The 144179-nt window shown below is 38.9% G+C and overlaps 3 protein-coding genes, 1 non-coding gene and 1 pseudogene across 5 annotated transcripts; all 5 read left to right on the forward strand.

Moving 5' to 3' along the window:
* Positions 1-23543: 23543 nt before the first annotated feature.
* Positions 23544-23706, forward strand: LOC148092295 (U1 spliceosomal RNA). The gene has a single exon (XR_015715260.1). It is a non-coding gene; the product is annotated as a U1 spliceosomal RNA (small nuclear RNA).
* A 5076-nt stretch (positions 23707-28782) lies between these two features.
* On the forward strand, positions 28783-45593 carry CCDC126 (coiled-coil domain containing 126). The gene is made up of 3 exons (XM_016217065.2): positions 28783-29488; positions 36461-36867; positions 44289-45593. Exons 2-3 carry the CDS (start codon positions 36630-36632, stop codon positions 44471-44473), a joined length of 423 nt encoding a protein of 140 aa, XP_016072551.2. The 5' UTR covers positions 28783-29488; positions 36461-36629; the 3' UTR covers positions 44474-45593.
* Positions 44709-47237, forward strand: LOC107540270 (ATP synthase F(1) complex subunit alpha, mitochondrial pseudogene; annotated as a pseudogene).
* A 3943-nt stretch (positions 47238-51180) lies between these two features.
* Positions 51181-67110, forward strand: FAM221A (family with sequence similarity 221 member A). Of its 2 annotated transcripts, none has more exons than XM_087821207.1 (7): positions 51181-51293; positions 53219-53392; positions 56145-56335; positions 57355-57561; positions 60640-60741; positions 63093-63175; positions 66451-67110. In XM_087821207.1, exons 1-7 carry the CDS (start codon positions 51229-51231, stop codon positions 66517-66519), a joined length of 891 nt encoding a protein of 296 aa, XP_087677333.1. In that variant the 5' UTR covers positions 51181-51228; the 3' UTR covers positions 66520-67110. The 2 variants fall into 2 exon arrangements, with proteins under 2 accessions (XP_087677333.1, XP_087677334.1); XM_087821208.1 differs by lacking the exon at positions 66451-67110 and adding an exon at positions 65804-66435.
* Positions 67111-73136: 6026 nt separating this feature from the next.
* Positions 73137-112914, forward strand: STK31 (serine/threonine kinase 31). The gene is made up of 23 exons (XM_016217006.2): positions 73137-73179; positions 73268-73320; positions 77840-77938; positions 81243-81317; positions 82705-82863; positions 84254-84612; positions 86555-86729; positions 91889-92004; positions 93392-93551; positions 94228-94350; positions 95224-95403; positions 96997-97113; positions 98100-98219; positions 100053-100184; positions 101414-101515; positions 102767-102847; positions 104364-104489; positions 105022-105147; positions 105318-105404; positions 106064-106213; positions 109081-109203; positions 111415-111483; positions 112687-112914. Exons 1-23 carry the CDS (start codon positions 73152-73154, stop codon positions 112912-112914), a joined length of 2988 nt encoding a protein of 995 aa, XP_016072492.1. The 5' UTR covers positions 73137-73151.
* Positions 112915-144179: the final 31265 nt, after the last annotated feature.

The raw sequence follows: 144179 nt of genomic DNA on the forward strand, positions 1-144179 counted from the left end.
GTTTTATTTGTATTTTGCAATTTTTGACATTAATTTCTTTGTAAAAATATTTTTCCCATAATACTTTTTCACATGGACCTTCCAACAACAGTTCTACGTTAGGAAAATTAACCGAATATTATTATGAAGATTGCTACCCCTGGGCAAGATTTCAAGATTTGACTGTTTATTGATAGAGCTAGGCATACAACATTTACCTTTTAAAAAGCTGTTGAACTTTATAATGAGGGAAATCACGCTGATACTATCTGAACTTCCCAATCAATCCTAGCACCATTAAAAGAGTGAGACAATCAGACATGAAGCACCTCTTGATATGATGCAATAGTAACTACACAGCACTTTCTATGAAGTACTGTGATCCTCCACATTCAACTAAAATCTCATTAAGCCTTAGATCTAATCAACAGTTTAACAGGAAATACGGAGCATAGGGAAATAAGTTTAAAAATATACACCAAGAGGAAGTAATTAACTTCCACAGGACAAATAACCTAATTTCCCCAGCAGATTAAATAGAATCCAGGGTGCAGGGGGGAAGATGAATTATTAAAGATTAAGAGTCTTAGGAGACATAATCAAATATGTACCTCATGATCTTGGTTCAAACAAACCAACTATTTTGAGACAGAAATTTTTCATAATAGTTTAAAAAATATTACAAGAAACTACTTTTCTTCTGTCATATTAAACTGATACTTAAAGCACTTTCAAAAGGAAGATCAAGCCCCCCCCCCCCCCCCCCCAGCAGGCCTCCCTCTTCAACTCTCAAGCTGTATAACTTTGCTCTCTCCTAAGCTCCAAGGGCCCTTCTTTTGCCTCTGTAACTTGTTTCCTGAGCCCATGCAGCCCAGCTGGCTCACTTTTTCTATCTCTGTGACTTTCTAAATAAACTTTTGCTTGTGTTTGGGGAAAAAAAAAGGTAAAAACTATTATAACTTTACAATAAATCTCTAACATCTCAGAGACAGTATGTTGAAGGACAATAATTTAAATGGACAAGTTCTATTTTCCCTCTTCATTTTGCAATCATTTTGAGCTTATTTTTAAAAAGGTTTTAAAAATAGTACAAAGAATTCTCTTCACTCAGCTTCTCCAAGTATTAATGTCTTACATAATCACAGTATAATCATTAAGACCAGAAAATTGACACACTAGTAACTAATCTGCAGACTTTATTCAAATTTCTTCATTGTCTCACTAATATCTCTTTTCTGGGCTAGGATCCAATCCAGGATTACACACTGCATTTAATTGCTGTATCTCTTTAATCTGGATAGTTCCTCAGTTATTGTCTTTAATCTTTAGTCTTTGTCTTTTATGACCTTGAAACTTTTGAAGAGTACTGGCCAGTTGTTTTGCAGACATACTTAATTTGGGTTTGTCTAATGTTTCTCCTGATTAAATTTGGGTTCTGCATTTTGGCAGGAATATCACAGAAGTGATGTATTCTCACTGCATCTCATCTGAAGGTACATAATGTCAATATGTCTCATAACTGGTGATGTTAACCTCCATGACTGTTTATCAGGTTGTTTTCGCTGGATTTCTCCACCATAAAATTATTTTCTTTCTTTTTGTAATCAAAAAGAGTATCTTGTGAAAAAGTATTCCTAAGGACTATATAAATATCCTGCTTCTCATAATACTTTCTTTTCTTTTTCTTTTTTAATATGTCTTTGTTGATTTCAGAGAGAGGAAAGGAGAGGGAGAGAGAGAGAGATAGAAACATCGATGAGAGAGTCATTGATTGGCTGCCTCCTGCTCACCTCCCACCTGGGATGGAGCTTGCAACCGGGGCATGTGCCTTGACTGGGAATCAAACTGCAATCTCCTGGGTCCTAGGTGGATGCTCAACCGCTGAGCCCTGCCCCGCCAGGCTCATAATACTTTCTTGCCTGCAATAATTATTAATGGAGTATTTGTCAAATAGTGGAGTTCTATTTCCATTATTCCTTCTACATTTATTAATTGGAATTCTACTCTAAGGAAACGCTTGTTCTCTTCTATTATTCATTCATTTATTCAGTTATTTTTATCAGTATGGGCTCATGGATATTTATTTTCTTTGGGTTTTAATTCATTGCTATCATTATTTTATTGCTCAATTGTCATAGATTTAGCTATAAAGAATCTTTTGAAGTGGTCTCTCTATTTAAGAGTTAGTTTGAAAAAGAAAAAAGAGTAAGTTTGAATCTTTTAAAATGGTTAAACACATATGTCTTTCTTGTATATTGTCTGTTCATGTCTTTTTTCCATTTTTTTCTGTTGGATTTGTCACTCAGTTTTTAAAAGTTCTTTATGTACGAAGAATATCGGACTTATTTGTGATGTATGTTGGAAACATTTTCTTCTAGTTTGTCAGTTGCCTTTTGATTTTGTTTATGATATTTTTATATACTTTTTAAATGTCAAATTTAATCTTTTATTGCCTTTGGATTTTGAGCCATAGTTAGAAAATGTTCCCTACACTGAGGTTAAAGAGGAGTTCACTCATGTCTTCTTCCAATGGTTGTATAGTTTCATATTTTACATTGCAATTCTTGTTACATTTGGAGTTTATGTGATGTGGATCTAACTTTACCCTCTTCCAGATGGCTACCCGGTTGTCCCAGCACCATTTATTAAAAATCTCACCTTTGCTCTAGTAAGATGCCACCTTTGACATTTGTCATATACTAAATTTTCTTATGCACTTGAATCTATTTCTGGATTTTCTATTCTATTGCCCTGGTCTATTAATCTATTCATACACCAGTACCACACTATTTTAAGTATAAAGGCTTTTAAGTTTTAATATCTAATGGAGCAACTCCCCTTCCTATATATTTTTATGTATTTTAAAGTAGACCTCATTACTTAATAGCCATAGTCAATTTTATGGGGAAAATATACCTTTTTAATATGGACTTCATGACAAAGGAAAACAGCAAAACTCCTAATTCTTTCATTATCATCATTATGATAACATCCCTACTATCATCATGATGTTATTATACCATCTATAACATCTATCTGCTATTTTATGTCTTCTCATTTAATAAAACATCAGTACCCAGGCAGACCTTGGGAGAAGTTGCAAACATGAACATGTAAGACATCTTTCCTCTCACTCTTGACACATGAGGAAGTTTTGGTTATTTGAGGCTAACTCTCCTCTTCGGATCTGTGTTAGTGGGAGTTTAGAAGAGGATCCTTCAGGATCAGAGATATTAGAAATAGATGGTATCTCCAGTCCCCTCACTAAATATAATAATGGTGAAGCCTATGATGAATAGACTTGCTACTGTTTGAGATCTGTTGCCCGCAGGTGGATGGTGAGAGTCATGAGAACAAATCAGGGACCTCAAGGACTGGGGGAATTTGTTGAAATAGTTACATAATGCATGACCTGTGAACCTTGACACATCTCATGGAAGCTGGCCTGTGCCTGTCTTGAGTTGTTAATGTACATGCAGCAAGAAGTGCTCTGTAAAGAGCAGATTCTGCTGTGTCCAGCCGATAAGAAATCTAATGTCAGCTGATTACCCATCACCATTCATGTTAATTATTTTGGTGCTTACTCACAGGGTGTTCTTTTTGGGGTTTAATAACGGTTTGGTTTAGCCTAAATGCAGCATGTGTTTTGGAGGAAATTAGCACAAGGTGCTGATCACTAAGAAGAACCATGGGATAGTGACAGGGGGCTTTAGGTCTGACCCTGTGTGGTGACAGATCCAACATCTTTTTACTTGCAAGGCCTGCGCTGCTATCTTGGAGGTTTGTATGAATATAGTTGTGTCAGATCTGGCCCATTTGATTGAGGTGTGGGACAGGGTCGTGGCATACAAGGGGGAGGGGCTTATGGATAAGATGTGGAGAGGTATGGAGGAGGCAATTTCTGGTGTGGAGGAGGTGCTGGCGGTTGTGGGAATGCCTGGAGGAGCAGGGTCTGTCATGGGTGTGTCAGGTGGAAAACAAAAGCTGCAATCTAGTAGAGTGAGCAGTGAATACAGCAGCAGGAGAGCCCTAACCCCAGGCTAAGCAGGTCAAGCTAGGGGTGCTGCAAAGAATTGCTTTATTATGGCTCGTGTGGTTAGGATACGTTGTTTGGCCTGCCATAAAGGTGGGATGATGTCTAATGCTACCGGGGACTTACAGTTTAGCAAGTGTTTTGATAGAAGCGAGGTTCTGGGGCAAGCAGTTAGCTATTTCAGGATAGTATGCTATGGGATTTTCAAGGTCGATTACCTGGAGGCATTTTTGCAACTCAGCTCCAAGGTTAATAGTCACCCTAGGTCATTTCCCTCCTGGTGTGGAGGTCACCTGGGAGGGGAAAGTCTTCAATGTCCAGCTTCAGTGTACAGTGAAGCTGAGGGCACATTGTTGTCCTCATGTTTCTCTTGGGTGTGGTATCACCATTTGAGGTACAATCATCTCTGAAGGTAAGCTCTCGGGTTGGGGCCATGTCATCTGTGGTGCTGGTGTGCTTAGGGGGGAAGGGGGTGGCTGCCAGGCTGGAGAAGGGTGGCTTTTCCAGGTGGAGATCCATGAAGAGTAGGGGTGGCTGGCTGGTATTAAGTTCTGAGTATAGATGCTAGAGACCTAGCCCAGGATGCACCTACAAGGATTGGGCTCTACTGCTAGTTGAGCAGATCTCAGTGAGCTCCATAGGATCCTCAGGGGTGTGCCTTGCAAAGGAGCTTGCAATATCCACCACTGAGCTTTGTGGGGACTCCCTCACAGTTTATATAGATTCTGGGCACATTGATAGGCTAATTGTAGTGATATTTTTGTGGATAGCAGCTTTACGATCCAGAGATCACCCCATTATACCTATAGTAAGTGTCTTAGAGCACAAACCTGCCCGTCAGATGAATGTTGGCTTACATTGGGGGGGCCATTCTGCCTGGAATATAATTTGAGGCATGAGATAAGGGAGCGACTCATTTAAGCATCACTTCCATTGGTACCATTTAATGCAGAGGGAGGTGAGCTCTGCACACCGGGTGGCTGGCTGGCTATAGCACTTCTAACAGGGCCTGCCAGCACCTGGCACTCAGCCATCCTGTCATGCAGATGTGCACCTGGATGATTTTGCTCCTGCACACCTCCTGACACAGGGTTAGGGCTGAGGGGTCTACTAGCAACCCTACAGGCTGTGCACAATGGAAATACTAATCACAACAAAAGAGAGCATTTGAATTCTTCTGGCTTGCAGGCCTTCATAGTTGAGTGAACATGCTTTGGAACAAGAGGCCATTAACCTCTTCCTCTAGGTGCAGAAGGGGTCTAGCCTTAGTCTACTGATAGCTACCTAGATGCTGGAGTTTCTATTTGGATTTCATTTCCTAACGTGACTGGCATTTGCCAGGATGAGGGCCTTTCCCCTCCCCTCTGAGATCCACGCAGTTCCACTAGTGGGTCCTTGATGGAATTGGCATGGGGATCGAGGACCAGGAATTGGAAAGGGTGCTCTGTGAAGTGGGATGCAGGCCTGAAACCCAGGGGCTGGCCTTGGGACTGTCAAATCTGGGAGTGTGGGTGAGGATTTCTTCCACAGCCAGGCGCAATGTTTATTCCCTCCAGAGCCTCCTCAATAGGATAGAAGGGTCAGGGTCACCCGTGTCTCTCAAGAATTTGGTCCTGGCCCTGGCCGGGTAGCTCAGTTGGTTAGAGCATCATCCTGATAGGCCAAGGTTAGGTTTGATCCCCTGTCAGGGCACATACAAGAAGCAACCAATGAATACATAAATAAGTAGAACAACAAATCGATATTTCACTTCTCTCTTTCTCTCTCTCCCTCCCTCCAGGTCAAATCAATAAATTAAAAAATTTAAGGAAAAAAAAGAATTTGGCCCTCTGGTTCTGGGGTCTTTTAAAAGGTTATGCATTTGGAAGGTCTTTGGAAATACCACCTAATTGTGCTGTTTCTGTGGTTGTGAGTCTTAGCTCAGAGCCAATATTCAACACTTTCAACAGTCGTTCGGCCCCTTTTTCTCCCTCTTGCTGCACAAGGCCTTTTAAAAAACTTTAATCTCCAGGCACATACATTTTCATGTTTCAGTTTCTAAATCTCTGTTATCCCCCCCCCCAATTTGACCTTATGAGTTACTGGAATGACTTCCAGTGGATGTATGTCCCTGGCAGCCAGACCAGCAGAATTCTCTAGGATTGGGGTCAGCTTCCACTAGCACGATGGTGGTGGGATCATTGGGCTGACTCCCTAGAGCCCTGAGAGCGTAGAAGCCGTGCTTTGGCACGTTGGTATGCCTGGCCGAGCAGTGGGCAGGCTGCTCCCATGGGTGTTTTACATTTAGTGAGGAGCTTGCTAACTTCCCCGGGTGTTTTAGGTGGTGCTGGCACTTAGGTTTCGGGCCCTTTATAACAAGCCATTAGATCTTGTGTTACCATGTGCCAGGGGTGAGACCCACGATATCCCATAGGGTCAGGGGATGAGGTGTGACAGTGGCCACATATGCAGTGACAGAGGGACCACAGCCCCAGCTGCACTTGCCTTTGTAAGGAGCCATGATTTTCTGAGCAAGGGTGCCTCTGTTGTACTGGTTAGGACTCAGTCACGGTGCCACCCACAAACACAGGGGTCAGAGAAGGGGAGACTCCTCCCGCACCACGGAAGCCCACACTTGGGCAAGAGTTGCCATTAATGCACTGGAACCTTGTGAAAATCTTAGCCAGTCTCCTAACTCTTGGGTGTGTGCTTAGACTTGGGAAACATACTCAGCGTTTAACACCGCATGGTGTTACACATCTATCTGATGGAACGAATGGGGTGTACCTGAAATTCTGCCTCTGCCACTCCTCTGAATTAATATGTTGCTCAGTTATCTGGGAGCTTGATAGATCTTAACACAGTGACTCACTTGGGTTTGCAAATCTTATCAAAGAATTCATTCTGTGTATCCTTTGCAGCCAGAAGAGGGCGAGCTCGGAGGGAAGACTAGCCGATGGCAGGCACGAATGCTCTACCTGGTTTGGTGATTCAAAGCCGCCAGGTGGCGGTGCAATCCTGCCAGAAACAAGGTCAGGGGTTTCCCTGCTGCAGCAGCCTCAAGGCCTTCCCAAATTTGGTTTGCCTGCCCTCTTGGGCAGGAGCCACACCATAATTCTTTTGAATGCAATGGGGTAGAGATTAAAGCATGGAAGCAACAAAGACTGATTAACAGGGTTCATGTCTCTCTAATTCCTTAGCAAATAAACAGCATAGCAATATCCAGACATGACCACATGTGTTCAGGCTTCTGCCAAAGGCAGGGTTCTGTCATTGTCTTCATGGCTCTGGGCTCAGAACCGGCTACAAGGGGTTCCTGATGGGTTTTGCCCACAGCCCACAGCACAGGCGCCTGTGGGGACAGCTGAGCTCTTATCAGCAAAGGTTAGGGGAAGCAGGGAGGGGGGTCTGCCCTCCTTTTGTAACCTTTTCAAGGGTAGAAATTGTGAGTTTACGGCAACATTTAACCACAGCTTTCTTCATCTTATTTGGGATACACATTTGATCCCCTCAATGTGTTTTTATAGGCAACTGTATCAAGAATAAAAGGAAACAAATTTCTAACCCAAAGGGGCATAAGCAGAGGATTTAAAGATGCTTTAGATTCTCTCCTGATAAGGAACAGCACCTTCACAATTTGAAAAGGGCACAGGTCTTTCCTCAAAGCAGTTGTCACTGGCTGGCAGTCTGCTCACCATAAAAAAGCAAATTATTACCTGTAGGTGTGAGGGATGTCAGGCACAAGAGGGTTTTTCTGATCAGCTTCCACAGTATTGAGTTAATATCTTCACTAATTACAAACATGGAAAGATGCATGTGCTTTAAAAACTGGAACTAACGGAAGTAAAAGTGATAGTAACATAGAGAGACAGTGACTACATAAGTCATAAATTTTTATAACAAAAGGAATGTCCAGCTGTATCTTGAGAATTGCAAAAAAATCATAAGAAGTTCAAAGAAAAGCATAAATCCATGGAATGAGATTTTCATCCATTTATCATCATTTATTAAATATTTACTTGCCCTGTGCTGTGCTAGATGTACTATAATCAAGAGAATTGAGTTATCCTCAATTATTCAATTCTGATTACATAATTTTATATGACCTCGATCAAGAAGAGAGAGTTGTTTGAAGAAGCCCACGTGATAGTATGAGGTATTTTCTGATTCATTCAGGTTTTAATAGAAAGTGTACTAATGATAGAAATAAGGAAATATGACTAGGGATGAATAGAAAGTGTGTCATAAATCTTTAAAAAAAAAATGGCATCAAGAACACCAAAGCCCCAAATGAATTGAGAACCGTAAATCTGCTAAGGACAAATAAAAGGGCTTTATAATCATAGTTAGAGCAAAAAAGATGAAGAGTTAGGCGTGATGCTTGGGGCTGACTGTGTGATGGGAACAAGTGGCAGAATAAGCAGAGCTCTTTGAGTCTGTCGTCTTTGTCAAGGCCAATGGTCTCCAAACTAGAAAAGGTAGAACAACAGTGGACTAGAAGACACTGGAGCCAAGATGGGTGAAAAATGTTAAGCATGCAAGTGGGGCAGAGATCTAGATAATTGTTGCTCGTCTAGACTACACACTCAGGCCACCCGGAATGAGTAGCTGAACAGGTGTTACTTTGAACCCCGAGGAGCATGAAGGCAAGACCAGATATTGGCAGCGGGAATTTTCCAAAAGGAGATGGTGGGATACCCAGACCTGGTCTTGATCCTGGGCAAGGTTCAAGAAAGGGTTATTCAAAATCTCGTTTGTGTGCTCTTACACAGTAAACACATAATTAGAAGTGAGAGTTTGATGGGGACATTTATTTTCAGGTGAACTTAAATTTCTTTCTTTTGACAAGATAAAGGATTTGGAGAAGAAGGGGGAGGGGGAGGGGGAGGAGAGGAAGAAGAAATGACAATAAATCTTGACCTCTACAAGGCTTTGAAATAGGTTTCTCAATGTATCTTCCAGACTCATGTAGGTCCCCGAGTGAAGGGGATTGTGCATCGTTTGTCTGTGGGTCCCCCAATACCTAGAACAGTTCCTAATAGTTTACTGAAGTCTGTGATCTAGATAAACAAATACATTAATTGAATGAAGGATTCAGAAATTTGGCTCAGATGCTAATACAATCGAGTGGTTGCTGGTTAGATAATTTTGCCTAAAGGATCCAGCCAATGGATCAATATCGAACTAGACAAACGAGAACTTTAAATTGTGAAACAACAGGTAAAGGCCAATAGCATTTTGGTTTTGAAAAATGATATATTTGCATGGAAAAATAGAGAAAAACTTTATTATAGAAGGGAGTATAACTAGTAGAGCTGTTCCAGAAAACAACACTCAGTGAAATTAAGAATGGTTTATACTTTGTAACCCAACAATTGGACTCCTGAGTATGTATCCCAGAGCTCTTCATGGATTCTAAAGGAGACAGAAATTAGACTTTATCATGGTTTTGTTTGTAGCAAAGAACAGGAAGCAGTACCTTTGGCCTTGGCAAGAGGAGCCTCTCCTCTGAACCCTTCACTTTAGAAATCTTCACATGTCACAAAGACAAACAGGACATTTCTTAAAGTACACATGGGCACCTTGGTCACTGACTTGATACTTAGGGCTGGCATAGCCTGGCGTGTCACCCTACTCATCTTCTGTTGTGGCTAATGCTATTTAGGCTCCAGGGAAATGCATTCACATATCTTGTCCTATGTCTTTAAAAAGTGGGCTCTGAATTACAGTGTGGTGAAAGTCTGCAAGTTGCACTGCTGCCAGCCTTGGAGATGGACTTGTTTTGGGAGAACAGGGAGCATTTGAGTGGCAAAAATGCTTAGATAAGGGAGTAAACAAATTACTTGACAAATCCTTCCTCTCAGATGCTGCAAAAATGGTAGATTCTTGCATAATACAGTGTCTTTTCCCAGTAGTGCTGAGCCCATTTTCTTGCTTCTCTCTTGGTATCCAGTCTGCGGTACTTTTACAGTAACATTGTATTTGCAACAGATAAACACAGCAGCTGGGGACAGTTGCAATAATGAACATTTCATATTACTTAATATATATATGTGTGGTTTAGACATAGCATGCTTAAAATGGAAAACTGACTCTTTACATTGGCAACTAAATGGACGCTGAATGTTAGAATTATGAATAGTTTTATTTTAATAAAAATGTTAAAATATTTAACTTTTCAGAAAACTACATTTAAAATTTAGCTTGACTTAAACAATTTTGACTGAATACTCTGATATCCATTAATTATAATTTATATGTGGTATTTTAATGTAATAAATAATTTTGAATAATTTAGAAAAAAAGACTTGAAATTATATATGAAATTTCATTTTAATTTTTACTTTACATGTATTGTGATTTACTTTTATAATGAAAATATATTTAAGCTGTGTAAACTCAATATATTATAGATTATTTTTTAATTTGGATCACTGACAATGAGTACAAGTCAAGGTCAGCAAAGATATAGAAAATACAAAACTGGAGCTCAAAATGAAAAAAAAAAGCTGAAAAGAAAAGAAAGAGCTGGCTCAGTGGACTGAGCCTGTCTGCTGATGCCAGTGCTCCTGGCAGGTAGAGCTTCTTCAAGGCTGTTCCCAAGACCCTCCATAACTTGGGTTTACACATTCCTTAGTGTTCTTCCTAGACCTGAGACCCCTTGATAGATATATTCTTATTTCTTAAAGAAACTAGATCTTTCCTATACTCTCTCTTTGTCCAATTGATAAGTATGCAGCCTTTGGGAGGGGACAGAGTCCTTTCTCCTCCGGTTCTGTTTGTGGCCTGTCTAGTTCATTGCCTCAGGCAGGCCCCGGAGACTTTGTCCAAGGTGCATTGAAAACATCAATGCCAGGCTTATGTTATAAGGTACTAAGAGTTTAGGGGACTGAGCATGCCCTAAGAGTAAATCCTACGTCACAGATGCACCTGTGGCAGTAGTGGTGTATGTCTGCGACTGTGCCCTCCGCCACGCATGATAAATCCTATGATAAAGGTATTGCTAAAATAAGGCGCACATGCCATACTTTAGCCCAACATTCATGAAATGACTTATGAACTTTGTTCAAATTTGTTGGTTTTTATCATGTCAATAGTAATGATATTCTTTGGAACAAATCAAGCAATACAAGCAACACTGTGGATCTGCACAAACATCGAACATCTTGGTGAGGCATATACGGTGTCACTCTTGAACACATGAGGAAAATGCTTGCTAAATTTTGTGAAAGTAATTGGATTTAATTTAGACAAGATACAAGACACATTAGAAACATTAAATGAAACAGTAGAAAGTTTCAAGAAGGAGCAATTTGTGGTCTTTGCAAAAAAGGAAATTTATGCCACAGTTGTTTGGTATAAACCGTTCATTGTTATTATTAACCTTAGCAAAAGCTTTACAGAAATAATCTTATGTAGCTAAGTTTCACTTTTGAAAATAAGAAAATTTGAGTTTATTGGATGTTTCCTCATGATTAGGTTCTAATTTTGCATTTTTAAAAATTTTTAATTTTTACCAGGAATATTTCATAACTGATGCTGTGTTCTTAGTACATCACATCAAAAAGTACATGGTGTCAATTTGTCCCATTATTGTTAGTGTTAACTTTGATCATTTGGATATGGTGGTGTCTGCCAGATTTCTCTGCCATAAAGTTACAATTTTCCCATTTGTAATGAATGACTATTTTGAAAGGACATATTTCAAGACAGTGTCAGTCTTTTTCTCATCAAACTTTTACCAACTACGTTTAGCATCCAGTGATGATTCTTGCCTGAATCATTTAGTACTATGATGGTTGCAAAATGAGAGGTTGGAAGTTGACCTATTACATGGGACTGGACATTTTAATTACTGAACCAAGACTGTTTCAGGAGCCTAAAAAGCAGATATTTTATTATCTAAGAGTGACCAGGAAGGTCTCAGGACTCGCCTTAGATTTCATCCCTTCAGAACTGGTTTGAATAGAAAGTGGAGGAAAGAAAGACAGTTGTTTTTCCAATTATAACTTAGTCCCATCTGTTCAGTGTATCAGCCATCCTCATATCTAATATGACATAATAGTGCCTACTCCATATGTTGCTGAGGAAAGTGAGATAATGCAAGTAAAATGCTAAGCACCTCCTGGTACACGCAGCCCTTGGCGTTGTGACTTTGCTGCTCCTCCCAACAAGAAGTGGAGTCTGTTTGTTATCTCCTTTAATCTGAGCTGGCCTATTTCTTGTTTTGGCCAATAGAATGTGGCAGAACTGCCCTTGTGGGAGTTCCTAGCCTGCGTCTTAAGAGGCCTTGCAGCTTCTGCTCTCTGTTTCTTACTGTCCTGACACTATTGGTAAAGTAGTCGAGACCTCTTGGGGACAAGAGACCATCTGGAGAGATCTTATGCTCATCACCAGGATAACCGACAGACATGTGAGCGAGGCCATCTTAGACCACCCAGTGCCAGTCGAGCTGCCAGATGATTTCAGCTGCGTAAGTGATTCCAAATAAAACCAGCAGGAATCACACAGCTGAGCTCAGCTCAAATTGTTGACCCTCACAGTTGATGAACCTTGGGAAACAGAAGACATGGAGTGGAGGGGCATGTGGTGGGAAAAAAAATGACTATGTTTGAGGGTATGGTCTTAAAGGATACAATTCAGGCCAAGAGGTGAATGGCAAGGAAGTAAGATAGTAAGATTTTTTTTTTTTTGGTGCCCTGACTGGGAATCAAACTGGAGACCTTTTGGTACACAGGACAACACTCAACCGACTGAGCCACACTGGCCAGGGCAAGATTTTTTATATATATGTAAGAACTTTAAACAGAGTTTCCCTAAGATGAGACTTGTCCTTTGAAAGTTGTGAGTTTACTATTATTGGAGGAATTTTTTTTTTTTTTTTTTTTAAAGGCTGGATGGCCTTTAGATGTCAGGAATGATATAGAATGAATGGATTCAATTCTTGTATGGTTCCCTTTCACACTTACAGTTCTTGGATTCTGAGAAAACTTCTCTGTATGTCAGTTTGGCCTGGCAGTTCTGAAAATACTTTCCCTTAAGTACTCACTATAGTAACAATTTTAACAGTTTTCTACAAATTTACAGCAACAAAGATGATTCACTGCACACATCTGTCAAAACTATTGCTTTTTGTCCTTTCGGTTTATAAAACTACAGAGTTTGAGCTCCTGAACAAACTTCTGTCTTCTGAGTCTCTTTGAATTTTAAAAATTATAATAATTTGTAAGTGGTTAAGACTCACATTTTTCCATACGTTAATGTCTCTGAAATCAGGATGTGTCTGCACTCATCGTCAGCCAGGTGGCAGTTACAACATAGGTGCAATTATCTATAAATGTGGTCATAGCTATTCAAACTGTCATTACTTCAACTGAGTTAAATGCATTATTGGTACCAAATGTGTTGAATGTAATTACCGTTCAGAGTGACTTACAGAACAGATGTCAGTATCTTGGTAGGGAATCGCAGAGATAACTGGGAGCACTCTTTCAAGCAATGCTTCACCACCAATATTCTTGATGTCATGAGGATGAGACTGTGTAGAAAAATTCTAATTATAGAAAAGCATTATACAAGTTATATGCATATATGCATAACCCATGGACACAGTTAATAACGGGGTGAAGGCCTGGGCAGGGGATGGGAGCAAAGTGGAGGGGGTCAATTGGGGGGGAAAATGGGACACCTGTAATACCCTCAACAATAAAGATAAATTAAAAAAGAAAAAAAAAGAAAAGCATTATATCAGAGCATTACATCAGAGTTTAATTAGAAGTGATTTTCTTTAATGGAAATTCATAAAATGATGTATTTTATAATTGGTGACATCAATTGATACTAATGAAATACAGTAGCTATTTTTTTTAATCCTCAATGGAGGATATGCTTTTAAAATTTTTTTTTATTTCTTTCTTTAAATATATCTTTATTGATTTCAGAGAGAGGAAGGGAGAGGGACAGAGAGATAGAAACATCAATGATGAAAGGGTCATTGATCAGCTGCCTCCTGCACATCCCCGACTGGGGATTGAGCCCACAACCTGAGCATGTGCCTTGACTGGGAATCAAACTTCCATCTCCTGGATCCTAGGTCGATGCTCAACCGCTGAGCCATGCCTGGCCTGGCTGTTTTGTTTTTTTTTAAAATTGATTTTTAGAAAGAGAGGAAAGGAGGGAGAGAGAGAAACAGTACCTCTTCACTTAGCTAACATGTATTAGTGCTTGCTATGTGTTGGCCAGGCACAGTATAAAGCATTTTTCATCTGAGTTTGATCTTCACTGGAATTCTACAAGGTAGGTATGTTTATTACCCACATTTTTTAAAATGAGGGAATTGCAGCCCAGAGAAGTTATGGGCCCTGGGGTTTTGCCCCTAGTAAGGGATGAGGCAGGATTCAAATGCAGGCAGTCTAGTTCTGGAGCAAGGGATTTTAAGCACTACATCGAACTGTTTCCCGTTAGCAATAACATTATTATTATTATTTGTTGCCTGTGCATAGGCTATCTTATTTTGAAATTTCTCTTTCGTATATTTTCTCTCCCTATATAGACCTTAAGGATCACTCAGTCAAGAATCTTCCCTGCCCTCACATTTGGGTTTTTAACGCTGGCATTGTGCCCAGTTTATGCTTATTAAATGTCCTAAGACAGACACTGTTTTGTGCTCTCTGTTCAGACTTGGTCTTAGGTTACAGCCTTCCTCTGGGGGCTGTGTTAGGGCTGATTTAATTGCAAGAAACAGAAACAATAGTAGAATTTTGTCTTTTTTTGGTGGTATCCAAGGCCTTTCTACTTGGGAAAACCTGCATTAGATGGCGACTTTTGGGGAGACTGTGCTGTGCTCCCATCCTTGGTTGCCCCAGAAGGCAGTTTCTTCCTCCCCTCCCCTTTGCAGCTGGAGAGCTGGCAGGTGGCCTTAGGCTTGACTTTTCAGCCTCTCCCACCTGGGGCTGTAAGTCTGGAGCAAATGATGCAGAGGTGAACAGATCATTAACATTCATTAAATGTACCTGCAGAGGCTAGCCGAGCACACAGAGGTGGTGGGAGTGTTCTGGCCACACTGCCCTTTTGAAAGACAGTTGTGGGACCGCTGAACACTCCACCGACGCCTCGCTTCCTGTTCACCTCCTTCCTTAGGCGGGTTCTACAGCCTCCTCTCGATTCATTGCACCCCTGACATCGTTCCTTATGTTTTCTTCTTAAGATAATGGGCCAGTTTTTGTTGCCTGCAATCAAGAAATCCTCCCCACACCTTCAGCTGAGACGGCTTCAGGCAAGGCAAATTTATTATGGGGATACAGAGGTGCCTCATGACACTCACTTCAGACAGGCCCTCCCTGAACACCCTGTACAGGGGTGGGCAAAAGTAGGTTTACGCTTGTGAGTATGCAAACCACAGTTTGTTCTTGCGTTGCTATTTATTAGTTATTGTATTATTTCCATGTGGACAACCGTGAACCTACTTTTGTCCCCACCCTGCACAAAATAGTTCTCATTCCCTTGCCACTCGCCATCCACTTATCTTGCTTGACTTTTCCACATAGCAAAAATGCTTTCAAAATTATGTGGATATCAGCCAGTGTTTTTCCCCACAGATCCTGTAGTTTGTATACATTGTAGAGAACATTTTGGTTATGACTTCCCAACAATCGTGGTAATGGAAGAACAGGGTTCCAAAGTCAACAATGTCCTTTTATGATTGAACTTATCTACCACCTGGTCTGAGTTAAGTTCATGGTAAACGTTACATCACCTTGAATTTCTATAATACTTGTCACTAGTATCATATTTACTAATTACTTTCTTTGTTGGACTTGTTTTCCCAACCTCCTCATAAAATTGCCAAGTGTGGGCCTGTTTTGTGCTTGCCGTGTGCTCTGCAAGGCACTAGGCATAAAGCTGGGCAGCTGATGCTCCATAAATACTCGTTGATGAAGCGATTGGGTGGAGAAAGTTATTCGTATGATAACTGACAGTGTGAGTGCTCTGCTCTCAGCAGCCATCAGAGCAGGGAGGCAGGAAATTAGGGAGTGTAGTTAATGCCTGCCAGTCTTTCTCTTCATTCCCTCCCTCTCACTTTTTGTGGAATCTGAGAGAGAGGGCTGACAGCGTGTGGGTGGAAATAGATGGATCTGACAGGGACTAGAGTTTCAAGGCTGCATCTATCTGTTCTGCTAAAGAATTGATCTGAGCAGTGTACAATGGGGAATGTATTGGAATGTGTGAATTTTATAGAACGTGTTAGTGGAACTATGATAGACAAAGCTCTTGGGACTGTAAGAATTAAATATGATAAAGTTGGATAATTCTTAGATAAAAATATTAATACAACTCTACACTATGTAACATCTTTTCTCTTAATTCACAGTGTCTTACCTTTTTTTTTTTTTTTTTGTTAATCCTCACCTGAGGATATTTTTTCCATTGATTTTTCAGAGAGAGTAAAAGGGAAGGAGCAAGGGGAAGAGAGAGAGAGAAGCATTGATGGGAGAGAGACACATTGATTGGTTGCCTCCCACACTCGCCCTGACTGGAGTGAGGATTGAACCCGCAACCCAGGTATGTGCCCTTAACTAGGAATCGAATCCGAGACCCTTCGGTGCTTGGGCTGACACTCTAACCACTGGGCTACGCTGGCCAGGGCATGCCATACATCTTGATTGGCTAGATCTCACAATCTGCTTGAGAAAGAGTAAATAGAAAGACACCTATACACTTTTAAACAAATGGGTAAAATAAGACATAGCCAAAGAAACTGGCTGAGTTATTAAAAGTTGAATCAATTTTATCTAATTTAGAAAATTAGGAGGCTTTAATTTTTAAATCTAGTTCCTTACATTGAAAGAATGTATAGTGATCAGTTTTGAATGCAATAACATTTACCATTTCATTTAGTTTACATGTAGTAATTCTGAATTTTATAATAATGAACAAAATGTAGGTAATTTTTGTGGATAGAAAAAGTTAGCCAAAAAGATACATATTTGCACCTTCTGTTTGGTGAAAATCCATGTCACTGAGTGTACATGAGCATGACCTTATTAAGTCTGCTAGGAAATATAATGGCCATGATGATCTTGATAATTGGAATGTTCATCTTTGCCTTTTTGCAAGTTATGTCTGGGAGTTTAAATGAATACAATCTGGTTTCTATAAGGAAGATCTAAACTTGAATAGGACAATATAAGTTCCCAGCATCAGAGAGAGAATTAAAATACCTGCTTGGCATAACTTGATTAGGAGCTTTTCCTGTGGTTAGTAGGCTCCTCTAACATTCCCAAACCCCAAAGAAGAGGGGCAGGTCAAGGCCCTCCCTCCCCTAACCTGTCAGACTCCCCCAGACCAAACCCTGTAGACCACTATGTGGAAAAATAGAACTGTAGGCAAATCACAGAAACCTACCACAATGTAGAAGGAACAAAGATTTCATTAACCTGAGTGTACCCCTCAAAGCACAATGGAAGACACTCCTAGCTTTAGGCCTTTTCTACAATGGTATCTTCCAAGGGAGGCCCCCTTCATTTCTGACCTGTTTCTCCCTCCTCCTGTTCTCCCATTTCAAACTCTCAGGAAAGAACCATTTCCCCACAAGTTTAGTCCAGAGTTCTTTTCATGGTCTCAGCAAATCTGAGCAATCCTCCAGGCCTGAGCGGTGTCACACTCTCTCTTGAGTAAGAGTAGACGTAGGTACTCTAATTCCAATTCCTTCTCCCCCTCCGTTTCTAACACATTTCTTTAGAGGCAACACAGTTAAACCTTTGGAAAGGCTCTGTTTCTTGCTAGCATGAGATTACTAGCCTTGCCTTTTAGTAACAGACTGCCTTCTCCCCTGTTATGTTGCTGACAAGGCACTTTCCTATCTGGGGCCTGGTACTAGTTGGCTATGGTTTTTATCTTCAGTTCCAGGAAGGAATGGCTTCAACTCTAATTAAATTTATTTGAGCAGCTGATTACATTCTTTTGATTCTAGGTCTTTGACAGATGAGTGGGAGGAGTATGGCAATACATCCCACTACATCTAAGAGAATGGTTTCTAAGTTGTAAAGTGCAGTGGGATATATTGCCAAACTCTATGAGAATCAAACAGCATTTGTTAAATATGTATGGTGTCCAGAAACTCAAGTATGACATCAGTAGGAAGGTTATTGAGTGTCTTGTACCAGACTCTGGAAAGAGTGGATAGTAAAGTGTTTATAGTTTGACATAAATATTAGATAGTGAAAGGCTCTCATAGACAAATACATAACCATCTCCTCGTCTTACAAGTTTGTATGGCTCTTCAGATTAAGTAAAAATTCCTTAGTTTGGCATTTAAGGCCCTTGCTTTGTCCTAGCCTTTAAAAAATATATATGTATATGTATATGTATGTGTGTGTGTGTGTGTGTGTGTGTGTGTGTATATATATATTTAAATCTCTCTTTTTTAAAGAGATACCTATAGAAATATATGGTATCTCTATAGGAGCATTGTCCAATAGAAATGTAATGCAAGCCACATATGCAATCTTATTTTTTCTTGTAGTCATATTTGAAAAATAAAAAAATAAATTTAAATAATGTGTTTCATTTAACTGAATATATAAAAATATGTTAACATGTAATCATTATTTTAAAACTATTAGAAATATTTAAGATTTGTTTCTGTACTAAATCTTCAAAACTTGGTGTGTATGTCACACTTCAGCACATTTCCATTCGCGCTAACCACACTGCAAGTTCTCAAAAGCCACATGGCTAGTGCCTACCGTATTAGATCTCTCAGGTAACCTGCACCCAGATTTTCTCATGCTCTGTGCACTTGACCTTTGTCTCTTTTCCTTTGTGCTCTGCTACCATGCAGACTTTCCCCATTCAGATAGATGTGTTTTTATCTCTCCATATGGCAGATACCACATTCTGTTGTGGCTGTTCATGTGTTTATCTTCTTCCGCCTGCCCCCTACTGCAAGGGACCAGCTCGTGATTTTACTCACCTCATGTCTTTAATGCTTTAATGTCGTCACAGTGATAACTACCAACATATCCTGAGGGCTTGCCATGTGCCAAGCACTATGCGATGTGCTTTACACACTAACACATATTTTCATTTTAATTCTCATGACATCCTTATGACATAGTTACTCTTATTTCTGCCTTTTAACAGATGGGGAAACTGAAGCTTGGAGAAGTTATGGAGATTGCCCAAGGTCATATAGCTGTAGAGCTGAGAAAAAATGCAATCTGACTCCAGACTTACGCTCTTTAATTTTTTAATTGGGAAACATAACACATGCATGGAAAAATGTATAAAACAATAAATATACAGTCCAATGAATTATTGTAGAGCCCTCAACACTACCCATATCAAGAAATAAAAGATTTGTAGAATTCCAACCCACAGCTTCTTCCCAGTCTCAATCCCTCCCCTTCGTAGAGATGGCCATTAACCTTCCTATGGTAACTATTTCTTTGCTCTTTACAGTTTTAACACCTAAGTATGCATTATTTATTCATGTTTTCAAACTTTACAAAAATGGAATAGCCCTGGCTGGGAAGCTCAATTGGTTAGAGCATTGTCCCAATATGCCAAGGTTGTGAGTTCAAGCCATGGTCAGAACACTCACAAGAAACAACCAATGAATGCATAAGTAAGTGGAACAACAAATCGATGTTTCTCTCTCTCTCTCTCAAATCAATCAATACAAAATTTAAAAAGGAATAAACATACTTTTAAGAGTCATCTATATCGTTGCATGTAGTTTGTTCATTTTGTTATATTCCATTATACAGCTATATCACGATTTATCAATTTTGTTGTTGATAGAGGACATTGGGTTGTTTACAGTTTTTTGCTGTAACAACAGTGCTGCTGTTAACATTCTTGTCCATACATCTGGGTGCACATGAGCATGACTTTCTCAGGACATATAACCTGGAAATCACATGCTGGATCTATTGGCCTGTGTTCGACTTTAGTAAATAAGGATGAACAATTTTCCAAACTGCTCTATTCATTTACTCTCCCTACAGTAAAGTGAAAATTCTCATTGCTCCATTCTTGGTCAACACTTGTAATTGTCAGTCTTTTTCATTTTAGCCATTCTTTTGGGTGTATAGTATTATCTTTTAATATTATCATTTTAATTTACCTGTCTTCATATGAGGTTGATACTTTTTCATATTTACTGGTTATTTGGATTTCTTCCTTAGTAATGAGCCTGTTCAAATCTTCTTACTTTTGAGGTTCTTTATATATTCTGGATACAAGACTTTTCTTGGTTTTACATGCTGTGCATTTTTTTTTTTAATTGATATATAATTGACATGAGCTCTGTATAAGTTTAGGGTATACAGCATAATGCTGTAAATTTTTTATTTAACTCTGAGGCTTGCTTTTTAACTCTTAATGGCGTTTGATAAAACTAAGTCTTAAATATTAATTTATTCATATTTATCAGTTTTTCAATTACATAGTGCATTTTGGATTAGTTAAAAAGTCGGTTCCCTGCTCTTGAGGTCATGGGCATATGCTCCTATTTTATCTTCTAAGCTTTATTGTTTTGTATTTCAAATTTATGTGTATTATCCACCTGGAATTGGTTTTTGTGTACAATGTGAAAAGCCCATTTTAATTTTTTTCCTTTCAAATGGAAATCCATTTGTCCTAGCACCAATTATTGAAAACTATTCTTTAGGCATTGCTCTGCAACACCACCATGACGACATAAATCGAATTTCCATGTATGGGTGAGACTTTCTGGACTCTTTGTTCCATTGGTGTATTTGATATCCTGGATCTACCAACACACTGCCTTAGTTATTAGGGCTTTATAATAAAGCTTGATATCTGGTAGCACAAGTCTTTCCCCTCCTCTTTTTTTCACTTTCTTTTACTACTCTGCCTCATGAATGGTCTTCTTTGCTCTCCCATAAAATTTTAAATAGACTTGTAAAGTTTTTCTGTCCCATGCACACACAAACCTATGGAGATTTTATCTGGATTCGCACTGGATCTACAGATGAATTTGGGAAGACTTGACATCTTTCAGTATCGAATCTTTCATTCGGTGAACCTGTTATTGTCTCTTATTTGTTCAGGTTTTCTTCAATGTTTTAAAAATGTTTTCTTCATACAGAGTTTGCATTTCTTTGATTGCTTTATTCCTAGGTTTTTGATATTTGTTGTAAGCGGTATCTTTATTAAAAATTTATCTTTATTGTTTAAAGTATTACAGATGTCCCCCTTTTTTACCCCATTGGTCCCTTTCACCCCTGTAAGTGGTATCTTTTTAAAAATTGGAATCTTTTTTCCTAGAATATAAAAACATTGATTTTAAAAAAAAACCTCAACCGGGGATACTTTTTCCACTGCTTTTCAGAGAGAGTGGAAGGGATAGAGAGATTGATCCTTGCGCCTGCAATAGAGGTGCCTGTCCTTGGCCAGAATCGAACCCTGGACCTTCAGTCCGCAGGCAGAAGCGCTAACCATTAAGCCAGACAGGCTGGAACTGACTCCTACAGAAACAGGATTTACTAACCTTGTTAAACCTAATTGTAACAATTTATCTGTAGATTCTCTCAGATTTGCCGCTTAATTTTATTATCTGTAAATAACAGTTTTGTTTCTTCCTAGTCAACCTTTTACTTTTCTCGCCTTACTCCACGGGCTGAGGACCTTCAGGGGCAGTAAGGGACATTCTTGTCTGCAGCACACGTTTAGTCGCTGCTAAATCTTCTGCCTCAAGCCAACAGCTTTGCAACTGTCGGTTCCCCGCCGGAGGGTCTGGGTGAGAAGCCCACGCGCCCCTTCTCCCGCCGGCGACCGAGGCCGAGCACGCCTCCCGCAAAGCCCCCTCCAATCCCGAAGGAGAAGCGCCCCGCCCCTCCGGCCGCCGCGCCACGCCGGCCTCGTGACCTGCGGAAGGTGAGGGCGGGCAGCACGTGCCGCCTCTTCCGCATCCCGGGACTACAACTCCCACAATGCCGCGCGCTGCCGACGGGCGCCCCCGCCCCGGAGTGGGGGAAGGGCCCGGGCCGGCCGGGAGGCGGAGCGGAAGCGGAGCGTGAGAGAGAAGTGTAGAATCTCCTCCAGCTGGAAGCCGACATCCTCCCTGCTACCCGGTCGCGTCCTCGCTCCATCCGGACCCGGAGACCGCTTCACCTGCGCGGGACGCCGCTGACCCCCTCTAACCGGCTTTCTCGCTGCGCCGCCCGGGAGCCCGTCGGCGGCGGCGACGGTGACCAGAAGCGCACGGGCGAGGTAATGGGGAGGGGGCGAGCGGGAAGCAGAGGCTGGAGGCGTCCCTGCCGGCCCGGCCCGCGCCACCGGCGGAACCCTTCGGGCCCGCGGCCGCCCCTCCGCCGTAGCGCCCCCCTTCGGCCCCCAGCAGCTGCCGCCGGGCGTCCCCGCTTGGGGACCCCGCTTGGGGTCCGGCCGGCAGCTCGGGCCGCCGCCGGTGGGGGGGGCTCTTTGTCCCTCCGCCTCGGGGTCTGACAGCCGCGGCCCGGTGAGCCCCGCGGAGAACCGCGCGTGGCTCCGGCTGCGCGGCCGAGCGGGGCGGGCTGGGTCCCGGGGCCGCGGGCGGGGGACGCGGAGCCGAGCTGCGCGGATGGAGCGCCCGCGCGGCCGCGCTCACTTCTTTCTCCGTGTTTGACAGCTCGGCTCTGTTCTGCTCGGTGGAGGTAAGAAACGTCCAGACCTGTACGGGTTTTACGAGTGTATTTGAGCCATACAGGATAATTGCCGAGAAGCAAAATCCCAACCGCTTGAGAAAATGCTCCGGGAAATGGCAAGTTTTACCGCTTATTTTGTACATCAGAATCTAAGGGTAAGACGTAAGGGGCGACATGAAATCCACTGGTGAGAGATTAGGGAGGTGGGAGGGAGCTAAGCGGGGAGATCTCTGAGGCTGGGTAAAGAGTAAAGTGGGTAGACACACACTTCTTTGACGTCGGTGATAGAGGGCAGTTAAAACAACACCATAACAGTAACAAAGGGGTTCCGTGTGGTCTGTGCTCTGATGCAGCGGTTGTACCCTGAAGGGTCTGGAAAAAAGAAATCACCCTGACATCCCAAAGATAAGTTATAGCAGATGCAGAAACACCATTGACAGGCTCAGTTAAGGTACAGATTGACCTTTGTCAAGGGAGGTACCGGCCTGGGACAGGGCTGCCCACCGTGACTCACTTTTAGTTGGGAAGTTTTCCTTTCAGACCATCCTGTGTGGTTTCTTTAGGTCTCTGAGTGTGTGAGGCCCACCATGCGGGCCTCCCCTAAGCTTGTCGGGTTTAGTATGTGGCCCCCTTTTCGTCTACAACTGAGAGCAAGTCAGATTCCCCCTTTTTACTTCCCCTTCAAAACTCAGCTCCTGAGTGACAGGTAAGGAAGAACTGAAACCTCTTGAACTGGAAAGTGGTGTTAAGTGTGGCTCAGACAGCCTGGGTTCCAATCCTGATCCAGTCACTGCCTGGCTTTGTGACCTTGATTAATGAAAGGCTGTAAGCCTGAGTTTTCTCCACCATGAAAGGGAGATAAACCACACACCTTTAAGTTGTTAGGGTAAGAAGTAGCCTGCTTTACCTGGTAGGGGAGATACCATGATCACGAAGGTGGGTTTCCCGGGGCGAGGCTTATCCATTGTACTCCCGACAAGCTGACCCCTGCGATTTCCCCAAATGTGGGAAACTCCACTGCATAATTTGTGGTATTGGGGGACTGGTGTGCGCTCTCCCCTGAAAAAAAAAAAAAAGATAAAAACAAAAAAAGTAATGTGCTTACACTGCCACTAATTCTTTATTTGACAAAAAGTCTTTTGAATATGCTACTTTCATTGGCTATACTGAAGTAGCCTCTGGATTTGTGAGTTTTGTGTTTTTCTTCCTTTAATCATTATCACCTTAGGTTGTGTGTTCTTCACTTTATGCCTTGTTCAGCTTAAACCTAAGCAAAGAATTTTTAAAAATATGCTGTCTTAATTTCTACTGTTTTAAGATGGCCGAGAATGTTCTTAGGAAATTGATGACTCTGCTTTTCTGTGGATCAGCTTTTGAAATACATACAAGGACTAACTCACCACCCTCCCCCTAGCTTCGTCCTTTGCAGGATCCTTAGAGGAGCTTAAATGTTTTGGCAGAGTAAGCATCTAGGTGTTCCGCAGTCCTGACATAGGGCTTCACCATCTTTTCAACTTCACCATCTTTTCAACCCTGTATCAACTTTTTTCTACCTCTTTGTATTCTTTCCCACTGGTTAGTAATTTCCTCCCTTTGTGATTTGTGTTTCCAAGTTGTAGTTCTTGTTTTTAGGACAAGTTGATTGAATGTAATAAAATTTGTAAGGAAATGACTTGAACCATTTCACATGAGCCCCTCCTTAGTTTCCTTTGTTCTTGCGCTGTTTTCTCCTAAATTTAACTGATATTGGTGATGAGTGTTTCTTCAAAGAAATCGTTATGGTCCTTAGTTAAAAAAATTTATTTTCATTTAAAATGTCTGTTTTGTACTACTTTGAGTTCAAACACTACTGTGCAGTATGTGAAATAATATGTCCTGAGTGATGCTGTGTTTGAATGTACAATTATAGTGGGGAAAAGCCAGAGGGGTCTGATGAATTATCTGTGTAATGTCTTTAGTGACAGATGTATTAAAACAGTTTTTTTAGTAGAAAGGGAGAAATCTAATGAATCTATTTCATAAAGATAACAGAGAGCTAGAGAATATATAAGTGGAAAATTTAACGGTGGGAGATGGCTTATGCACATAAAGGTTGCTGATTCGTTTAAAAATGTGTGGCAAAAATACTTCTTTTGAATAAAAAATGTTTCTATGTTGGTGTTATTTAGAACAGTATAGGACAGAGGGTAATGACTACAGAAATAGGAGACCTTGGTTCTTGTTCCAGCTCTGCCACTATCTGTGCGACCTTCAGTTCCTTTGTGGTCCTCAATTTCCTGCTCTCTAAAATAGAGAATTGGTCTGATTCCAAGGACTCTTCTAGCTCAGATTTTTAATGATAAGGGTTTTTAGACATCTTCTTTAATGTGGAAAAAAATGGATGTAAACCTTTTTAGTCACTTATTTGTGTCTTAGGGGTATATTTCCACCTTGAGGAAGGGGATACACATGAAAGATCTAGAAAGCTGCCACAAACAAGAATCTCTACTGACCAGTCACCTGTCTTTTTCGTAAGCTGCATATGCTTCCTCTGCATTGTTGACATGCGTAGTTCTCTTCCTCACTGCTGTATGTATCTGTTTTCTTTTACTCATAGCCTCAGTTTACCTGTTATGCCTGCTTCTTTATAACTCTGGTTCGTCAATCCCCTAATCCAACTTCATTGTTTCTTTTTGTGAATTCTTTCCCTTTTTGCTCCTCTCTCAATATCCTGGTTTTCTTAAGGGCCTCTTTTAGTCCCAGGCCTCAGGCAAAGGTGCCCAATGCCAGTCAGCTGTGGAAGGGGAGGTGGGGTCATGTGGCACAAAACATGATTGGCTGAGGCTGTGGGCAGGTCAAACTGTGACTGAAGTATCTAGTACTGCATAATATATATTAGATTAAACTTTTACAATGGCGTAATGATTGAGTAGTTTCCCTTTTGCCTTAACATTTTTCTATTCTTAATCCTGACTTACTTTACCCGTGTTTTTCTGTCCTTTTACTCTTCAGTGCTAGAGTCTTCTCTTCCCTCTCCCAAATATGCTGTCTAAAAATGATCTGATATCTTTAGATATGATATTTCTGTATCTCAGCTGGAATATTAGTATAGCTTCTCTCAAGCCAACTCACATTTTAAATCTTACACCTAATTAGGAGTGAGTGACTGTGTCCCGTGTTACCCCCCCCCATATTAGCCTTAGGCAATATTATGTAGAGAAACTATTTTAGTAATTTAGGGCATTTAGGAATGCCCTTTCCCCCTGAAATTACATTCCGGGCGAGATCAAATCTGTGGAGGATTTGTTTCTGAGCCTTTTTTGGAAAGAACTCTCTGAACCTCTGAGCTCTGGTGAGCATACTGTGTCCTTTTTGTAATAAATATCTGCCTCTCTAGCTGTAAATTTCTTAGGAGACTAACAGGCAGTGATTCTTGTAGTACCTTTGGCTGAGTGAGAGGGCTGCTTCTATTGCTTTGGGTAGTTAGTTGCTTTAGCTGTAGCCATAACAGTACTTGAAGCAGAATGCCGAATAAATGCAGAAATGGGATTTGATGGAGAGATTTTTAAGGTAGGATTAGCCATCCATTAATTTTTTTAAAATATATTTTTATTGATTTCAGAGAGAGGAAGGGAGAGGGAGAGAGAGATAGAAACATCAATGATGAGTCATTGATCACGCCTCCTGCACGTCCCCTGCTGGGGATCGAGCCCGAAACCTGGGCATGAGCCTTGATCCAGAATCGAACCTTGATCTCCTGGATCATAGGTCGATGCTCAACCGCTGAGCCACACCGGCAAGCCCATCCATTAATGTTTTTAATGTTGCTATTGCAATGTTTACATAAAAATACAAGGAAGTATTTCAAGACAGTCAGTGTGAAATGCAGTGTTTTTAAAAATGTTGACCACCACCTATAGCAAGTCTTTATATCAAGACTCCATAGATATATAACTCTGTGTGTGCAAGTGTATATCTGTGTATGAAAAACACAGACACACATATATATATAAATTGAAAGGTTTCACAAAACAGAATCTATAGTATGTACAGTCTACTCTGATGGTGTCTATTTTATCTTGTTTTTTAAACAAGTGCCAGTTGCAAACTATTAAGTTGATTTTGTTTCTCGTTTTTGGAAAACATTGGAATCCTGGGCTGAGAATTTGGATGCCTAATTTCTCCCTTTTGTTTGCTGTTGGGTAGTCAGTTCTCTTTGTGCTTCACTTTATGTTTATAGTGAGAGTGTTCTAGTTCAAATGTTCACTGATTGTCTGTCTTTACTTGTCCCTGGTTGCAATGTTGGACTAATATATTTGTCATGGGTAGGGAGAAACCACTGAAAATTTGCTTAAATATCTAGTTGTTTGCTGTTTGCTATTTAGCAAGTGATGTAGTAAAACTTAGAACAGATCTTTGGAGATTTACAGATCTCCAAAGATCTTGCAAATTGGAGTGGGGACGTTAAGTCCTGTAATAAATACAAAAATAAGGAAAACAGTTTCCCCATATTCTTTGTTTCTGATATGTTTGTGTTCTTTAAGATTATAAAAATTATATTTAAAATGCTTATTAACAATTATACGTTAACATGCCAGTGCATTGCTACCTAGACTTATTTCACACCCCATCTTTCCACTGCTCCCTTCATATTAGAAAATGCCAATAAGAATACACTTTTCTGTGTAAAGATCACCATATTAAATCATTACTGTTCTTGCATATTACCAAACAGCAACCGTCATTCTCATAAGAAAGGGGAACACAAAGCTTTCTTTGCTTGTGGGTTTCCTTCTGTTCACTTTGGATGATTTCTCCAAACCAGACCATTCCATGCTGGGGTTTGAAATCTCTCTCATTCTCATTGGTTTGTACTGAGGAGGCTAAGAATAAGGAATTTAGTGGCTACTCCCAAGATTCTGGTCAGAAAAGAATTCTAAAGGTTTTACTTGGAAGGTTAATTGGAACCAGACTTTGTACTTCCTCTTTCCCAGATCAGAACTCCTTAGAGCACCTTCTTTGACCTTATACCTCCTGTAGACTCCCCAGACGCTCTCACATTGCCCTGTTTATTTTTTTCTCCCTATCAGTTCACAGACTGCAACGAGCTTGTTTCTGTGTTTGCTTGATTATTGGCCTACTACTAAAGCACAATCTCCAGGTTCTGGCACATAGTAGGTACTTTAATAAATATTGTGAATGAATAAACCAAGCTCTTTTATGCTTTAAATTAAACTGCATGTGCTAAAGGCTGTATTTGAGCTTTTATGTAGCCTCCCCTCAGTTCCTTCCCCCCAAGTTCTTTTTTCTGGAAACGTGTTCTTTCTTATCAGTGTGTTTGTTGGTCACGGTGAAGGTGTCTACATCCAGAGGCCTTGTATTTATCTTTGGTTTATTTCATATCTTTTCTATTGTAGTTTTTTGCCTATGTTAAAAAAACCCCCACTAAGGTCACTTAAATCCTTTTTGTATTGACTTTGTAATACTTTGATTTATGTGAATAAAGCATATTTGAAACTTGAATGTGCCAACTTGATAATTTAATGAATACTCCAAGTTATTTATCTTAAGAATTTTAGGATCATTACTGTAAACTGCCATTACTGTTTCCTGGTTACATTCCTTTAAAGCAAAAAAGAACAAGCTTCACTTAATGTTACAGTTCATTCAGTGGAGGCAAGGGAGGTAGTGTGGTATAGAGAAAAACCTAAATAGTGAGGACCAGTGTTCTGGACCAATACAGTTTCTCCCACAAACCGATTGTGTCATTTTAGGCAAGACACTTAACGTTTCCGGGCATTAGTTTCTTCATCTGAAATATGAGGGGATTGAATTAGATTTCTTCTCAGGTTCTTGAAAATACTTTAATTTTAACTCCGAATTTCTATCTCCTCTGCCCCTTCACACCCAAAAAACATTGCAGGGAGGTCACATTGCTACTTGGGAGCGGTGGGGTTAGGCTCAGGGATGTGTTTAAAGTGAGCTATAGGGTGGGTGGGTGGGGAGAGGTTAACCAAAGAACTTATATGCATATATATATAATCTGTGGACACAGACAATAGTGTGGTGAAGGCCTGGGGTGGGGGGTGGGTGTGGGGTAGAAGGAGTCAGGGGGAAAAGGGACATCTGTAATACTTTCTTTTTTTTTTTTAAATATATCTTTATTGATTTCAGAGAGAGGAAAGGAGAGGGAGAGACAGAGATAGAAACATCAATGATGAGAGTCACTGATCAGCTAGCCCGCAACCCGGGCATGTGCCCTGACCGGGAATCTAACCCTGATCGCCTGGATCCTAGGTCGACGCTCAACCGCTGAGCCACGCCTGGCCGGGCGTGTAATACTTTCAACAATAAAGATAAATTAAAAAAAAATAAAGTGAAGTATAGGCATCTCTGCTGATTGTTCACCAGGCTCTGGGGATTTGTGGCAGCAGTGTAGGGCATGCTACCCTTAAGGGACCTGAGACTTAAGGAGACAAGGCTCACACTACATGATTGGGTGATACGATGTGCAAAATCAGTTGGATAAATTAATGTGCTGGGAGAGTTAGAAGATGAACATGGGATAGAGTAAGCTAATGAGGTTTTGAAATCCTTCTGGCTAAGGTAGCATTCAAACGTATACTCTAGTCTCATTTTGAGCTATTTGGAGGATGAGCTGATCTCATCACCATCATGTTATGTCATCTTTTAGGACTGGTAATTTTTCAGTGACTACAGGCATACCTCGCTTTATTGTGCTCCACAGATACTGCGCTTTCATCAACATTGAGGAAGAAACCCTCCACCAGTAAAAAGATTACAACTTGCCGAAGGCTCAGATAATAGTCAGCATTTTTCAGCAATAAAGTATTTTTAAATTCAGGTATGTACATTGTTTTTTTAAAGCATAATGCTATTACACACTTAATAGACGACAGTATGATATAAATATAAGTTTATATGCACTGGGAAACCAAAAAATGTGTGTGACTCCCTTTATTGTGATATTTATGTCATTGAGGTGGTCTGGAATCCAACCACAATATTTCCGAGTGCCTGTAGTATCAATGAAATCGTTTGTGTTGTCCACGAATTCTGGATTGGAAGCTGTCAAGCCTGGGGACTGGCAGCAACCCACTAATGGCATGGGAGGATGTAAGGGTGCTTGGGACTGTGGGAGTGTGAGGCATTGCTGTATCCAGCGGTGAGCGCGTCGGAAGACGGCTTCCTGGGGGAGGTGTTTCTGTGACTAATGGCAACTAAATGTGGTCTTTGGACACTAGATTATGGAGGGCCATGAGAGCTAATCAAGGGCTTCATTTGGGTCTAGTGGAACATCCCCTGTATTAACTCAAGTTACTAAGGTTATCAAGAATCACTAGCATTGCTGCATAAGTGCCTGACACTAATAATAAAGGTTAATATTTGTTGAGTAGTATGAGATGTCATTTACCCTCGCCAGTATTAGGAAAGTACTGTTGTCCCTATTTTATGTGTCCAGGACATAGGGAGATAAAATAATTTGCTCAAGGTTTTAAAGATAGAATATGCAATTTCATATGGAGAGTGATAGAGACTTCGTTGAGGCTGGAGCTGGGGTAAGAGTGAGGGTGCTCCTTTCTGAAGAGCTGACATTTGAGATAAATACTAAAGGATGAAAAGGGACAAGTGACAGGAGCATTTACAGCTGGGCATACCAGTCATGTAGGCCCTGAGGTCAGAAAGAATTTGGTGTTTGTCTAGTGTGGTTCCAGCACAGTGAGCAAGGGGGAAGTAGTGTGAGGTTAACAAAGAGATAAGGGTGGAAGTCAGATCATGCAGGGCCTTGTGGATTGTAGTAAAGTTGTCATTTTATCTAAGTGCAGTGGGAAACTGTCGAAATGTTTTTAAACAGGAGTGATGTGATAGGACTTTCCGTGTGTGTGTATATGGTAAAAAATACATAGCATAAAATGTACCATGGTAACCGTTTTTTTTTGTTAATCCTCACCCGAGGATATTTTTCCATTGATTTTTAGAGAGAGGGGAAGGGAAGGAGAGAGGAGAAAGGGAGAGAGGAGTGGGGAGGGAGAGAGGGAGAGGAACAGCAATGTGAGAGAGATGCATAGATTGGTTGCCTCCAGCATGTACCCCGACTGGGGCTGGGGGAGTGAACCTGCAACCCAGGTACATGCCCTTGTGCCCTTGACTGGGAATTGAACCCATGTCCCTTTGGTCTGAGGGCTGACACTCTAATTGCTGAGCCATACCGGCTAGGGCCCGTGGTAACCATTTTTTAAAAAATTAAAAAATATTTTTTAATTAAAAATTTTTGTTTAAAATATTACAGATGTCCCTTTTTCTCCCCAGTGACCCATCCCACACTGTCCTGTCCCCCATGGTAACCATTGTTAAGTGTACAGTTCAGTGACATTAAGAGAGAGAGAAAGAGAGAGGGAGGGAGGGCAGGCACATGCTCTGGGTCCCTTGCCTCACAGGTTTTTATTTCATTTTTTATTTTTATTTTTTAATTGAATTTATTGGGGTGACACTAGTTAACAAAATTATACAGGTTTCAAGTGCACAATTCCATAACATATCGTCTGTACATTGTATTATGTGTTCATTACCCCAAGTCAAGTCTCTCTTCATCGCCATTTATCCCCTCTATACCCGCCTCTACCTCCTCCCCACCCCTCAGCAATCCCTACACTGTTTTCTGTGTCCATGAGCTTTTTCTCTCTCTTTTTTCTTTATTTTAAATTTTTAAAAATTTTGTAATATATTTTTATTGATTTCAGAGAGCGGAAGGGAGAAGATGAGAGAGAGAGAAACATCAATGATGAGTCATTGATCGGCTGCCTCCTGCACGCTCCCTGCTGGGGATTGAGCCCGAAACCGGAGCATGTGCCCTGACTGGGAATCAAACCTCGATCTCTTGGAGCACAGGTTGATACTCAACCACTGAGCCACACCGGCCGGGCTCTCTCTTTTTTTCTCAATACCTCCACCCCGACCGGCCCCTTGAACCCCCTCCCCTCCCCCACAGCTGTCAGCCTGCTCTCTGTCTGTGGGTCTGTCTCTGTTCTGCTTGATAGTTCATTTTGTTCATTAGATTTCACATATGAGTGATATCATATAGTACTTGTCTTTCTCTGACTGACTTATTTCACTTAGCATAATGCTTAAAGGCAGAAATTTCAGGGGAGGTCTTAGGGGAGAATCTCAATAGAATATTCATCAGCTTTCCTGGTGTATCCTTTCAGGGTCATGGTTTCCACTGATTGGTTGGTGCCAGAGCAGGGGGTCATTAGTCATCACAGCTGGTCTTGATGTCAGCCATGGTGTGTTGGTATAGATTCTTCCCTGTCTCCTGTGATAAGAATGTTCTTACCTTTCTCAAAGGAAATTAAGGTCTTATTTTTAGGTAGAAAGGGGAAAGGCAGGGAGCCCTTCCTGCATCTGTTGTTTCTCAGTTATCCTCAGCTCAAAATAATCCTATGCCAAAGTGACATATTTTGGGGTGGCATAATCTGATACCCTTCATTCTAATGAATGTGAAGTGGTGTTTCACTGTGGATTTAATTGGTATTTCCTTAATGATTAATGGTTTGAGCATCTTTTCATGTGCTTATTGGTCATTTGCATATCTCCTTTGGAGAAATGTTCAAATTGTGACTATTCAAATCATGACTTTTGTTTTTAAAAGAACATTTTAGCTGTAGGGAGGACAATGGCTTGGAGTGGAGTTGGAGAGAAATCTGGGAAACCACTTAAGAAGCAGCTGCAGGAATCCTTGTGGGGATGATGGTACTTGGACTGCACTCTTGTTACTCTTCCTCAGGTCTAGTACTCTACAGATGCTTCATTTTAAGTGTCTCTTCTACATAATTCTACTTTTGGGCTATATGGACTGTAATTCCTTTTGTAATTTCTGCAGTTGGGTGAGAACTTTCCCCAGGGAATTCTAAAAATATTCAGGAATCTATCTTAGGTCAAAATTAGTAATAATGATGATGGTTTAATAATAAAAATGATTTCATTTTTGCCTTTAAAAACTCTCCTCTTGTTACTTGCAACAGATTTGAAGTTTTTTTTTTTTTTATGTGATTAGTAGGCAATATAGTGACCTAGAAGTTAGTATTAAAAAGTTTTTAGATTGTAGACTATTTTGGTGGAGGAAGGACTCTAAGTTCTATGCTAGATGGTAGCCGTAAGTCCTCAGCTACATTATGGGCGTTTTACTACAGGCTTCTAGTTATTGTCTCCATTCTGACCCAAGTGGCCTTCCAGGAGCTGGACCAGTACTTGAAACATAAAGAAAAATTGGGGAGGTTCAGAGTGCTAGTTCCTCTGTCATTTGCAACTTTGAACATTGTATAGAAATAAGACATTGAATCCTTTCTTTTCTAAAGACTGAGTCTAAGAATTGTTTCTCTTTAAAACTACTAATATAAGTTACCTTTAGTTGCTAAAGAATTCACAACTTCTTGTCTGCTTATTTTCTATATGAAATCACAGAAATACCTCTCAGAGAACAGAACAGTGTATTTATATTGATCCTAGGGACTAAAGTGGTACCAGCGGATGTTGCTTTCTCTTCACTCCACCTCCATCCCTGCCTAGTAAATATAGGGCCTAGGCCACCCTGGCAGAAATGGCTTGGGTTCTGTGTCAGGATAGTAAGAAGCTAGGAAAATTCCTGGGCAAGTGGAATGGAGAAACTGAGACAAGAAAATCAAACAAGGCCAAACAGTTTGGGAAGCTTGCAGCCAGCTTGTGAATTGCAGGACCCTATCTTCCCCAACCAGGGACACTTGAGAGCAAATGATTTATACCCTCCTCCCTAACCAGAGAATACATAGCTTAAATCACCATGGCCTGGGAAAATAGAGAACAAAGACCCACTTAATGCCATTTGTGCCAGCTAAACCCAAGGACAGATAAAGTCTGGGGAACAAACAATAAAACTCTAAAAGCATTTGGATAGTATCCCATGGGGGATGTTAGACAGGAAAAGTAATTGCTAGGGGAGGAAAGGGGGGGAAGGAGAAAAGAAGAGGTTTATCTTACCCATTAAACAAAGAAGTCAGCCTTCTTAAGACTTGCCAAAGAGATGACCAAATATATGTACAAACATTCTGAGATAAGCCACAACAATGTAAAAGTGGACTTTGAAACCTAGTCTGCTACCCAAGATATCTGGCAGAGGAACTTTGAAACCTATAGGGGGGAAAAGTATAAAACTCTTGAATCCCCCACCAAGAGGTGCCCTTAGACTAGCTGAGTTGCCCGCTTGTGCTTTATGCCAAGTGTATTCTTAATAAATTCCCTTGCTTTTCTTCAACACTGCTCTCTGTCACTGGTCTGAATTCCTTCTCATGAGATTGATAAGATCCAGAGAGAGGAGAGCACCCCCCCCTGACTCGGGGACCTCTCCAGTAACAGTTTCAGCAAAGGTCACCTTTTTCCCTTTATCCCTTCCCCTTCAAGGTCATTGTAGGTAGGTCCAAGTAGGAATCCTATGTCACACCTGATAAACTGACTTTAATGACTCTACCTGTAGCTATCATTGCTGCTTCATGAAGAAATTTGAGATTTGGACAGTGGTTCCGAAACCTTGCTGCACATTGGAATAACCTAGGGCTCTTTTAAAAATATTGATGCCTGACTCCCACCTCCAGATCTTCTAATTTAAGTGATATGGGGTGTGGCCTGGCATTGGGATTTTTAAAAAACTCTTTAGGTGATTTTAATGTGACTCATTCCTTGAGACGAGACCAAAGGCTGAACTGTATTCTTGGAGGAATCTTAGTCATCTCTACTGGGCTTGCTTGGAATTGCTTGTTTAAATGAGTCCTTAGAATAGTTTTCAGGCCTTCTTGGGTTGCTTCAGAGAATTCTTGTGGGCCTTCATCCTGCTCAGCCCTTTGTCAGGCATAAGCTGGCACCTGGCAGTCTTTTTAATTTGGAGAAGTCTCCAGGGTAGCTCCCACACCCACTTTATTCTTTGGTGTCCTTTTGTAATTCCCTAGTGTAGAGTGGGATACTTCTAACTTCTCACCTTTTTGCAATTCCCAAAGACAGACCCTTTTCATATTAAATGTTTTACTTCTTATCACTATAGAAAAACATACCAATACAAACAAGTTATAAAGCATGTACATTTTTTACTGTAGTGGTCCCTATAAAAGTTTCTGACTTTTCTCTGAAATGGGCTGCTTTAATTTTGTTGAGGGCAGTGGTGAGTGGACACATTCCATATAGAGTGAAATGTAATTTTGACTCCAGGTATATTTATACCTAAAACACTTTACTTCATTTGCCTGGCTGGCATAGCTCAGCGGTTGAGCATCTACCTACCCAGGAGATTGTGGTTAGATTCCTGGTCAGGTTACATGCCTGGGTTGCAGGCTCGATCCCCCATAGGAGGCGTGCAGGAAGCAGCCGATCAGTGACTCTCTCATCATTGATGTTTCTATCTCTCTCTCTCCCTTCCTCTCTCTGAAATCAATCAAGATATTAAAAAAAAAAAAGACTTTTATTCCATTAGACATAATTGAAGATTATATAAATGTAATTTAAAAAATTTTAAATTAAATTTATTGGGGTAGCATTGGTTAATAACATTATATAAGTTTTAGGTGTACAATTCTATAGTACATCATCTGTATATTGCATTGTATGCTCACCACCCAAGGTCTGATTTCCTTCTGTCACCATATATTTGACCCCCTTTATCTTCTTTAATCTTAGGCTGGGTGCTTCTTAAGATTATCTCAGCTCCAGCCAGTTTGGCTCCGTGGTTAGAGTGTCGACCCGTGGACTGAAGGGTCCCAGGTTCGATTCCAGCCAGGGTCACGTACCTTGATTGTAGGCTCGATCCCTGGCCCCCGTCAGGGCGCGTGCGAGAGGCAGCGAAGTGATGTGTGTCTCTCACACCCATGTTCCCCCCTCCCTCCCTCCCTTCCTCCCTCTCTCTCTCTCTGAAAAGCACGGGAAAAATACCCTCAGATGAGCATAAAAAAAGATGATCTCGTTGCTGTTGGCAATATTTTCTAGTGACTTTTCAAATATCGCACACTTATTTATACTGTAGGTTTTTTTAGTTAGGTATTTTGATTTTCCAGTGTTTCACTTTTCCTCATTTCTAACTTTAATTTTTTGCATCTGCTTTTTTTTTTAGAGGAGGAGGAGGAATAGCTTTTAGGAATACTGAGGAGGAGGAGGAATAGCTTTTAGGAATACTGAGGTTGGTAATCTGTATTTGAATAGACTGAGATCTCTCATAAATCTTTTATTTTTATTGTATTTTTTTTATTTTTTAAAATTTATTTATTTATTTATTTATTTATTTATTTATTTATTTATTTATTTATTTATTTATTTTCTATCTTTATTGATTTCAGAGAGAGGAAAGGAGAGGGAGAGAGAGAGGTAGAAACATCAATGATGAGAGGGTCATTGATTGACCCCGCAACCCGGGCATGTGCCCTGACCGGGAATCGAACCCCGACTGCCTGGGTCCTAGGTCTACGCTCAACTGCTGAGCCACGCCCGGCCGGGCTCTCATAAATTTTATATTCATAACTTTAGCTACAAAGGACAAGAAGTCATTCAAAGAATTTTGTGATTATGGTGGCATTTTTAAAAGATATTTTCAATGAATCAACACTTACTTCTATTTTAAATTTTTGAAGAGCTCTGTAAATGAAACTGATAAAAGACGTGAAAGTTTGCTGAGTGGTGGAGACAGTTGGCAAAGAGGATGATGTAGTTCCAAATCAAAACTATTTATAGAGTCTCTTCTTAAATCTATAATTTCCTATTCTGTTACTGATATAGGTTATGACTAATGGCCTTTTTTCCTTCTCAGTTTTACAGAGGTAATTGAGAGTTGGAGGCATTCTTGCTGAAGATGAATATACTGTATTAGCGGAGGAGGAGGAGGGGGAAGTTTTTCTTTTGCCCTTCAAAAGTCTTGATTGTTTGGTGGCTTGCCTCTAGTTGCTACTTTTCGGCTGAGTCTGTTTGCTTCAGGAGAAATGATTTTTACAATCTCCAGAAAAAACATGTCCCAGAAATTGAGTTTACTGTTGCTTGTCTTTGGACTCATTTGGGGATTGATGTTACTGCACTATACTTTTCAACAACCAAGACATCAAAGCAGTGTCAAGTTACGTGAACAAATTCTAGATTTAAGCAAAAGATATGTTAAAGCTCTGGCAGAGGAAAACAAGAACACAGTGGATGTCCAGAACGGCGCTTCGATGGCAGGATATGGTAAGTTAACTAGAATATTTCTAGTTTCCTCTTCAACCTATCCCCTTTTAAAGACAGTCATGGAAATCTCACTCTTGACTTTGTGCATAGGTCTTTGCAAAGTAGTTTTTTCTTCACTTTTTATTATGAAAGATTCAAGTGTACTGAAAAAGAGAAATAATACGATAAAATCCACCTGTCCATCACTTTGAACAATTAACATTTTCCAATATTTGTTTTGTCTAGTTTTTGAAGAACATTTAAATTACAGAAATTGTGACATTTCACTGCTAGATATTTCCATATGTATATCTTACAAATATATTTTTCTACATAATTACAATACAATTATCATATGTAGTTCACATTTATATTTTCCCGATTATCCAATGTAGACCATCAATTATATAACATCTATTAATTCTTATGAGGTAGCATTTGCCTATATTTTCAGTATTGTTTATTACTAGTCTTCCTTTCACATCCCAGGTTCCTGCTGTGTTTTTCCTACATGCATGCCATATTCTCTCTTGCCTTTAAGACTTAGAGAGAGAGAGAGGAGATAGAACACTTGGTGTTCTCTATTTCAATGTTTTTTTAAAATTATACATATATGTGTTACGATTCTTATAATAAAAAGTTCTTCCAGCCCCCAACAGTCCTAAACTTTCCCATTTTTCAGAGCCTGCCATTTAAAATTATTTAATCTGATTTTTTTGGTGATTACGCCTAACCTGTAAATAACATGCTCTGTGAGCTACTTTTTGATTTCTCAATTATAGGAGTTGTCTGTTAACTGCTACTATGCAAGATAAGGGTTCAGCTTTCTTTCTTACCCAGAATTGCATCCCACCTACCCCAAGCAGCTTTCACACATGTGTGACCTTCTTGTCCTGCCATTTTCCATCACAATTTTGATTAGAACAATATTCAGTGTGTTATTATGACTGTGTAAATGGTATTCATTACTGAGCAATGTAGGACATTATGATATCTTTTCCTTTCCTATACTACTTTATTTTCCCCTCCAAAATTAATAAGCATTGATTTTTGTTTCTTAATCTAGTTTTCTACCCAAACTTCTCCACAGTTGTTTAAATCTTCTCCCAGTATATTCAGACACATTAGGCATTCTTTTACCTTGAAGAAGTCTTTCCCAGTCTATTGACCTGCTCTGGTCTGGACCGTTTCCTCCTAGGCTTGCAGCGGTGAATTGTTCTAGGATATCATTCTAACATCATCCCTCAGATTCCCTTTACTTCTCTTCTGTTGGATCTCCTGTTTCCTAGAATCCTGTGGCTTTTCCTTTATTGGCTATTCCCTATTTTAGGAGAACAGATCCTCTGGTAGGTTCCTCAGAAAGGTATAAGAGAGGTCAGTTTTGAGCTCTTGCATATTTGAAAAGTGTCCCTGTCCCCATCCCCTCATGCTTAATTGAAAATTTCAGTATGGAGTCCTAGTTTGGAAATAGTTTTCCCTTGGTTTTTAAAGCCTGTGTTCTTGTTTCCCCTTCTTGGCTTCCCATGCTCTTTTTGAGACTAATGCTGTTCTAGTTCTTCACCTTTATATGTGACTTATGTTTTTGGAAGCTTGTGAGATCTTTGTCTCATACTGTTCTAAAATTTCTCAATGCTTTGCCCAGGCATAGATTTTTTTCATAAATGTCCTGGGGCCTCAGTGGATACTTTATTTTAAAAAATATTTTATTGATTTCAGAGAGAGGAAGGGAGAGGGAGAGAGAGAGATAGAAATATCAATGATGAGAGTCACTGATTGGCTGCTTCCTGCATGCCCCCCCTTACTGGGGATCGAGCCTGCAACCCAGACATGTGCCCTGACCAGGAATCGAACTGCTATCTCATGGATCATAGGTCGATGCTCAACTGCTGGGCTCAGTGGGTGTTTTATTTTATTTATTATTATTTTAAATATATGTTTTTATTGATTTCAGAGAGAGGAAGGGAGAGGGGGAGAGAGATAGAAACATCAGTGATGACAGAGTCATTGATCAGCTGCCTCCTGCATGTCCCCCTACTAGGGATCGAGCCTGCAACCTGGGCACGTGCCCTGACTGGGAATTGAACCACGATCTCCTGGATCCTAAGTCGATGCTCAACCACTGAGCCATGCCTGGCCAGGCCTCAGTGGGTACTTTAAATCCTGAAAGTTATGTCCTTTAGTTCTGGGGTATTTTTTCTAAATTATTCATTTGATTTCTCCCTCTCCATTTTGCTCATTCTTTATGGCATTCTGTTATTCAGCATTTGGCATCCAATCTCTTTGTTTTTTTGCTTTATGTTTTGAGATATTTCCTCAGTTTTATTTTCAACTCTTTATAGAGTTTTAAATTTTTTTCTCGTATTTTTAGTGTTTAAGAGCTCTTTGTTATTTCTCTAAGGTTATCACTGATAGCTTTCCTTACATGTTCTTATATTCCAAATATGTTTGGTGGTCCTTAGCCTCTTGAGGTTTTATGAAAGAGTGAGACACTGAAAGCTTAATAGGAAGTTTTGAGTTGTTGGGTGGCCTGCACTATAGGGTGACCTGGCTGGGACATTTTCTTGGGAGTGTTCTTAATATTTGCAGTGACTTCTGATATCAGCCATCTGGAGTAGGCCCACATTTCATGGGTTAAGGGCATAATCCTTTACAATTCTGCCCTCGCTCGAGACACCAGTCGCAAGTTTGGGTGTCCCCAGGTCACCCCCACTTCTGAGCAGCTGGCTCAAAATTTGAGGGTTCCCACTACCCTCTTATGTTTGATAATTCAGTAGATCAGCTCACAGAACTCACTGGAAGCACTATACTTACAGTTTTATTATAGCAAAGAGAAAATCAGAATCAGTCAAAGGGAGAGATGCGTAGGGAAGGTCTAAGAAAGTTTCAAATGTAAAATTTCTGCTCTCTCCTCCCCATGGATCAGGACACATTATCCTGGCACATCAGTGTGTAACAAACAATATTAAGAATATTGGCAACTAGGGAAGCTCATCTGAACTTTGATGTCCAGAGTTTTTAATTGGGTTTTCATTTATGATTGATTGAATCATTGGCCATATGGTTGAACTCAATTTCCAGCCCTTCTCCCCAACACTGACAGAAAAGCCCTAACCTTTTAATCACATGGTTGGTCTTCCCAGCATGGATAGCCCTTCTCATCTTCATCATCTCATTAGCACAAACCATTGAGGGGCCTGCTCTGAGACACCTTATTAATATAAACTATCAGGTGTTGTCCTAGGGACGCATCATGAGTAACAACAACACTCTTATCACTCAGGAAATCCCAAACGTTTGTTTAGAGGCTACCTCCTAGGAATCTGTTATAAAGGCCAGCTAATTCTTTATTATACAATATCAGTGTCTTTCTTTGGGGTATCCCAAATCTCAGTGTATTTAGGTTTTTCCTCTTGAGCTGGTCAGATTCCCTAGAGAAAGAGTATAGGTCTCCCACGTGTTCTGGGATTTGAGGGAGAGGAAGAGGCTGGGGAGGGAGGGTAGGAGCCTCAGCACGTACTGTGTAAACTTTCACTACTCTCCCAGTGTTCAGTGTGGTCCCCAGGTCCCCAACTACTATACTAGCTTCAGAAAATACATCTGAGATTTTCTGCAATGGGGAGGGGCTATTGCCCAGTTTTGGAGTGGTATAAGGAATTTAAGAATCAAATTACTGTATAAATTTTCATTCATTTCTTCTGTTTTTAGTCCCTTCTTTACCTGTTTTCGTTGGTACTTGGTGTAACAATTCCTGGGCCTTTTAAGGGTGAGGTTCTGAGGAGAAAATTGAATTGGTTCTTGGTGTTTTTTCTCCTTTAAGATCCAACTTTTGCAGGTCTGCTAAGTCAATTAGCGCTCATCTGCTTTTCAGCTTCTGGGATTTTGTTGCTATTGTCTCCTCTTTTACCTTTGGCCTCATGGATTTAGGAAATAAAAAAGAAAGGGAGAAGGAAAGCACCTTTGTTGTTGTGGTGGTGTGTTCAGAGTGAGTTTTTGAGTTCAGCACCTTTACCTGGGGATGCCCTGGACCCTGCGTTTTTTCTCCTCCCTCATAGGATGGTTTTATGAAGTGATGAGAATCAGGTGTAGGTGACTAGACAGGAAGGAGTTGGTAGAAACTGACTGGCGGACTTGTGGCCGACATGGGTGTGGAAATTGGTCAGCGTAACCCATTGATAAGGGGGAAGATGATGCTGTTACGAAAGGACAATCTAGCGACCCTTGGGGTAGAAATATTCTGCATCTTGACTGCATCAATGTCAATATTCTGGTTGTGATGTTGTGTATAGTTTTGCAAGATGGTAGTAGTGGGGGAAACTGGGGAAAGGGTATAGGAATTTCTGATTTATTACTTCTCGCAATTATATGTCAATCTGTAATTATCTCAAAATTATTTACCAACTTAAAACCCTAAACTAAACCTATAAAATGAGTACTTCTTATATTCTAAGTATGCTAAAGGAAAGTCATTCTCAGAATTCCTATTAGAAGTAATTTTGATGTGGATATTTAAAACATTTAGCTTATTCATGATTTACGTGATTTAGTCAAATCCATTTTCTAACTTTCTTCTCTCACTTAAAACAAATTAGGCTTATTGTTCCTAGGCATTTAATTTGTATTTAAAGTTGATGGGAACATATATTGATTCACTTACGAGATCTAAACAATGTGCCTTGCAATCTTAAGTAGGGAAGTAATAAAATATTTGTTGAATAACATAATTTATTCAGTACTCAGTGGGAGAAGGCAGCTATATTGAAGATGTAAGAGTAAGCAGTGTACTTTTAATTATGGAGTTTATGAGATTTTTGAAAGCACTTTTACCTAACACTGCTGTTTTGCCCTGATAGTTAAGTAGCCTCATTTTTTAAGGAAGCATTCTTATTTACTACATACTACTATAAAGTTTTATAGTGGGTAATTCACTTTGATAATCAGAAGGCAACTTCTAAGTTTTCTTTCTTGCATCATTTTAAGCTGACGTCAGTGGCGGTAAAATATCAATTGGAATTTGAAAAATAATAAGGAAAAGTTTTTGACTTACACAGTGCATCAAACACTTGTTTTATTTTCATTAGTCGTTTTGCATCTTACTAAAATTTTGTTCCTTTTTTGTGTACATACATGGTTATCCTTATATCTGCCTCTTCTGTACAACAGATTTGAGGCAGCTCATATTAAGAATACAAACAACAGAACCTACTGAGGTAAATAAGAGATAAATCAAGATACAGACATATAAGTTGGGCAAGTCCTCAAAGGCATGTGTGCTTCCTATTGCCTGGTTGCCCTCATATCTATTCCTTACCCTTTCTCTGTTCTGCTTTGTCTGTCAAGGGAAAGTGATTCCAGTAGTGAGTGAATGTAGTAGGTGGTGTTTTGCAAGTTCCCACACCAGCTAACTTCTGCCTGGCTTCAGCCAATGGGAGGCCCTGGCACAGGTTTGGACAATAAGAGGAAGGAAAAGGCTAGGGTATTTTTTCTCTCTCTCTCTGTCTCAGGTGGTATCTCCTGCGTAGTTCTAGCTTCTGCCAGAGGGTGTTTTCCACTAGTGTCCTTGGACTTGGGCTCTGGTAACTCACTGCTTTCTTCCTATGTTCCATAGGCCTTGGGATGTGATTCACAGTCTCTGATTATGTTTAGTATGTTAGAACCTTTTTACATTCAGTATCTTTAGTATATTTAATAGCATTATACCCTCCTTTTGACTTTTGTGTACAGTGAAATAACTGGGACAGGTACTGTTTTGATAGTATCTGTGTTCTTATGTGCCTTTGTAATTTTTGCATTTCTTTTCCTGTTCTTCCCCCCCCCCCCCTTAAGCTATTTGATTTCTTCTCTCAGAAAAGGAAGCTTAAAACAGAAATAGAGCAGCCTTAAAGGGTTTTATTTTCTAAATATGATCCTCACATCATTCTCTACCTACTAAACACATGAAGTGGACATTCAGCAGATATCCTTTTCAAACATTTGTTATCTACTGTGTGATGAAGCATCAAGCTGGATGAGCTGGGAGTAAAAGGATGGATATGATATGGTCTCCATCCACTTTCAAATTGTTCGTAGGGGTTCTGAACAGAGAGGGGCCCATGATAGGGATAGAGTTTTTTCTGCTAGCACCTTCAGTGATAGGGCCTTATGGGGAAGTACTGAGGATTCCCATATGATTATAAACATATAACTTGCACAAATATACAGTCCCAAAAATGTAAACAAAATTGTATTGTGCATCTAGAGAAAAGGGAAGTTTTGGTGTATTTAAAAGAATCCCAAGTTCAGGAAACATTAGTATGTTCTGGTCTTTCAGTTAACTGATTTTATAGCATGGGGCAAGGTAGTAAAAATAATCTCTTGGTATTTTGTAATATTTTATTAAAACAATTGATTTTAGAAAATGTGAAAGGTAATATTTAATTATAATTTAGGATATTGTTAAAGGAAAATTATCATTTAGTTTTTCATTAATCCCAATTTTTCCTTTAATCGCTATTTTTAACCCTAACTCTAATCAATGATTAGACTATACCTTTATAATTCATGTCACACATCAGCTTGGTGTCAAACTTCCCAGGGCTTTAGCTTCATTTTATTTTAAAAAGCTGTTAAACCTCCTACCCCTTTTCTAGCTAGCCTTCTCTGGCCTAGAGTACTACTTCTTCAAATATGATACAGGAGGTGACTTCCAGGGGAAAACTGAAACCTAATAGTTATCTTTTAGTCTTGTTGCTGAAGAATTTAAAAAATATTTAATTTTCTTCTATTTACCAAATATACCAAATACTGTTATAACTCTGGAGTGAAAGGCCTTAATAAACAAAGTCGTCTTTCCCAAGCTTTTATTTTGAAACATTTCAATCTACAGAAGATTAGGGGTAATTGTATGGTAAACATCATATGTCTTTCATGTAGACTCACCATTTGCTAAAAAGTTTTTTACATTTGCTTTTATCTTTCCTTCTCTATACAAATATATATGCTTATGCTTTTTAAGGGTTACATTTGTGAAAGAAGTTGTATATGTCATGACATTTCATCCCTAAATACTTTTTGTCAAAGGATTTTTCTTGTGCTTTTTAAAATTTTACATTCGTACTAAACTAGGATCTAAACATGTCATGATTAATGATGGATGCCAAACGAAGTAGGTGGGTTCCTTACAAGGGACTAATTTTTGAACTAGACTTTAAATCTGTTTTATTACACTGGAAAAGTGAGAGTTTCCCCCATATTTATAACTCTGAAATTCCTTTAAGAAGCTCTGATGCTAATGATTAAAATAATTAGGCCTTTTCTATTCATGGTATGAACACTTTCTCTTTAGTATATTTTCTTTCAGATGACTCAGTAATTGTTCACTTCTCCCTCAAACTATGAAAACACAAATATTAACTACTCTGTCAATGTTTAATATGGTTTATTTTGATTCCCCCCCCCCCCCCCAGCGGATCTAAAAAGAACAATTGCTGTCCTTTTGGATGACATTTTACAACGGTTGGTGAAACTAGAGAATAAAGTTGACTATATTGTTGTGAACGGCTCAGCAACCAACACTACCAATGGTACTAGTGGGAATCTGGTGCCAGTAACCACGAACAAAAGGATTAACACATCAGGCAGCGTTAGATAGCAGTTAAAGATCACCTGGTGCTGCTGCATCCACCATGGATTATATCCCAGGGTAGAAAAGCTTTTAAATTGCTGGCTAGGGTAGAATAATACTTTACAAGTCAAGCTCTGCATTTTCAAGGAACATGCTGGATTCATGGAACTCTAATTCTGTACATAGATTTTAAAAGTTATTAGCCTGCTTTCAGGCAAGCTTCTTCAATGCTGAACTATATCCTTAAGGGGAATTTGGTAACATGGTTGATGTGGTATGCAGGTAGGTGATCTTTGTGTAAACCTTTTGTTTTTGAGATCAAGCTGAAATAAAAAACACTGAGAGACATGGGTTAACTTTCTATAAAATATTTATTTAAATATGTAACATGTTTTTCACACAAGTGAAGAATATTGGTATTGAATCATTCTGTCATTTGTTCTCAGTATATATAACTGTTAGACTAATACTGTTAGAAAGTATGCTTACTTCCAGTACTATATTTTGTTACTCAGATTATGAGCAGAGAAAGGACGTATAATATTGAAAATAATGTTTTGAACCATGACCCAAAGAATGTCTTCATTTGCACTTTCCTTCAGAATAACTGGAGGTTAACTATTGTATATTTTAAAAATTACATTTGTATGAGTATAATCTTGAAATGGGTAGTAGCCACTGTCTGTAACCTATTCTAAACATTGGGACAATTAAATAACATTAAGATAGTAATCTCTAATCTCATAGGTAACAATTTTCTTACATGTATTCTGAAGAATAAAATATATTTTTATGATGAGATTAAAAATAAGTATTCGTGATTGTTCACAGACATGAATGTTAATTTAAAAGTTTAACCCTTTGAGTGTCTGTGCTGTCAGGGAAGCACATTATTTCCATATCTGGATAATTTTTGTCTTTATGTTGGCAGGGGAAGGGAGATGGAGATATTTGTGAGACTGGTGCTCTCAAGGACTTTAGCCAGATGTATAAAGGTATTCGTGCTGCATTAAATTGCTTGGAAAATGTTAACATATCATATAAGAGTATCCTGCTTTATGAAATTTTGGATTTGTATAACAGATACATTAGATGTTTGTTTTATGTAATGACCACTTAATTAAAAACATTTAAGATATAATTTAAATTATGAAGATTGACTATCTTTTCAGGCAAACAGTTAATGTATATAGCATAAGAGATCCTAATCTTGGGTAATTCTAGTATAGAGCAAAGGACACCTTTATTTAAATGTCCCTTGTAGCCAACTTAATTGCCATATGGTGCCCCATATTTCATAGTATTTATTCTCTATAATAACTGCTTATGTGCAGCTAGCGTCTAGGTTTAGACTATATTGAATTTAGTTTTGGATATTCATTATTACAATATGCTACCACACATAGTAGCAATAATTACAATGTTTTATTAAACTAAGTATGAGAAAATGTTATTTCATGAAAGGTAGATTTCCAGATTTGCTCTGTAATCTATCCTTATGTGAAGAAATTAATTTATACCATTGCTAGATGAAGTTTGGAATAATTGTTCAGTCTTTCTTATTAGATGTGTACATTTTGTTGTTGTTGTTGTTTTCAGGGATGAAATAAAATATATTATTTGTACTTGCAAAGAGTTATAAGTTTTTTTCTTTAATGGTGGTTGTGCATTTAATAAATGGTTAATGATTAAAAGGAATCTTGGAAAATTTTGGGTTTTGTTCCATTAACTCCAGATAACTTTTCCAAAAGAGGAAAATGGAAGGGTCCTGTTAGTTGTAAGACCGTAGGCAAGTTGGCCTGAAAGCCCCTGGGATCATTCCTCCAATCTCTGTGCAGGGACCAATGCAGACTGGCATTAGGCTGTGGGTAGCTTGGTTGCTGATTGGTTGTGGTGAGCATGAGCTGATTACTGGTGACCAAGAGACTGGCAAATGTCAATGATCGGCATAATCATTAACCAGAAATGTTTCAATGATGGGTCTGATAAAAAGAAGCTATACTGTATCCACATTGCTATTGGTCAGAAGAGATCCACTGTTGCCCAGTTGGTGAAGGTACAGATGCAGATGCTGTGAAGTACACCATTGTGGTTTCAGCTACCGCTTCTGATGCTGCCCCACATCAGTACCTGTCTCCTTATTCTGACTGTTCTATGGGAGAATATTTTAGGGACAATGGCCAACTTGTTTTGATCTTCTATGACAAGTTATCCAAACAGGCTCATCATCAGATGCTCCGCAGACCCCGTCTGCTGCTTGGGAGGCCCAGCCTGGTGATGTGTGCTACTCACACTCCCATCTGCTGGAGAGAACAGCCAAAATGAACGATGCTTTTGGTGGTGGCTCTTTGGCTGCTTTACCAGGCCTGGAAACACAAGCTGTGTCTGCTTACATTCCAACAAATATCTTTTCTACCACTGATAGATGAATCTTCTTGGAAACAGAATTGTTCTACAAGGTATCTGTTGCCTGCCATTGATGTTGGTCCGTCTCTGTCCTGTGTGAGATCTGTTGCCCAAACCAAGGCCATAAAGCAGGTAGCAGGTACCATGCAGCTGGAATTGGCTCCTTATCCTGAGGTGGCTGCTTTTGCCCAATTTTGTGCCTACCTTCATGCTGCCGCTCAATAACTCTTGAGTTGTGGTGTGCATCCGAATTGCTGAAGCAAGGACAGTATTCTCCTGTGGCTATTGAAGAAGTAGCTCTTACCGATCCTGGTGTAAAAAGAGGCATCTTGATAAGCTGGAGCTGTTTCTGTTTAATTTTTTATTTTTTTGCTGGAGTATTTAAAAGTAAATTTTAAATAGCATATTTTATTCTAACTACTTCATTATACTTTAAGAGACAAAAAAAATCTTATATAACCACAAAGCCATTCTTACATCTAAAAAAATGAAATAACCATTTCTTAAGTTTTAATATGTTAAAATATAAACTATTAAAATTTCCCCAGTTGTCTTAAAAAATATCTTTTTACAATTATCTTTTCAAATCAGAATCCAAACAAGGTCCACATACTGAATTTGATTCTTACAGCCTCTAATATCTCTTCATCTGGAGGAGGGCTCCATTTCCCCTCCCTTATACCATTTTCTTTTTCAAGAAACCTGGTCACTAGTCCTGTAGATTGTACCAGTTGCGTCCTTGTGGTGTTTAATTTGCTTCTCTATCCTCTGTATTTCTTGTAGTCTAAAAGTTAGCTGTGAAGACAAATTCTACTTCACATTTTTGACAAGACTGTGCTATAGGTGATGTTATAGACTTCATATTATTTCATTACCTCAAGCCCCACATAGAGTCAGGCTGCCTCACTTTTAGTAGTGTTTAAATTGTTCAGGCAGTGGCAGCCTGGTTCCTGCATCTCTCACTTAGTGATTTTAGTATCTTGTGATTACCATTATCTGAATCATTTTGAGATAATTAGGGGTTGCAAGATGGTGGCTTTCTAATTTGATCATTCCTTCCACGTTTATTAGCTAGAATTTTTCTGTAGAGAAGAATTTTCCTATACCCGTTAGGCTTTTTTGGTTACCCTGAAATACCGTTCATACTGGAGAGGCAGGAAAGATCTTTATTTCCTTTAATTATGCAATTTTAGAGTAGTGTGTTGGTTACCTAGCAACCTCCGTGATGTCCATAGAATACCTTTTTTCTTTTTTTTGAATGTCACTATGAACTAATGGCGTTACACATTGAATGTGAATGTGTTTCTGTCAGTTGCAGTTGTTTGATGCTCAAATTACTCTATTTTGGGGGGCAGGGGGAGCTTTCTGTATTCATTTGATATGGCAATACTGGCTTTTGATAGTTTCCTTGCTTTCTGGCGTAATAAGATGTCCTATGCTCAACTGGTACATATCCTGGAATTGGCTGTTTCTGGATTAGAGTTTTTATTGTTAAGTATTTTATTCTATTATCATTACTGGGTATTGGAGGAGCAAACAATTTTCTTGTGTTTTACTTATCAACTGGCAAACCATTAAGAGTGAATGAATGACTGATAGACTAGACTGAAGAGGCCCCAGACTTCAAGCTGGATGCAAAGCTGCCTGAAACTTTAGGGCTGCCTTCCATAGGGGTCTGATGAATACATTCAATGTAAAATGCCTGTATTGGAAGAAGGGCATGCATTGGTATTCAGCAGTTCAACCCTGTGGATTGACCTCTCTCCTTGACCACCTCCATCATAGTTAGAGCCTGGACAACCGAAGTACTTGACGTGCTTTCCCAGTCTCTCTTCTACAACTAGGGGTGGCCCTGTGACTTAGTTCTGGCCAATGACACATTGTGAAAATCTTTTGGAGGGCATGCTTGTAGCAAAATTCCTTTTTACTTGATAAAAGGAATAGCTGGTTTTGTGTTTTCTTCTTTCTTCCTTGATTTGGATATGATTTCTGGAGCTCTGGCAACCATGGAAAAATGCCCCGAAACAATGTCAACAGCAGCATCTCTCCACACTTTTTAAAAGTAGTCTACATTTAATAGAGCCTCTGTTAATTGGATTATTGTGTTATTTGCAGAAGAAAGCATTCCTGACTTACATACACATCACTGCAAAATGGTGGTAATACCTATCTCGTTTTGTGAGGGCTAAATACAGGGTGGGGCAAAGGTAGGTTTACAGTTGTGAGTACGTGAAAGTTTACTCTTGCATTATTATTTATTTATTATTGTATTTTCCATGTGAACAACTGTAAACCTACTTTTGCCCCATCCTGTATATAAAATATCTAACACGTGCCTAGGCAATTTTCATGTCCCTCTGTCTATATTACTTCCTAAATTAATTTAGCTACCTTTTGGGAGGAAACGATTGTTCCGTTACACATGTTTTATTAAAGCAGAAAAAAACACATACAATATCCTAATTAGCAAAGGTGCCAGTTTTATACAAGGTTAGGATAATGTTTTGTAGTTTGTTCCATAGTTCTGTTTGTCGTGCCTAATATTTTTGTTGAGTTGTTTGTTCAGAAGAGTTTACTCCTCCAGCATCTTCCTGGGAGAGTCCAAAATTGAGCTAAGCCTTTTTAAATCATTTCCCTCTAGATTCATTAAATTGTAATTGCCTACAGAGACAATTCTGTAAGCTCACAGAGCCTGGCAATTTTTGTTATTATCTTTGTTACTTTAACTGCTGCCTAAAATCAGGGCTACGTGCTCATAAAGAGATAAAACTAGCAGCAGCAGCCCAAAAGGTGGAGAGATCAGGGCTCCTTCCCCTAAAACCTCTCTATAAAATGCAAGTGTGCCTGGGAAGCTTTGAAGTTTGTTGGCTAAGGTTGAGCTACCACATAACACCTTGGTGGAGAATACAGTTGATCCTTGAACAGCACGAATTTGAACTGCGGGTGTCCACTCATATGTGTTTTTTAATTCAATAAGTAGTGCAGATCTATAAATGTATTTTTTTTATGATTTTCTTAACACTTTTTTTAGCTTGTTGCAAGAATACAGTATATAATACACATAACATACAAAATATGTATTGACTGTTTATGTTATTGGTAAGGCTTTCTGTCAAAAGTTCTATGTGGATTTTTGACTGGGGTGTCAGCACTCCTAACCTCTGCATTGTTCAAGGGTCAACTATAATTAACAAAAAGTAATGAGCATGTCAAAATGCAAATAGGAGTCCTATCTGAGCAGGAGAACCAACTTTATAACGGGAAAAAGGGCACTAAAAAGAAGGGGGGGGGGCACCTAAACAATTTGATTGCATACCAGTTTGCTGTTGGACCTGAAATATTCAGGAAATACCTTTAAAATAAGGTATTGTAGTTCAACGAATTATTTTTCTTTTTTGCGGATTCTCCTGCCCAGAGAATTTATAGAGATCAAACTGATCTTTAGGGAGCCTCAGAATTTAATGACCCCTGAAAAGTGATGAATTTCTATCCCCTTTCCAGGTTTGCTAGCCCAAATTATGGCCAAATTACCAATCGCATGGTAATTCAGCTTTTTTTTTTTAAAGTATCTTTATTGATTTCAGAGAGAGGAAGGGAGAGGGAGAGATGGAAATATCAATGATGAGAGAGCCATTGATCGGCTGCCTCCTGCACACCCCCTACTGGGGATCGAGCCAGCAACCCCAGCATGTGCCCTGACCAGGAATCGAACCTCGATCTGCTGGATCCTAAGTCGATGCTCAACCGCTGAGCCACGCGGGCCGGACTAATTCAACTTTGAAAAGGATTTTGTGTTGAATTTTTCCAAAGGTTTTAAAAACATTTTAAATTGTTTCTACCTCTTCCTGCTTAAACCCGCAATTCGCTTTCTTCAAAGAACATGTAGCTTTAGTGACACCGAAACTGGAAGGAGACGCCCAAGGCTACTGATTTTGCATCCCTGCTTTTTAAACGCCTGTTTCGAAGACAAAGCTGGAGATTATGGGGAGGTAGGCCGTATCCAGAACCTTCTCAAAACTGGGGAAAAGCGCTGTCCAAAGAAATAAACAATGTTCAGTGCGTCCATTATACGCAAGGAATTGCACTCCCTTGTCACCTGTCACTTTACAGGGAATCCAGCCGGAGGAGGGAAAGAGATCCGCGGGGTTTGCGGAGGGCGGCGAATAGCATCCCACGTGGGGCGTGGCCGTGCCTGCAGACAGCAGGTTTCTCGGGCCCGCGTGGGCGGCCCGGCGAGGTCACATGGGCTGTGGGCCGGACCAATAGGGAGGCGCGCGGGAGGGGGCGCGGCGGGGCGGGGCGGGGCCGGTTCAGCCCTCGGGGGAGGGCTCAGCGCGCGCTGCCGGAGCCTCTCGCCTCCCCGCTCCCCGCGGGCCATGGAGCGGCTGACGCTGCCTCCCGGCGGCGCGGCGGCCCTGGACGACTACCTGGAGTACCGGAGGTGAGGCGGGTCCCCCGCGGGCGAAGGCGCCGCCAGCCGGGCGTCCCCGCAGCGGGAGCAGCGCTGGTGGCGCGGGCAGGGGCGGGCATCCGTTCCCGGGCTGTTAGCGGAGGCTTCGAGTTTCGTCTTTCTCTCATTAAATATTTTAATGACACGCAGTTATGTACAAATAAGTCTCTTCCGCGGCTGACTACGAGGTCTTCGCTCCGATGCCTTCCTTGCAAGGATTATGAACTCCGGTGTATGCCAAGGTCCAGGGGTTTTTCCTAAACGGCATTGAAAAGGACGCGCTGCGTGCTCGGGCCCGTGGGAGTGAGCGGCAGTGGGCGTGATGCTCGTGTAGCCGGAGGGCGGGCCGCGAGCTCCCACCCGCTCCCGGCCCCGGGCGCCGGCTCGGGGAGGAGGACCTTGGCGGCGTTTGGTGGCGCTGGAGGGGGTCCTCTCCCCAAGCCGGAGCCGCCGCCCGCCCTTTGGCCCTTTGGTGCTCCTGCGGGGACGTGTTCTTTTTTTTTTTCGGTCTCCCAAGGAAGGTTTTTGACAGTTGGGAAACTGGGTGAGTGGAAATTACTGGAGAGGAACAGGCAGGAGGGTGCAGAATTGGGGGTGGGGGGATGTGTGTGTAGTAAGGGGAAGCGACGTAACCCCGGCTGGGTCTGGGAAACCCGAGCGAGAGGGGCAGCTCTGCGTAAAAGGTGGCCGCCCCCAATCACCCAGCAAAGGGGTTTCCCATCTGACTGCGCTCCCTCTGCCTGTCCCGTGGTGTAGTTTTGGGTAACGCCTAGAAATGTGTTGTAATTCTGAGCCAGAAAAGTGAGGGTGAGGAGCTTGATGGATCAGGCCTCATTCTGGGCTCAGATGGGTCCAGGTAAACACCCGGAGTCCTGTGCCCAGAACAGCTTCCACCCAGCCCTCACCCAGGGCAGAGCAGGCCCCCTTAGCCTCCAAGTCTCCAGGGCTTTTCACTGAGACCAAGCTGCTGGGCCCTGGTGTTGACTGGTAACTTAGGTATTTAGATGTTTAGATATGCAGACCATGGGCCTCTGGTTGTAGGCTCTTGTCTGGTCTAGAAAATGTTTCGGGTTGGTGGAAATTTTTTTTTTTGCTAATATAAATAGCCTGGAACAATCCCTTTAAAAGTTAGAGCCTGCTATTCAAAGTGTAGCAATCCTGGATCAGCCTGTAGCCTCCCCCCCCCCCTCCCCCAGCTTGTTAGATATGCAGACTCTCAGGCCTGCTCTAGACCATTAATCTGAATCTGCATTTGGACTGGATCCCTCGAGTATTGTGTAATACAATAAAGTTTGAGCTGCACTGGGTTAAAATTTAGATGTAAATGATCTCTTTTTTTAAAGACCTGAATTGAACTTAAATTAAGTTTTCAGTACCTGTTGGTATACTTCTTGGTAGCTATAATAAAGTGAAATGGCCCCCAAATGATCTCAGAATAAAATGTCCCTTTGTTTTTTTACTATTGTGTATCTAAGTGATTTGAGGAAGAAGGTTGTGATGGTTCCATAGCTTCTGAATTGGTTTTATTTACTTAACTCAACTAAAGTCTTTAAAGAATGGTAAAAGGTGTGGATTGCACAGAAAATTATGTAGCATTCTGCAAACAACACTTTACATGACATTTATTTATTTATTTTTAAAATATATCTTTAGTGATTTCAGAGAGAAGAAGGGAGAGGGAGAGAGAGAAACATCAATGACAAGAGAGTCATTGATCCGCTGCCTCCTGCACGCCCCCGACTGGGATTCGAGCCCACAACCCAGGGAATGTGCCCTGACTGGGAATCGAACCATCACCTCCTGGTTCATAGGTTGACACTCAACCGCTGAGCCATGCCGGCTGGGCACAGTATAATATTTTTAACCTGGAGGATAAATAACCAAGGCTTAAGAGAATTATTTTGTTGTTGTTGCAGAATTGTGGGTGAGGACGATGGAGGGAAACTTTTTACCCCTGAAGAATATGAAGACTATAAAAAAAGAGTTTTACCGATGCGCCTACAGAACAGATTGTTCGTGGTCTGGCGATCACCAACTGGAATAGACTGTAAACTTGTGGGCCCAGAGACACTGTGCTTTTGTACACACAGGTAAGATATTTTATTGCTAAGTTTTCTGGTGATTAGAAAGTATAAAACTGTAGCAGAGCACATCTTCCTTCTATAAATAACATTGCTTGTGATAATTGAGAAACATTTAAAATAGGCGTTTGTGTTATGCACTAGAAATGATCTAAAATTCTTTTTGCTATATTTAAAAAATTCTATTATATCCTATTAGAACTTAATACAGTCCATTACCTTAAGTATTTCTTCTCTTGCCATTGATTGGTAAAAATGATGCTGATGCCCCCCTGGCTTTGTCAGAGGTGCCTCAATTAGGCTGGAGAGCACAGTGTACCGCTCCCACCACTGGACCAGGTGGTCGAGGATGGGACATCAGGCTGCAGAACTGCTTGAGTTGACCCACACTGACCAGGTTCTCAATCTACAAAAAGAAGAATTAATTGTCAAATTTTCTAATCTCACTTTATACTTTAAGAAAAGCACTTTGTCAATACCTTTCTTTAAACCAGCGGTGGGGAGTGTCTGGCCCGCTGGCTGTATATGCCCCTTGAAATTATTTGTTCTGGCCCTGCCAAGGCAACTGCAAGCAGGACTCGGAATTCAAAAATCTAGGAGCTTTTTTCATAGCTAATTTTTAAGTTGATAATTTTGTATGGCCCGAGAATGATGTTATAAATATCCATATGGCTCCTGGCAGAACAAACGTTCCCCACCCCTGCTAAACAAACATATGAAGCTCACAGCTTTTTATTACACATGGTCTGTTTCCAAAAAAAACACATGGAGCAAAGGAAATAACACGAGGCCTTGATGGCATGTCGTCTCTACCTGAGGTTTGCGTTTGGCTGTGTTTGTTGTGTTCTACTTGAAATTTTACTACTGTCACAGGTCACAGTTGTAAAGCTCAAAAGGACAAAGCTGCTTCATGGAAAAAAAATCACTGAATCCACGATATGTTTTTAGTTAACAACTTTAACTTACTGTTCTAAAGCAACCATGGAAGGAGGACCGCCCTGTTCTGATAGTGTCTGGGGCTCTTTCACGAGACACTCTTTGTATAGTTACTATTTACAGACTTGCAGTTTGCCAAAGGTTGTTAGGCAGTTGCTAGGATGAGTAATGTACACAGATCGACTTGAAATTTATTTAGCAACTCTAACTAAAAACACTGTGGAGGAGAGGAGATTGTGAGTTACATTGATACCTTTCAGAATTGATAAATTCGTGTTAGTTTTAATTTTTATTCTTGTACAAATTCAGTGTCTGTCTCTTATCTATACATACATATACAGCATGAAATTAACCTTCAAAATGGACCCAACTCAACTTTGATGCAAAAGGTCTTTAGTACCAGTTACTCAGTGAGATCTGTCTATACAGTCCCCCCACCCCATTATAAAAGTGAAACATGGTTATTAAGGAAAATGCAGAATATATAGAAAAGTAGAAAGAAGACTCACCACCCAAAGCCAGCTGCTGTTAATACATTTTACTATATTCATGTAATTTATTTACATAGTTCATTTAGTTAATTATGTGTACGTGTAAGTATTGAACCAGTTTTCCATGACAGAATCACAGAAATATGTTTTCACATTATGTGGTAATCACAAACAAGATTTTTAATACCTGCCTGATATTTGAGCTGGTTCATTGTGTGTTCCCCAGAGGTGTGAGAGTGTCTCAGGGATGTACCAAGTGGAAGGGTAGGTTAGGGGAAGGGCAGACTCCAATTCTGGCTCTTTCCCTTGCTTCGACCAATTCTGCTTTTTATCTATTTTACATATTATGGTTCTGTAAAATATTTTATTTGAAGAAAGGGTTTCACTGATAAAAAGTTTGAAGACTATTATCTTGTAATTAAGTTAATGATGCTTTTGTTATTAGTGGTGTGTGTGTATGCATGGGTATATATATGTATATATTTTGCTATTGTAAGTACTATTGCTACTACTGTATTTATGCACACACTCTATACATGGAATTATTTTCTTAGGGTATATTTTCAAAAGTGAACTGTCAATGTTAAAGGATGGATCTATTTAAGTTTTTTAAAACATTGAATGGGATTGCTTCTTTTGTAATACTCTTGGCAGCATTGTGAATTATATATAGTTTAAAAAGAGCTTTGGCTTTCTTTGCTAAGTGAAAAATAGTATTATTTTAACTTCTATTACCTAAATTAATATCGAGAATAATAAATTTAATATTATTTTACTGAATATCACCTTGTGAGAAAAAAGGAAGTGGTCTATTTAAGAAAATTATTTAGTGTTTTAACAGAGAGCTTTGGCTTTTAAAAATGTTGATAATTTATTTTCAAGTTAAAAGTTGAAAATTAAATTATATTAAAATAAATTACATTAATATATGTTTATTGAACTTATTTCAGTTTTAAATAGCAAACCTATAACAGTAAATTCAAGTAATGCACTTTAATAAAAAGAATTTTTTTTATAAAGAACTTATTTCATACTGCTAGGTTGTACTTTATTTTAAAAAACCTATAGTGGTACATACTTTAAGGGAATTATATGACATTTCTTTGTATATTGCTGTGATTACTAAAAATAAAAATCTAAGAGTGAAGGTTTTCTCTGATCAAAGTAACATAGCTGCAGGTAGGGGAGTTTATTTTCACCTTACTAACAAGAACAGTGAAACAAAACTAAAATTAAAAAGAATCATTTTGCATTTAACAGAATAGAAGTAGGTAATTGCTGGCATTACCTGCATTGTGTTTTTATTTCTTCTCTTTTATTTTTATTTTTTTTAGGTATAAACAACATAAAACTGACTTTGAAATGATTCCACAGCAGCGCCCCATTAGTCTGCCTTGCCGGGTGACGGGCTGCCAGTGCAGGGCTTACCTTTATGTCCCTTTGAATGGTACGCAGCCCATTCGCTGCAGGTGCAAGCACTTTTCGGATCAGCACAGTGCCGCGCCTGGCTTTACGTGCAATGCCTGTGAGTTACATTATTATAAATACACCAACAGAATGTTTTATTTCCTTATTGAGTATTTAACCCTTTGCGGTCATATTAAATTTGGACATGGGTGTCGTACTGGTTGGAATTAAGAGCTTTCAGAGAAATTATGAACTGACACATGAATGAATGGAGTTAAGATTCGTACGGTTCCTTGCTGTGGTGGCTGAGAGCAGACATACGACCGGAACGGTAAAAAAGCTTTGGTGGCTGAGAGTAGACAAACGACTGCAAAGGGTTAATGTGTCTTTGTGCCAGTTTTATTCAGCTATAGAGTCAATATGAAACAACTAAGAAAAATTTGGTAGGTAGCTACTCTAAAATTTTATTTTTTAATTTTTATTGATTTTAGAGAGAGGAAGGGAGGGGGGAGAGAGAGGGAGAGAGAGAGAGAGAGAGAAAGGGAAACATCGATGTGAGAAAAAACGATGTTACCTCCTGTATGTGCCCTGACCGGAAATCAAACTTACAACCTTTTTGATATACGGGATGGTGCTCCAACCCACTGATCTACCCAGCCAGGGCCTTCTTTCCTTTTTATCGTTAAACAATATTCTGTTGCATCCTTTCTTTGTCTATGGGTTGGCCTTCCAATATGGCTTTTATGGGGAATTGATCCATAGAGAGGTTTCCACATTATCTCTTCACCTGGTCCCGGCCCCTGGTTGTCCCCCCACACCTGCTTTTAACTCAGTATTTGAGGAGAGGGCCTGTATTTCCTGGCTCTCCAGTGTTCAGCCCAATTTCTATTAGTCCTCATTGGTTTTTCCAATTTTTTTTTCCCCCTTGCTACTACCCATTACTGCTTTAGAATCTTTTAGAAGTAAGAGCAGTGACTGGGAGGGAGTTCAAGGTCTGGAGGTAACAGCTACAGGGGTTAGAGGACAACACATGATGGATCCAGATTCAGGTGATTTTGGCCAAGCTGAGCGTTTTGAGGGCAGACAGCTCAGTTCCTATATTTAAAAACATTCAACTTGCTTTACACCTCGATTCAGGTTCCAAGTGTTCAGGATTCCATAGCTGCTTCACTTGTTCTTGTGGTCAGCCTGCATATACCCATGACACCGTAGTGGAAACCAAGCAAGAAAGACTGGCTCAGGGAAGACCGGTGGGACAGGATGTTCCTTACGCAGCAGTGGGAGGATTAACTGGCTTCAGCTCCCTGGCAGACGGCTACATGCGGTTAGATGGCAGTGGGGTTGGTAAGTGCCGACGCAGAAATGTGAGCCTGCCGTAGTTTTTATGTGTGTTAGCAATACTGAATGAGGCCTTAGGTTTGTTTAGCACTTTATATTCTTAATGTTTTTTTCAGAAAATATTCTCTTCTTTGATTTTTATTTTTTAAAAAAGGTTTAATTGCCACTATACAACAGATGGTCATTAGAGAAAATTTAGAAGTCACAAGAGAAAAGATTATTCTCTTATCCAATACTTGTATCCAAATGCCAGCCCATAACCACATTGTTTGTAATAGTTGAATAATAAATAATATTTCCTTTATTTGCTATAATACAGTTTACCTATTATTTTATTGTATGTAATTTTTACCATTATAACCATCTCATTTTGGAAACATGGACTCTGTTCATGTGTGAGTATGCACATGCATGCGTGTACATGTAATCATATCTATAATAATGCATGCTCACATGCGTGCATGTGTATGTACAGAATCGAACCATCAGCCTTTTGGTATATGGGATGATGCTCCAACCAACTGAGCCACACCAGCCAGGTAATTGTTATTCCTCACGGTATGTTTTGATATTTGGTATGGTAAAGTCCTCCTGTTTGTGGTTTTTTTTCAAGATGGCCTTGATATATTTGTCTTCTCTTCTAACTAGTTTTACAAGTAGCTTGTTAAATTCCAGAAATAAATCATTTTTCAATGTTTATGGGTGCATGATTCTATTAGGCACATGCAGTGGTTACAGAAAACCCAACTACCAGTGGCCAAAAATAATGAATGGTAATGATACTGATGGTGACCAGGAGTTGTTTCAACCTCTTTACATCTGTTACCTCATTTAATCCCCATGACAACTCTGAGTTAGGTGCTGTTATTAATCCTATTTTACAGATCGGGAAAGTCAGCACAGAGAGTAAAACATCTTGTTCTGTGTTACTCAGCTAGTAAGTGGCGGTGTTGGGTTCATCCCATGTTGTTCCGAGCACCTTAGTCTGCCTCATTGTTGTCTGTTTCTGTGCAATTGCCATGTTGTTTTCATCACTACAGCTTTATAGTAAATGAACATTTATGACTTCATTGTATTATTCCAGAACCTTCCTGATTTCTTCTTACCTTTTCGTTCTTTTAGAACTTTGGCATTTTTGAAAACGTATTATTATAAAAATATTCTTTTATTTTAGTTGAGATCACATTGGATAATGTAGGAAGAATTAGTATTTTAAAATATTGAGTCTCTTCATTTATTTGTCTTCTTCCGTGTAGCTAAGTAGAATTCTGAATTTATCTTCACAAAAGTCCTGTACAATTCTTAATTTTGTTTATAGGTATTTCATCTTGACTTTTTACAGCTGTTATGCATGGGAGCTTTTTCTTCCTTTATATTCTTTAGCTGATTATTGTTTGTTTATAAAAAAGCAGATGTTGCCCTGGCCAGTAGTTAGAGCGTAGGCCTGTGGATTCGGGTTCGATTCTGGCCAAGGGCACGTACCTGGGCTGCCGGCTCGATCCCCAGCCCTGGTTGGGGTGAGTGCGGGAGGCAACCCGTCCGTGTGTCTCCCTCACATTGACGTTTCTCTTTCTGTCTCTCCCCTTCCCTTCCACTCTCTTTAAAAAATCAGTGGAAAAATATCCTCGTGTGAGGATTAACAACAACAAAAGCAAATGCTTTATGCTCCTTTTGCTACGAGTCATTATCTCTACCTTTAACCTTAGAGTTTTAAAGAAATGTAAAGTCGATTTTGCAAACAATGATATTTGTGCCTCTTCTTCCCAATATTTCTGAGTCTCCGGTACTTCCAGAGCAACACTAAGTGGCGGTGGTAGTAGCTGACATCTTTGCCTTTTTGTGACTTCTAGGATTTTATTACTTAAGCACCTTTATAATATAAGGAAGGAAAACCTGCCCCCTTTGGCCCTTGAGGGAAGGTGGGTGAAGAAAGGTGAGAGGGACGGGAGGAAACATACACTACTTTTGTCTTGACTCCAGCTGTAGGGGAGCCCGGGGTCCAGGGAGTCTGCTCGGTTGGTTGGCCGTGGAGGCCTGGGCGGAGGGGACCTCTGGCTGGAATTCGGTTCCTTTATGTTGCAGAAGGAGTCCAGACTTCCCAGCTTGTAACTGAGCTGTGAGGCAGGGGCCGTGTCATGGCGTCTGTCATAGCAAGGGGCAAGGGTGACCCCAGAGCAGAGCTGGAGGTGGTCCCCTGAGCCCTGGGGGACTCCGTAGAGGAGTGGCAGGCGCCCGGTGGCCTGTATGTGAGAGTGAGGCTAGCAGGCCCTACGCAGCTAAGAGACTGACTCACTTAGGCCAGCCTGGCCGCTGGAATCTAGTGCACGCAGCAGCCAGAGGACAGCGCAGGGACCTGGCTGGACCTGAGCACCCCTCCTACAGCCCACAGGCCACAGAGAGGGGAGTGCGCAAGGAGGGGGCGGGAATCTGAAAGGCTGAGCCCACACTGCTTCCATTATAAGAAAGGACTAACTTTTAAAACCAAATAGGACTGAAAGTTTATTTTCTGTCCCTCTACCCGCAGGATGGAGGTAGGGGTGTGAGGGAGGTGGTGGTTTGTGAAAAAGGTAGAGCATTTATATATAAATTTTCCCTGCACTTCCTTTCCCTTGGTTCAAAAGTCAGTTTATCTGCAGCAGTTGGTCTTTGCAGTTCGTGGCTGTGCTGTTTCCTCATTTCACTGAGGAAAGTTTCTTTATTTTTCATCCTCTGTTTTTAGTTTTTTTCCGAGTGAGGAACAGAGTAAAAATACACGTATTCTGCCCTCTTAAACTAGAGGTTCTTTATTGCTTTCATTTTAGTATTTTATAACTATGTTAATGTTCTTTACTCTTTGCTGACCTACCGTCACGTTTGTGCTTTTTTTTCTTTCTCTGAAAAAGGTGTCCGAGAAATACAAAACCACTTTTACCCATTTGCCCTTACTTTATGTAGCTGGTAAAAATCTTTAAAAAAATTTCTTTTACAGACAGGATTTTTCTAACGATTCTGTTGAGGTTCTAATTTTTTTCACATTTGGAATAACTTCTTTGTATCCTAACAAATAGAGATTTAATTTTTGTTCTTCATGTGTTTTGTTATCAGGTGCACCCTCGGCTGAATTTTTTGACTCTCCAGGTATGGCCACGGACCACCCATTTCTAAAAGCATTTCAAGCATCATCTAGTGCTTCTCCAGAAACAGATGGTAATGAAATTAAATTGAGAAATGTGTTTGGATGTAGAAAATAAGAATATAGATTGGTTCATTGATAGCTCTCTTTTTCCCCAGTATCCACAATTTATTATTTTGTTTTATATTGGCCAGGCAGTGAGAGAAAGCAAGAAACTTTATTTTTTATTGGGGAAAAATTGCTAAATCTGAGAATTATGAGGATTCTGATAATACAATAATTTGAAGTTTTAAAACCTTGTTCAGGTACGTTATTGCTCTGACATCTGAAAGAGAGAGCCCTCTAGTGGACTATTGCCTTGATCCTTTAGGCTCTCCCGAACAGGATGCAATCCAGTAATAGTTACAGGTTAGCAAGGCTTTATCATTTATTAATTACACATTAAAAATGAATAGAATTCACTTTAAGCACTAGTATTCCATTTCCTTAATTGAAAGCAGAACAAAAATATCTGTTTTATTAGGTATTTAACCTTTAAAAATATTTTAAAATGAGAATTTTCTTTGATGTATTTGTATTTTCATACCACCTTTTCATGTACCCTTTCTCCACAAGGGTTTTAAGGCTGCCACTTACAACAACACACAATGAAGTATGATAGAGAAGATCAAAACCAAGAAAAACGACACAATTGTGTCCATGTTCAAGGTTGTTGTGATTGTTGCATTAAGCTTCGGTTTTGGCTGAGTGCAGTGGTAGCCAGGGCATAAAGGAAGGTGTGATCAGTTTACTGCTTTTCATTATTAGAGGAGGAAGCATGAGTTCCTCCGTGCCAATGTAAGTTACACCAATGCTGGGTGTTAAAGACGTCTATATAGTGACCCTCAATGATGCAGTGGCCTGAGGGCCTTAGAAACTTTTTTTTCAGCAAATGCAGCAAATTTCTAATAGTCGCCCATGATAAAACTGGTAATATACCATTTTACCATATAAATGCATTTTATCATTAAAATGTAACTTAATAAAGGTGATTCTCCAAAAGGCTTTGCTTAGACTCTGGTCCAGCATGATCCAGGGAACGACCCAGTTTCTAGACAAATGGATAGATAGCACATGTTCTAAGCATTTTTTCTTATTTTTCTCAACAAAGCTTTTGTTTGATAGTTGACAGAGTGTGGTGATTGTTGGGAGTTATTATAATTTTTGTGTTGTTGGTTGAGGGTAAATTCACGAGTTTTAAAAACGAGAACAGGTATTGAGGTTGATACTCTATCTTGGATATGAAGGGACCCAACCAAGACATTCACCTGAAGCGAAGGCAAACTTTTCCATTTCTTTCTGCACATTAAAACTAGTGCTTGATTAGTTTTAAAAAGTGAATACCACCCTGGCCAGTGTGGTTCAGTTGGTTGGGCATTGTCCCATGCACCAAAAGGTTGCCGGTTCAATTCCTGGTCAGGACACATGCCCGGGTTTCACGTTTGTAGAGGGCGTGCAGGAGGCAGCAGACTGGTTTCACTTTTACATTGATGTTTTTTCTCTCTCTCTCCCTTCCTCTCTCTCTCTAGAAATCAATAAAAATTCTTTTAAAAAAGTGAATACCATGGAAAATGGTTAAAATTATTTTACTTTTGAAAAATTTCAAAGCCCCTAGAATCATCGCTATGGGTGGCTACACAAACTGTCTTAGTCTGTTCAGGTGGCTATAACAAAATACCGTAGGCTGAGTGGATTATAAACAACAGAAGTTTATTTCTTACGATTCTGGAGGTGGAGAAGTCCAAGATCAAGGCACCAGCATGGTTGTGTTCTGGTGAAGGCCCTCCTTCAAATTATAGCCAGCACCATCATCTCCTTGTGTCCTCACATAGTGGGAGGTTGAGGGGTCTCAGTGAGGTCTTTTATAAGAACACTAATCCCATTCGTGAGGGCTTCATCCTCATGACCTAAGTACTTCCCAAAGGCTCCACTTCCTAAGACCGTCATATTGGGCATTAGGATTTCAACATATGAATTTTTTTTGGGGGGGGGACAAACATTCAGACCATAGCACTTCTATAATTGCTTCTGTGTATTATCTGTTACAGTGGTACATGAATTTCTAGGTTAGCTATAAAATGTAAAATGTAATTAAACAAAGCTAAGTGTGCTCTTATATGAAATAGCTATATTGTGTTATTTAATATGAACCAGCTGAATATCTGCAGAATGTTTGCCAATGAAAATTACTTTTGTTTTAGGATGCTCTGCTTTCTAAAAAAGAATTAGGTAGTAGGATCAATTCTCCATTTAGACCATTTTTGGTTTGAAAAATAAAAAAAATTATCACCAGGTAGGAGGAAAGTTTTCTTTCTGTTTTTTATTTCAGGAAAATTTATAATTATATAAATGTATTAGTTAGAATTTTTTTTTTTTTTTAAATTAGCAGGTACAAGTAGTCAAGATTCTTCCTTAAGGAGACCTGGAGAGGATGACATGGCTTACTTTGAAAGACGATACCAGGAAAGGGTAAGTCTGTGGAGAAATCTGCTTACAGTAAGCGTTTACTTGTAACAAAGACACTATAGAACAATCATACATTGGTTGTGGATTGTCATTAAAAATAACTTATGAAGTCTTTACTTATAGATGGTGTTAGGCCTTGGGTCTTAGTTAGAACAATTCAGAGAGAAACAGGACTAATGAATAATGTGATAATACACTGGTTAATTTATGGAGGTCATTAAGATTAACTAAATATACAAATAAAATTGTCAGTAATAACCATCAACTACCAGCAGATTTGTAAATTATGTGTCTTGAATTCATAATATTTAGTAGTTCTTAGCGACTTCTAGGTATATCCATACTGAAGTTAAAATTACTCAATATCCTTTAAGAAACAGAACACTAACCATAAACGTATTTTAACACTTTCTAGCGCTTAACAAGTACAGGATGGAAGTGTTCCCCGATTTCAGTAATGTAATGTGAACTCCTTAGGACTAAGTGTAGTTCTGTATTCTTCTATGTATTTTCACCAGAACGAAGTACAGTGCCTTGCACATACTGTTTTCAATAAATATTTATGGAAAAAATAAACATATAATTGATATTCCTTTCATACATGTCATCTAGTTACACATTCGACGTGTTTCATGCAGTGTTCACATTTGAGAGTTTTGTTTTGGTTATAGCTGGATGAAAGGATGTTGGCTTACTGAGGTATGGGAGGTGTTATCCAGGCATATGGCACAGTCCCCAAAGTGCTTTCATTAGTTTTATTTTATAGTTGCTTTGTGGGCATCTTTAAATCTCTCTAACTAGGTAATAAGTGCCATGAAAGAAAGAAAAGACACTCTTGTCACTTTTTGTCAAATCCTCTAAAACTCTTAGATAAGAAGTTGTTGAGTAACTGAAGGTGTGGAAAAAGGAGACTATTAAATAAACGTACCTTCCAAGAGAAGAGGAAGAGTAGGGGACAGAGACTAGCATGGTTTTCCTGATGAGGAATTTTGAAGTAGATGGGAGGAAACTCACATGATTTAAAGCAGAGCTAGAAAATAGAGCTCTCTGCAGTGACGGGAATGTTCTATATCTGTGCTGTAGCTGTGACTCTCAGTCTAAATTAGCTGAGTTAAAATGTATTCCCTCAGTCACACTCGCCACACTTTGGAGGCTCAGTCGGCACGTGGCTAGCGGCTGCCTCGTTGGACAGGGCAGGAGTTTTTTCAGAAAGCTCTGGTCTAAGCGAAGGAGGTGGAATAAGAGCTCAGGGAGGAAGATGACATGCTCAGAGTGAGAAAAGGCTATTTTTGCAACATCAGTAAGGATACATTTTTAATCAAGTCAGTCTCTGTTCTTGGAACACACATGTTGGCAGCTGAATTTTAGTTTTTCCTCATAGCTCATGAGTGACAGGGTTCTCGCGCTTCTTCCTTCCTCCTGCAGACGCCCAGGTGGTGCTGGCTGCCTTGAGACATGCCAATGGTGTTTGCTCGTGGGAAGATAATGGAGGGGACTTCTTACCTGTGAATGCTGTGGAGGGTATAGCCGGCCACCGAGACTGCTTATTATATCTAGACCTGAAATTTATGGGCTTATGAGATGTAGTTTATAATTCTCTGTCTTGTGTGATTTATGGATTCGTGAGGTACAGCTTAAAACTTTGCAGCCTGTGCCATTAGTAGAGTATAAAACCTAAGAAGCCCAAACCTAAACAACTTCTGAGCTGACATGTACCATAAGCACTGTGAGCACTCTTCTGTTACTCCAAAAAACCAAGACATGCACCATTGAGGGAAAAGGGATGATTAGGAAACTGAATCTGATGGGTTCAGAGCCTTTACAAAGTAATGTTATGCTTGTATAGACATACTAGGGAGGGTGATACTGTGGGTTTGGTTTTCCAGACCACCACAATAAAGTGAGTATCGCAGTAAAGTGAGTAGTAATCTTTTTGCTGGTGGAGATTTGCCTTTATTTTGTAAAAAACACAACATCTCTGAAGTGCAATAAAGAAAAGCATAATAAAATGAGATGTGCCTGTAATTCAATGAGCAAATACTTCCTTAACTTTCGTTTATTTAGCATCTTTGCTCTTTTTGATGTTGCTATAAATCTCACACTTGGTCCTAAATGAGAGGGGAAAGGAGATTAGCATTTGTTGAGTGCTTATAAAGTATGCTGATCTTTATACATATAATCTTATTTATACCTTTAGAACAAGTCTGAGATGTACCTATTAATTACTATGACCTTTTTTCACAAATGAGAAAATTGTTGGTTAAATAACTTGCCTAAGATAGTTAATACATGAGAGAGGTAGGGTTCAAATATTCTTCTTTCTGACTCCAAAACTATGATCTTTGCCTTACAATAGGGTGTTCTTCAGATGATGTGTTGACTGATAGTGTGCAAGAGTGATATGAGTGTTTGATTTCTGAATGAGGTCCCCAACCAACTCAAAGGAGAAAGAAGGAAAAATGGGGAAGAGACAGAGATGAGATTCATTCAATTTTTTATTAGGAAGTTATTATTTATAATTTGATGAGATTGGATAGACTGGTTTCCTGATATTATTCCTGTCACCTAAGAGGGTAGGGAGCCCTGCCTCCAGCTACCATGCCCCAAATTTTCTCTGCCCTTCTCTTGCAGGGGTAAGGCAGGGATGCTGCCTCTGAGGATTGATGTGTGTGAATGGTAGTCAGAGGCAGGTGGGTTTTGTGTTCTCTGTTTGTTTGTTTTTCCTATGGAAAGGGTTATATTTTCTAAAAGACCAGAAGGCCACTGCTTAGGGTACACAATCTTCTTTGCTGCAGTTACAGTGGAGGACATTCTTCAGGAAGGTCAACTGTGCAAATGTAGAAACCAGCATTATAGGAAACTGCCCTTAAAGCAGTCCACATTCCAGAGATAACCCAGCTGGATTAGGTGTATTCTGTAACCCTGGAAGTGATGTGCTTAGGCTGCTGGGAGGTGAGGTATTTCAGCTTTTTAAAAATAATATTTCATGGCCATTAAAATTATTTTTATTCATTTTCCCCAAAGAAATACTCATTATATGTTCTTTTTTATTAAAATGCTTCTGTAAAGTTGAATTCAAACCATATTTCAAAAATGCAGTCAGGTCCCTTCAACTCTCAGATTTTGGTATTAGTTAATAGTTAGCAGCTTAATTGCTACATAGCTATGCGAAGTGGCTGTGGTAAATAAAACACGAATCCAAGTGAGGTACGTGCAACCTTTTCTTTCTTTAGAATGCTTTACAAATTATGATATCAACAAATATTTTAAATTTACAGATAAACATGGAAAAGGCTGCTAAGCGTAAAGGAAAAGCACCATTGCCATCAAACACAAAACCTTCATGAAGACGATTGGGGAAATTAAAGCCATCATCCAAATATATCTTTTTTGTGTTTATTTAAATGTAGTAATGTAGTTTATTTCATCTCAAGTTACTTCTTTTAGTATATAAAAATGTCTGTTTGGATGTTTTCTTAATTTAAATAAGTGAAATACCTTATATTCTTGTTATAAAAATTTTATGATTTACTATTTTGTCTATACTTTTTCTTTCTTTAAAATATCTTTATTGATTTCAGAGAGAGGAAGGGAGGGGGAGAGAGAGGCAGAAACATCATTGATGACCCCCAGCCGGGGATCAAGCCTGCAACCTGGGCATGTGCCCTGACTGGGAATCGAACCGTGATCTCCTGGATCACAGGTTGACTCTCAACCGCTAAGCCACGCCTGGCTGGGCTATACTTTTTTTAATCTCCCCTAACAAGTGAAATTATTTTCATATTAGTCAAAAGCACAGTAAATATCTATAGACTATCATAATTTAACTTTTTCAAGCTACATTTTAAAAAATTAAAGGTGGTCCTGGCTGGTGTAGCTCAGTTGATTGAATGTCGTCAGGGTACTGAAAGGTCGCTGGTTCAATTCCTGGTCAGGGCACATACCCAGGTTGTGGGTTCCACCCCCGGTCGGGGTGCGTATTGGAGGCAGCCGATCAATGTTTCTCTTTTACATCCATGTTTCTCTCTCTAAAATCAATAAACACATATTTAAAATAAATAAATAAAAAAGATGTTATTGAGGGTTTTGAACAAATATACATAGGGCCACTGTTTCAAAATAGGAAGTTAAAATCCTTAATTTTTTAAACTTTGTATTGTTGACTTATGTTTTTAAATAAAAAACGATTTCAAATTTATATAATCATTTTCTTGTGGTATCTCCCGATTTTTAAGTTGTTTTGTTAGCTATGCCTTGCATGTATATGTGCTGACCCCTCTTGTGTGCTGTGTCACATTCTCTCTGTCCTGCCTCATACTCCAGCACGGCCGTGAGACACTGCCAAGCAGGCTCCAGATAGCTTCACGTGGAAGCCATTTGATGGCGCTTTGTACTGGGGCCATGTAATGACTCTCCAGAGATCCTCTGACACTGTGGCTGGGGATGCCCACTGGAACCCCTCAGCATCGTACATGTATAAAAGATATGGGGGAGTTAATGACCTGGGGACCACCCTTGACGAATGGGAGGTAGAAGCCAATAAAGACTCCCCCTTCCGTCGGCTGGGAAGACAATTCCGAGATGCCTTTCATAAGCTTCCCCAGTCACCCAAAACAGTGGCCAGCTCCATAACATAACCTTATTTTAGCTCTCTCTTTTCCCCCTTTCCACTCCCCGATTCCCTCCCTTTGGTCCTGTGGAGGAGAGACTGCTCCATGATGTGACCGCTGCAGACCCACAAGGTGGACCTGCGAGAACAGGGATTGCTTCCCGGAAACGCGCTCAGAGACTGATCATAATCGCTGTTTTCCTTCTGACATACACCAGGACCTCTCCCATGCCCCATGCCCTGCTGGTTCCTGGAACAGGCCTTGTCCTGACCTGGGCAAGCACGTAAGGCATTTTCCCCTCACGTGGGACTGAACACATACCGATATCCCCACCCATCCTGCCCTTTTCTATAGAATTCTTTGGTGCCTGCCAAGTGGCAAGGATGATATCCACTTTGTTTTGCAGCCGCCCAAGACATGCCTGGTATGTAAGAGTCCCTGAATAAACTCTGTTAATTGGGAGACAAGTGGCCTGCCTCTTTCTTTGGTCTTTCCCTGCCCTCCTTTCTGGCCTGGGGCTTTTCCTTGGGTCTGTATGTACAAACAGGTTTTGTAAGATTACTTCCCAAATAAATTACCTGTATGTAAATATTTGTCTTAGGCTTTGCTTTTGGTTGTGGTGGGAGTGGGTAAACCCAGGCTACAATGGGTACCAGGAACACATTAGAAAGCAAAACTTCAGGACAGGATTCTGTGACTGGATCCTTCACCAGACAGCTGGCAATCAAGACCCCATAGCTGTTGGTAAGTGGGGCAGTGATAACGCCTGGCACATAGCATCACAGTTACTATAGTGGATTTGGGTGGAGTGCAGGTAGAAGGTAACATGTTAGGCTATAAAGTAGTTGTGGCATTACAATGGAATAGGATTAGTGTAAATTATAAAGATGGAGATGTTCATTAGCTATTGCTAACTGCTTTAGAAACCTTGAGTGAGGAAAATGACATAGGTTCATATTAGCAACTTAAGGCATTCCGGCAATGCCAGAGTGCCTCAATAGCACCCTTCAAGGGAAGTCTCATCTCCTACAGGTGCAGGCTATCTGCGCTGACAACTGGCCCAAATTTAATAAAGTGGCAAGGCTGCAAAGGAAACTGAATGCACAGCCTCGAGCATCTCCTCCAACAAAGTCAGCGTGCTGACAGGCTAAGACTGGAACCCTGAATCATGGGACGGGGACACTTGTGTTGGTGAGCCTGATCTTGAACCCTCAGGTTTTCTTTAACTTTTGCATTGGCAGAAGCAGTCTTGTCCATTTTGCTAGAGGAGAGCAGTCTGTGCTTGCCTGGAGATCCTGCAAAGATTTTATCTAAGGCACTTGCATTGTAAGGTGACACTTGTCTTTCTCATTACCCACCCCTGCCACCTCTCATTGACTTCAAAGTGGTAACAAGGAATAGGTCCCAGCGTACCCTAAGTGGGGAAATTCAGTCCTTCCTATAGGAGGCTAGGTTACACTCTGAATGAATTGCACATTCTGGTTAAAATGCATTGGCAGGAAATATGTCTGGGGGTTGATCTTGAGGGTGTTGGATCAAGGGATGGAATATAAGGCTTGATAGGAAAGAGTGACACAGATATTCAAATGTAAAAAATGAATGCTTTGCATTTTATACAAAAGTCAACTCAAAAAGGACTTTAAATGTAAAATCTAAACATGTAAAACTTCTAGAGGAAAATATAGGAGAAACCTTTTGTGTTCTGGTTAGCCAGAGACTTCTTAGATAGGAGACAAAAGCATGACCCATAAAAGACAAAACTGATAAATTGGACTTCATCAAAGGCTCTTTGAAATAGCGTTTTTTAGAGAATGAAAAGACAAGTCACCAGCTGGGAGAAAATATTTGTAAATCTGAAGGAGCTGTATCCACAGTTCATAAAGAACTGCAAAATTCGGTAAGAAAACAAAAAATGGGAAAAAGTTTGAACAGACACTCCACCTAAGAAGCTATATGGATAGAAAATAAACAAAAAAGATAATATTTTTAGTCAATAGAGAAATTCAGTTAAAACCTCAAAAAGATACCACTATACATAAAATGTCTAAACTTAAAAACACTGACCATATAAAATGATGGTGAGGATATAGAGCAACTAGAACTCTTGACCACTACTGGTGCAAATATAAAATAGTAAAACTACTTTGTAAAAACAGTCTAGCAGTTTCTTAAGAAGTTAAATACACACAACTATATGACCCTACCATTCTACTCAACAGAAATGGAAGCACATGCCTATACAAATACTTGCACCTGATTATCCATAGCAGCTTTATTTGAAACAATCCCAAACTGGAAACAATTCAAATCTCTCTCAAAAAAAGTAGGTAAATTGTATTATAATCATGCAATGGAATAGTACTTAGCAACAAATAGCAACATACCATTCATACATATGACAAAACAGATGACTCAATTATGCTGAATGAAAGAAACCTGACAAAATGTAGGTACTGTATGATTTCATTCACCTTGAATTGTAGAAAATGCAAACTAAGGTGTGGCAACAGAAAGCAGAATCTGTCACTTGGGATAGGTGGGAGAGCCAAGTACTATGAGGAAACTTTTTGTGGGTAAATGAAATGATTGTTATCTTTTAAAAAAATATATGTTTTTATTGATTTCAGAGAGAGAGGAAGGGAGAGGGAGGGGGAGAGGGGGAGAGAGAGAGAGAGGAACATCAATGATGAGTCATTGATGGGCTGCCTCCTGCACGCCCCCTACTGGGTGCGCCTGCAACCCCGGCATGTGCCCTGAGGGGAAGCGAACTGTGACCTCGGGGTTCATAGGTCGATGCTCAACCCCTGAGCCATGCCTGGGGGACAAATGATTGTTAGCTTGATTATGAGGAGGATTTCAACAGTGTATACATATGTCAGCTCTAATCAAATTGTGCACTTTTAATTCCTGCAGTTTATTGTTCATTACATTTAAATTCAAGAAGTTAAATTAATGGAGATAATTTTAACTGTTGTGTAAGTTTCCCAGAAATTGTATTATCCGTATAGAACCAGACACCTAAGTTATATTACCCCCCCCCCCCCCCATTAAAGCAGTGAAACAAGCTGCAACAGGAGAGACACAGAGGCTGGGCCGAGAAATGCTTGAAAAACCTACTAATCCGAAAAACCACATTTTCAATGACCAACATCATCGTCTCCTTCCCATCTTTTAAAAAGAATGTTGGGATTCTCCCGGTTTCGCCGCGTTAAAATTTGAACCGGCGTGAACAAGTTAGGAAAGAGCAGGAAGCTCGCGATCCGACCTGACGTCCTTCGAGCCTCGGGAAAGGAGCCTGCTGCTTCCCTCAGGTGCGAGGCAAGCCCCGCCCCCACCCCTGCGCACCACCTCAGTGCGCAGCTCTCCGCCCCCGGGGCGTGGCCCCGCCCAGCGTGCCCGGGGCCTCGGCCGCCACGTGAGCGCAGAGGGCTCGCGGGATCCGGATGCGGGGGATGGCCCAGGGCGACGCGCGCAGGGGCCGCGTGGCGTCCCAGCGGCCGAGGCTCGCGCGGTAAGTGTCTGCGCCTGCGCCAGGGCTGGCGACGGGGAGCAGCGGTGGCGGGAGAGGGCTGAGGGCCCAGCATGTGGGGCTGGGAACACTTTCCTAGGGATTCTGTGGCGGAGAGTGTGAGGTCAGTAGTGGTCTTTCTGGTAGGTTCCATGGTCGCTTCCAGGGCCCTGGGGTTAGCCCTGGGTGCCGGTTGGGTCTCCAGGGGCGGCGAGGCCCATTTCCCCGCCCGCCTTCGCCTTCGCCTTCGCGCCGCCGGCCGGCCTACCCGCGAGGGGCCGGGCGCCGGGCCCGGAGGCGGGACGGGCTTGCAGCTGAGCCGGCCGGGGGTCGGGGAGGCCGGGTGGGGAACCCTCTCTCCTGTGCCATTGAAACTTCAAAATCTCTCGAAATAGTTGTCAGGGAGCGGCCCGGACCCACTTAATCCAAATTCTCGCCCTGAACTGGAGACTGGGAAGTGCCACGTGGCAATCCAGGTCTGCAGAAAAGTCGTTTTACCAAACCCCTTTTAAAATACGACTTTAAAACCGTTTTACAAATCGCTTCTCACGTGTCCGGTGGGATTTCCAAAGCAAACATTTTCATTTTTACCAAATTGAAGCCAAGGTCCCGACCTTGAACCGATTCCAGCTTGATTTTACAACATTACTGCCCAATTTAAAAATTACTTTTTGACCGGTGTAGGGGAATCCTTGTCTTGAAATGTTTGGATGCTGCGTAGTGTATGTGAAAAAAATTTTTTTTTATTTGAAAGCTGTAACAAAAATTAGAAGAATAAAGTTTAAAAAAATTTTTATGACTCCCCCCCCCCCCCCCCCCCCCGTGATAAGTTAACTTTTTCTCTCCCTCGATCAGAGAGCATTTTAAACTTTGGTATAGTGATGTTCTTAGATAACTTTAAAAACTCGTAAATATGTGTTTTCAGTTTCCTTCAAAGAACTAACATTTATGCATGTGAAGTGCAATATCCTAGTGCATTATGGATAAAATTATAAACTAGTAGGTATTTATTTTGAAATATGCAGTTAGGAAAGTATGTTATGTAATAAAAAATATTATTATTTTAATCCACACTTGAGGATATGTTTTTATTGATTTTAGAGAGAGACAAGGGAGGGAGATGGGGGGAGAGAGAGAAAGAAACAGGAATGGGGAAAGCATCATTGGGTTGCCCCCTGCAGGCGCCCTGGCCAGGGGTCACACAGGAAACCTAGGCACGTGCCCTGAGCCGGAATCCAACCCTCAGCCTTTTTGTGTACAGGTCAATACTTCAGCTAACTGAGCCACCCATCCAAGACTGAAAATTATTTTTGAAATAATGGGTAAAATTTGATTCTTTTTGCAAGTCTTTAATTGCAAGGTACCTTCAAAAGCAGAAACCACTGTGCCTTTTAAATAAAATTGATTACCAATCTGAAGCATTTGTTCTATATATGTTTATAGTGTTTCTTTTTGTTTAAATTATGGAAGGCCTGCTCTTGAGAGGACATCAGTTATTTTAAAAGGATATGCATATTGTTATGAAGTATTGATTGATGTAACTGATCAAAATGTGCATGAATTATCCTCTTTGGTGTAAATTTGTAGAAGTTTGGCTAAAGAGATAATTTCAAAGATGGCGTTTGTCTATGATGAAATTGCAAAATAAAGTATACTAAAAGCATAAAAGAATTAATTATTGAACAAATATTTTTGAGGTCTTTTTTAATATAGAGTTTGAATTTTGGTAAACTTTATTTAGGGCAAAACATACTTGTAGGAATTTGAACATTAGGTTTAGTCTTTGTTCACTGTTAATGGACAGATGATTAGAACCTAATTAAAGATATTGCATTATTTTAGTTTTTCAGGAATTGTCCAAATGGATGAAGATATACATTACAATAAAGGTACTTACATTAAAAATTATTTTTGGATGTAAAAGCTAGATGATCTTGATTAATTTCTAATTTTTTTTGCATTGTGATTTGGTTTCAGTTGAAGATGTGGTTGGAAGTCATGTGGAAGATGCAGTAACATTTTGGGCCCAGGTAAATAGCAGCCTGGTTGACTTCCTTTCGCAGCCCCTTTCTCTGCTAACACAGGCCCTCCCCAACAAAAACAAAAATAAAAATTCCAGAATATATATATATATATCACTGTCATTTTCAAATTTTTAATTTTTATTGACAGTTATTTAACTAAAGACATTATTAGAAGACAAATGGCTACAGCTGGTGCTTAATACCTGAGTTATGAGTAGGATGTTCATAATTCACTGAGTATAAGAAAACAAGAATGTAATTGTGGTTCAGGATTACACTCAAACCAGTGATCTAGGCTGCATAAATTACTGAGGTTGCTGAGAAACTGTTTTATTTGTGCAGTTACAGCTCCATCTAGCGATATTTTATAAGATTGTTTCTTGAAAGATACTAAATTTAAAAATCTCAGTCATTTTTTTCTAATGGCTTAATTTTGAATTTGAGATACAGTATCTTTCTCATTGCAAAATTGGAAGCAGTAATGAAGCATTACTAAGTTTCTGTTGCCAGGCTTCAAGTCAGATAAGTTTATTCAGGTTTAAATACAAAGCCAGGCACCAAAGTGCATGTGTTGTAGTATTTAAGATGGTGAATCCCTCTAGTGAACATAAGTACTCACTAATTTTTAATTTTCTGAACTACATGTGGAGGGAAGGGAATGACATTTCTCTATACTTCCTACAGCATGAGAAGTCCTTTCTGTGGGGGTGAAGTGAATTGACAATGTGGGAAATAGAACTTATGAGAAGAAAAGTTATGGAAGAATGTGATTAACCCAGAGTTCTTAAATCTGTATAGAAAACATACTAGAGAAGAGTGCTAGTTATAGAAAATTTGTGGCAGATTTGTGTCTCTGCTTATGCATATATTTTCTGAATAGCCCACATGTTCTGGTTCTGTGCCCTTTGTGTTAATAGCATCTGTGTCGATCTCAACAGTATCCCAGATTGAAGATGAATTATGTTTAAGCTCATTATATAGGAACAACATTTACTAATTTAAATAAGATTTTCTAGACCAACGCTGTCCAGTAGAAATATGTGAACCATGTGAGTAATTTAAAATTTAACGGACACATAAAAAGTAAAAAGAAACAGGTGAAACCAATTGTAATAATTATATTTTATTTAACTCAAAATATCCAAAATGTCACTTCAGAATGTAATCAGCACAAATATATTAAGATACTTTTATTTTTTCATATTAAGTTTTTGAAATCTGGTGTTAGGCAAACTCTTTGTAAAAAATCAGTATTTTAAGGTTTGTGGGCTATATGTATAAACCCTACAACACAGACAGAGTCTGTTGGAACTGTTCAACTTTATCAACTCTGCCATTATAGTGCAAAAGCAGCCATAGACAGTACATAGACACATAGGTGTAACTGTGATCCTTTAAAACTTTATTTACCAAAACAGATGTCAGAGGTCATAATTTACCAACCTCTGATTTTAGCCATGAAGTTAAGGCCCTTGTAGAAATTTGAACACGCAAAAAAGTTAGGAAATGTGTCTTAAATTGATGAAAACATTAAGAGTTAAAACTACTAATTGCATCCATATGAATCAAATGATTGTTTCAAGAGGTATATTGTAAAATTTGATTGGGATTGGGGTGGGATTTAGATGAAGAGTAAATACAGACTTAGAAGTATGTGGAGGCAGGCCAGGATGGAGATCCGATCATGTATATTCTGTTTTTCTGCCACTGTGAATTTCTGCCAGATAAGCCACTTATACGAAAGTTGGATGAGTGGAAGTTGAAGGAATCTTAAGTATTTGACTTCTACCTTTTATTTGAAACAGAGCTTTAATTTAATCTAATTTTGTAGACTATTTTGGTGTATTCTGAACTTAGAGAGGTAATTTCAGGGTTTTATTCACAAGGGCTGCTTCTAATATGTCTTGGGGTTAGTGTATATTTAGTTCCCCTTTTTACTGTACAGTGGTACTGATAGCCATCATGGTGTCCTTGGGACTGCTCTTTCAGTGTTTCAGTCATCAGAGATGATCATGTTCTTTCTAGTCTTACTGAGTATTTATTGAAATAAGTAAATATATATATTTAAATTGATTTTAGAGAGAAAGGAAGGAAGAGGGATAGATAGATGGAAACATTAATGAGAGAGACATCAGTTGAATGCATCCTGCACACCCCCTACTGGGGATCGGGCCCAAAACCCAGGCATGTACCCTGATCTGGAATCAAACTGGGGACCTCTTGGTTCATAGGTCGATGCTCAACTACTGAGCCACACCGGCCAGGTGATATATATTTTTAAAGAACATATGTGTGTGTGTATATATATTTAATTGTTTATTTGGAAATAACTTCAGACTTATACGAAAGTTGTAAAATTAGTACAGAGGCTTTCTTTATACCCTTCATCCAGTTTCTCTCTCCCCACCCCCAATTTATTTATTCATTTATCTTACTTTATTTTTATACAGCTTCTCTTAATACTAACATTTTATTTAACCATAGAACAATGATCAAAGCTGGGAAATTAACATTATTATTAACTGCAATTCTTATTCAAATTTCCCCAGTTTTTCATTGTCTTTTCTGTTCAAAATCCTATTCAAAAGCCCACATTGTTAAGTTAGTGTCATGTATTCTTAGTATTCTCCAGCCTGTGATAGTTCCTTTATTTATCCTTGTCTTTCATGACTGACATTTTTGATGAGTACTGGTCAGTTATTTTATAGTGTATCCCTCAGTTTGAATTTGTTTGATGGTTTCTCATAGATTGGTAGAAATATTGCAGAAGTGATGTGTCCTGTTCAGTGCATCATATTGGGGATTCATGATGTTGGTATACCTCATTATTGATGATATTAACCTCAGTCTACTTGATTATGGTGGTGACTGCTGGGTTCCTTCATTGTAAAGTTACTGTTTTTTCCTTTTTCAATTAATGTTTTGGAGCTACATTGAGACTAATCTTGTTTCTCTTCAACGTTTAACCCACCAATTTTATTATTTATTAATACGGTGCTTATCTAATGATGATTTTCTATTTCCCTCATTCCTTCTACATTTATTAATTGGAATTTTGTAAGGAAAAGCTGTCTGCTCTCCACCATTTATTTGATGATTTATATTAATATGGAAGTGGGTATATAGTCCATGGGACATAATCCAGTACTATCATTATTTATTTTGTAGTTTAATTTGTTGCAGCTTTGGCCATTAGGAGATTTTCGTATTGGCTATTGTGTCCTTTAAATGATCCCCTCTTCTTTTTTTTTTTTTTTTAAACATTTCTTTCTGGCATCACTAGATATTATAGGGTCATCTTTTATTTCCCTTTCCAAGCCCTGGAATCAACCACTCTCCAAGGAACCCTGGTTCCTTTTATTGGAGAATGGTGTTTAGAAATCAAGATCTGGGTGTTTAGAAATCAAGGTGGGCTTATTACTACTGGAGTGACATTGCTTCTAGGCCCTCTCAACAGACAGAGCTAGAAGAGATTATATGTATAAAAAACCCACTCATATACACATCTATATTTCTATCTCTCTGTGTGTTTCTCCTTCATATATGCATGAATACACACAAATATATAATGCATACACATGTGCATGCACATACATATATGTATTATTGAGTTCATTCTGATAACCTTCCAGTTCTAATATAACACTGTAGGTTTATTTAGCCTTCCTTATTTGTAATTTCTTTCTCCCTGCTCTCATTATTTACAATATACTTATTTGTTCAATCCTAGTATATTCCTAAAGTAGTTTCAAATTTTTAACCCATGGCCCTGTAAGAAATGAATTTACTAACTAGATTACAGTATTTGTGTACAGAGGAATGTATACATTTTGAAATTATTTTTACATATTTTCTTTACACAACAACAAATAATGTGAGAAGACTCATGTCATTAGACCAAAATATGCTATTCACTTTGAACAGTTAAATCCAGAAACAATTGTTGAAAGTTACCTCTTCATATGATCTAATAATATTTGGTATATTGGCTTGAATTCCAAGTAATTTGAACTCATTGGGAAGTAAAAATTTTCCATAGCCTAGTCTCATTTCTTAGAACTCATTTGAATTATGAAAAAATTACTGACATAAGAATTTGATTTGGATGAAATATTGCCATTTGCAATAACATGGATGGACCTTGAGAATATTATGCTAAGTGAAATAAGTCAGAAAAAGCTAAGAACCATATGATTTCATTCATATGTGGGATATAAAACTGAAACTTGTGGACACAAACAGTAGTGTGGTGGTTGCCAGAGGGAAGGGGGTCTTAATATATGGTGACAAGAGAAGATAAGACTTTGGGTGGTGGGCGCACAAAGGAATATAACAGGTCTTGTAACATAGAAACCCACACCTGAAACCTATATGTTCATATTAACCATTGTTACCCCAATAAATTTAATAAAAAATAGTTTCTAATGCTCCATAATCTTTTAAGTATTATGCTTAGTAGAACCCTTAATTGTATAATACTACCAAATAATATTTTACTGAATCTTATATATGTTTTTCCTTCTAGAGTATCAGTAGAAATAAGGATATTATGAAGATTGGTTGCTCACTGTCTGAAGTTTGTCCTCATGCCAATTCGGTTTTTGGGAATCTTGATCTAAAGAAGGTGAGTGATATTCTTGGATATAATTATTCCATCTGTCATGTTAATCTTTCCTATATCTTAAATTTTATAGTTTTTGAAATTTTGATATATTTGAAAGGAAGAGGCACACTTTTAGAATATATATAAACTGTAGTCATAGTAAGTTTATTCTTTCAAAACTACTTATGGACTTTCTGCTATGTACCAGGCACTGTGTTGAGCATTGAGTATACATTGGTGAACAAAACAGAGTTCTTGTGTAAAATTTAAGGAGGCACTTATGCAAGTGCAGGGTTGGTACCTCAGAGTGAGTGCCTCTTTACGTTTTGTGTACTGGGTGCCTTGCTTGTCTTACTCAGTTCCAAGCCTTGGTTATTTAAATAAGGGAGGTCCATGTCTGTATTTTGACATGGAATTAGATGCAAAATAGCATATGTAAAATGAGCCCATTTGTGTAAGTAAAATGTATAAACATATATCCTAGTGTATATGGAATGTTAGTGTAAATGTAAAATTGTTTTCAGGAGGTGCATGTTGAAGAGTATTGGGAAGGAAGTTTTATTTTTTACCCTTTCCAATATACTTGATTTTCTTCGAATCACCTCTATCAGTTTTATTTTAAAATAATTAAAACCCCAATGGCATATATGAAAATGCGCGAAAAGGAGAAATTTAGAAGGAAGGAAACAATGTAGCTTGGAGTTGAGCATCAGAATGGATAAGGTAATGTAATTTGTAAAGTTTTTAGGTTTTTTTAAAGCATCCTTGTAGTCTGTGACTGTTTAATAGTGTTAAAAATTAAGTCATACCTGCTTTTCTTTTGTTGAATGCAAAATAAATTACTTGCTTAACAAAAATTTAAACAAGTTTCAATAATAGACTTATAAATGATTACTCAGTCATCTTTGGTTATCCATGAATGGATTATACTTTGTAAATTTTCCTTAGTGATTGAGTGGCCCTCTTCCTCTCACTGTGTAGGCAGGTTCATGGACTATGAACAGTTGAGTCGTGAGAGAAAATTGGGACCAGGTACAATGGGACTGTGTTCTAGAGACAAATCTCTTTGGGATTTGACTTGTATTTATGATGTTAATTTCAGATTCCTCAGCTTGGTTGGGTCCCAGCTCTATTCCTTGATGCAAGTGTCCCCACTTTTACCTAGACTGGGTTGCAATGATATATCATTTCTGTCACCTATCTTATATCCAATTGTTTATTTTATTAATATATTATTACAAAGTCTTAACTAAAGATAATGTGACCTTTTGTAGAGTCTGAAATTGGGCAGGACTGTAGATTATCAGCTATTTTTGCTACTAAACCTGTTTGCTTGCTGCAAAATGAAGTGAGATGGTTGGTGGAGGGTACCATGTCTTTTGTGCTCTCTCTTGCCCTCCAATTGAATATTAGCGGAGGGAATCAGAGTCAAGTGCTCATTGAACACACTTATTCTTTGTAGCACTTGCCTTGGTAGATATGTTTGTGTGTCTGAATTGATTTGCACTTTGTTGCTTTGGGGAGTTGAGAATTTTAAGTTTTACATGGTGTATTTCTTTTGCTTTAAAACCTGTGAATTTGTTCTAGTTCAGAGTGATACACTTAAAATTAATTTTACACTGTCACTTAAAGCAGTGTTCCTCAACTTTTTTTCATTATTCCCTTCTAAGGCATTTTCCCCCCCTAATGGGTCTCTTTCCCCCATGACATTTGAACACCACAGATATACTGTGTATCTGTTAATGTTGTCAGGTACCGTTGAACCCTGGAGGGCTACAAACCATTGTAATATCTACGATGCTTCCCCACCCCCCAAGAACCAGTTTTAACTCCCTTGGCGGTATTTTCCCTATTGAGAATGAATGATTTAAAGTGGTTATCAACCTGGAGTGATTTTGTATTCCTCACTCCCAGGAGATATTTGGCAGTGTCTGGAGACCTTTTTGGTTGTCACAACTGGAGGGGATAGTATTGGTATCTTGTAGGCCAGGGGGATGTTGCTAAACATCCTGCAATGGACAGGACAACCAACAGCCCCCAGCCTCCATGCTGCAAAGAATTACCCTGTCTCAAGTGTCAGTGGTGCTGAGGTTGAGAAATTGACTTAAAGTATGTACATTTTTCTCTTTGTTCTTTTATTAAATATAATTAAAATACTTAAATGAAATTTCAGTATTAAGGATATTATCTGACTTAATTTCATCTACTTAACAGCCCTAAACTTCTTATATACAAAGTAAAAAGTATAAAAACATTTCTTGGCTGGTGGGATATATGTATTTCACCATAGTTGAGACTTAAAAGACTTAAGTGGCATGTACTTGGAATGTTTATGTTTTAAGAGCAATTAATTGTATCGGTTATGTCTTCATACATTAAAACAGCATGATTTCAAGTCTTTGATCCTTGTGCCCCCCCCCTTTTTTTTTTACTAAAGTATAGTTGACATACAATATAATGTTTCAGATGTATAACAGCCATTTAACATTTATATTGCTTATGAAGTGATCACCACGATTAAGTCTAGTAACCATCTGTCACTGTACAAAGTTATATTATTGACTATATTTCCTATGCTGTACATTATATCCCGGGACTTATTTATTTTATAACGGGAAGTTTGTACTTCTTAATCCCCTTCACCCTTTTTGCCCATTCTCCTGCCCCTCCCCCCACTATCAATTTGTTCTTTGTATCTATGAGTAAGTTCCTGGTTTGTTTGCTTGTATTTTTAGATTCCACATATAAGTGAAATTATATAGTATTTGTCTTTCTCTGACTTATTTCACTTGGCATAATACCTTCTAGGTTCATCTATGTTGTTGCAAATATTTGATTCTTTTTATGGCTCAGTGGTATTCCAGTGTGTATACGTACCACGTCGTCTTTGTCTCTTCATGTATCGATGGATGCCTAGGTTGCTTCCATATATTGGCTATTGTAAATAATACTGCAATGAATATGATGCATTTATCTCCAAAGAATTTGAGAACACGAATTTGTGCTGTCTTTTTGAGTTGTCTGTTCTTCCTCTTTTCTTCCCACCCCCCTCTGGAGAGGCAGAATAGCATAATGGATTCTGTAGTCAGATTGCTTCAGTTTGAATCCTGGTTCTGCTGCTTGCTAGCTTATGACTTAAGTTGTATAAGGGTGAAAACAAAGTACCTGCCTCATAGGGTTGTTGTAAGAATTAAATAAGTTATATATAAAGTACTTACTGACATGTAGTAAGTGCTTAATAAGTGCTAATCACTATTCTGATCTACTTATCATGCTTTGATTCCTTAAAATTCCAAATAATTATCTTTTCTTTTTCTCTTTGTAGATTTATGGCGGATTATTTTCTGAAGATAAGTGTTGGTACAGATGCAAAATACTGAAAATCATCAGTGATGAAAAGGCAGGAATAAATGTTCAGTTTTTTCCCTGAGGAATATTCTGGCTCTAAAATTTGATGCTTATTTATCCCTTCAGTGCTTATTCATAGTGGTAATAAGATCTGGTTCAATGAACTTATAAATTGATTAAAACATACATTTTTTACCTAGTGAATACAAAAGAAATGAATTGCTTAAAAAATCCAGATCAGATCCAGGAATATTCTTCTGAATTTAAGTTGTCATATAATCATTCCAGATTGTCTAAGAATAGATTAAATAATCTTTGTTGACTAATTTTTTTTTGTATTCAAGTTTTTAATAATTATGTTTGATTCTTGCTGAGAAACTTTGAAAAGTTCATTCTATTAAGATTGAGTGGGAAAGTAGCATTTTATTGAACCTGAGGTTATGTTTATTTTTTACTAAGTTGATGTGCATATTGTTAATAATGAAGATTAGCTTGCAGCTTTCTCTTGCCTTGGTTAAATGTGATGAATTTTTTCTTTGCGTTTAGCTATTTATGTTATTTTGAATTTGTGGGAGATTTTTAGTGGGATTTGTGAAGCAGAGATTCTGAATAGCTGTTTGGTGACAAGTGTACATTGCGAGCTGTGTAAAAGCATCTCTGTACGCTTTCCTTTACTGTTTTTTTCAATAGTGGTTTTCCTGGATTTAAAATGTTTTTATAATATATATATTTTATAAATATTTTTCTTAGTGTAATGAGGAGATGCTAAGATGAAACAATTTGAGTAATGTTTCAAATATCTTTCTTATTACTGTCAAAGATAATGGTTTATCTTAATGAAATAGACCTTTCTAATAACCTTTTCCCCATAATTTGACAGCTGCAGATATTTTGCATTTGCTTTTGATTTGGCTTTAACATTTTAAATTAAGAAGTAAGATGGCCTTTGACCTTGTGATAAACTATTTTTCTTTTTAAACAGATATAGAGCTGGAGGTAAAGATGAATTTGATTCATTTTCAAGGTCTAATAGTTAGAATGGGTTTACTTTTTTGACAGGAAGTTTGATAACTTTGCCTGTCTTTTCAACTTGAATTTAAGAATGTTGATTGATTTTAACATTCCAGGTAGGAGAAGGCCATAAGCTTCATAGATTTATGTTTACTTAATACCAGTTGTTTATAAAAAAGACAAAATGAGAAATGGTATGGTTGGAAATACTACTATTTGGTACCAAATATAGAAATCACTGGGTTCTCACGGACTATGGATTTTCCTTATTTTGAGGATATTGCTGGAGCTCTTGTTTGTCAGTTAGAGGTAAAATGCTATCTTGATTTATAAGTAATTAATAGAAAGCAGCAGATTGGTGGTTTCTTTGAGATATTTAATCTTAGTTCCTAATTAATATTTGTTTCGTTCCCCTCCCTCACCCCTAGTGTCTGGTGAGATACATTGACTATGGAAATACTGAAATTCTAAATCGATCTGATATAGTTGAGATTCCTTTGGATCTGCAATTTTCTAGTGTTGCCAAAAAGTATAGACTTTGGGGACTACAGATTCCTTCTGGCCAAGAAGTTAACCAGTTTGATCAGGCAAGTCACAGATTTTAAATATTTTTTGTTAATGGAAGTAAAACTATGTGCTTGAAACAAAGTATAAGTGTAGTTAAATTTCACTAATTTCTTTAATATAAAAAGCTTTTATAAGTAAGTGGAAAATATGAATTATAGAATAATTCAAAGGCAATTATACAATAACATGTTTGTACTCATTTTTGCTGGGTAAACATCTTGATATTCAGATAAAAGTGGTATATATGTGTATATATTTATATAATAAATATAGTTTTTTCTGTTGTGAAAGCTTAAAAGGAGAGTCTCTTATTTGATGGAGAAAATGATGAACGTAATTATTCTGTTGTATTTGGCTTTTGAGAGAGTATTTAAGTAAAAGTGATCTTTAACCTAGCCCTGGTCATAAATATCACACATTTGAAATTAATGGAGTTGTAAATTAATCAGATATTATCATTTTGGCAGAGGCTCATACTGTTTGATGTGGTAATTGGCAGTGATGTTCTAGTAGTCTAGATTCTAGTTTGTATTCATTTCCATTAAATTTTGGGTAAGACACCTGATAATTTCAGGGGTAGTCTCACAATTTAATTAAATTGTATTCCAAGTTCGGGCATCTGTCTTGGTGTAGAGTGTGTCCAAGTAATTTTAGGAATTTTAATATTCTTGAGCTACATGTAGGCCCTTATTAAAATCTCAAAGTATCATTCAATTCCAAATATGTTTTAGGTGTATCTGCTTAGTGCACAGGATGGATAATCAATAATTAAAAGTTAGCCAATACATAATTACTCATATGGCTTCTCATATGCCACTTGTACAGGTGTTATGCCCTTAAACAACATTCAGTTTAAGAGGGTTTAGAATTTAGGAATTTCTAGCATCTCATATTCTGTAATTTCAATTTGTTGATTAAAAAAAATTTGATATTTTGTGCTCTTAGTTCTGTTTTTTGCTTCTGCTCTTGCTTGTCTGTCTTTAAAACCAGAGTACCGGTCTTGCTTTTAAAATATTTTTTAAGTTTTGTTGAATTTTAGCACCTTTTCTAGGTACCAAAATTTATTTTTATGTGCTATAGCTTCTGAGGACACCATTATGTTTAGATGGGGTCAAAATGGTCAACACAATCTGCTTGGTTTAAAATAAATTATTTGAGGATATTTAATTGATACACATTAAAAAAATATAAAAATATGGGTGTCAGTACAGGTATTAGCTCTACTTCAGCAAGTAGGTAATTGGACTATATTCATACTCATGTGGAAGTATATTTGCATAATAAGATAAGACCACTTCTATAGAGATTTGAGAATGAATAAATATGAACATTGGAAAAACTGGGAAAATAAGTGAAGAAAAAACATGTTGGTGTAGTGGTTTATGTCTTTTCCTCCCCTGTCTTTCTTAGGGCAGAACCTTTTTGGGGAGCTTGATCTTTGAAAAGGAAATAAAAATGAGAATTAAAGCAACCTATCAAGATGGAACAGTTATTGCTCAGGCTGAGTATGGCACTGTGGATATAGGGGAAGAGGTGGCTAAAAAAGGATTTGCAGAAAAATGCAAACTCACTCCCAGCACTAACATCTGTGAGGAAAAAAAGTCGGATCCTGGCCAGCTTGTTCTCAGGAACCTCAAAGGCCCCATTCCTCTGTGGGGGCATAGATCAAACCAGTCAGCCCTCAGCAGGCCGAAGGGGCGCTTAGGTGCGAGACAGACGCTTGACTCGAAGGAGGAAAATGATGCAGGAAATCATGTGCCATTTCCAAAGTAAGATGGGGGGGAGTTTAGTCTTATCTAATATTTAATTCACGTAGAAGTCCTGTCATAGTAGAAGTTAAGGTGTATGTTTTTGTAGTCCTCAGCTATGTCAGTGATGTTGAGGAATGATACTAATTATTTCTATTTTTCTCAAACATGTGTTACTCTCTTCTTTAGCAGGAATGCTTTCATTAAGAGCCCTCCTGAAATCATTACTGAATTGTTTAAAGTTCATATACCAACTCCGCATGCCAATTCCTTTTTTAAAATTCTTGTTTTTAATTTTTCAATTACAGTTTACATTCATTATCATTTTGTATTAGTTTCAGGTGTACAGCATAGTGGTTAGACAATCATATACTTTACAGAGTGGTCCCCCTATAAGTCTAGCACCTACCTAGCCCATACATAGTTATTATGATATTATTAAGTATATTTCCTATGATGCACTTCACATCCCCATGACTTTTTATTTTATTTTATCCTCACCCAAGGATATTTTTTCCACTGCTTTTCAGAGAGAGTGGAAGGGAGAGAGAGACAGAGAGAGAGAAGTGGGGAGAGGAAAGATAAACATTGATGTGAGAGAGAGAGACAGAGACATCAATTGGTTGCCTCCTGCATGTGCCCCGACCGGGGCCAGGATAGAGCCTGCAACCGAGGTACATGCCCTTGGCCGGAATCAAACCCTGGACCCTTCAGTCCACGGGCCGACACTCTAACCACTGAGCCAAACTGGCTAGTGACTATGACTATTTTGTAACTACCAGTTTGTACTTCTTAATCCCTTCACCTTTTTTCCGAGTCCCCTCCCTTCTGGCAACCATTAGTCTGTTCTCTGTATCTATGAGTCTTTTTCAGTTTTGTTTGTCTTTTAGATTCAATTGTCGAAAGATACGTATTTTGTTCTATAGATTCCACATATAAGTGAAATCATATGTTGTTTGTCTTTCTCTGACTTATTTCACTTAGCATAATACTCTCTAGGTCCATCTGTGTTGTTACAAATGATACTTTTTTACAACCAGCTAATATTCCATTGCATATATATACAACTTTAAAAATCTCTTCTATTGATGGGCACTTGGGTTGCTTCCATATTTTGGCTATTGTAAATAATGTTCCAATGAACATAGGGGCACATATATTTTTTCAAATTAGTGTTTTTATTTCCTTGGATATATGCCCAGAAGTGGAATTGCTGGGTCATAAGCATGCCAACTCTCTTGAACACATTTATCAAAAATAGAATCTACCCCTACATATGAATTATTCAGGGAGAGTTAGAATTTCAAATAAGCTTTGAAGTTTTTCCTGTGGCTTTGGGAATATTTTAATGAGTTTCAAGGTATTGCCTTTTTTTTTTTTTTTTTTTTAATCGAAAGAGAGGCTCTTTGTTCTTCCTGTGAAAACGTACTGTGATTAAATTTGATTATTACAAAAGGAGTTCACTTTTTAGATAATTTTGAATCATAAACTTGAAGCGGAAAGCCACATTTGATGTTTATAAGTACCAAGCCATTCATACTTCTGTATCGTGATCCAAGTCATGGTGCCATGTGTTAGGTGATATAGTTATTTGTTGGGGTTTTATCAGTGCTTTTAGGAACTAAACTGTCAAATGGAGTGGGGGTGATGGGGAGGAGGGATTGGAAGAAACTGATGCAGAGTGCTTTCTACTGTATTTGTTGGAGTTGATACTGCTATGAGGAAGTTGGAATATATATTTTTGAGAGTTGGAAGCATTGTTCCTGAAGTATGACTTCACGTATAAAATCTAGTTTGCATTAAGATACTTTTTAGTGTTGATCTAGGTAAAGGTTTTAGAATAGTTTCCAAAATTAACTTTAAGATATATTATGGTATAAAAAGTCCAAGATAATTTAGATTTCTGATCTCTGTCAGTCTTACACATTTTGGTTTTTAAAATGAGTGAATTTGTTTTTAACAGGGAATGTTTGGCTATTGGAGACTTTAATTTAGGGTCTAATGTCAGCCTGGCAAAAATTAAGCAGGACCAGAAACTGATTGAAGAAAATGAGAAGCTAAAAACAGAGAAGGAGGTTCTTCTAGAAAGTTATAAGGCATTAGAATTGAAATTAGAACAGACTGCCCAGGAACTGCAGGTATGGTATGTTCAGTGGCTTAAGTCAAGTAAAGAATGACCAACTGGGAAATCTGTATATTCATCTACTCTTATTTGTTAAATTTTCTGTCACTTTTCCTTTCCTTTCTGTCCTCTCCCCCTTCTGTCCTCCTTTCCTTCTTTCTTTATATTTGTTTATATATGAAAATTTTTTTCTTATACTCCAAACTAATCATCTTTGAGTTTTATTGGATGTTTAAAGATTAATAATTTCTCATTTACATTTCCTCTTATGTTTTTTTAAAAAAACTTTTAACTATGCCCTGCCTGAGTGGCTCAGTTGGTTGAGCATCTTCCTGTGCACCAAAGGGTTGCTGGTTTGATTCCTGGTCAGAGCACAAGCCTGGGTTGTGGGTCTGATCTCCAGTTTCTAACACTGATGTCTCCCTCCCTCCCTCCCTCCCTCTCTCCCTTTCTCCCTCCCTCTCTCCCTTTCTCCCTCCCTCTCCCCCTCCCTCCCTCCCTCCCCCCTCCCCCCTTCCCTCCCTCCCTCCCCCCTCCCCCCTTCCTCCCTCTCCCTTCCTCTCTCTCCCTCCCTCTCTCCCTCCCCCTCCCCCTCCCCCCTTCCTCTCTCTCCCTTCCTCTCTCTCCCTCCCTCTCTCTCCCTCCCTCTCCCTCCCTCTCTCCCTCTCTCTCCCCCTCCCTCTCTCTCCCTCCCTCCCCCTCCCCCTCCCCCCTCCCTCTCCCTAAGCATGTCTTGGGGTGAGGATTAAATGAAACAAAACTTTTAACTATGGAAATTTTCAAACATTCCAAAAGAGGGAGAATTGAATAATTAATCCTTATGTACCCATCACCCAGTTTGTACAAATATTAAACATATGGGCAATCTTTATTTTTTTATTTTTTAAAATATATCTTTTTATTGATTTCAGAGAGAGGAAAGGAGAGGGAGAGAGAGAGAGACAGAAACGCCAGTGATGAGAGTCATTGATCGAGCATGCAACCTGGGAATGTGCCCTGACTGGGAATTGAACCCTGATCGCTTTGATCCCAGATCGACGCCCAACCGCTGAGCAACGCCCAGCCGGGCTGGGCAGTCTTTAAAAAAAATCTAAATCTCCTGTTATTTTAAAACAAATCTCATTGATAGTATTTTACTATATATGCTTTAGTATGTATCTCTAATAGAAAATAACTTCAAAAAAAGATATGATCATAGTATTATTTGTACTTAAAAAATGAACAATAATTCCTTAATATCATTTAGTGTCCAGTCAGTGTTCAGATTTCCCATATTGTTTCATGAATGTCCTTTTATGATTGGTTTGTTCCAATCAGAATCCCATTTAGGCTCATACATTGCATTTTGGTTGATAAAAGTTGCTTAATTAGCATCTTTGTGTTGTTTAATTAGCATCCTTGTGTTGCTTAACAGGTTCTTTGATCTTCATGCACTATTTCCTTAAGGTAGTTAAGTGTCAGGGTTTTCTTAGATTCAGGCCAGTTTTCTCCTGTCCATCCCCCCAAAATACTGTTTGTTTTCAGATGTGTAGTTTTTCTGACACCAAATACATTATTCCTACTCTTTATTTCCAATACCAACTGGATGCCCTACAGTTGATTTTTGCCACTAAATATCAGGAGTTAGCTCAGACACCACAAGTTAAGGACTCAGTCACACAAGACTTAACCCCACTTCAACCACCAGCCACAAATCAGGTCCTAAGGCTACCCACACTTCTGCCTGGCAGACTATAAATTTGAAGGTTCCTATGGTCCCCCCCATTCAACAATTTGCTAAACAACTCACAGAACTCAGGAAAGTGCTATACTTATGATTACAGTTTTATTATAAAGAATATAACTCAGGAACAGCCAAGTAAAAGGAAGAGATGCATAGGGGAAGTTATGGGGTGGTGGTGGAGGTGGGGTAGGGAGTAAGGGATGGGGGTGTATCTTGCTTGCCATTCTCCCAGCACATGGATTTGTTCATCAGTCTGGAAGTACCCCCAAACCTCATTATTCTGAATTTTTTTTTTTTTTAAATAAAGGTTTCATTTGATAGGCCTCATTGGTTAAATCATTGATCATTGGTACTTGAATTCAGCCTTGAGCCCTTAAATCATATGTGATATTCTCCAGGGAGCTCTGTGTCATAAATCCTTGGGTTCTGGCCACTATAACTAGTTTTTTAGCCAGGGACATCCTGCTAAGGGCATTTCAGAGATACAGTCTCTTAGAAAATAGTTTGTTTTCTTTAGAGGTCTAGTTGACAAAGAGGTTAGACTAGTCACCTGCCTTTACTATTTTCTCTGGGGGGGTGGTTCTGTCCCCATTCATGAAGAGGATTACAGGTCATCTGATTTATGTACTGAAGATGTAAAACATCTCTGTCAACCCCAGAAAGTTACTTGGTGCCTCTTTCCAGACTTTCCTGTCTTCCATCCATGGCAGCTACTATTCTGGTTTATGTCATCATAGTATAGTTTTCCGGGTCCTCTACTGTATATAAGTGGAATCCTCTGACACATGATCTGTTGTGAATGGTTTTATTCACTTAATGTCTGTGAGATTCATCTATGTTGTATGTATCAAGATTTTGTTCATTTTTATTGCTGAGTAGTTTTCCATTGTGTCAGTATACCATAGTGTGTTTATCCATTCTTTTGTTGCTGGGCACTTAGGTGGTTTCCACGCGCCCGGCCGGACGTAGCTCAGCGGTTGAGCATCGACCTGGGATCTAGGCGATTGGGGTTCGATTCCCAGTCAGGGCACATGCCCAGGGTGCGGGCTCGATCAGTGACTCTCTCATCATTGATGTTTCTATCTCTCTCTCCCTCTCCTTTCCTCTCTCTGAAATCAATAAAGATATATTTAAAAAAAAAAAAAAGTGGTTTCCATGGTTTGGCCATTATGAGTAAAGCCACTGTGGATGTTAGAATATCCTTCTCTGTCACACTGATCATCTGTTCTTGCATGATGTCTGCTTTATACATTAGAGCCTTTACCATGTTAATCATATCATGTTTTATTTTTATTTTTTATTTATTTATTTTAAAATATATTTTTATTGATTTCAGAGGGAGGAAAGGAGAGGGAGAGAGAAAGATAGAAACATCAATGATGAGAGAGTCATTTATCGAGCCTGCAACCCGGGCATGTGCTCTGACAGGGAATCGAACCCCGATCACCTGGATCCTAGTTCGACACTCAACCGCTGAGCCACGCCTGGCCGGGCCATATCATGTTCTAAATTCCTGGTCTGATTCTTATGCTTGCTTTGTCTTTTCCAGCTCTGTTTTTTGTCTTTTAGTGTCTTGTAATTTTTTTCTTGATAGCTGGGCATGATGTACTAAGTAAAAGAAACTGCTATAATTAGGCTTTTAGTAACGTGGTGATAAGGTATCAGGGGAGGAGAAGTGTCTTATGGTTCTAAAAGGGTTTCAGACTTTTAGTGAGCCTGTGCCTCTGGACTGTGAACTTCACACATGCTTCTCATTCCCATTAAACCCCTGTAGGTAGGAAAGATGGCGGAAGTGGGCAGAGGTTGGTTATTTCCCTTCCCCCAGGTTAGTTAGGCTCTGTTTAAATAAGCTTTCCCTAAGTGAGATCTTGTTAAGTACATAAGGGCCTGGCATATTTTACTTTTTTAATTTTTAAAATTTTTTAAAATATATCTTTATTGATTTCAGAGAGAGGAAAGGAGAAGGAGAGAGAGAAACAGAAACATCAATGATGAGAGAGTCATTGATTGAGCCCGCAACCTGGGCATGTGCCCCGACCGGGAATCAAACCCCGATCGCCTGGATCCTAGGTCTACGCTCAACCGCTGAGCCACGCCTGGCCGAGCGGGCCTGGCATATTTTAAAATAGTTTTTCTCCTCCCCTTGTTGGAAGCTTGAGGGGATTTTTCTCTGATATTTACAGTGAGAACCTGGTAGAGACCCAGGAAGTAAAACTTAGAAAAATATGGGGGCATCCTGAGGAGTGAATCCCCCTGGAGTTTTTAACTCTGAGTTGTTTACACCAACCCTCCAGCAATTTGTGAATTTCAGTTGAGTTGCTCCAGCACTGGAAGTCAGAGGGAGTGAGTCCTAGTAAGCCCATGTGCGGGTCCTTTAAGTGAAGCTGCCTGGGACTCCAGCAGCCCTCTGTCTTTCTCAGCCTCAGTTCCCGTTGGTTATTACAGCCAGAAGTCATGGGGACTTCTCTTCCTAGCACTGAAAACCTGGGCTGGGGGGCCTGGTGTGGGGCTAGTTTTCATTGACATGTAATTCATTAGCAATTTGTATTAAAAATTTCCTTTTATAGAGTCCTGTGAAAACATTAAACATTTTCAGAGATTAACAACTTTTTATTCCCCCCCTCCTATTTTTTAGATTTATGTAATTTCTGGAGTAATTATTCTAACAATTACAGTGGATAGAAACAGTTTTAGAACAAGCACCACTAATTCTTCATGGTTACCCTGCTCAACAAATGGGAGCAGACATGAGCATACTTGAGTATAGCCTACTATTAAACTTTTCAGTGCATGAGGTGATGCCCAGCCAACTGAGCCACACTGGCCAGGGCTAGTTCTCTCTATTTAATGGAGAGAGTGTGAGGACCGGAGAGCATGTTGTTTAAATATTGAATAAAAGTTCTGTGTTTATGTAATATCTGGTTTGTATTAGTATTGGAATAAAATTACCAGGTTTTTATCCATATTACAGCTCTCTACATTATTTTGGATATCATGGTAGACATATCTTTGACATACCACTTAGAATCAGGGAGTTTAATATAACTTGGGTCAAGGAAATGATATTTTTGGTCCTTTTGCAATGCAGAATGATATGAGAATTTATGAGAAAAGAAATTGTCATTGATAATCATTTGGTTTCTGTGAGGATCTTTTATTTATCTTTTTAAAATCTTAAGTATCGGAATAAAGTATGTGAAATTTTGTTTCTATTTGGCTTCTGATTAAGATGAAATACTGTATAAGAATCTAATCTGTATGAGGGCAGAAGACTGGAATAGGTTATATTTTTCAGATCCCAACTAATAGGAAAATCAGTGTTTTTGTTATCCTGTGGCCTAAACATTTTTTAACCTTTAAATTTTTCATTATTTCTAAAAATTATTTAAATAACGGTAGAAATACAGTTTCCTATTTGAGTCTCACTGGGATGTGCTTGTTCTTTGTTTCAGGAAGAGAAAGCAACTATCATGGATTTAACTAAACATTTAAAAAGCACTCTGAAGACTCATGTAGGTACCAGAATGAAAAATCTGGCAGCTAAGGTTGAAAGATTGAAAGAAATTAGGTAGGTAAAAGCATATTTTTGAGAAGGATAATTTAAAATAATGGTTAATTAGTTGGCATTCTGTTGTATGCCTACCATTTTTCCTTTGAAATTTAATCTCTGTAGTTTTATAACTTTAAGGGGAGAAACTAAAAATAGTTACTCCTGAGACAAATTTTGAATTGTTTTTGTCAGTGTTATATTGTTACTAGAAAGAATTATATTGTTCTAAAGTCACCTATGAGAGTGAAATTAAAAAAAATCAACAGATGGGAAACTACTATGTCCAGTTGTTTTGCTTGATGTTATTTTCAGGCCTATATGGAAACTAAAGATTTCAGTAATCTAAGTTAATTATACTCTGGCTAAAGAAAGAGAAAAGTGGTCTTCATGGAGTCAGAAGAAAAATAGATTCGCAAGTCTTGTGCAGCATTTATTCAGCATTTCTCATACTCTGTGTCAATTTTGTAGGTATTTTATCTAATAGAGGGCTGCTTTATTATTGGTTAGGAATAATTTCTTATACTCTTCTGGAAGGTGAAAAAAATAGTTCTCCAAACAACCTAGTTCCCTTTCATGCTGCACTCAGAATTTACACCAGTAATTCTTTTCCATGTGCTTGAAACATTAAGAAGTTGCCTTGAATGAATGCTGCATGTTGGTCTTTTGTTCAGTGAAAACGTATTCTACAGTATAAATCCATCAATTGGCATCTGGTTTGTAAGTGTCTCAGTAGTTGGTGTGTTTTGGTCTCTCTAGAAGCTAATCAGCCTGTGATGTACTACTAAAATTAAGTGGCTATGCTCAGAGTTGTGAAACAGACTTTGGACCAAAGCAATCTAACATATTTCAGTCCATATTTGAGGAAATAATGTGCTACTTGAATGGTGGCAGTCTAGCTGGAAACTAGAAAAGAGAATATGGATGGGCCTTGTTAGTTTTGCTACTAGTTGGCTCCCTCTCTGATTGCTCTTTTTAAAAAAAAAAAAATATATATTTTTTTAAACTCTACAAATACTGGTCTGCTTATTAGGGTACAAGGCCTGTGTGTCTGTAGTCTTGGTAGGCAAGGTTAACTAAATTTAAAATTTGCAAATACATACTTATAAATCTGTTGACAAGAATTGAAGGTCCATTTGATATCATTTAAAGTCTGTAGACTTTTGAAGTTGTCCTTTTACATAAAGGTTTTAAAAAATACTTAATTTTTTTCTCAATGAAATATGTTTTTTAATTAAAAGTTTTTATCAAAGTTATTTATGATTTTATATAAAGTTTTAAAAAGTACCTCTTTATAGCCAGGTTTATAAATAGTAACTTTAGACCATACTGTTTAAGCGCCACTTTTTCTCTTACCAACTTAAAAGTTTCTCCATCTTTTCCCTGTTTCTATTTTAAAAAAAAATAGACGTGTTAACATCAGTGTTCGTTTGGGAAATGACCTTTCAGATGCTATACAAGTGTTGGATGAAGAGTGCTTTACTACCCCAGTTTCTTTGAATGAATTAGAGATAATTTGGGCAGAATACAATCTGGCTCAGGAGAAGATTAAAACTTGTCAAAATGTGGTGGGTCAAGAATTTTTCTCTATTAACGATTTTTATGTGTTGAACATAAGGAGATACCTTTTGAGAAAGTAGGACTGCAGATACTGTAATTATACTTTGCATGAAATCTTAATTTTTACAGTGTCTTTACATTCATAATTTGATTCCTTTTATTGCTTGTAAGAAAGGTAGGAAAGAAATAGTGGTTGTAGATAAAGGATTAACAAAATCTTTTCCACTTTTGCATGAGAATTTGATCTTTGGTTAATTCCCTCTCTCTGTTCCCTTGGTAATTTGATAAAGTATCATTTTTGTCATGTTACTAGGCAGCATTGTTTAGGCAAATAAAACCCCTGATTGGTAAATAGTATCTGAACCGGGAGGAACTATATAGACTACAAGTACTTGGTGTAACTTTTGCAACTGGGCATACCCCCTGAGGGACCCTGGAAGCTATGCCTGTAAGAGATTATAGTTGTTGAGGGGTATGAGACTGTAAATCAGGGTGGCTACCACACCTGCCAGCGAGGATCTTGTCTTCTGATCTGAGTGGGGTGTTTTATGCTGCAGCTTTGGACTCTGCCTTACTATTAAATGCTATCTAAGTCATCCATTGTTGAGAGGTGGTTATTTGTGTATGTATAAAAAAACAACGTATGTATTTATTAACTATGGTTCTTTTTTTCTCTTCCTTCAGAATGAAGGGAATGTTTTGATTGCTAGAAGAAATGAAGTGCAACAGAAGCTGTGCACAGCAGTAGAAGTTTTTATTCTGGAAGTAGATGAGTTACCTCTTAATAAACGCTTGAAAACATTGCAGGTTGGAATTTAAAAAGATATTAAATACGCATTGCATTATACATTAAATATGCATATTGATCATTTGAGAGGTGAAATTAGCATTTACCTTGAGACTTCAGATAGTACTGATGACTGCAAAAGTTTTTCTTCTCTGATTCTAATTTCTTCTTAATGGAATGAAAATTTCATATGAGTGTATTTAATATGTTTCTGTATATATGTGTATCTGTTTTGAAAATGAAGAACATTCTCTTTTTCCACAGGCGATATAGGCCTTCTCCCACTTGCACAGATTGTATTCATTTAGTGTTAAGCGTCAACTATCCTCTGTCTTTCCAAGGGTTTCTCAGAGTTTTATGATAAAAATTTTGAGATAATCTATTAAGTTTTTTCTTGTCTCTGACGTTTCTAGAGTTTGATTCCTCAAGAGAGCCAGGAGTCTCTCTTGTCTCTTCAAGTCCTCTTAAAAATGCTTTTGAGTACATATATATGTTTAGTGTCTTCTCTTAGTTGTGGAATTATTTGTATATTTTAGTGTGTAGTTTATTTTTATTAAGCAGTAGGTCTTGGAAACTTCCATGCCAGGATAAAACAGTAGTGATTCCAATTTAAAGTCAGAGAAAAGAGGGTACTTTCTACTTAATTAAAAACCTAAGAATGTAAAGCTTTCTATTTGTAATCTTAATTCACTTAATAAACTTTCATTATTAGGATCCAAACAAATCAGCTTCTAGGCAGTTTTATGCTTTCATGTCTAATTGTTCTGCTTTATTTATAAAGTTCTCAAGCATAGTGATTCAGCATACCACGTTCCTGTCTCAGGTTCTGATACAGTGCTTGGATCCTAATAGGAAGTTAATAAACTGTAATAAACAGACATGTATCTCTGCAGGATTTGTCAGCCTCTTTAGGAGCAGTATATGGACAGGCCAATGAAGTGACAAACTCTGAAGAAACACTTAAGAAATTCTATGACTGGAAGTGTGATAAAAAGGAGGAGTTCGCCAGTGTTAGAAGTGAAACAGAGGTTTCTCTAGAGCGTCTTGTAGCATGGTTCCAGAGCACCTTAAAGGTAATAAGAGCTCTTGCCCAGTGGCATAAACCAGGAATTTAAAAGAAAAATTTCCAAATGTTAATTTACCTCTCTTCTGAGAGAGAAGGGGGCGGGGAGAGATTGAGAATGAATATGAATGGGAATGTGTGTGCTGGGATGGAGGACTGAGGAGTTTACATATTTGTAGTCTCTGTTTAGGACAAATATAAAGACAATTTCAAGCTGTAGGTGTAAGATAGTATCACTGGAGTTTATTACAAGTAGTGTGTATTTTGCAGCTATAGTGTAGAGATAAGGGTATGTAAAAATGCATGCATATGCTTTAGAGGGTAGTAGAGCTTTCCTCTTTTTTGTTTTTTAGCAAGGTGAGTTTTAACAGTTGGCTGACTAGACATGCTTAAAATGATATGTTAATTGGCATTGTTTAAGTCTTTTGAGTTTTTGATACCTTAAATATCTTAAAGATATCTAAAATAAATGGACACTCTTAGTCTCAGTTGATATTAGATATTAGAGAAGATATTTTGTATATTACTCTTTTTAGTTCTTGTTCATTATTATAAAAATGGCGTGTAATTTTCCAAAAGGCATGTGGTTCTGTGTAATGTACTCAGAACTCTAATTAAATTTTAGCCTAATTTTGTTATTGATTCTCTTTTCTGTCTGCTTTACAACTTCATTAGCAAGGAAGAGCAAGGACACTCATGGTGTCATTTATCTTCTCTGTGTGAACGACTTCCAAATATGAATTTCTAGCTTTGTTTTGGGGAAAAAACCCTTTAATCCCTAGCTACTTCTAGAACTGTTTTTTTTTTGGTATTTTCTTATGGATAATTAACATAACTAAATTATTGCTTTATCTTCTTTTGTTATTGATTATAATTGTCTTCCTGTTTCGGTTAATTATCAGTTACCCTTCCCTTTCCTTTCCACAGCTCTTTCCCAAATCCAGATCTCCGTAATTACATCTGCATACAGAAACCAAAGTGACTGCTTGTGACCTTTATGTTCCATATTATAGTTTGGGCCCCTGATTTCATTCTATTTAATATCTTATTATAAAGTTTATTTCCTGATAGAAAATACCTTTGTTTTCCTAATAAAATGGAACCATTTAAGTTTAGTCTTTAACTTTTGATCTCCCTATTTCTAAATACTAGTAAGTCTCCAGGCATGATCATATTCCTTCCTTGTTCAGGAGCTAACATTGTCTGCCTAGTACCTTTCAGATTTAAGCATGCCACCTGCACATTCAAGGTTCTTTACCAGTTTTTACTCAGATTGCCTTTTTTACTATTCCCCCCAAATATCTCAGTCTCATCTCTGTTTCCCCTCCCCCCCTACTTTTTCTCTGTGTTTTCTCTCATCTGTTAACCACTAACTACATTTAAAAAAAATCTGTTGGTATTTTTTTAGGTATGTGATGAGCCTATACCCTTTTTTCCCCCTGGTGGATAAGTTATATGAGGGTAGTACTTTATCTTTTTTATGTAGCCTTATTTCCCCCGTGTTGCTCAATGCATAGGCTAATGCTGTGCTCCAGGTATAAGGACACAGTAGTGATTGATATAATCAAATGAGATACTTCATGCTTTTATTTTTGCAAATGAGGCTTTTGATCTATCTGTGGAAGAATCACTGACTTCTGAAGACACAATTGATAATATTGATGAAATCCTAGAGAAGACTGAGTCAAGTGTCAGCAAAGAGCTGGAGATATCTCTGATTGTGAGTATTGATATTACTATTTCCTTTGAAGCAATATTGTTTGTTTCTCTTGCTGGTTAGAAAGTGTTAAGACTGGGCTTAGTTTTTCTCTTATAGGACTGTATGAAAGAGTAACACTGTCAAGTTCAAATCCTAATATAAAGCAAAATCTCATTCTTCCACAGGGTGCTTTTTCATTTTAATAGGACATTTCACATTAAAAATAAAATCTAATGTTTAATTCTAGGAAATCTAAGTGTATCATCTTTCTGTAGCATTTGATTCTTTAGTCCATCATACTCAATGACTGCAAGAAAAGACTCTTAGAATTTGTGAAAACTTGAAATAAAATCTGTGAGAACTTGGAAGCAGATACACAGGGTTGCTTGGTAGCTCCATTTCTCTATTGTGTATATTCTCTATTGCTATGTCAAAATTAGCTCCTCAATGTTAATATTGCTCACTGGGACTCTTTCCTGGATTTTCAGCTGTTTACCAAAGTCTCAGTGGTTATGTCTTCATTTTACTGCTTTTTATCTTGTGTGATTTTATTTAGGTTGGTATTACAAATATATGCTTACTGTATTCCCTTATTGTATTCCCAAAATGTGACACAAAGACATGGAGGACTATTAGTCCTCATTTAGATGATTTTGTTAGACTTGATTTTAGAAATGGTTGTAATAGATGATTTCTAAAATTAATTTTAAGTGTTGAAGTTCTATATATTGTTTAGTTCCTACATTTAGCATTGTAGTATCCCCGATTCCTTTAATGTTCCTCTGCTCCAGACAGCTAATAGTGTAATAGGAATAAAATTCCCCAAATGAACATCTTTGACATCATTCTTTCTTCTGTCCAGAAAAAGATTTGTGTTTAAGAAGTATTTTGAAATGGATATAGAAATTTGTTAAAGGCATCATTTTGAAGTTTTTCATTGTTATTGAAAGTTTTAACTGCTTTGGATACTCCTTTGTCTATAATTCCATGTGTGTGATTTTATTTAGGAGCAAGGTGATGCAGACAAGGAGATCATTTTAAATACATATAGTCAAGTACTACAAAAGATCCATGCAGAGGAAGGGCTTATTGCCACAGTACAATCCAAGTACAAGAACAGTATTGAGGTTGGATTAAGCTTTATTTTATTTGTCTTCTGTATTGATGCTTTGTATTTTTTAATACTTAAACTTTTCTTAGGTAGTTTAATACCCAATGTGTAGGTAAATTATTTGTTATTGCTAGCAAAGCACTATAACTGTTGTAAGTTGATATATAACTAAATTCACCCTGCAGCTTTCTCACCTCTCTCAGCCTTTATAGAATTTAAGAGGGTGAGGGCCTTCTTCTGGCTTAGGTTTTGGCTTAAGGAAATGTGGCTGGTTTCATCTTTTCTCTAGACCACTAAATTTTTTCCATATTATCAATAAGGCTGTTACGCTTTCTTACATTTGTGTGTTCACTGGAATAGAACTCTTAATTTAGAACTTTTCTTTTGCATTCACAACTTGGCTAACTGACACAGGAGGCCTGGCTTCTGGCTGATCTCAGCTTTCAGTGGTCTGCCTCACTAAGCTTACTCATTTCTATCTTTTAAGTGAGAGACATGTGCCTCTTCCTTCCACTTGAACACTTAGAGGCTGTTGTGGGTTATTAATTCACCCAATTTCATTATTGTTGTGCCTCAGGAATTAGGGAGGCCCAAGGAGAAGAAGAGAGTCAGGGAATGGCTGATTGGTAGCGCTGTCAGAACACACACAACATTTATCGGTTAAGTTTGCTGTCTTATATGGGTGTGGTTTGTGGCTTCCCTAAACAATTACAGTGGTAATATCAAAGATCACTGATCACAGATCACCATAACAAATATAATAATAATGAAAAAGCTTGAAATATTGTGAGAAGTACTGAAATGTGACACAAACACATGGAGTGAGCATATGCTGTTGGAAAAATGGTGCAGAAAGACTTGCTTGATCAGGGTTTCCACAGTCCTTCAGTTAGTGAAAAAACACAGTAACTGAAGTGCAATAAAAAGAGGTGTGCCTGTATTTCTTTTTGTATGGTGACTTGTGTGTATGTATGTATGTTATGTGCATTATATCATTTTGTAAGCTATTTTGAAAATGTTTTCTTCATTTAGTGGTGTATTGTGAACATTTTCCCGTATGATAAGTCATTTTTTAAAATCCTCATCCCAGGATATGTTTCCACTGATTTTTAGGGGGTGGGGCAGAAAGAGAGAGAGATGAGGAAACATTGATGTGAGAAACATCGATTGGTTGCCTCCCGTACAGGCCTTGACCAGGGACCAAACTCAAAACCTAGATATGTGCCTGACTGGGAATCAAACCCTCAACCTTATTTGGTGTATGGGATGACGCTCCAACCAACTGAGCCACCCAGCCAGGGCCTATAAGTCATTTTGAGTGACTAAAACATCAGCCCTCATACAGATGTACATTTAACCTTTCCCCTGCATTAGACATTAAGATTACTTTGAAATTTTTTTTTACCATCAATAATACTGCACATAATCTTTGTACATAATTTTGTATGTCTATTTCCTCAGATAGATTCCTAAAAATTATTACTAAATCAGAAGGAATGAACATTCTTAAAACTTGATACATATTATCAAACTGCTTTTGGGAAAGGTAATTTTAATTTAAATCCTCACTAGAAATTCCAGTTTGCTTCCTTAGCAAAGTGTGCCTTACTGTATGTATCAGCTTGAGATACTTCTTTAACTTTTGCTACTTTGATTACTGGAACAGATATTCTTCTAAATAGAAATATAATTAAGAAATCAAGTGGTAGAATTATCTTGTTGAAAATTGAAGACTTATTTCAACCTGTATTCAGTAAATACTAGTTGAATCTCAATAGATAAATAATAAATCATCAGTGACTTTGCTGCTGTTTGTTTTGAAAATGTAATAACTCTTTCTCTTACTTAGTTTAAGAAGCAGATTATTGAAAGTTTAAATAAGAGCCCCAATCTGGATCACTTGCTGTCCATTAAAAAGACACTGAAAAACTTAAAAGCTCGACTGAGATGGAAATTGGTTGAAAAGAATAATTTGGAAGAAGTAAGCAAACAGTTGGTTCTTACTGAACTCTGTGTACCTCATTTTAGTTGGGCTCTGCTTTATAAAAGTAATGCATAAATGTACTCTTTAAAATAGAGTCATTATTCACGTTTTGTTTTATATATTTTATCTTTCCTCCTGTGTATGTAAATAAGATTATTACATTAATAGTGTAAACATTTTTCCATGTCACTAAATGTTCTTTAAAAACAGTTTACGTGACTGTCTTGGTTTTCAGTAACATAAATATTTTTGAATAATTTGAAAAACTCTTTGGTCTGGACTGTTATAAAATGTCTTTTATAATACAGGTCGCTTATATGCAAGGTGATGGATGGGGTGTTCCCCAAAGGTAGAATTTTGTCATTAAAGTATTTTTAAGATCATGATGTCTCCTTTTTACTTCTTTTTAATGGTTGGACATACTATTTCTTATAAATATTTTAAGTTGTTTTCATATGATAATAGAACTAGAAGAATTAGGACATTCTGATCTGCATTATCTTCCTTCCTTAGGGTTGAAACTTTGTGAAACTGGGAATTCTTAGTGTTCCTTTGAGAATTTGATTTACATACAAAAGAGATTTATATTATGTCTTAGTCCGACTTGAATTAGCTCTATTTCTCTTTGTAGCACTTCAGTAGAACTAATATAATCGTTTAAGATTTCCCAGTTTTATTGTATTCTGGGCTATGGGGAATGGTGTCTTTTTTAGTTTAATTTTTTAACTTTTGGAGAAACATATCTAACTTTGAAAACATGTACCTTTTAAGATGGCTGATTATCACTGGAGTCTTTTCTCTAGTAGACATGCCACACATTTACTCATTTTTTAAAAACCAGATCTCATGCAGAAAATAATTCCAGGGCATTTAATTTTATTCTGGTTCCTATTCTTGACACTAACTTTGTGGTGGCAGTTGGTTATCTTTATCATAGAGAAATTCTTCAGCAAATTAAGAGATGAGAAAAATCTGTGTAATTGATTTTATGTCTTTATTTTTTATAATTATTTTTTGTAGATTTTGGAGAGTTAGTGTTAGAATAAGCTAATGAATATTAATTCAACAATTGTTATGAGAGTCTATTATGTGCTAGCTACAGAAGGATATATAGAAATCAGACAGTGATTTGCTATAGAGAAGTTGCATTAATTCTTAGTAGGAAGACTTATTTTCAGTGTACTTTAACAAGCCTGTAAAATCACTTTTTTTCTTTCTGATTAAAGTCTGATGACCATGATGGATCTGAAATTGAGAAAATAAAACAAGAAATAACTCAATTGCGCAATAGTGTCTTTCAGGAAATTTATCGTGAGAGGGAGGAATATGTAAGTATTTGATTCTTTGAAGTTCTGAATTAGTTTGTACTAGAAATTGAATTAATATATCCATTTTATGAAGTGGACTGTAATCACAAGTAGAGATTATCTTGGCATAGTTATGTTGGCATAATGTTTATGTGAATTTAGGAATTAATTTCTGATTACAAGATAATTCATTACCATTGTACCAAGTGTGGAAATTACACAAAATTATAAAGAACAGAAACATCACCTCTGATTTTCCTACTTAGTGGTAACAGTAGTAATCACTGTTAACTTTGGAGGTTAAGTTTCTTTTCTTTTTTTCTATTTATTTTTACAAGAATCGAAATGATAGCATAAACATTTTGCACACTGCTTATATTAACTGCAATGACAGCATTAATAGTGCATCATAAATTAATTGAAGAATATAACGGAACAAAACTACCTGGTTTTGGGGGGAAGTTACATCTTTAAGTCTCTAATCTACCACTAATTTTTGTGACCTTGGGAGAGTCAGTCAGCATATTTTCTCTTTAAAATGGAAATAATATTGTATTTTATATTGCAGGGATGTTATATGAAAGGAGTAAGTTAAGAATGTTGCTTTGAAAAATAAAAATACTGTGAAAATAATAGATGTTTTCAGGTTATGTTTCATTTGGCAAACTCATATAACTGTACTTCATTACTCACCTGGAATAAGATAGCTCTCCCAGGGACTTGATATGTGTCTAGAAGTTTTACTTAATAAACATGTGATAAATGACTTTTCTAAGGATCCTCAATTTTGACATTTGTTTCACAGTGGCTTTTGTGGAGCTGTATGTTGTTTTTTTAACGTTTTTCCTCCTAACTGAAATAGTCATTATTTTAAACATGTTACTGTGTTCTTATTTTTTTGAGAAATGACAATTTCACAATTCAAATTAGTGTATCATCCATCACACTTTTTCATTTTAGCTTGGAAGTGACTGCAGAGTTTGACCTTAGGCAAGATTTTTTGCATATATATGTATACCAAGCCTAAAATTGGTAATTACGTTTTTCTTCTGTTAGTAAAGATGGTAATTTAGATCTAATATGACTGTTGGTTTTTATTTACTATTTTTTTTTTGTAGTAGAAGGCAAAATCAGTGGTTATGTATCTTAGGTCATACATTTTATTAGATTATACATCTTGTTAGATATGTTATACATCTTGTTAGATAGTTATTTTTTTCCTGAAGACCAACATGTCACAATTGAATGTATATCTATATTTTTTAAATTTAGGAGAAGCTGAATAACTTGGTACAGAAGTGGTTCCCTGAGCTGCCTCTGCTTCATCCTGAAATAGGATTACTTAAGTACATGGTAAACTTTGTTTCCCCTGAGAATTCCTCCTCTGCAGTGTTGAAACTGATGATGTTAAAATTGTGTGTCAGTGTTAAATTTATAATTATCCATTCTATAAAAATATTTCTGATGAATAGTTTCTGGGTATTACTAGAACTTTTTCTCAAAACTGTCCTTAATACTGGCATAGTGTATCTTAATTTTCATATTAATTTGCATGTTTTTCTCTTATTTTTTTTCTCCCTTATACCCATTCACTTATTTGCATTACAGGTATTTTATTTTTTGAAATGATAAGCAGTTTTAGCTGCTGGTCCAAGAGTTAGAATGAAAGCAAGGCACTACTTAGTCATGATGAATTTATGCAGAATGTGTCTTTTAAGATAAAGCAGATTGGAAAAAATTCTGGAGAAGTTAGGTAAGGTAGAGATGTTGATGTGGGTATAGTTTTTTAGGCTGGCAGGATTCAAAGCCAGGGAGATCAGTATACTAGACAGAAGGACAATGTAGAGCAGGACTGGTAAACTCTGGTTCTTTAGGGAGAATCTGTTAGCTTTGTGTTTTATATTGCCTGATAGGGATGGGCAACTAGATAATGATCTTTAGTTTTTAAGATTGACATTAAGTCCATGATAATAGCTTAAATACGGGGCATAAAGGGATATTCACATAGACTTGTAAACTCATAAATATGAAAACTAAAGTTCCTTAAATTGTTAAAGAAATTACTGTAAAATCTTTCCAGACTAGACTTTAATGTGGGGTTTTCCTTGCAACTATTTAACTGTAATTTAGACACTATCTCATATAGGATGGGTGAGTGAATATGTGATGCCATGTAAGACTTGAAAATTAATTTAAAAATAACGCTAACCTATTTTACTAAGATTATAAAATGGAAGATTATAAAATGTTTGAATCATGGCTTATGGACTTCTTTAATAATTTTAAGATATTTAACTGTGATGTATACTTAGGAAATCTCTGCGGCCCGATTATAGGTTGTGGATATTGCCAACACTTAAAAAAATTTCCAAAACAATTTTACAGTCCTTGTTACTAAAACTACACCACAATGCATCACAATGGAACTTTGAAAATCATTTTTACTCTTGAGGATTCCACTTCAAACCAGATGCATAGTTATTAGAATTACTTTATAGTACTCATAATTTTTAGACTTCTTCCCACTTTACAACCTCCTTTTCTTGTCATTTTAATATTTTCAGGAAACACAAGAAGTTTCACAAGTAAACATCAGGGTTCTTGGGAAGCACATCTGGTTAATCTGTCTTTTTCAGAATCTGTTCTAGAACTGTAGTAGTGATTAAATGGATGATGATAATACTTGGGGTTGTAGGAGTTCAGGAGCCAGGAACTAGAAAAAATGTGAAACTTTAAATATTTTTGTTTTATTGGTTTCTCCAGTAGGGGTGATGATGTCCATTTCAGCTAATAGCATGTAACTAGTCATGTTGATGGTTTAAGTGTTGGGATTGTTTGGATTCTTACTTTAACAAAAACTTGGGCCTAGAACTCTGGTGGTCTTCTTACCATGAGCTTGGAACGGGATCTTCTTGATGCTGAGCCCATGAAAGAACTTAGCAGCAAACGTCCTTTGGTATGTTCTGAGGTTAATGGGCAGATAATTCTTTTAAAGGTAAGTTTAAGTTCTTTTGACTTATGGGAGATTCAGAAATATAAAGGGGAGTGGTGGTGTTACTTTTTAGGAAAGTAAAAACCCACTGTGTGTTTTCTAAATTTTATTGGTTGATCAGCTTGATGATTATGCTTCTGGTTTGATTGCCAGAACTAATTTTGAATTGAAATTCTTGTTTTTCTTACACGTCTCTTTTAAATTTTACCTCTTTTGCCAATTCAGTCTTCTATTTGATTTCTTCTCTTCATTGGTCTGGGAAACTGTTACCATGATAATAGGATAATTAGTTTGGCCTTAGTGGCTATGTGTTGTAGAATGTATATTAAGTCACAAGTAGAATTGTTCTTTCCTTTCTAAATTATAGCCTTCAAAGCAGATAGAAAAGGTACTTATAAAGTTTAAAAATAAAATTAGATGTAATTTAACTTATGTAAAAAATCATTATGTTGAAGTTGGAATGATGTATCATTAAAGTGGGATTTTTAATGTCAGAATTACCAGTGCCTTTTTTTTTTTTTTTTTTTGGTACAAGGGCTATTCTGTGGATGTTGATACAGAAGCCAGGGTGATTCAGAGAACAGCTGCCTATCACAGAGCTTGGAGAGAAGCTAAAGAAGAGTCTGGGTTACTACCATTGGTATTCCTATTTTTGTGTAAGGTAAAGTTCTTATACTAATCTCTTACAGAAAACATTTCATTTACAACAAGTTTTAGCTTCAAGTGTTAACGAGGCAGTTTATTCTTTTTAAAATAAAGGTATCTTGTACGATCAGTGTATATTTTTAAAAATTTTTTACTTTGAGTCTTATTTTCTGTTTTGCTTCTTAGTCTGATCCTATGGCTTATCTCATGGTCCCGTACTATCCTAGGGCAAACCTGAGTGCTATTCAAACCAGTATGCCTCTAACTTCAGAGGTAAGTAGAAAAAACCTGATTTCCATGGATGTATTGAATGAGAAAATAACAGTTAATGTCTGTTGAGGGCATACTACATGCTTTTTACTGTGTAAAATTTTGACTCGTATTACTCTGTCACATCAATCCTGTGATACGGGTTATCCCATTAGAGATGAAAAAAATGAGGCTCACAGAAATTAAATGACATGCACAGGGACCCTTAGCCAGTGGCAGAGTTGGGACTCGAAATTAGGTCTTTTTGGTAGCAAAGCTCATGCTTAAAACTATTAAGCTGGACTGTAAGTTGTGTAGTATAGCACTTAGTATTATTAAGTGCTTAAGTGACAGCTTTAATTTCTATCATAAATTTGAGTTAGTAATGCTAATACAGGACACCTTGATTTTTCTTTTCCAGTAACACTATTTCAGTCTTTTTTCCCCTAGATGCCTTATATGGTCATTATTTGTAATCTAAGTCGTCTTAGAGACTGAAGTCTTTAAGTCATATTATGTGATGTTACCAGTTACATAATCAGGGCTTCTGGCCTTTAATTCTTTCTCTGTGCTGTTTTCTTATTAAAGGTTCATTTGGAGAAAAAGTCTTTTACTTAGAAAAGGTTTATATATTAAAATGATCTGCCTATTTCCTGACTTCTTTTGTGTGTACTTACCTGTAGGAAGCTTTAAAGGTCATGAAAGGTGTTGCCCGGGGCCTGCATACCTTGCACAAGGCTGACATAATTCATGGATCACTTCATCAGAACAATGTATTTGCTTTAAACCGTGAACAAGGAATTGTTGGAGATTTTGACTTCACCAAATCTGTGGTAAAATATCATGATTTTACAAATAGGTTCTAGACTTCATTTAATATTATTAGGCAGTATTTCACCACTTTTACATGATAGGATAATTTATTATAAGATCTTTGCTTTCAATTTAAATTGTTTCCTGTAGCATAAGCAGTTTGCTGTTATCAGCTAGGTGCTGGAACAACAGTTTCTAAATTTTCGCATTATATTTTTTAACCATCAGTCTTAAGAGAAAGCTGACACTGTACTCAATGGCATTGACAACATTAATCATTATTGTATCATCATCAAGATACATTTAATTACTAGGAAATACACATGGAAAACTAGGTGGCTATCTCCTGCCTCTCCTTCCGTTAGTGCCTCCCCCCCCCCCAGTAGATTAAATTTAGACATATATACTTTGCTGTTTTTTGATTAATGGGCATTTTTAGACACTTGGGAACCTTGGACTTTTTCATTTAGTTTAAATGCTGGTTCAACTACATTGGCTGTTAATTTGGTGCCATTTTACCTCAGAACAAGCAGTTTGTAGCAAACACCAGATAATTAAAGGGCATATTGTGATCTATTTATTTCTTTTTGGTAGAATGAGCAGTCTCAAAATATACACAATCGTGAGGGAGCCGTTCTCTTTTTAAAAATAACAGCTTTATTGAGATGTACTTCACATATCATAATGTGTACAATTTAGGAATAGTCTTTAATATATCCACAAAGTTGTGCATTGATCACCACTATCTAATTCTAGAACATTTTTATCACCCCCAAAAGAAATCCCATACCAATTTGCAGTCACTCTCTATTTCTTCCTGTATTCAAGTCCCGGGGAAACCACTCATCTACTTTCTTTCTCTATGGATTTGCCTAGTTTGGACATTTTCTATGAATGAAATCAAACAATATGTGGCCTTCTGTGTTTGGTTTATTTTACTTATCACAGTGTTTTCAGGTTCACCCGTGTTGTAGTGTGCATCCAAACATTGTTAAAAAAAAAAAAGTTCAAATGCTTTATTGTATGGATGTACCATATTTTTTTTCCACATTCATCAGTTGATGGACATTTGGGTGGTTTCCACTTTTTTATTATTATAAATAATGCTGCTCTGAAGATTAGTGTACAAGTTTTTTTGTGTGGACATATGTTTTCCTTTCTCTTGGGAGTAGAATTGTTGGGTCATATGGTAAATCTTGTTTTACTTTTTGAGGACCCAAACTATTTTCCAAAATGGCTGTACCATTTTACATTCTCATATGAGGATTTCACTTCTTTGCAAGGATTTCACTACATCCTTGCAAACATTTTATTGTCTGAACAAGTTCCCTTTTGATAGTATAAATCATAATGCTTTACCCTGCAAGTCACAGGGTAATGCCACCTGTGTATATGTAGTCTCAGTGGTTTTCATGTGGTAGCTCAGAAAGATTTTTAAAATGCAAATGTAAAACTATAATGAAATGCTGGATTATGAAGGATTTAGACAAAGTAGATTTGCTGAAATATTTATCTGGAAATTAAGATAACGTCCTAAGAAAAGTAACTAAATTTTAAGTTTTAAAAAGCTCTTAACTCTTAGAGATCCTGGTTAGTTTACCTGTTGAGTATGCCATTTGCACAACTATAGACATCATGGTTACTCCAAGAGTTAGTCTTCCTCTTACATACTGATTTGTCAGCTGTATTATCTCTCAAAACATTGTTTTAATCATTATTTAAGATGATTTACTCTGAAATATTGATTAAATTCACCTTTTGCTTCATTTTTCACACCATTCTCAGATTGAAGTATTAAACAGGAAGAGAAGTTTGAAAACTAGTCTGTGGTCAAGATCATTGCTTTTCATACTTTACAATATGAATCACCTGAGGATCTTGTTAAAATGCAGATTTTTATTCAGCGTATCAGGTGGAGATTCCATATTTCTGACAAGCTCCCAGGTGATGCTGTAGCTACTGCTCTTTGGACCACCACACTCTGAGAACCAAGGATAAAGATAGCAGGTGGAGAAGAGATAATGAATAGTAATGTGTGCTAGGTGATTATTGTGCTAATTATCTTTAGCTTTACCATGACTCTGTAAGGTAGATATTATTTCCATTTTACAAATTAATTTAGGCTCAAAGAGTTAGTTAAAGTGTAAGGTCACACAGCAAATAAGTAGGAGGGGAGAATTACAGGCCAAGGTCTGCGTGACTCCAGGGTTCATGTTCTTGTCACTAGATGATCTTTGACACATCAGAAATGGTATATTAGAAATGGTCAGTAAAGAAGGAAAGGACTTTGTAAACTTTCAGGTTTTTTTTTTTTTTTTTTTTTTTAAATATATATCTTTATTGATTTCAGAGAGGAAGGGAGAGGGAGAGAGAAATATCAATGATGAGAGAGTCATCATTGATCAGCTGCCTCCTGCATGCCCCCAACTGGGGTTTGAGCCTGCAATCTGGGCATGTGCCCTGACTGGGAATCGAACCGCCATCTGGATCCTAGGTCGATATTCCACCGCTGAGCCATGTCTGGCTGGGCAGACTTTCAGTTTTTTAAAAAGTTACTTAGAAACTTTTAGAATTAGAAAATAGCACTGCCTCTTTACCCTTATGAAATTTGTTTTAAAAGTGTACCAAATGTTTAAACAATTAGTGATTCTTAGTTTTGAATCTACTTGAGTCCATAGTATGAAATGTAACCAAAGCCTTACTGTTAATTTTATGAGACTGATTTTAGGAGCAGTTTATAATAGCAGAAATTAGGTAAAAATACATGCTAGCAGAAGAGAATGAAGTATTTCAAATGAATTTTTGTTGTTGATTAAATGCAGAGTACTTCACAGAAAGTTGCCTCAACTGTGCTGCCTCAAAGATATTTAACCTGCTGTTTTTCTAGAGTCAGCGAGCCTCAGTGAACATGATGGTTGGTGACTTGAGTTTGATATCACCTGAAGTGAAAATGGGAAAACCTGCTTCTCCAAGTTCTGACTTGTATGCTTATGGCTGCATTTTATTGTGGGTATGTTATTTTTTATTGAAATAAGTCAGTCATTTATATATATGTATATATATATTTCAGCATATAAAGTGATGATTTTATAGGAATTTTCCTCAACACAAAAAGCAGTGATAGATTTTTAGTAGAAAATTGTTTTTTTTCTTTTTGAAAAGTTTTATGACAAACTGTTGACATCCTTTCTATCACCTATTACATACTTTCTACACATTGACTTGTTACATATTTACATATGCTGTTGTCTGAGTTTTATTAAAGTCAAAATTAATAGTGAAGATGATTTTGTCCTATATTATCTGGAAGCATTTTATCCATATGTGGAAAATGAGTGCCGAGTGGACCGTGGGTAAATGTTCCTGATTTCAGTGTAAACCAGATAGCTATTACTTATTCATGGGTTAAACCCATTCTTCCTGTGAATTATGAAGGGTTAAGTATTAATCAGGGAAGAAGTCTGCTCTCACTTCTCTTACTATTGTACTAGAGGCTCTAACCCAGGGGTCAGCAAAATAAAGGGCCAGGTGGTAAATATTTAAGGCTTTGTAGGCCATAGGGTCTTTGTAGTATGAAAGCTGCCATAGACAGGATGTAAATGAATGAGTAGCTCTGTTCCAACAAAACTTCAGTTATGGGCATTGAAATTTGAATTTCTTATAATTTTCTTATGTCAAGAAATAGTATTACTTTTAAAGATTTAAAAATGTGAAAACTATTCTTGGCTTTCAGACTGTACAAAAATAAGCAGTGGAATAGATTTGGCGTGCAGGCCATAATTTGCTGATCCTGATCTAGCCCGTGTAATAAGGCAACAAAAAGAAATAAAAAACATATAAAAGAGGAAGAGTTCTAGCCAGTTTTGCTCAGTGGTTAGAGCATTGTCCTAAGGACTGAGGGGTACCGGGTTTGATTCCAGCCAAGGGCACGTACCTCACAGTTGCAGGCTTGATCCCTGCCTCTAGTCAGGGCGAGTGCAGGAGGCAATCAATTGATGTGTCTTTCATCAATGTTTCTCTCTCCCTCCCTCCCCCTCCCTCCCTCTTCTTCCCCTCTCTCCCCCTCCTCCCTTCTCCCTCCTCCTCCTCTTCTTCCCCCTCCCTCCCTTCCACTCTCTCTGAAAACAATGGGAAAAATATCCTCAGGTGAGGATTAAAAATAAGAAAAGGAAGAAGTAAAGCTGTCTTTATTATATAGAAAATCTTTAGGAATGTACATAAGAGCTACTAGAACTAACAAGTTTAGTGAGGTTGTAGGATCAGCATAATAATTGTGTTTCCATATATTAGCAAATAACAATAGGAAATAGAAATAAATCGCTTACAAAAGGCATAAATTTGACAAAAGATGTGTGACATTTATACATTGAAAATTACAAAGTGTTTAGAGAAATTAAAGAAGACATAAATAGCAGCTTTATAGTGTAGGTAGTGGTGAGGAGCAGGAAGAAACCTGAAGTCCCTCGGCGCATTTTTAAATTTAATTGTGTGGAACTTATTTGGACCTAGATTTAAATAAACTGTATAAAATAAAATATGGTATTTATGAGATGATTAAAAATTTAAAAACGGGATATTTAATATTAAAAATTATTAATTTTTAGTGTGATGTGATTATGTCAAAATAAGCTTTATCTTTTAGAAATATGTACTAAAATATTTCTAGGTAAAATTAAGACATGTATAAGATTTGCCTAAAAAATAATATATGGTTTTGTGCATAGGCAAGAATGATCATTGGTTGATGGTTGTTGGGGCTGGGTGATGGATACTAGGATTCAGAATATCTTTGTATATGTAAGAAATTATCCATATTTAATAGTTTTTTAAAAGTTTAACATGTATTTCTTGAACACAGGTTAGCTGTTATGGAGGAAGGAAACTTGATTTATTTTCTTTGTACTTAATGTATGAGTATTGGTGAAATCAGCAAGCTATAAGTTACTAAATTTTAATATGTTTGCTTGTAAGGTGAGGAAGTAGTAAAAGTGGCTATACTGTGGGCAGCCACTCTGAGTGGTAATCTAGGGGGCTGCAGGAACTACATGGTCGCTTGTGAACAAGTCCTTTTTACAATAAAAGTATTTTTATCCTGCAAGAGTTAATGAATTTTCTTTGCATTAGCTCTTCTAACCGGAATCTGAAGAGTTCCAGATTTGACTCTAATATAGGGTCAGTATTGGTGCATTGGGATTTTATTCCTTCTCATTTTCTTTAACAGCTTTCTGTTCAAAATCAGGAACTTGAGACTAATGAAGATGGAATCCCGAAAGTGGATCAGTTTCGTTTGGTATGTGACTTTTTTGTCATTTACTTGTTAGATTTTTGACACATTTGGAATTATCCTGGTGTTGGGTTGGAGGGAATATATCTGATTTTATTTTTTCCCAGTGGGTAGCCATTTGTCCCAGTACCTTTTATTAAAAAGTTATCCCTTCCTTTCATTGGAAAATGACATCATTCCATATACTGAAATTTCATTTGTGTAGGAGTATATTTTTAGTTTTTCTGTTTTGTTCTCTTTGTTTATTCATATTACTGTGCAGTATTCTTTCAATGAACAGACTTTATAGTACCTTGGGAGGGGTAGTTTCTTCCTTGCTGCTATTTTTATCAGACCTTTCATGTCTCTTCTTGCTTGTTTTTCTAAAAGATCTTTATGGTTAGCTTACTTGGTTTCAAGGCAGGAGTGTCAGTGATTGTATTTTATTGGGATCATGTAAAGTTTATAAACTAGGGAAAATTGACACATTTGAGATGAGAGTCTTTTGTCTAAAAACATGATTTTCTTGTTCTAAATCCAATTTTGTGGTTTTCAAGAGCATGAACTGTATGTTTAAACAGATGATATTCATTCACTGTGAAATGTGCTCTGATTGGAATAATGATAGGGGGCCAAGAAAACCATATCCAGGTGATTTGGGAGGTAGAAATAATGGAGGAGCAACAGAATGGTGTTGTTTACATGTGATTATACTAAAAAACATTCTTTGAAATAGAGGCACATAATAAATTCTGACTCCCATAATGATGATGATAATGGTAGTGGTGGCAGAAGAGTTCCCAGAGGAAAGCGCTTCAAAACTGAAACCAGATGCAGTTGATCAGGTAAAGCCAGGGTACCTGTCCAGACAGAGGAACGTCAGTGTAAAATTTTTATCGTGTCAAACTCTGACCAATGCCCTAAAAAAGAGGGAAAAGGGGAAGTCATAACATTTCCTTTTTGGAATTTCACTTGTTTTTGAGATATTTCAGCTGTGATTCTTTTGTAATTCTATTCCATTGTTTTATTACTGAGTAATTCATTTTTAATAAAAACTAGTTTAATTTTGTAGAAATCTTTAAAAATCTAAATAGGAAGAATTGATTTTAGATCTGTATCATTTGTTGAAAGTGTTTTTGAATTGGATCCTCCTTCCTTATTGCAGGTTTGCCTTTTTGCTTCTTTGTTTTGATTTGAGTTTTGTTTTGTAACATCTCTTTTTCCTTGCAGGGTGATAATGTCAAATCCCTCCTCTGTAGCTTAATCTGTTGCAGAAGTTCAATGACTGCTGAGCAAGTTTTGAATGCTGAATGTTTCTTGCTACCAAAGGGGAAATCAACTCCAAACTCAGGAAAAGATACTGAATATATCCCATATAAAGAGGAAGAAGAATTAAAGTTGGAGAACTTGGATAAATACAAAGAAATGACAAGAAGTGGTGAAGTCAACTTTGATTGATAGATTAGGATTCTTTTGTTGTTGCAGATGTTTCTTTTAAAAACTTTATTTAGTTTGGTTAAATAAACAGAAAAAAACTGGAAGTATTCTGTAGCTAGTTGGGTTGTGTCTTTGGTATTCCAGTTTTGAAAAATAAAAGATGTTTGGCTATTCAAAAAGTTGTATACTTTGAAATTTCATTTAACTGGAGGTATTAAGGAAGGATTTTCTGTCTGTATTATTTTTTTGAAATTGCATAATTAGACTATTACACTTGTAATAGAAAAGATTATTAGATTGTTGGACAGATCCTATCCAGATTTTTAGTATTTTGTCTAGCTGATGATGAAGAGTGATGCTTTTGTTCAGTAAACGATAGTTTGCTTCTGCTTTGTACCCAGTTCTGGGCATACAAAGATAAGGAAAACACAGTCCTTACACTTACAAAGCATACAATGTATTGAGAAAGTTAGAGATATAAACAGATCTTCATAATATAATATGGAACATCCAATGATACCTCTGGACAGAGCCTTATGGGATTAAAGAGGATGGGTGTCAAGGAAAGCTTTCTGGAGGATGGTAGTATCTTAGTTACATCTTAAAGGATGAGTAGTAAAGGGCAAGGTGGGGCAAGAGTGTATATAAATGCACACACATATATATGTGTATGTATATACTGTTAAACCTCACCTGAGGATATTTTTTCCATTGCTTTTTCAGAGAGAGAATGGAAAGGAGGGGAAGGGAAGAGAGGGAGAGAGAGAGAGAAACATCCATGTGAGTGAGATGCATGGACTGGTTGCCTCCTGAATATGCCCTGACTGGGGGTAGAGAGTGAACCACAGCCCAGGTATGTGCGCTTGACCAGGAATTGAACCCGTGACCCTTCAGTACATAGATTGATGCTGTAACCACTGTCCAACACCAGCTAGGGGTTGGGGCAAGAGTATCTTAATTAGCAGAGAAACACTGAAGGGAGAACCAGCTTGTTGTGTTTAATAGTATAAACTCTGAGGCAGGAAATAGTAATATAGGTAGAGAAGGGCTTTGTATGAAATAATAAAAGGCCTATACATAATCATTTTATAGGAAATGTGGAGCCATTGAATTCTTTTTTTAATCTTCACCTGAGGTTATTTTTTCAGAGGGGGGGAGAGAGAGAAGCATCGATGTGAGAGACACATTGATTGGTTACCTCCTGCATGAGCCCCAACCAGTGCCAAGGATGAAGCTTGCAACCAAGGTATGTGCCCTTGGCGGGAATCAAACCCAGGACCCTTAAGTCCCCAGGCTGATGCTCTAACCACTGAGCCAGACGGGCTAGGGGCATTGGATACTTCTAAAAAATTTATCTTTATTGTTGAAAGTATTACAGATGTCCCCTTCCCATCACCCCCCTGTTGATCACCTCCCTCCTGCATATGCCCCACCCTCAGGCCTTCCCCATACTATTGTCTGTGTCCATAGATTATACATATATGCATATAACTTCTTTGATTAATCTCTTCCTACTCACTCCCCCACTCCACCTTCCCTCTGAGATTCGTCAGCCTGTTCTATGCTTCTATGTCTCTGAATCTATTTTTTTTCTTCAGTTTATTTTGTTCATCAGATTGATTCCATATATGAGTGAGATCATGTGATACTTGTCTTCCTCTGACTGGCTGATTTCACTTAGCATAATACTCTCCATTTCCATCCATATTTGCATGGGTCAATTTCTGGGTACTCTGTTCTGTTCCATTGGTCTATATGTCTGTTCTTGTGCCAATACCAGGCTGTTTTGATTACAGTGGCTTTGTAGTATAACTTGATATCTGGTATTGTGATTCCTCCTACTTTGTTCTTCTTTCTCAAGATTGCTGTGGCTATTTGGGGTCTTTTTTGGGTCCATATAAATTTTGGAGCACTTGTTCTAGATCTGTGAAATATGCCATTGGTATTTTAATAGAGATTGCATTGAATCTATAGATTGCTTTGGGTAGTATGGACATGTTAATCCATGAACATGGTTTATTCTTCCACTTGTTTATATCTTCCTCTCTTTGCAGCATTGTGTAGTTTTCTGAGTACAGGTCTTTTACTTCCTTGGTTAAGTTTATACCTAAGTATCTTGATTTTTTGTTGCAGTGGTAAATGGGATTGTTTTTTAAGTTTTTCTTTCTGAGAGTTCATTATTGGTGTATAAAAATTCCATCGATTTCTGGCTGTTAATTTTGTATCCTGCTACCTTGCCGAATTCATTTATTAAACCTAGTAGTTTTTTGGTGGAGTCTTTAAAATTTTCTGTGTAGAATATCATGTGATCTCAAATAATGACAGTTTTGTTTCCTCCTTTCCAATTTGGATGCCTTTTATGTTTTCTTGTTTGATTACTGTGGCTAGAACTTTCAGTACTATGTTGAATAATAGTGGTGAAAGTGTACACCTCTGTCTTGTTCCTGTTCTTAGGAAAAATGCTTAATTTTTGCCCATTGAGTATGATGCTGGCTGGCTGTAGGTTTGTCACTTATGGCCTTTATTATGTTGAGGTATCATCCCTCTATTCCCACTTTGCTGTTTTTCATCAAAAATGGGTGCTGGATTTTGTCAAATGCTTTTTCTGCATCCATTAATATGATTATATGATTTTTGTCATTTGATTTGTTTGTGTGATGTATCACATTTATTGATTTGCGAATATTGTACTAGCCTTGCATCCCTGGAATAAATCCTAGTTGGTCATGATGTATGATCTTTTAATCTAATTTAATTTTTATTTTTAAAAAATATATCTTTATTGATTTCAGGGAGAGGAAGGGAGAGGGTGAGAGAGAAACACCAATGATAAGAGAATCATTGATCGGCTGCCCCCTGCACGCCCCCAGCTGGGTATTGAGCCCACAACCCGGGCATGCACCCTGACCTGGAATCAAACCGCAGTCTCCTGGATCATAGGTCAATACTCAACCTCTGAGCCATGCCCAGCCGAGTGATGTATGATCTTTTTAATAGATTGCTGGGTCTGATTTGCTAATATTTTGTTGAGGATTTTAGCGTATGTTCATCAGGGATATTGGCCTGTAATTCTCTTTCTTTGTGGTGTCTTTATCTTGTTTTGGAATTAAGCTAATGCTAGCCTCATAAAAAGAGCTTGGAAGTGTTCCTTCCTCTGGGAGTTTTTGGAATAGAGGAGGATAGGTGTTAATTCTTCTTTGAATGCTTGGTAAAACTTCCTTGTGAAGCTGTCTGGGCCAGGGCTTTTGTGTGCTGGGAGCTTTTCTATTACTACTTCAATTTCATCAGCTGTTATTGGCCCATTCACAGTCTCTGATTCTTCCTGATTCAGTTTTGGAAGATTGTATTTTTCTAGAAATTTGTTTATTTCACCCAGGTTGTCCAGCTTGGTGGCGTAGTATTTTCTTATAATCCTTTGTATTTCTGTTGGGTCAGTTGTTACTTTGCCTCTTTCATTTTTTATTTTATTTATTTGGGTTCTCTCTCTTTCTTGATGAGTCTGGCTAAAGGTTCATCAATCTTGTTTATCTTTTCAAAGAACCAGCTCTTAGTTTATTGATCTTTTGTATTTTTTTTTAGTCTCTATGTCATTTATTTCTGCTCTGATCTTTATTAATTTCCTTCCTTCTACTGACTCTGGGCTTTTCTTGTTATTCTCTTTCTAAGTCTTTAAGTTGTAGGGGTAGATAGTTTATTAAAAGTTTTTCTTGTTTTTTGAGGTAGGACTGTAAGTGCTATGAGCTTCCCTCTCAGGACTGCTTTCACTGTGTCCCATAGATTTTGGGTGGTTGTGTGTTCATTTTTATTTGTTTCCAGGAAGTTTTTGATTTCTTCCTTGATCTCATTGGTAACCCATTCATTGTTTAATAACATGCTATTTAGCCTCCATGTGTCTGAATGTTTTTTAGGAATTTTTTTTTAAATGCAAGTTTCCCAGTGTCCATACCCAGTGTCCATACCCTGATTTCAGTACATCGGAGATGGGGTTTGGGAATCTACACTTAATAACAACTGTCCTTACTTTTCTCTGATGCAGCTGCTCTGGGAGGACCACATTTAGAAATAGTGCTCTGGAAGGAGAAGTCACTTTATTCTCTGAATTGAATGTGAATAGATTAAAACAAAAAATTTAGAATATTTGTCGTATTTGTGGAGAAACAGTATATTTCTTAGTTGTGAATGGATTGAAGAAATCACCAAGGATGAGACTGACAGATTAGAATATATGAAAATCACACAATGAAAATAACTAAGGGATGGCAGCTGACCAGAAAAATGTGCGTGGGTTTAGGAGACAATGGATTAACACCATGTGTTACAACACAGATTTATAAGAAAATTACTAATGATTCTAGCAGATAAACACAGAAATAGGTGTGTAAAATGTTCAAAAATCAGGTGCAAATTAATCTCTGGGTAATATTTTTATGCCTAATAAAGCAGCAAAATATTAAAATGGCTAGGTCCTGTGATATTGGTTAAATCTGTGCAGGTCTTCATTTACAGAAGCAGTATGAATTTAGTAGGAAGGTAATTTGTCTTAGGAACATGATTTAACAGAAACAAAAATATACATATATAAATGTTAACTGGAAATTGACTAAATGCCGAACAAGTAAATTGTTTTATAATTTATTGTACAGCAATATAATAGACTGTTACACAGCATGAATATGAAGACACACATTATGTTTATACACAAGGGAAAAATACCTACAGAAGTGTTTGTGGTAAAAATATGTGTGATGAAACATTTTTAAAAAGTTAATTTTTTTCAACATTTTACTTCTCTAACATATAGCAAAGTTAAAAGAATTTTACAGTGAGTATCCATATATTATCACTTTAATTCTACCATTAACATGTTGTTATACTTTATCATATAATTATCTACCTTAATCTTTTTATATTTGTTTTTCATTAAAAGCTTAAATTTCCCCATCTGTCAAGCAGCAGTGTGCTGTTTCTTGAGAGAGGCTTATTTTGGATTAACAGAGGAGTAACTTAAATTTCCTTTAAAAGGTTTAAAACAGTTTCTTGTAAGTTTGTGTATGGCCACCAGGTGTAGCTCTGGGCCCATAGCATCCTGAGATAAACATACAGAACTGAGGTTTTAGTGAAGGTAAGTTTTAAATGCAATCAAACTTGGTTATTTGGATGAGGATATGGTAAATTTCTCCTTCATTAAGATATAAAGCAATTTAGATTATATACCAGTTTTTGAAAGGACACTCTTAAGAAGGTTTTAAATTAGTCATGGATATAGAAATGTTCAGACTTTTTTTGTACAATGAAAACTTGTTGCAACTATAATTTTTCTTTAGTGTGATTATTTTATTAATGTCTGTATGTCTAAACAAACTCCATAAGGTTTGAGACTGTGCCTAACACAATAACAGGCATTCAATAAATGTTTGTTGAATGAAAAAAATGTAAAAATGATGTAAAACTTTTACTGCAGGCCATTTTGTAGGAATTTGTAAATCTATAAGAAGTATGCTTGTTCCATTTTAATTTTCTTTTAATGATGAAAGGATCATCATTAAATATCATTAAATATCTTTCATAATATTAAAATAGCTCTTAGATGAAAATATTTTTTGTTTTTAGTTGTGAAAAATAACTTAGTCATTTTTAAAGGAAAGTAGAACCTACTTATCTTGAAATCCATTTTAATCATAAATTCTTTCTCTTCTTTCCCTTAAAGCAGGGGTGGGGAATGTCTGGCCCGGGGCCATTTGCAGCCCATGAAGTCATTTGGCCTGGCCCTGCCCAGGCAACCACAGGCAGGACTCGAAATTCAATAAATCTAGGAGCTTTTTTTGTAGCTAATTTTTAAGTTGATAATTTTGTATGGCCTATGAATGATGTTATAAATATCCAAATGGCCCTTGGCAGAAAAAATGTTCCCCACCCCCCTGCCTTAAAGGAATTCTCAGTTTTTGTGTTAGATGTCATCAACTATCAATTTGCTTCTACATACCAGAGTAACATTGTGGAGGCCAGACTCTAATAGTATGGCCAAGTAAATTAAACTGTATATTGGAATAACTGGGGGGAAGGATTTTCCAGTTTAAAGTCTTTTTCTCTAAGGAGAGAATATTTGATAAACTATGAAACACAGTAGTTTTTTTCCTTCATAAAATGAAGCTATTCAGAGTAAAAGATGTTGGAAGAGTTTTAGTTTAAGTAGAGGAGATGTCTTTCTCAAAAGACTGAGTGTCATGCTTTTGGATTTCTGATAGTATGGTAGAAGGATTCATCCAGAGAGAAGACGAACAAACATTGAGTTTTTTGTGTTGTTTTTTTTGGAAGGACTCTTATTTTATAGAAAGGGGAAATTCCAGAGAAACAAGACTACACAGAATTACTTTGCTCAAGAATTAAATTGTTGACCGACTTTTAGTTTATCACTCTTTTCTGTTTCACATGCATTCTTCCAGTTGTGCTCGACAAAGAGGAGCCACTATATATATCGCCCAAAGGGCGGGACTTCGAGGGTCTTTCCTGTCCTTCATTTCTTGAAAGCTAAGTAATGTCTATATTGCACACCTGTTTTGCATACCTTCTCCCTTCTCTTTTCTCTCCCCTTTCTCATTTTTTCCTCCCTGTACCCGCCCCCCCCTTTTTTTTCCATTACTAGTTCATTTAGAAAAGATTAGTTACTGCTGAAAGAATTAAATTGCTATTTACAACAGATATTCTAGAAACAGAATATTTCTTTTTTTTTTTTTTAATATATCTTTATTGATTTCAGAGAGAGGAAAGAAGAGGGAGAGAAAGAGATAGAAACATCAATGATGAGAGAGTCATTGATCGAGCCCGCAACCCGGGCATGTGCCCTGACCGGGAATTGAACCCCGATCGCCTGGATCCTAGGTTGATGCTCAACCGCTGAGCCACGCCTGGCCGGGCGAGAAACAGAATATTTCTTGAACAACTTAATACTAAGGTACAGACTTAGGTTATTACCATTATGTATTTATAACTGCCTCAAATATTATGCAGATTAATATTTTAACATTTATTTGCTTTTCCTTGAACATCTTGTTTCATTTTTATCTGATATCAGTTCCATTTATGGCAATCAGCTAGTAACTACAAATTACAAATGCTATGACAAACTATATGAAAAATGCAAACATAGTTCTGATCATGATTGTGCTTACCTGAGTCATGGCTTGCATCATTACCTGCAATTCGATGTATGATTCATAAAATTTTATTTCCACTCTATCCTTTTTAACCCCACATGATCATCAGCCACAGCAGATGACAATTTGCTTTAGTAGGAAACCCTGGGTAATTTCTTTTGGGTTGCTATAGGAATCTTCAGCTTTGTCTTTAACTCAAACAATAAACTTTATGCCCCATTAAATAATTTTTATTTTTTTGTTTCACAGTGTTCAAAGTCATGCTAGGTATTATTTTAAATTTGAGTTTTGACTAATAAGATTGACAAAATTATTTCATTGTGCTTTTGCATGTTGGGAAGGGATGTTTTTTCTAACTGATGGTAGCATATACAGAATAAAAACTTGAGCCAGGGTAGCCATCGATGACTTTAATGTAATTAAGTAAACCCTTAAACCCTGATACAGCAGTTGATTTTAAAATGTACTTTGGTGGTTGGTTTAATTTGCTGCTTTCAATTCTCACATTCCTTTGTATTAGTTGTTTCATAATTAAAGGCAGAATAAATTACCACAGTGCATGAGTTAAAGGTTGGTGCTAGGCATTTCATCTATGTTATCTCATTTAATCTTTACAACAGCACTATAAAGTGCTAGTAGTATTCCACTTTTACTGAGGTAGAAGGAAAGTAAGGCATGAGAGATTAGGTTTTTGACAAGGATTGCATTTATCGTCGTTGAAATTATGTGTGGGACACCAGGAAAGATGCTGAGGACAGATGTATGAGTCTTTGTTCTAGAAAGTCTTCAATGTGGTTGTTGAGACAAGGCATACCTGTGGAAAAATGTGACAAGAATTGCTTGCTAAATGTGATTAACCCTAAAGTGATGTCTCCCAGCAAAAGTGAATTGATCCTGTGGTCAGCAAACCTATCCAAGGCTACATCCTAATAAAGTCCAAATTGAAGTGCAACTCCACCGTTTTTGCATGTCTGTTTATTGCCCTACATTTTTGATGGAGTTAAAATGTATGTTCGCTGAATGTTTTCCTGAAGTGACAAGGAAGGGATAGCTTCTGTACAAGAAATAAAATGTTCTTATATTAGGTATCAAGCCATACATTATTTAACTACTTTGGTAAATTAGAAGCTTTGTAATTTTCAAATATGAAGATCGTTTTCTTGAATGGCTGGCAGAATGAGTCACTATACATGTAAAGAGAGAAATTTTAATTTCTGTTTAAATTTTTTCTATTGTAGGAGATATGATCCCTTTAATAGAAAAAGTTTATAGTTGAAGCTCATTTTTCAGGCCAAAGCCATTGCCAGGGACCATCTATGGAGAACAGATAAGTGACTGTAAATGGAATACAAAATTGCCAGTTTTGATTTGAATAAGAGATTAAAGTATATTTATTAACTTCACACCAATTTTAGGGAACTATCTCTCAATTTAAGGAGAAATAAACATAGTAGTTATGTGAAATAGTTTTTGCTTTTACTCTATTATCGGAGCTTGAGAGAAAGGGAACCCTCACACAGTGCTGGCAGGAATATAAAATGGTGCCTTGGAAAACAGTCTGGCAGTTCCTAAAAAATTCAACATACAGTGACCATGTGACCCTTCCAAGGTCTATACCTAAGAGAAATAAAAACGCACATCTACATAAAAACTTGTAAAGAATGTTTATATCAACATATTCATAATAGAACAACCCAAGTATACACCAGTTGTTGAATGGATAAGTAAAATGTGGTATATCCATATAAACACATTTGGTAATTTGTTTATAAAAAGAAATGAAGTATTGACACATGCTACAATATGGACTAACTTTGAAAATGTGCTAAGTGAAATAAGCCAGTTTCAAAAGACCATGTATGTTTCCATTTATGTGAAATATCTGGAATAGATAAATCTATAGAGACAGAAAGTAGATTAGTGGTTGCCAGAGGCTCAGGAATTTGTGGTGGATAAATCAAGAGTGACTGATAATCTTTTTGGAGTAATGAGAATGTTCTAAAATTGATTGTGCTAGTGGTTGCACAACTTTGTGAACATGCTGAATACTATTAAATTATATACTTTAAATGGGTGAACTTTATGGTACATAATTATGTATCAATAAAGCTGTTGAAAGTAACTCATGGTTCCACTTCATATATTTCCATGTATTTTTATTATGATAAAAACACCATGAGCACTAGAGGTAATTGGTCAAAGGTCACCACCAGTAAACCAAGGTCCCTCTGGCTTGTAATGGCTACTTCAGACCATAGACAGCAGCACCCATCTGTTTCAGTGGTGCTACTCCCATTTCAGGGATGCTACTCTGCATACTGTGCAAATGCACATAAGCTAGAAAAAAGAAATGTGTCCAGAGATGATTTTCAAAAAAAGGTTAAATCATAGTTCTCATTCAGATATAAAAATGAACATAACGTTAACGATTTTGATTAGCTCATTCAGTGAGGGAACTAGGCAGATGTTATAATTGGTTCAAAGGGAATTCAAAGAACAGACATTTTTACAGAGTTGTAAAGACAGTGAGCAGGCCTGGAATCTGACCTGGCAGAGTGTGCTGCATGGAGGTAGTGCTCAACAATGAAAGGCTAGAATCCCATGACCTGGAGGGTATCCTCTAGACATACAGAGTTTTCTATTAACAAACACATTTTCTTTTTTCTCACCAAATATTTGCCTCAGATGGACCATAATGTGCATGGAGGGTTAGGGCAGAGCTAGGGTGAGAAAGAGTGAGAGCAGAAAGGACAAAAACATTCAACAATTTGTGCCCAGAGCCGTAGACCTCACAGGAATGATGGAAGCATATACCAGAGATAAGAGAAAGGAAAATTTATTGTGACAGGAGACAATGGCTGGAGGAGTAGGATACAAGAAAAGGAAGGGAAGGGTCACCTAGGTGAGGGAGAGGAGAACTGCAATAGATGGACTGTGACATATACTTGATCAGATGGACATTGCCACAGACAGTCCAGGCTACATTCCTGCTTTTGAAATGCAAGGCTCAGTTGTTGCTCAAGAAGTGCTTCAAAAGCGACTGAGTTTTCAAGTGACTAATTTACCTATTAACTAGTTTGCCAACATCAATTTACCATGTGATTAATACGTGAGTTAATCAGTTCATCAATATGTTTCACTTTCACTGTAATACTGGAAAATTGCTCATTCAGTGAATTGGTTTTCAGTGAATTGGTTTACTTCCCCCCAGTTAAGACAGTTGGCCAAAGTTGAGTTGCTTTTTCAAAGCTACACTCATTCATTAATTTATGCATTTATTCATTGGCAGTTTTTAAGTACTTACTGTGTGTCTGGCACTATTCTAGGAGAGAACTTTCTGTCAATAGGTCTGTGGAAGGAAATGCTTTCATCCATTGCATAGACTACATAATTGATAACAGTGTCTTATTGAAAAACAAAATTATAAGGATTTACCAAAAAAGTAAGTTCCATATGAGTAGGGAGTTGACTTATTCACTATTAAAACCCTAATGCTTTAAAAAGTACTCAAGACATGGTAGATGCTTAATTACTATTCTTTGAACTAACGTGTAAGAGGATGTAAGTGCATAAGTGAATGTGCTTCTCTTTATTACTGATAAGAGCTTTATAAAAAATTTGAAAATTTGCTAAGACTGGTTTCCTTTCCTCTCTTTAATGATCTTTGCAAATGTTTTGTGGATGCCTTAGCAGCTACAGAAACTAAATTTTTTATCTCACTACTCACTCTGATAGAGAGTATATCCAAACAGGCTTCAAATCTATGGAACCACTTAGGGCTTGTGGAAAAGCTGTGTTAGAAAATGTCTTATATGTTTAGGCTTTGAATTCCTCAACAAGATCTCAGCCTTCTCTTAATTTAATATCATGTTAATACGCATCCAAAATGTATGTTGGTCTCTGGCCACAAAGTTTTTTCACTTTGTGAAAAAACAGTCATATGGGGAACTGTCTAAAAACCCAACCAATATTTGTGGGGCCTTTTCTCTTCCTGCATTGTGCCAGGTAGGACAGTAGTGGCTAACAAATGTCCTATAGGAAGAACCCAGGGAATGAATAAATTGAGTTTCAAAAATTCATGTGTAGGTTGCTCCACACAGGTCACCCATTCTTCCTACGGAACTGGTGATATGAACAGGATTAGGTTCCTGGCTGGCTCACAGCACTTTAATTCTTAATGTAGCGGTGAGCATGGCAACAGAGAGTGTGATGTAGTGTAAAAAGCAAGGATTTTGGAATAAGTTAAACCTGAATTTGAGTAATTGGGTAACCCTGGGTAAATTACTTAAATTCTCTTGAGTCTCTTCTGTAACATGATAGTGATAATGTGTACCCCAAAGTGATTGGTGATTAAATGAGATAATGTAATATGAAAATCCTTCTCAAGGTGTTCCCTTTTTATATATCTACACCCCCACCCTTTTTTCTGTTTTCTTAAAAGAACAGAGTAACCCCGACTTAATATTTCAGTGACTCTGCTTCATGAGCTACTTGGGTTGTAATATGGTAAGTGGTGCCCTCAGGAGCACATTACTTATATTGGGCTATTTCTTCTACATTAAATGGTCTTAGAGTGTTATTTTATGTTTTTACAGTTTAGATGCCCCACCTTCACTGTAAAGCATTAGTTCTGGCTGTTGTTAGTGTTTAGTTTTAGCTTTATTATGTGCTACTTTTAATCTTCTAGGGTGAGAACCCAGAGGACTTTATTCATTAGAATTGCCCATAAGCCAAACATAGACAGGCTCTGAGGATTTAGAGGCTCCATCATGAAGAATGCATGGTCTTTGTTATTGCTTTAGAAATGACTCTACTCAGTTTTACCTGAAGTCACAAATCAGGAACAGAGCTACACTCCAGAGCCAAAGCATATAATCCCTGCCCTGGTTCAACAGGGAGATGAAGGCAGCAGTGTGTGTGTGTGTGGTCACTATATTGCTTATCAGTTTTTCATGTTTGCATCTAGTTTTGAGGTCATAAATGAACATTATTAACCTCATATTTCTTTAGTACAAAGCAGAAAGAATGTTGCTAGTTAAAAGGCATGTGATTAGGATGGAGATGAAAAAAGAAAAATAATGAAATGGCAGAAATTGGGCACCTGGAGAGAATTGTTAAATTCCTGAAGGCCCAAGAGCAAATTCTGTAACATGCCTGTGCAATGGACAAAAATAGGTTAAGTGTTGCATGTGTGAAATGATATGTGTACAGGGCTGTTCACTGTAGCTTTGTTTGTAATAGAAAAAGCCTGCAAACAACCTAACTCTACAACAAAAGGAGGTATTTCAGGGAGACTGAGGGTAACGTTTGCCTTTTGGAAAGGCCACAGTGGTGGCAGGATAGAAGGGTGAACTGAGGAGAGTACAACAGATGAGAAGAAGTGGTGGGAGGATTAGGGAAGGCCGAGTGGGTTCGCAGGAGATGTAGGGTATCTTGGTCTGCTCAGGCTGCCATACAGAATACCGTAGACTGGGTCGCTTAAACAGAAATTGATTTACTCATAGTTCTAGAGGCTAGCAGTCCATCACCAAGATTCCAGACAAAGGAGTATCTGGTTAGGATCCATTTCCTGGCTTGCAGATGGCTGCCTTCTTGCTGTGTGCTCACATGACCTCATTTTTGTGCATCCTTAGAGGAATGGGGTGGGGGGGTGGGGGTAGGAGTGGATAGGAGGATGAGGATTCTCCAGTGTCTCTTTTTATAAGGACACTAAGCTTATTGGATCAGGGCCCCATCCTTATGAATCCATTTATCCTTAATTGCCTCCATAAAGGCCCTATCTGCAAATATAGTTACACTGGGATTAGGACTTCAGCACATGCATTTTTGGGGTGGGGGTGGAGGGGAGGCAGACACAATTCAGTCCATAGCACAGGATGTCTTTTTATCTCTAAGTGCTCCCTGTTCACAGTGTAGAGGAACATGAGTTTAGGAATCTACCAGAGCTGGGTGCTTATCACTTACCAGCTAAGTGATCTTGGGGAAGTTGCTTAAACTCTCTTAGTTCTCTTACCTGTAAAATGGAGAGAATACTGCCTTTTCACAGTGGTGTGAGAACAGCATGAGACTGTATGTGGAGGCTTCTGGCCCTGGGTCTGCCAGGTGATGATGTTTGGGAATGGGTAGTTTTGCATATTGGTATGTACTTTGCTTATTTGTAATGCTTTGTCATTGATTTCATGGTTTTCACTTACAACTGCAGGGTCACCATCTACCAGTGAAAAGGAAGTAACTGTAGGATTCAATGCAAAAGAGAATAGATCTGCTCTTCTTTCCCATGTGATTTCACGGAATGCACTGCACTGAAAGGGCTGGGTTACCTATTTGCACGTGAGTGTGGCTTATGTGACCTCTTCTGTTCAAATGTCTAATCTTCAGCTGTTTGTTGTTTTGTGGTCACCATTCTTGCCAGCCTATTTCTTTGAGATGTTTTAAGTAAACCTTGGAAAATAATACAACACAATGCACTGCTAATAGAAAACAGCAGGGGGAAAGAGAGAAGTCCTTTTGATTTTTATTACTCATCTACCTCTATTAAAATTCCCAATTGAGATTAAGGATATCTGGGAGAAAGAGAGGAAACCTGAACTAGCAATATTGACATTCCAGATAGTAGGTCTTCAAGTGGGGCTTTCTGTTCATTGAGGATTCTGTGGGTACCTCTCTCTCTCTCTTTTTTTACTGCAATCCCGTTTGTAGAATTCAAAGTAGAAAATATAGTGCTTGTCAACAGCACTACACCAGCCTCAGTCTTTTTGAAAATTGAGAAGTTACATGGTTTTGGTGTAGAATCATTATTTTTTAGAATACATTTGGCTTGATTACAAGCATTTACAAACTTCCAAGGATCATCTTTTATGTAAGTGGAATTAGGTATTTTTTCAAATAGTTTTAATTTGGTTTCTCTTTTTGCCTTTTTACTAAGTAAAGTGAGTGCAGATTGCCTCCAGTAGGACTCTGGGCACATTGTAATAAGAGTCCTGGCAACACGTGTCGGGGAGGGAATGTGAGGGACATTGGTTCCCTGATGGGTGGTGCAGTCTTGGGTGAGAGCCGCTGTCGTTTTCATTTGTGGGATTCTGTGTAATCTGTACCAGAGATTGACGAGGAAAGGCAGTGGTGGGGATGCACAAAATAAAAATAATGTTTAGGGTGGCTACTACCATGAGAATCCCAGTATGGCAGAACTGGAGAGGGGCCCAGGGATCTCTCAGTCCAGCTGCTCCTCTCTTAGGAACAAAGGGGTGAGGTGACTTGATCCAAGTCCAACATATATTGTGACAGAGCTAGTGTTGGGATCCACCACTCCTGACTGATTTTTTCATGAAATGTGATTTTTGCCCTGGGAAACTTTTTTTTTTTAATTAAAAAAATATTAAAAAAAAAAAAACTATTTAAAAATGTTTCCCCTGGAAACTTTTTGTTTGCCCTTTATTGGGTAAATTAGGAAAGATTGTTGCTGTTATGGACTGAATATTTGTGTCCCCACCCCCCAAATAAGTGTGTTGGATGAAGCTTCACATGATATATTTGACAATGTAACTTATCCGTGTTCTGTCAAATAAAGGAGAGTAATTTCAGAGGTAGGTAGTGAAGGAAGGCGTGGTCAGGGTGGGAGGAAGAGGCGGAGAGAGAGAGAGACAATATGTGTTAGGGACTGGCCAGTAAAAGCACGTTGTTTTCCAGGAAGGGCGCCCTGGTCTAGACAGGAAGTGGCTGGAAGCTGAAGGCCTGCAGTGGTCGTGCAGAGCTGCAGGGGTTTAGTATGACATATAAAGGTAAAATCATTTACAAGTTGATGCTGCATATGAAGATACTCAGTTTTATAGCAGGGACCCCTGGGCATCGGGGCAGACCCTTTGGGAGGGGCTGGCTGCAGCAGGGATTTGCTGGGTTGCAGTAGGAGTTCCGGGGGTCTCCTTGTTCTCTCCCAGATTCCCAGCCATCTGGCATAATGGAGGAAATCACTTGCTGCACACCAATAATACTTTAAGTGTTCCCTGCTTGTGGAATTTCATAAGGGTACATTTGACTGTTGTATTCCAGAAATTAATCATTTATGGTAGAATTTCACACTCCATGATAGACCAGTTTGAGTTAATGCAAGTACAACCTTAAAATCATTCCAAAGATGGCCCTGCCTGTGTTCTAGGACAGCTGCTTGGGGGAGATGCTGTGTTACAGTGGGGTGTTTGTACTATCACCTTCCTGTAGTGCATCTTCTGTGAGAGGTGGAAAGTGAGCTGGAGAGAAGCATAGAGAAAAGGGAAGAGACTACAACCGACTGTTTGCTGGGAAGCAGGCATCAGCATGGGGAGAGTCGCTTAGAGTGGAAGGAGGGAGATGCAGGCCATATGTGGGACCCTTGGGCAGAGTGACAGCATGCAAATTACCCCCAGGAGCTCCAGTTCACAGCACAGGCTCCCTTCCCAGGGCCATGACTGTCGAGAAGGATGAATTTCACCTTCTGTAGAAGCAGCCACCAGAGGGGCAATCAGAGGCTGCCGGCCGTAGAGGACCTCTTTCCAGTGTCGGGGGAACTCTGTACCTGGCATGTCTCGTGTCCATCTACATCACAGCACCTGACCAGGAGAACTGGATCCACCCCCCAGCTCATTTTGACAGGTTCTTTGGGGTTAGTTGAACAGTCTCTGTGTTGCTGAGGTTATAGGAACAGGCAGTTACAGCTCGGGGCTCTGCATCTGTTTTTTGCCAGTGCAACAGGACTACCCCCTGATGCCATATGTTTATGCTGTGTGTGTGTGTGTGTATATGTATATGTTCATTTACATAACTTTCTCTCTCAGCTTGGCTTCCTGGAATATTGCTGATGCCTCTTGTCTGAGTTTTTAGTCTGACTACTAAATGTCTATTTTGATAGACACCAGCTTGAGGATTTCTTTAATTGGCAACTTGTCAACAGATAGAATATGAGAAATGCACTGGGAGATAGGCTATCCCTGCTACGCTTTTAGTTCAGATAATCTTATCTGCATCCAGCCCTTGGCATTCTCTGCTTCCAACAAACATAAATTGGTTCACTTTCTGTTTGTTTCTTTTTCCACCTTAACTAAAACCCTTCTCTTCTGTGATAACCAGCTCCTGGCAATGGCAACTAAGACTGAACCCACCATCCCTTTGATGTGGCAGCTACAGGACAAAGGAATGAGAGGCCTGTTGGGTGGTTGACATCTTCCTCGCCAACGTTTAATAGGTCTAAGTGAGTGTTCAGTGAACCCACATGGGTTTTGAAAAGGACCTCACAGAAGCTGAGTGGAAATCAAAGAGGAGTTGAAGATGTCTTTTAGCTTCCTTGTTGATGGGTCTTTAGCTCGAGACGCCTTCGTGCAGCCGCTTGGGTCTGTGGGAGGAGGCAGCTGGCAGAAAGCTCTGCCTCAGCCTCTTGACACACCCACCCTCAGAAATGCTCCTGGACAAAGTGGCAGTGAGAGTGCTATCCCCCATCATCCTCAGGGCATGTGACAGGAGGCAGGGATTGGACAAGGGGAGGATGTTCTCACGTTTCTCTCTCTGGCTTGTTGACTCCTGGATTCCACTTTGACCTGGGCGCAGATACGAGCTCTGCAGGCAGCACTGCTCTTGCTCTGGGGCTGGCAGGGCGGGGGGGCACCACGTTGCCAGCGTCAGCTTTACATCAAGCTTAGAGGAGCTGACAGCACCAGCACCAGTGGCCTCTTTCCCAACATCTGACTATGGAGCAGGACCCCCCATGCTGGTCTCCCTCTTGAGCACAACTGTGCATCCTGAGCAGGGAGCTCTGTTCATCAGGAGTTGCCTGGTCAAGCCGTTTGCAGGGCAGGCTGGAGAGCCTTGCTTTTGTGACATCCCCCAAGCTTGGTTTGCAGTCTGATGCCTCCAGCTATTAGATCAGTAATTTTTGGCCACTGTTCCTGGGCCTTTAAAATTTTAAAGGCGTCGAGTCTGGGCTGTGTGGCCTTTTCCTCTCAGCTGCCTCACTTCATGTCTCTGGCTGCTCGTTTCCCATTCTATTTTACCCCCCTCCCCACTTATCTTCTAATCTGGGTTTCTCTCTTGTCTTCCTGAGCATGGCACTACTGCTTTCAGTAGAAATAAATAAATAGATAATGCATAATTTCCATTTTATACTCAGACTAAGACAGAAAATTTTGAAACGTATAAGAAAGAACATTGAAAAAAATTATAATTCTCTCATCAAAAAGGACCCTCTCCTTCCTGAGTTTTCTAGTAGCCAGACCAGATGCTGGCATTTCATTCATAAACATAGGCATGCCAAATGCCTACAGGCAAGGGCAGCTTTATGACTAAGGAAGAGAGTGGGTACAGTGGAGAGTGTAGACTGATCTAGGTTTGAAACACAACCTCCCTGAGCCTCCATCTCCTCATGAGGAGAGTAATAAAATATGGTCATCAGGAGCCCTAAATGTTGAGAGTAATAGCTGTGCAAAGGCAGCCTTTCATAGGACAGATGGTAAACACATGGTGCAGATTAAAAGTGGGAATGTGTCTTTGGGTGAAGTGCAGGCAATGAAGATACTTAGGGCTGGGGCTAGGGAGAGGTGTGAAGAAGCCAGCTGGGCAGGGGTTTCCAGGGCACATCTGGATCCCACCCAGATGGAGGCTCCCATTGCTGCAGGGCCTCTAAAGGTGGAGCCCCGGACGCTGCTCTATTTGATTGTGTATCTTCCCTGATCATCTTTCCCGAGAGGAGCAGGTAATCCCTTATGCCTCTCTGCTCCTGCAGCACTTTGTAGCTTTATTCACAGATTTATCACATTATAAAGTCATTTAAAAATGGATGTCTTGATCCCTCACATGCCCATAAACCTCTCCAGGGCAGGGATGACACTGTGTTCATCTTCATATTCTCAGAGGTTGCCAGCCCAGTGATCACTAGATGTGGGGTAGATGGATTTGTCCGTGTGTGATGCACATTGTCACCAATGCAAACAATGCTTTGCTGACTGAGGATGCTTCGGGCAGTGGGAATATGGGCATGGGTTTCTTTCTGCAGGGGTTGGAGGGGTACTGTGGTACAGCTGGAAAGAGGACAGAGTCTAGGATGGAGAGCTGCTACATTCTAATGGGATAAATTTTCTGTATATTTGAAGTAACACACAAACTTCCTGTTTGGTTTCAACCCTCGTGCAATATTTCTGAAAATCTATAAGGAGTCAATGCTCCTTAAACTTTTCTGCTGGAAAATGCCCCAAGGCATAGTGGAATGACCACCAGCCTGGTTAGGGTTGAGGAAATGGGGGCTGGAGTCAGAATCTGAACCTGCCTGCAGCAGGCTCACTGACACTTTGCATTAGGCATTGTAACATATCCAACTTATTTTGATGCTAAATTATGTTTTTAGCTCTTTTCCTTTTTTTCACATCATTTACCCCTTCAAATCTCATAGTAAAATTGAACTTTAGGGAGAGGTGCAGTTTTTATGCCTTGCGCGGTGCTCTTCCTGGCCTCTGCTTATCCCACCAGCAGGTAGCTTTTGGGGAGAGGGATGCTCAGTACATGGTACCCTTTCCAATCACAGTAAATGCAGGAATTTGATGATTTGAGAAGTGAGGATATTATGCCTCTAGGTGACTGGTTCTCCTTCCTGGAGACGTTTGACATGTGAGGTGCAACTGCAGAGGTGAAACTGATAGGCCTAGATGAATCTTGGGAAATCTGTCTTCTTGCTTTATATTCCTCTTCGGTGGCTATGTGTTGTATCAGTATAGATTCCATCTTTGAAAGATACTGTTTGTTATGGGACCATCAACCTGTTATCCTACAATTAAAAAAAAAATTCCCTTCTCTCTCAGGGCATCAAGGAGAAAAATTCAGCTATCAGCTTTAACAGGTCAGGTGCAGGGAACTTGTGTCATAGGAGCAGAGCTTGACCTTGGCAGAGCCTTTCCATCCCTTGGCATCGCCAGGAAATAAAGGAAGATAGAAAAAAAATAGCTTTGGGCCCTAGCCGGTTTGGTTCAGTGGTTAGAGCATTGGCCCACGGACTCAAGGGTCCCGGGTTTGATTTTGGCCAAGGGCACGTACCTCAGTTGCAAGCTCAATCCCTGCCCCTGGTCAGGGTAAATGCGGGAGGCAACCAATTGATGTGTCTCTCGTTGATGTTTCCCTCCATCTCTCTCCCTTCCACTCTTTCTGAAAAGCAATGGAAAAAATTTCCTCGTGTGAGTATTAAAAAAAACTGCTTTGGTTAGAATATCTGTAAGGTGGCACGGATCTGAGGAGCCTTAGGGGTCCTTTTTGCTCCCTTTATAAATATCATGAGCAGAACGAAATAGATGATATGTGTACCTCTTTCCTTAAGAGAAGGAAATTATATGTAGTGTAATTAATTATACTTATTCCGTAAGTGTAGATTATAGCTTCTGTCGTGTGTGTGTATTACAATTCTAAGCCCCACGTCTGCTTTCAGTAACTTTCCATACTGACCTCTTAACAACTGCCTATGGCAAGTGAAAGAAAGCACCACATCTTGTTAGGAGAACAAGTTAGGGTTGCCTGATTTACCTCTTAGGAGGTGACATTTAGGGCAAGATATTTAAGGTGAATGACAAGAAAGTGACAGCCATGTAGAGACCGGGGCAGAACATTCCAGGCAGAGGAAACAGCGTGCGCCAGCGCCTAAGATGGGCCTGTTAGTGGAACAAGAGGGGCAGAGGGTGTGGGGAGAGAGGTATGACATGAAGTCAGGGAGGAAGGCAGAGATTATATTATGCTGGTCATAATTCTGAACATATAATGTATTATTTTTTTGCCCTGGCTTTTTCTCAACAAGAAAGCAGAGCTTGTACATGGCCAGAAGAGAGGAGGCTCCGCTGTCTTCTGGAGCATGAGCAGGATTGAGAATTGCAGTCAATTGAAAGAAAACACTGCCTGGAGCAGGTGAGGCTTCCTCTGACCTTCCCGGCTGGCGTCACATATGGGTTTGCTGCTTGGGGTGAGCTGTGAGTTCCGTGAGGCCATCTCCAGTGGAATCATTGGGATTATACCTGGCTACTTTATTATTTTATTTGAGTCAATCTAGTGGCTATTAACAAAAAGGGTTCCATAACCAAAGGTCCAATTTAGGAAATGAAGGAGAGGTGGAGTGGGCGGGGGCAAAAGTGATGGGAACCTGGAGAGACTACAGATATGTGTGTGTGGGGTCCCTGCCACCTCAGGCTCCAGTTGTGTTCTCTCTTAGATCCTGGGGGAAACACGTCACCGCTAACGTGCTTGCCCTCTGTGTGTTTCTGTCAAACTCGGAAGAGCACAGTCTTGCTGTCCTGATGAAGGCTGTGCTAGGAGCAGGCAAATGCAATTTAAACATGAGTGGGCCCTGTTTGCTTACTGCATTCTCCCTTGGCTTGAACTTTTGGGATGTACCTGTCCAAATCCAAAATGGCAGCCCTTCCATTGTCCCAGGCAGAAGGGATAGGAAGTGGAGGGGAGCTAGTGGAGCGGAGTGTGGCTTGGGCCTCCCACCTGTGAGAAGAGGATCCCAGCAGAGAGCTGGACCACGTGGTGGCGGTGAGAGTGGAGTGTTTCCCACCTCAAAGCATCGCTGCTCTGTGACGTCTGAGGGAAGCAGCAAGGCTCCTGATATACCCTGTGCTCCTCTTCTCCTCTGTGTCTGCTTGAGAGCAGCCTCTGCTGGCTGGTATTTGCCCTTTGGAAAACATGGCATTTTCCATGGCATAGGGGGTGCTCTGTACTACCCGTTTTTCCTGAGAGGCTAAATTATACCTTTTTCCTCCCTGTTCTCAGGTTCTGGGAGCTAATAGCCATTCTGGCTTCCAGGATCTTAAAGCTGTCAGTAGTCAGAGTGAGGACAGAGGGTGGGAGTGGAATGTAATATGGCCCCATGTGTTCTCTGGGTTCATATAGATGTATACAAATGCCCGGGAAAGGTCTGGAAGGTTATGCACAAAGTTGATAACGTCTGGAGGAGAACCAGAATTGGGGCTATCAAAGGGGATGGTAGCCTAGTATTTAAGTTTTCATAAGGTGAATGTATTAATGTAGTACTTATATAATTAAAAGTATAATTAAAATTAACTTGAAATTTCAGATCTGAAGAAAGATCAGGAGAAGGGTTAAGGCTGCTGTGGTTGGTATGTGAGCTGAGGGACCAGGGATGGGTATGGGTAATGGGTCCAGGGTGAAGGTGGGGCGGAGGGTGTGAGAAATGGGTAACTAGGTAGGGCACTCAGCATGGTCCTGCAAGTTAGGCAGGAGAAGTAAAAGTTGCTGTAGTCGGCATTTACATTTATTGGGCAGAGGAATCATGCCATACAAAATGCTTGTGGATGAAGTGAATATATAATTTAATAAATACATATTGACTTGATTTGGAAAAGGAAAGAAATTATTTGGTGATTGTCTCCAAACTGTCAATACAGAGTGTGCATCTCAAACAGAGAATCTTACGTTTAAGGATGTACAGCTGTGGGTTCTTTACCCCTAGCTCTTCAGTGGCTGGTGATTGCTAAATTCTCAGGGGAAATTTTTGGCCCCCAAGAACCCTAAACCGACCAGTGTGTGTGTTTCCCAAGCTAGGTTCCCTGGAACACTACTCTTTGAGAGAGAGGGGGGCTATTTGTTCTAATGTACAGGATGGGGCAAACATGTGTTTACACCAATGAACAAAATAGATCCAGAGACATAGATGCATGGAACAGACTGACAAATCTCAGAGGGAAGGCTGGGGTGGGTGGGGAGAGATTGATCTAAAAACTTACATGCATATATGCATAACCCATGGACACAGACAATGGTGTGGCGAAGGCGTGGGTGGAGGGGTGGAAGGTGGAGATCAATGGGGGAAAAAGGGGGACATTTGTAATACTTTCAACAATAAAGATAATTTTTAAAAAAGTGTAGGCTTATAGTTCGCATGGAAAATGATAGTGTAATTAATAAATAATAATACAAGAATAAACTGCAGTTCCCATACTCACAACTGTAAACCTACTTTTGCCCCACCCTGTAATTGGAAAAGACCATATACTTGGGGGAGAGAGTGTACCGCACTTCCCTTTTGAAAGATCCCAGTGTAGTTGGGATAGTAACGCCTCCAAGAAGGTTTCAGGAAAGAAGTTCAGATGATCTTCAGAGGAGGCTCAGTGAGGGCCTCAGGAATCCACTCCAGATATTTCTGCATCAGTCTCATGCTAAAGATGGTTGTCCTTATGGTCACAGGATGGCTGTCTCTGATAACTGGTACCTTGTGCCTGGTTATTCATGTCTGCCAGGAGGAGGGGAGTATGGAAACACGTCTTTTTCAGTTGTGTTGGTCTTTCCCTTCAGTCTGACTGGACCAGCTCTAGTCACAGTGGTCACCTAACATACCTAACTCCTACCTCACCTGAGCAGACACTAAAGAGTGGGTGGTCTGCAAACCGGCCTTCCGGCCCAGCCTTTTCTGAGTTCTTTGTACTGATTTGCTCAGACTAACGAGGTCCACCCCCTCCTTGAAGCACGTGACGTGTGGAGGCTTGAAAACTAAACCAGGATTCCGCTGGGACAGAGGAGAGGGTGCTGAGACTAATGCGTGCGATGGTGGGAGAGGCAGGAGGCCCAGTGATGGGACTGGGAGGCCTGAGTGTGTGAGCCGGCCCCTCTGTGGTCAGTGGGGAGGGAGGCGTGGCCCTGGCCAAGGGCACTACCTCGGCCCAGGGAGAAAGGGCACCTGATGAAGCCACCGGAGGCTGTTTTCCATTGTGCTCAGGACTTTATATTTTGAGAACATGAGGATTTATTCAAAATTCTGTCGTGTCTGGAGTGCTTTAGAATTTTGGAGAATTTAGAAAGAATTAAAATGCTGCTGAACTTTAAAGAGAACTAAATAAAGAGCAGAGCAGCGGGAAGTGCCATGTGCAGAGTGAGGGGGGGCTCCTTCCTCCTCAATGGTGCCAGGTGCGAAAAGTCCCAAATGGCAGTTTCTTTCCTTTATGCACAGTGTCCCCTGGAATGCTTGTCTGTCAAGGCTGTCAGGAGCGAGCACAGTTGCCAGATGAATGACTACCTGAATTTGGAAACTTAAAGCGTTTTTCTTATCTTTCTGCTTATGACTCAACGTAGCTGTTTTGTTCCTCTAGGTATAAATGTTAGGGTGGAGCCTTGTGGCACCCGAGATGCCCAGCTCCTAACTCACCCACCCAATCAGACGCTTAAAAGTATTTAGTCTGAAAACTGACATTTCAGCTCAGTGTTTTCTGAAGTAATGTGAAAATCAGGTTTTCCTGCAGCAAGTACCCAAATAACAGCTGGCAGTTACATGTTTGTGCAGTTATATTCTGTAGCTATTGGGCTACACATGCCTATAACAAATGTATAAATAAATGTGTAGATTGCATAGAGAAGGGTTGGTGAATTTATGGGTGTAGGTATACCTCACTTTACATTATAAGGCTATCCCCCTCTTGTGTGTATAAATCAGAATTTCAAATAAATTGAATTATTTTCATAAATCCCAGGAAACTTGCCAGTAAAGAAACGTAATGGGTAAGTGATTTTACAAAGTGGATATGCATTTATTTTTCTTTTGTGTAATATAATTTCCATATATTGGTCTTGCTTGAGTATTCCTGGCACAACTTACATCATTCTGAAATCCGAAGGTGAAACACCACAGGAAGGTTTGAAAGCTTTAAATGTGGTAAGGCAGCACACTCCCAAGCTCTAGTTTCAAATGCACACTGGTGTTTAGGACACCTGTAAGGCCTTTGATATACACGGGATCCGTTGACTGTTTTGAGGCAGTGTTTCCGCTCTTTTCAAATGTAAAATTTGGTTCTAATGAGTTGAGTACATTAGCCTTCTTCTGAAACTTAGATGTTAACAACTTGTTGGGCAGAGGATAAGGAAAGATGAAAGCAGACGTTAGGGTGACCCAAGGACTTGGACTTTTAAAAAAAGTATTTTTATTGATTTTAGAGAGAGGAAGGGAGAGGGAGAGAGAGATGGAAACATCAATGACGAGAGTCATTAAAAGGCTGCCTCCTGCACGCCCCCTACTGGGGATCGAGCCCGAAACCCAGGCATGTGCCCTGACTGGGAATTGAACCTAGATTTCCTGGATCATAGGTCAGTGCCCAGCCGCTGAGCCACACCAGCCAGGCAGGAGTTGGACTTTTGAAGGAGTGGTGAGGTTTGTAATAAACGCATCCAGTTGAATTATATTATGGCTGGTGGAGGGGAGCATGCGTGCAAATTAGAGCCTCCAAAGAACTTATTCTTACTTAGGGGGAAGGGAGGTTGAGAGTGGAGGGGTATTTTAATTATGCTTTCGAACTACACAATTCTTTTTCCTTAAAGATTCGACTATGTCTCTATGAGGTCTGCGTGCTCCACCTTCAAAATGAGAATCCTCGCTGGAGTCTGTGAGATGCTGTTGCTGACAGAGTTTATTATCTTCTTGGTGTACTGGGGACGAAAAAAATGTTGACAGAGCACTAGAAATATGAAGATCCTGTCAAGGTCAGAAGGAAACGGGAAAACATCTATGTCTGTCACTCTGCTTGGAGGTAGCGCTGGGACTTGTGTGATGGTACTAGGTGGAGCCCCCAGTATTTTTTGAAGCCTTGAGGGCTAGAAGCAGTAGCTGGGATGGAGGTGGGTAGCAGCTATTTAAAATTTGCTAGTATCTTTTCTGTTTTCCTAGAGATGGGAGTCTGACTTTACTTTTGAGGGAAGATTTCTCCAACAACAAAAGCAGTACTTTGATAATCCTGGTTATGTAAAGATAAAGGCAAGAACCTCTGTTGGAGTGGAAAGGTTTAAGGCAACTGGAAGCTAAACTACATCTGGTTAAAGTAAATGTCTAAAGTAAACTGAAAATGAATGCCATCTTCAGTTGGATGAAATAGCAGAATATTTTGATTGGGAAAGGTGCAGAAAATGATTTTTCCTTTGAAAGGACCCTGGAGAAGGTGGATTTGGGCCACGAGGTCTTGGTAGGGGGTCTTGGCAACTGGCTGTGGGCCAGAGACTTAGGAGATGGTGATGCCCAGAGCTGGCGAGGCTTGGTCTGTGGACCTGGGGCATCCGAATGTAATGTTCAGACTGATGGCATATGCTTGGTGCTGTAGCGTCCTTTGTGCTGCCCACTCTCAGTGGGACTTTTGTTTCCTGTTCTTGCCTGGGAGCTGAGGGTGAGCCTGTGCTTCAGGGGAGCCAGGCAGCGTAGGCAAACAGCGGCCTGAAAAACAAGTCCGAGGGGTGAGCCAAGGTGGCAGCACATACACTCCAGCATGTCAACCCTGGGGACAGGACCTTCTGCTCTGATACCACCTCCTAGAAAGAGAGGATTTTTGTCCTCACCTTGATCGAGCATTTGTCTCCCTGAATCCATATTTCTTGCCTGGGTCAATCTCTTCCCAGGATGACTGGCAGTGGTAACATCTGTTCCCTTCAAGGGAAGCCCCTCTCCTACTTACAGCAATATATTTTACCTGGGGGCCCTGCTGAGGAAAATCACAGAAGAGAGTGACAAAAATCACAGAAGAGAGTGACAAAAATCACAGAAGAGAGTGACACCCCTAAATACACTGACTCCCCAGTCTCACGTCATCACTGGATGAAGTGAGTTATCTGGTTGCCTGACAACAGCCTTTGGTCCATGTTTTCAACTGGGGGGCTAATATATATAGCCAAGGCCTTGAGAACGGGATTTCTCTTTCCTCTGTCCAAGCCAGTATCTTTCCTCTCAGGTTGTCTGTCCTTGAGTTGATTGTGAGGGAGCTAGCCCAGGCATTTGTCTTCCAACCTAGCTTGATTTGTAATAGAGATGATATTATTTTGTGCTCCACTCTGCCTCTGCTATTTTGTTTCTTAATGGGTTCCAGACCCAGACAGGAAAAGGGATTCTATTAGGTTCTCTCAAAACACCACAAGTTCTGCTCATGACTTACTCTGTAAATTCAGGCAAACTACTTTGTGTCTCTGTTTTTCCATCTGTAAACTGGAGCTGTAACAATGGCCACTGGATGAGGGTTAAAAAGAAAGTGCTAGAAATGATTGGCTGAAAGATGTAATTGCTGCCCCATCCCCCCGGTAGTATTATAGTCATTGTTTGACAACATTTTCTAAATCTTATCCAAGCCTTGCTGCTGTGACACACTGATTCATTTTGGCTGGCACCATCTGCTCCCATCTGCTGTGAGTGGTGTAATTGCTCTCAGTCACCAGCATCGAGCACCCACAGCTAATTCGTGGGGAAAGGCTCAGCACTGTGGACCCAAATACAACTTGTCTGTCCATTTGCTCCTGGGAAAGGGGGTCCAGGTGCTCAGCATACTGCTCCCTCTTGTCCTGGGGATTGGTCACAGGTCAGCCAGGTATGCAGCCCTAGCTTCTCACAGCTACCAGTGAGGACAAAACTTCTACCTCTGCAAAAAGTCTCAGAATGAGACTACCCGTTGGGTCTTGGCTGCATCTACATTTGGTGTACAGTTTTCACTACTGGCTGATCTGGGTTCAGATCCTACCTCTGCCCCTCAGTAGTTGTGGGACTGTGGGCCAATGACTTAACCTCTCCGAGATGGCATTTCTTTGTAATATGGGGCTAATACCTTGAAGGGTATTGTGAAGATTTCACTTAAGTAGGGCAGGTAAGTGAAACACTTAGCACAGTACATGGTTAATAGTAAACAACAGTGATGTTTTTATTATTTATTTAGTTTTTATTTGATTTCAGAGAGAGGAAGGGAGAGGGAGAGATAGAAACATCAATGATGAGAGAGAATCATTGATTGGCTGCCTCCTGCACGCCCCCTAGTGGGGATCCAGCCCACAACCCAGACATGTGCCCTGACCAGGAATAGAACCGTGACCGCCTGGTTCATAGGTCAACACTCAATCACTGAGCCACGCTGGCTGGGCAATGTGATGTTTTAACTGGAGTGCCCATTCTTTGTTTATAGAGCAACTGAAGACCAATGATTTTTTTCTAATGTTTTTCACATGCATTCCTAGCCCTCTGCAAGCTTGTTGCTCAAATTATGGTCCTTGGTACAGCAGGTTTTTGTGATCTTTAGAGAAAACGTGTTGCTGGTAAGGTATCCTGCATGCTAAAAGGCATGTAGGGGTATAAGATTCAAGTTCATTCTTGCCAGGGTCAGTTTAGCCGTTGATGCAGCCAATGTAAGCAATATCTTTGTTGAAGGAGTTTCAGGAAAGCCAGGCTTGGTGGAGATTGCTGTGTTAAAAGTGAATTCCCAAGAGGGAACACTTTTTAATGCAAATAAATTTAAAATAATTTAGTCATATTGTGGAGATGAGAAGACTTGGGCAAAGAAACTAATATTTCAGTAAGTAGGATGATTTGGCAATTTGCTCATGTGCATGTGAGTGTCTGTGTGTCTGTGTGTTTGGTCAGGTTCCAGATGACAATTGTCCTTCCATATCTGAGGCATTTGGTTGGGACGGGATTGGCTCTGCAAAAACATTCTGGGCTCTGCTCTCAATGAGTTAATTAGGAGAGAAATAATCAGAATGCAGTTGGGGAGTTAAAGCAATGTACATCTGAGTAGTAGCTTAGGATGCAGGCCAAATGGGCCATCCTAGCAATGAACATGATTGGAATTCTGAGCAAGGGCTGTCACTTCTTAGTGAGTCACCTCTGGTCACTCTGGTCTCATTGGTAGGCCTGGCACACGCCATATATCAGGCAGGCTTCCACCTCAGGGCTTTTCCCACTACCTGAAACACTCGTCGACAGGTGTCTGCCTGACTTGCCCTCACTTCCTCAGGTCTCTGCTCACTTATTCCCTTCTCAGTCAGGCCTCTCCCCACTATTCTACCTAAGACAACACATTGCCCACACCCACTCCTTACCCTTTCCTGCTGATTTTTTTTCTCTAGAGCACCATCAACTGCACCGTTGTGTTTTCTCATTTATTTGCTTATTTCCTGTCTTCCCCATTGGAATGTAGAGTCATAAAGGCTGGGTTTTTGTTTGTTCTGCCCCATACTCTACCTCCAGACCCCAGAATAGTTCCCATCACACAGTATAGACTCAATACCAATTTGTTGAATGAATGGTAACTTTACATGCTTTCTCTCTTATGTTTATAGAACCTTGCAAACTAGTTATTATTTGTGTTTTAGAAATGGAGAAGCTAAGACTGGGAGAAGCTAGGTACCTGTCCATAGTCACAGAAACTAATCAATGGCAGAGACAGGATTTGAATCTGGCCTGATTTCTCTCTCCAGAACTGTGAGGTTACATTTCTGTTGTTTTAAGCAACGAAGCTTGTGGTAATCTGTTAGAGCAGCTGCAGGAAACTAACACCAAGCTTCTTAAACGTTATAGTCCTAGGTCTTAAGAAATGGGTGCCACTGGGGATCTTATCCAGTGGGTCTTGGGTGGTGCCCTCCACATAGCCGCTTTTCTGAGAAGGCTCCTGCAGAGCAGGTTTAAGAGCATAAATATAATGCATAAGCTTCTTTACTGCAGGCAGTCTTACCAATGTTTTCTATCCCATTCTTGTCTTATCTCACTCTATCGTGTCAAATTTCTACCGACAAAGGGAAAATCAGAATTCAGGCCGCTGCCCAGATAATTGCGATAGAAATTAATTACCCAATGGCCTCATTTCCTGCTCTGGCTACAAAGACCTGGCTAAAAATGTTGTGTGGCCATTTGAAAGTAACAAAGGGATAATTACTTCAGCAGTCACATCTGTCATGTGTCATCGTTTTCTGAGTACCCGTGGAAATGTCTGTACCTATTGAGAAGGGGTGTGGGTGTCGAGGGTTCATTTAATTTTAAAAGCCATAAGAGCTGAAAATTAAAAAGAACCCCCACCCCATGGGTAATTCTAAAGCTAGGTGTTGAAGGGTTTTAGCTCTGTCGTGTAGGACCCATTTAGCACAATGTGGAGTTCAGTTAGCATGGGCCTTGGGTAGTTTTCAAGTTGGTGTTTATCTTTCACCCCAGGTATTGTGGTAGAGAGCAGCACAGGAAGCAGCAGCAATTCATTCAAACGCAGACTCCTTTTTTGAAGGGCCAGGTACAGATGGGAGGGCGGAGAGCAATTATGAGGCTTGCTGGGGTGGATGCTGAAATATACAGCTTCCCTTAGGGATCTGTCCCAGTCTTTTTGGGGGTGGGAGGGACATTTTGGAAATTGAATTTTGGGCTCTCTCTTCCTTCTTCTCTAGCATTCTCTTCCAGAAAGCCTGAAGGCACTCAGAAGTAGTTTATCTTTTTTTGTGTGTGTGGCAAAATATACATAGAATAAAGTTTATCATCTGAACCATTTCAAAGTGTACGATACAGCAGCATTAAGTATATTCACCCTGTTGTGCAGCCATCACCATTACCCATTTCTAGAACTTTTTCGTTGTCCCGAGCAGAAACTTTGTAACCATTAAACACTAACTCTCCATTCCCTCTCTTCCTAGCCCCTGGTCACCACTATTCTACTTCTGTCTCTGTATTTGCTTATTCTGGGTGCTTCATATAAATGGAATCATAGAATATTTGTCCTTAGGTGTCTGGTTTATTTCACTCAACATAATATCCTCGAGATTCATCCATGCCGTACTGTGTGTTAGAATTTCATTCCTTTTAATGCCTAAACAATGTTCCATTGTATGTGTATAGCTCGTTTTGTTTATCCATCAATAGACACTTGGGTTGCTTACACCTTTTGGCTGCTGTGAATAAGTACTTTATCTTTTAAGACTCATCTTAATCATGGTGAAATGACTTTTGAGAATTCTATGCCTTTGCTTTCAAGATGATGGAAGACTTCCCATGAAAGCAAGGTTGGGAATCCGTACGCTACAACAAAGTGCCTTCTTGATGGGCATTACAGGGGAAGACTTTATGAATGGGCTTAGCCAGCAATGAGAATTGGGGGCAGACCTGTGGAGGTGGAGGATGACGAATCCATGGGCAGAACTACCCTCAGACCTGAGCCAATGAGCTGTGGCCCTGGGCCTGTGCTTTTAAGCGCCCCACTCTGGCCCTCTTGCAACATTTCTCCCTGCAGGGTTAAGTAAATGTGCCCGCCTCCAGCCTGCCCCTTTTCTAGATCTTATGGTATACGGGACTCCAAATTTCCTGCCTGTAGAGGTCCTGAGCCACTTCTGGGTCTCTTCTCTATGTTTGACCCATGCTGCTGGTACCTGCATGCTTGGTGGTAGGACCGAGGGTGGCCAATGGGCATTTGTTTGTACTTCAAGGGTGGGGATGAGTAGTGGCTGTGAGATAGAGCCCTGAATGTGAACACAAGGAGGAGGAGCCTCACTATGGGTTTCTAGCAATGCTGCTCACATTTAAGGTTATTTTAGGTCTTGTAGAGTCTCAGAACATTTGCTAGGATATTGAATGTGGTTGGTGAAGGCGATTGTGCAGAGACACAGTTGTGAAACAGATACAAGTATTTATCCTACATGTACTTTAGAGTCAGAGGATTGTCCAGTCCACACCCACCTCATTTGACAGACGAGAAAAATCGAGTGCCTCATAGGTGAAGGTCTTAAAAGTCTGATGAGTAGTCACTGGCAGAGGCAGGATTTAAAACTTGCAGCTCTTCCTTTCTGCCCACAGCCTCACGCAGTGACTTCCCACCCTAGTTCCTGTGACATAGTGATTTAAAGGCCTAGGGTGAAACTTGAGTCCTGACCATCTATCTTGGAATGTAGAGTCAAGGGACTTGGGCCCCAAAGGGGCCTGTTTCCTAAATAGCAGTTGGAATTTGGGAAAGGGACAATGTTTTTGGACCATTGTCTCCTCATTATTTTAAATGGGGATAGTCCTGCTTACCTGTTCACACATCTGTTAGGAAAATCAAATGGTTTGAAAACCTATGAAATGACATATACATGCAAGATGCTGAGGAGAACTCGAGCGATGGTGGGGATAGGTTCTTGTAGTACTTTGGTCTGGCTTGTACTGCTTATGCAGGAGTGTGGAGAGGGAGTGGGATTCTGGCCTAGTTTTATGTGCGCTCATGTTTCGCCATCCTTTCCCTTATTTGTCTTTCACCCTTGGTCATCTCAGGAGGAGAGGGGGAAGGGTTATGTGTGGGACGTACCTGGACTGGATGGGAGCAGAAAGAGCCTGTACTAAGAAGCCTGGCTCAACTGGGCAAGTTGACAAGGCAGTCTGATAAATACATC

The sequence above is a fragment of the Miniopterus natalensis genome, chromosome 10 (genome assembly GCF_054644295.1).
Source record: "Miniopterus natalensis isolate mMinNat1 chromosome 10, mMinNat1.hap1, whole genome shotgun sequence".
Lineage (NCBI taxonomy): Eukaryota > Metazoa > Chordata > Mammalia > Chiroptera > Miniopteridae > Miniopterus > Miniopterus natalensis.

Excerpts from the sequence above, each read along its gene's own strand:
- CCDC126 (XM_016217065.2), top strand. The coding sequence starts at position 36,630 with ATGATTTTTACAATCTCCAGAAAAAACATGTCCCAGAAATTGAGTTTA. Across the intron at positions 36,868-44,288 it reads CGCTTCGATGGCAGGATATG|CGGATCTAAAAAGAACAATT; the intron begins GTAAGTTAACTA and ends CCCCCCCCCCAG.
- FAM221A (XM_087821207.1), top strand. The coding sequence starts at position 51,229 with ATGGAGCGGCTGACGCTGCCTCCCGGCGGCGCGGCGGCCCTGGACGAC. Across the intron at positions 51,294-53,218 it reads GACTACCTGGAGTACCGGAG|AATTGTGGGTGAGGACGATG; the intron begins GTGAGGCGGGTC and ends TTGTTGTTGCAG. Across the intron at positions 63,176-66,450 it reads AAAGACGATACCAGGAAAGG|ATAAACATGGAAAAGGCTGC; the intron begins GTAAGTCTGTGG and ends TTAAATTTACAG.
- STK31 (XM_016217006.2), top strand. The coding sequence starts at position 73,152 with ATGGATGAAGATATACATTACAATAAAG. Across the intron at positions 73,321-77,839 it reads CAGTAACATTTTGGGCCCAG|AGTATCAGTAGAAATAAGGA; the intron begins GTAAATAGCAGC and ends TTTTCCTTCTAG. Across the intron at positions 111,484-112,686 it reads AAGTGGATCAGTTTCGTTTG|GGTGATAATGTCAAATCCCT; the intron begins GTATGTGACTTT and ends TTTTCCTTGCAG.